At 43.9% G+C, this 121896-nt stretch overlaps 4 protein-coding genes and 1 long non-coding RNA gene across 22 annotated transcripts; 3 read left to right on the forward strand and 2 right to left on the reverse strand.

Annotated features, from left to right (window-relative positions):
• Positions 1 to 2668: 2668 nt before the first annotated feature.
• Positions 2669 to 32534, reverse strand: c2cd5 (C2 calcium dependent domain containing 5). 13 transcript variants are annotated; one of them, XM_072709764.1, is made up of 30 exons: positions 32211 to 32534; positions 31395 to 31492; positions 31222 to 31308; positions 30723 to 30894; positions 30502 to 30597; positions 30196 to 30351; positions 29586 to 29787; positions 28107 to 28322; positions 27185 to 27336; positions 25780 to 26016; positions 24677 to 24765; positions 21603 to 21711; positions 18764 to 18817; positions 15523 to 15637; positions 13860 to 13955; positions 11883 to 12077; positions 11366 to 11552; positions 10967 to 11131; positions 9132 to 9272; positions 8964 to 9027; positions 8240 to 8301; positions 8027 to 8125; positions 7661 to 7750; positions 7142 to 7229; positions 6814 to 6906; positions 6139 to 6177; positions 5837 to 5938; positions 4775 to 4968; positions 4092 to 4238; positions 2669 to 3923 (listed from the first exon to the last, which is right to left on the reverse strand). In XM_072709764.1, the coding sequence occupies exons 2-30, from the start codon at positions 31482 to 31484 to the stop codon at positions 3792 to 3794; spliced, it is 3669 nt and encodes a 1222-aa protein (XP_072565865.1). In that variant the 5' UTR covers positions 31485 to 31492; positions 32211 to 32534; the 3' UTR covers positions 2669 to 3791. The 13 variants fall into 13 exon arrangements, with proteins under 13 accessions (XP_072565865.1, XP_072565870.1, XP_072565866.1 ...); XM_072709769.1 differs by lacking the exon at positions 18764 to 18817 and having other exon boundaries at positions 11883 to 12074; XM_072709765.1 differs by lacking the exon at positions 18764 to 18817.
• A 4295-nt stretch (positions 32535 to 36829) lies between these two features.
• On the forward strand, positions 36830 to 39964 carry LOC111846530 (troponin I, slow skeletal muscle-like). Its single transcript, XM_023816807.2, has 6 exons — positions 36830 to 36874; positions 37101 to 37142; positions 37272 to 37403; positions 37620 to 37709; positions 38333 to 38515; positions 39121 to 39964. Exons 3-6 carry the CDS (start codon positions 37359 to 37361, stop codon positions 39217 to 39219), a joined length of 417 nt encoding a protein of 138 aa, XP_023672575.2. The 5' UTR covers positions 36830 to 36874; positions 37101 to 37142; positions 37272 to 37358; the 3' UTR covers positions 39220 to 39964.
• Positions 39965 to 43397: 3433 nt separating this feature from the next.
• On the forward strand, positions 43398 to 49128 carry LOC111846509 (toll-like receptor 6). 4 transcript variants are annotated; one of them, XM_023816756.2, is made up of 4 exons: positions 43398 to 43537; positions 44308 to 44392; positions 45214 to 45595; positions 45772 to 49128. In XM_023816756.2, the coding sequence occupies exons 3-4, from the start codon at positions 45591 to 45593 to the stop codon at positions 48245 to 48247; spliced, it is 2481 nt and encodes an 826-aa protein (XP_023672524.1). In that variant the 5' UTR covers positions 43398 to 43537; positions 44308 to 44392; positions 45214 to 45590; the 3' UTR covers positions 48248 to 49128. The 4 variants fall into 4 exon arrangements, with proteins under 4 accessions (XP_023672524.1, XP_023672525.1, XP_072565895.1 ...); XM_023816757.2 differs by having other exon boundaries at positions 45214 to 45568; XM_072709794.1 differs by having other exon boundaries at positions 45453 to 45595.
• A 10057-nt stretch (positions 49129 to 59185) lies between these two features.
• LOC111845648 (beta-1,4-N-acetylgalactosaminyltransferase 3-like) lies at positions 59186 to 119583 on the reverse strand. Of its 3 annotated transcripts, none has more exons than XM_072709807.1 (20): positions 119376 to 119583; positions 104243 to 104274; positions 103921 to 103989; positions 103348 to 103443; positions 100366 to 100456; positions 84418 to 84518; positions 81388 to 81455; positions 79667 to 79745; positions 78894 to 78960; positions 78632 to 78772; positions 78331 to 78440; positions 77356 to 77456; positions 76801 to 76874; positions 75958 to 76171; positions 68456 to 68697; positions 67821 to 67974; positions 66742 to 66814; positions 65239 to 65392; positions 61545 to 61671; positions 59186 to 60439 (listed from the first exon to the last, which is right to left on the reverse strand). In XM_072709807.1, the coding sequence occupies exons 1-20, from the start codon at positions 119581 to 119583 to the stop codon at positions 60331 to 60333; spliced, it is 2310 nt and encodes a 769-aa protein (XP_072565908.1). In that variant the 3' UTR covers positions 59186 to 60330. The 3 variants fall into 3 exon arrangements, with proteins under 3 accessions (XP_072565908.1, XP_072565912.1, XP_072565914.1); XM_072709811.1 differs by lacking the exon at positions 119376 to 119583 and adding an exon at positions 111457 to 111483; XM_072709813.1 differs by lacking the exon at positions 119376 to 119583 and adding an exon at positions 108268 to 108293.
• On the forward strand, positions 115228 to 121265 carry LOC140588204 (uncharacterized). Its single transcript, XR_011989521.1, has 2 exons — positions 115228 to 119446; positions 119524 to 121265. It is a non-coding gene; the product is annotated as an uncharacterized lncRNA (long non-coding RNA).
• Positions 121266 to 121896: the final 631 nt, after the last annotated feature.

Raw genomic sequence — 121896 nt, forward strand, 5'->3', positions numbered from 1 at the left:
ACTGGGCCCGCTGGGTATCAGCACACCCATGTGCAACTGGCTGCTGGACTTCCTCACTGCCAGGCCACAGTCAGTGAGACTGGGTAACAACATCTCCAGCTCCATCTCTCTCTCCATCGGTTCCCCTCAGGACTGTGTCCTCAGTCCTTTGTTGTTCACGTTGCTGACTCACGACTGCTGTGCTGCATCTGCCTCGAATCACATCATAAAATACGCGGATGACACAACAGTGGTGGGTCTCATTAGGAACGACAACGACCTGCCCTATAGAGAGGAGGTGAAGCGACTGGTGGGATGGTGCAGGGATAACAACCCGATCCTGAATGTCGAGAAGACCAAGGAGATGATCATCGACTTCAGGAGGAAACAGCCCAGTCATTCACCACCTGTCATTGACAACAATGAGGTGGTCAGCAGCATCAAATTCCTGGGGGTGCAGATAACTGGAAAACTGGACTGGTCACCAAACACAACTGCACTGGTACAGTAAAACGGGCTCAGCAGCAGCTGCATTTCCTGCGCAGGATGAAGAGAGCACACCTTTCCTCTCTCATCCTCACCACCTTCTACCGAGGCACCATAGAGAGCGTGCTGACCAGCTGTATCTCCATCTGGTTTGGCAGCTCAAAATCCTCAGACGCTGCAGAGAGTGGTGAGGATTGCAGAGGATCATCGGGACTTCTCTTCCATCCATCCAGGACATTGCACTCAAACACTGTCTCAGCAGAGCCCGTGACATCATCAGGGACTCTGCCCGCCCCCACCCAGGTCTGTTCTCCCTGCTGCCTTCTGGGAAGAGGCTTTGCAGGGTCAGGACCAGGACAGTCAGATTCTGTAACAGTTTCATTCCTCAAGCCATTAGACTCCTGAACTCTTAACTCATGACAGCCCCTCCCCAACCCCCTCCCCAACCCCCTCCCCACACTCCCCCTCTCTCCATCCATGCACATGTCACTTTTTCAAGAACTTTATGCACTATATGTCTTGCACTAAACCGATACGGTGATGCACACTGTTTTTTGCTGCTATACTGTGGTTAATATGTTATTTCCACTTATTTCTGTAAGCATAAAATGCAACGAAATTTCGTTCTGATGTGCACTAACCAGTGTATTTCTGAATGACAATAAAAGTGGCTATTCTATTCTATTCTATTCTATTCCATTATAAATGTCCAATCATTTTGCAAGTAAATCTTTATCTTTGACAGACTCGCATCCGCTCTTGATGTAGTGATCTCCGCACTGAGCTCATCTTTATTGGCTGACAGATGAGTCGATGTGGATTCAGTGACCTATTTGGCCTGGGTTAGGGATCTGTAGGCCTGGACGTGTCACATGGTTTCCACCGATTAGTTTCTCAGTGACTCCCTGTGATCTACTTCAAGATTAAGACAGTGATCAATGGAAGTGTCACAGTTTAGAGCAGATGTATCCCACATGCTTCCGTGCAAGGCACGGGCCTCTGGATTATGTCGCTGGACTGTGTACTGTATCACAGCAGTGGATACGTCCTCTGCATACCGCACCCCCCTCATTTAATTGGCTGAGTGACACTATTTATGGAACGGAGAAGTTTTCCCAAATGTACTTTGCAAATTTTAGTAGTTCCCACAACTACATAAATACTCCCCCTCCCCAGGGAATTTCATAGTTTACATAGTTTTTTTCTCAATCATAACATTTCGCCAGTCTTGTCACAAACATGTCGTCAACCCCGGGTAAAAGGCTAAACTCTTATTTGTACCATCTATAAATTTTTAAAAAGAATACTTAGGGTGAGCCCCATCACTTTGAAAGTCATTTAACAATTTGATGCAGGTATTGTAAGGGAACCAAAAAAAAAAAAAAAAAAAACACAAAAATGAACTCACCAGAAGCTTATTCAGAGCTCCTTAAAAGCCAGCTAAGTAAACCTAATTGAGCTACTTAAGTATTCACGCTGATGTAAAAGGTAATTGTGCTCCTAAACTATTATCCCTTCATTACATTGCCATATTTATCTGTCGGATGAAGAGTATCAATTGCTTTTAAACTGGCATTAACACACTTGGAATTTTTCTCAAAGGAATCAGTGACTGAAACTGAGGCTGCCGGACTTCTACTCATTGGGAGTTCAGATCGCAGACCGGTAGATCTGTCCATGTGTCTAACATTAATGCTCATCCCGCTCCAGGGAACATCTTAGATGTGATAGCACAGACTGGGAGGCTGCCAAAGGAAGGGCCACACTACCAGTTTACCGCTGGGTACCATCTTTGTTCCATTTGGATTTAAGGAGGCAGCATGCCCAAACATTATGGGATTTTTAAAGCCACATCCCCTCCCATAACTGGTGGCAACTGTTAAAAGAAGTTACCATTAATTATATTGTTTTCCTAGGCAATATTTATACATCGAATACATTTTGATATGGCCAATCCTTTAAATGTAGTTCTTGGCACCACTTCGCCTCACAGACTGTCCTACATGTGGTCGATCATTTAGTGAGTGTGACAACCTCAATTCATTTGGTGGATGGGAATGGAAAAATCCCACAGCGAGCCGAATAACCCAGACTCAACTGAAAAGGGACAAACCCACACCTTTTAAAGATGAATACAGTCACTCAGACACTTCAAACCGCAATTTTCACTTAATGGAGGAAGCATAACCGCTGCAGGACTCTGTCACCTTTTAAATAGAACTTTATTGTGCAAGATTAAGAACGACTGGGCCAAATAACAGGGAACATGTCCATTGAAAAGGTTACCGTGTTGCTAATTAGAAGAAAGCAACAGCGCCCCCTTCTGTACATTCAAGTCTTACACTGATTGAACCTGCCTGTTCTGCACTATTCACTAGGATTACAGGCTACAGACTTACTCCCAACGGTTCAAATGGCTCATGCAACTAAACACAATTTACTAATCGCTCACTTTATTATTTTCCTTTTTTTTTTTACAAAAATACCCATCTGATTTAATACACATTTACACAAATAAAAAGGTTGCTTGTGGCACCTATACTAAAAAAAGACTGCATTTTCCAGCATTAGACAGAATTAAAAAAATATCAAAAATTCAGTAGTACACAACTAAAAATGAAATAAAATTCTGCGGCCGCCTTAACCATGAGAACAGCAGTGCACTTTGCGACACGAGTTTCATTACATTTATTTAGTATGAGCTTCTCAAGCAAGGATGTTTGACAGAAGAAAAAACACTTCATGTCTTCAAGAGATCCTACTTTAAAAAGTGCACTGAAAATATATATATATAAAAGAGTCGAGTGCAAGTGGCACAGAGTACCCACCGCACCTCTCTGACCACGCATCCCTAATAGCTACGTTGGGGAGGCCTTCATCCCGGAAAATGACATACAGCTGCCTCTGCTTTGCGTAAAGGCATGGAACGTCTATGGGGGCCGCTTACGGACTTGGCACGGGCGTCCTCTCAGGTGCCCGACACGGCACTCAGCGGCCGGATGGGAATTCTACGAAAGCGTGGACAATTTATTGAGGTCTCTGACCTGTGGAAGCCCAGACCACGAGACACAAACATTTGGACACCCGGTATGATCCTGATTTAATTAAAAAAAATCAATAAATAAATTGAATTTCCACACAGCTTTCACAGAATCCACCTGGCCAGCTCAGTGTCACAGACTCTGTGGTCCTTTTTTCCCTCAGTATTAAATTAATGGTGATTATGGAGAGGCATTGCCCTTTGAGCACTTGTCCTGAAGGTCAAAGACAGCCACCAGTCCAGAGTTGGCTTGGATAGCGCTTGTGCGCGTATGTGTGTGTTCTCTCTAGGCATTGGCTTCAGCAGCGCCGCTCAAATTCTGCATGCTAGATGTCTGAGGAGCAGCAGCTGTGGCCTCCGCCTCCGACTCCCGCACAAAGATGACAGCGTCGCCGCTCACGTTGATAAGGCACTGAGCCTGGGGGCAGAGGAACGCAGTGTAAGCACAGGGAGGCACTGAGCCTGGGGGCAGAGGAACGCAGTGTAAGCACAGGGAGGCACTGAGCCTGGGGGCAGAGGAACGCAGTGTAAGCACAGGGAGGTAGCCAGGCAGTGAGGTAGGCGGTCAGATATGCCTGAGGCCCACCTGGTTCTTGTTGGGGTTCTCCATGAAGACGCACTCCTTCATGCTGTAGGACACCACGGCATTCCCCCCCAGGGCCGCTACATGAGCCCGCACCATGGCAAACACCTCAGCGATGAAACAGTGCAGGAAGCCACTGACCCCCCCTTCCTGTGGTGGACAGACAGAGACACGCAAACACTCACACTGAATCTCTCCAGGCTAAAAAACTTAATGCGCCGCAGCACTAAACAATGCTATCAAAAACAAACATTTTACAAATGTAATTCTAATGCACCAAGCAGTTCACGCAGATTAAATGTAAATCACGTTTACAATTTCGATTAAATGAAAGAGTCAACAAAAAGCTTTAACCAAGTTATGAAAAGAAACACTCACACATTAAAGCTTATCAACTGAGAATACATCAGAGACTTGTTTATTCAAGACAGGCCGCGAGCATAGCAATCAAATGACTTTTAAACACGCCTCTTCACCATCATTTAAAAGAGCTTCAAATTCGTTGCCACAGGCAGAGCACTGAAATGTTCAAGCGTTGAATCTGTGTTGAGATCTTGAGAATATTGACCAATGTGAGCAGATTAATTCCACCGTAAAGGGAGAGGTGTATTTCAGCAGGACAGGTCTGGGTGTTCCTGCTGGTATGGGGGGGGGCGGGGGGGAGCTCCCTTGGACGTGGCCCTCACCTCCCGCAGTGACGTGGTTTCCCGGATGAAGAACATGTTGATGATGCCCAGGTACTTGATGATTCGAGTGCCCGGGAGGAAGGAAAGCGGGGTCATTTTGACCACAGAGACCGTGCTGCTGGGGAATGGGCGCATACAGCGTAGGGACCGTGAACGCCCCTCTGGTAGTGGGCTGCCTTTCTCCTGGGAGGCTGCTGGGGGGGTGAGGGAGTTGGGGGGGGGGCACACAAGGAGCAGACACACAGCCTTCAGAGGGTGTCATGGGAACGATGATCAGATGTTAGTCAAGAGCCATGGAAGCATGTTTAGAAAGAGAGAGAGAGGCGGAGGGAGAGCGCCATCTGCTTCGGTGTGGTGAAATGGCTGGGTGACAGCATTCAGAAACCATCTGAAGCCTCAACGATGTAGCTTAGCATGGCCTGCCATGGAGGAAACAGTACTCATGCATAGCATGCAGTACATGAATGGAAAGGAACGAACAGATGGGGGCGGGGGGGCGGCACGAACAAAACCAAACGAACAGGAGGGTAATCAGACGGCTATGCCTTAGCAATGATCAGAGAAGAAGACAAAGGAAACACAAAACAAGTCGTCTGCTGAGGGAGTTCTGCTGTTTTGGAGGAGCGAGAGTGTGAAAGATGTTACATTTCTTAAAATGTAACCTTACGGTTTATAGCTTTGATGCTTTTCAAGCCACCAGCTAGCCAATCAGGAAAGCCTACAGAGAATCTAAATCGTGCGGTGCTGGCTCGTGTTTCCAAATTCACCAAAATCAACTAAAATCTTTAAACTGTGCACAGACAAAATTGAAAATAATATTCTTGATGAGCGGTGACTGCAGGCTAAATGGCAGCCGAGCCCAAATACGTCTAACCAGAAGCAGGACAAGCCCGCATAGGGGGGGCGTGTCCTCAGCTTTCACACTCTGTCAATCAGCTGTGCTTGATCGGTAATGCCATTTCTGGGGCAGCAAGGCTCCGCCCACCACCGTCATGGCAGAGGTAGATTACATGGTACCGCTGGGATTGTCACCAGAGTGTGCTAGAAACAGTGTTCTCCTACTTGTCTTAATTGATCCACGTCTTATGGCCTGAGCTTTCAGTTTAATGAGCTCTATCCAGGTGCTGCATCTGTCTGCAAAGGAACTGTAATCAACTGAGGTGGCTGAAAGTACACAGACAGACAAAAAGAAAGAAGAAAAAATAAAAAAAGGAAAAAATAACATGGATGACATTGGCTATTTGCGTCAAATCGCTTCGTCAGGAAAGCACTATCTGTCTGAGAGACAAAAGAAAAAAAGAATTTAAAAAGAATGTCCTGGTTGTAGTGCTAATGGACACATGGGCAGGCGGGGGGGGCCTTACCTCTGGCAGAGGTGTGGATGCCGCCGCCATCTTGGTGCCCTGTGGACAGGAGGGGAGGGAGGGTCAAGGCGTCTCCAAAACTAACCTAGGGCGGCCATCTTACCCCCAGCATGCCAGCACTGTTTACATTTAAATTGTGTGTTAATGTTGACATACCTTGATTTTTTCTTTTTCTTTTTAGCTTGTTGTGTCTATCACTGCACTTCATGTATTTGTGTAGCACCGTGGTCTTGGAGACCACCGTATGCTGTTACTCTACATGGTGGCAGTGAAGTCCAACATGACGTGTCTGAATGTGCTTCTGCTAATACCCAAGACCGTGTGACAAAAAAACCCGCCACGTCTAGTGTAAGTGTCAGTCGTTGCGGCTCACAGACCGCGTGCGAGCCTGCCACTCTCTAGACACTGACAGGCATGGAGGTCCAGGCTGGTGGGACAGGACAGAGCTAAGGTCTTCACTCCTGGTCCTGGCATGTTCTCATCTAGAGCACTTCGGCACTTGACTACACTCATTATTCGCAAAGCCGAACTTCACATTCCATCTATGCACAGAAAGAGCAGGAAAGCAAAACCGGCTGCCAGAAACAGGAGTGAAAGCCAATGGAATATAAGAACGGATATCACTAGCTACACCCCCCCCCCCCCCCACCCCACAGTACAGTCAGCCCACAGTACCTGTGCCTTTGCTGGGGGAGAAGGGCTGTGGAGCTGGAGTCTCTGTGCACAGCTCCAGTGGGAACTGAAGCTGTTCCTCATTCTCTGATATCACTTCAAAATGAGAGAGAGAGAGAGAGAGAAACATAAGGCTGGGAAGGATTTGGGAGACAATCAATCCTTTATCCCCCAAGCACAGGGAGGAAGCTTTCAGCGATCTAGCCTGCTCCCACCGAGCACAACTAGATATATCCTGCTATTAATACTCATCACGAAACTAACTGGATGCTAAATGCTAATCTCCAGTAAACAAAACCAAAATGACTTTATTCGACAAAAAAAGAGCCACCTTTCATGATTGCCTTCTCCATATTTGCTTTGAAGTTTTCTTGAGCCTGCTCCTTGTCAAAAGTCATGGCAACAGCAGTGACGGCCACCTGGTGGAGACAATGTGAACTGCTTACGGAGTCTCTCCTGAAAACAGGCTGTGGCCCATACCTTCTGAATGAACTACATGCCAGAGATGCATACTGAATTTTCCCATCAGCTAAACAAGAATTGGCCAACACCATTAAACGCTGGAAGTTCCATACCCTGACACAAGGAATTTTTGCTTTATAGGGCAAGAAAAATTACTTGTCAATAAACCCTCAGAAACTGTAGTTAGATACCTTTGCATGAACTTCCAGTATATGCAAACCTGCCCACACATTTGAATGCTTTTGAAGTTCAGATTTTAGGTCTACAAAATTAACTCATACTAAGTCAAGGCTTTGAGCTCCTCTGGGTGCCCTGCGATGCAAAAAATCCAAACAGAAAGTGGTCCGGGAGCAGAGCCTGGGCTGGCTGCGTTCTGCTGCAGGCTCACCTGAATGAGCTCCTCCTCTGGTACGGCCACAGCGAAGTTCAAATGGCAAAGGCAGCAGGGAACCATGGAGCGCAGCTTGAAGTACAGACTCTGGAAGAGAAAACGACGCCCTTGAGCACCAGCACTAAAGCAAAACAGTGCAAATCATGGTGCATGAAAGCTTCAGTTAACAAGTACATTAATAATAATAACCTTTTATATTTTCTTTCAGCACATCACTTCCTTGGTGCATTATGGATTCACACACCTCATGACAGCCAACCCACACACATCTCAACCATCCTTCAGAGCTCGAAGCACACGCCCCTTAGGATCCACGTCATAATATCATTCGGCGGTTGGCTAAGTTCCTAGGACGGGTCTCACCTTGAGCAGATTCTCACAGAGGTCATTAAAAATCTTGTTAAGTCCTTGGTTGGTCAGGTTAACGTTGTTGAGCCGGAATACGCGTACCGAAGTGAACATCTGAAATAAAATGAGGTTGAAGGCAATTCTCAGAGAAAAAACGCCAATCACTGACATCGGTTTGGGTACCAAGCTCATACCTGCCAGGCACTATGGAGAACAGGAAGTCTTTACCTGTAAACTTGATGTCCAGTTGTAAATCCCAGGCATAATCTCCGTATTACAGCTATAAAAGCCTAAGACAGGGAGTATGCAAGTGAGCAAAGGATTGAGAGAACACTAACCGCTCACAGTAAATGTGAAATGCATGCAGCATGATGATCTGGGCAAAGCCTGATTATGTGATAATCTCCTCTTCAGCTGGCAGTGCATGAAGTGACATGACTTAAGAAGTTCTACCGAAGACTCATCTTTGGATCAGTGAACTTCATACCAGTGTTTCTCAACCCTGTCTTTGGAGACACACATTTTTCTTCCCTCGGAACTCAAAACAAATCTGCACAAGGTATTTGGTGCTTTTGATTATTTGGTTCAGGTGTGAGAACTGGACTGAGAAACACAATGGCTGACAGCTTTTTAAAGATAACCTCTCAAAGGCGAGACGACCATTCAGTGGAGCCTTTGGTATTTAAAGTCCTTAACTAGTTCTTGGTGACTCACTAGTTGGTACCATGAAATAGTCATAAGGTTTAGACTGCTCCAACCACTAGAGGATGGTCCAGTCTCCTGGAATTAGACTGCATCAGGCCAGCAATGTGTTTAGTTGGGATGTTGAGGCTGGTTGTGGGTGGGCTGGACTTTCAGAGCCTTGTGCTGCTGCTGAACGCTTGGCCGGATTGGAGAGCTGTATCCAGGGACCCCATGCCCTGCACCTTCAAGGTGGCGACGGTGCTGGTACCTGATGGCATAGGCGCATCAGTGAGGAGGGAGTGGATGTCCTCCACGGCGTCTGTGTCGTCAATCTGTAAGGACGAGAGATCCGCCGGGTTGTGTGCCTCAGTGAATAGCATTGACACACTGCCAGTGTGACACCAACGCTTTCAAAGATGACGACAGAAGGACTTACTTCAAGGACAAAGGCATCCTTCTTTCCGTGTGACAAGTCAAGCTCCGACACCTCATCCGAGCTTTCCGAGTGTGACCGGAAAAGTCGGGAACGCTGCCGGGACTCTGGAATAGGCGACCCAATCACCTCCTCGATGATCTCCTACCGGCAACCCAAACAGAGAAGAAGGTGAATGCCAGCGGCAATAATCCATTCTGTGCTTGCTTTTTCGGATGGGGGACCTGGCTAATCCCAGAAAACATGCCTCTCCCAGTTGTCAGCCAAGGATCAGAAGCTTGAAATGCAGATGCAGTCATCCTGTGGAATGCTGCCGTAAGATCGTGCTTTTCATAGCTATTCGGTATGGTGGCTAGTGAGGGACACATGTGCCTGATCAGCACAACCCCAAATATATATATATATATATTTTTTTTTTGCAAACTGCAGCTTGGTTTTTCTCTGTTTCTCACTGACAAAGGGCTTTTTCCTTGCTTTATGGGTCTTCAGTCCTGCTTCTAGGAGCCTGACCCGAACTGTCCTAGCAGTGCACTTCACAGCACTCAATGCTTCCCATTCCTTTTGAAGGTCACTTGAGGTCATTTTCCGATTTATGAGGCACTGCCAGATAAGTTGACAGTCATCTCTGGCATTAAAAAGTCGCTTCTGCCCTCTACCTGGCTGGTTTCTGGTCAGGTCCCAGTGTCTTCTGCCTCACCTTATTCATGTGTACTGCTGTCTTAGAAATTTTGAACCTGGAAGCAACCTGCTGCTCACTGCAGCCTTCTGCCAGCAGAACCATGACTAAACCAGGATTTAAATATGCAGATTTGCTTAGGAGTATAGTGTGGTCTCTTAATTTTTCCCACTGCAGTATATGTGTATATACAGTGAAGAGTGGCCCGTTTAATGTATTCTATATTTATGACTACAAATCCACCAGATTATCAGTTCCGGAACAATGCATGTCTTTGATGTGAGCAACCAATAAATGCAGGAAGCAGTAAGAGGCCTTCTAGATATTTTATGGGCTGTGATTTGCTGGAATAAAACCTCTGCACTCCTTCAGATTGATATCAGACTGAATAAGTTGCTACACGGACGGTAATTTCATAAACACTCCAAACACCTTCCTGAAGAAGTCACGTTCGTTTTTTCAGTTTCATTTCAGTGTAACAAGACATCCCCAACTCCCCAGCCATGGAACATAGCTAGACTTGCACAGAGGAGGACGATGACATCATGAGCCAGCAATCTTCGACACGATGAACAATTTGACAAAGTGAATTTATTTTGGGGTGACCCTTTAAAAGGCATCCAGTAAGAAAGCCAAGACCAGTAAAGAATTACATAAAAGATGTAAAATATGATATTGGTAGTTAAATTAAACTGTTTCTGATAGAATATCTAAGAAGCACAGCCACAAAATTAGCAAAAGTGAAATGTTTAACCCCATTAGCCTTTAATAGGATAACATAAATACACCGAGTTATGCATAAGTATTTCTTTGTGATGAATTTTGTGAACACAATGAATGTTCATGCTTTAATGTAGCATATTAGTGCCTCTGAATGGCTCTGGGTCCCATTCAACAACTTGGGGGGGGGTCTTGTAAAAACAATGGAACTCCTCAGATTAAAAAAACAATTCACCCTACATCATCTGAAACACAACATGGAGTGGACATCTGACGATTCTGTGAGGTCAGCCCACAGCTAAAGTAGCTGTCCTTGGATGGCCTTGTGTGTATAAATATTGGGCATTCTGGACTGTTGGCGCCTCGCCGGCAAATGGCACAATCCAGAGCCATAAACCGACAGCTCTCGCTCTCCAGGTCTACCAGCTGCATGGCCACTCACCTGCGGGTGGACCTCATAGAGGTCCTTGTTTTTGGAGATGGTGTCGTTGATCTTCTTCTGCATGTTGGAGATATGCTGCTCGTAGGTGATGTCGCTGGGCGTCTTTCCTGCGATCTGGATGCCCCCCGGAGCGGGCAGGGCCATCAGGTATACCCCTGTGGCAGACTGAGCACGCGAGGCAGGTCACGCCATGCCATCCTCTTTTCAAATGTCCAGTATCACTTTTTTTTTCCTTTTAACACACATAAAACAACCTCCATCTTGTGATAAACAGTTGTCGCATTTCAACAAATAGCAGAAGCAGTAATCTGTTAAGAGCAAGGAAAAAAAAATGTTCCGACATGCAGAAAGTGGTGCCATCCCCATGACCCCTGACCCCTGACCCCAGGACCTGCTCACCGCCAGCCCCACCAGCATGTTCTCGCCCACGCTGATCTGCACGCGCAGCCCGAACAGGGCGTTCATGCTACGCAGCTTCAGCTTGTTCATCAGCTGGGTGTGCAGCTCATACTCCATGAAGGGCAGCAGGTTGCTGATGGCCGTGGCGTTCACCTCTCCCTGGGCCTTCTTCTTCAGCCGGCACAGCCTGCCGTGAGGGACGGGACAGGATGATGAGGCAGCTGGGGGCTCTAATTCAGCTTCAAGCTGAGGGCAAGTCTGAGGTAAGATGGGCAACTCATAGAGGAGAGCGAGACTGTTTGGACACAAAGCTCACGGTACAAAATGAACAGTTTGACCTTTAATTTCAAAGGTTTTCATTAAAAGGAACAGAAAATGCTGAAATCTGTTAAGGTCAAAGCACTTTCAACTGTGCTCTTCCTGTGATATTCATGAGAGCTCTGCAATGTTCCTAAATACCAAGCCAAGCCCTCACACCTGGTGAACGTCACGGGGGGCTTTGTGGGCCGGAGCGTACCTGGCCTGGATGAGGCTGCCCTTGCCCATCACCGTCGCCTCCACCGGCAGGTCTATGGTGGTGAAGAGCACATCCGGCACCTTCTGCCGGCGACAGTTGTAGCAGTACGTGAGGTGAGCTGGGAAGGGCATGTTGAGCTCGTCGTAGGGAATGTGACAGAAGCCACAGCTAGGGGGCGCCGGATCCTCCAACCTGCTGAGCAGAAAATGCAGGGACATTAAAACAGTGCTGCGGATCAGTGTATATACTTACAAGGTAAATATGTAACATGTACAAGGCACTGCATGTGACTCAAATTAACCCTACATACATACACACACACACACACACACACACACACACACACACACACACACATGTCCCTTATTGTATATGGAGAAGTAACATGACTCATAAGTACTTAAACATTTTATTTCAAATTGATGAAGCAAAATAAAGCATTAGCGCTTAGAAGTGTTTTAAATATTGGGATTGGTTGGTCCATAGGTGTACGGCAAATATTACACGTTAGAATATTAAAACAGAGAACCTCTCTTTTTGTGACCTTATATGAGGAAAAAAAAAATGGAGAGAAAAATAAGTAGTTTAGACAAAGGTTTAGAGGCTGCAAAGGCCATTTGAAGTTTCTTTCCGGCAGTTCTTTGGCAGCATGTTTGCTATCAGGCTACAAAAACATTGCATGTGAAGCTGCTCTCTTTGCATTTGGTCATCATCGGTGGTACCTAGAGGAGCTTTTGTTTCCCAATCGGGTCTTCGGGGACCCACAGTTGGCCCATATTTTTGCGCCCTACCAGCTCTCAGTATCAGAAACATGGACTGTCTGCAGGTCCCTGATGACCAGATTGGGAAACACTGTCCTGACATTCTTTGACCTTTCTGCTATAGATGCAGAAAAAATGGACATAAACAAAGAAGAGTGAAAATGAAGGAACTGATGAACCCTCTCTCAGACTGGATGCAAAATTCATCAACACAAGTAAATCCTTTTCCTCATTTGTTACCAGCAACAGAAAGAAATTCGTCGAGATTCTAGGATTTAATAATTAAATTCTGACATCATCTCCTGCTACATGGGAGGATGATCAGCATTCTAAAGCTGCCCAAGAAATTGTTGCTACCCTGACAGTCAGTTTGCAGAAAGAGGCGTCAAACTGTCGACCAAAGACGAGGAACAGAAGTTCCTCTTACAAGTCATGCAGGGACATTGGCATCAGTATCCTGAAGGTAGCAAGAAAACTGTCTTGGCTGGACTGTCAGATGTAATAAGCATACAGTATGTAATAAGAATGACATACTGGCAAGATTATTTGCTAATACTGCATTAAATATGCATTGGGCTTCACTGATAATTGCCACTGTCTTTGTCAGGGCCTGCAATTGTGGTCCGTCGGGATATGAAGACTGTGCTCAAGGTCAACTGATATCTGTCAGGGCAAACTGAACTGCAAGTTATTTTTTTTTTTAATGTTTTGGACATTCTGTTGTTAATTTATTTTGCATATTTTATGCATTTCTCGTGGTTGCCGTGACAAATTATTTCGACTAAAAATGCATGAGTGCCTGATTGTCTCTACATAGCGAATATCACTTGTAATGATCAAGACTTCAGGTGGTCTTTGCAACCCTTAAATATGGCACAGTTTCACTCATTTTTTTCACAATTTTCTTCTTACAAAAGAGGATGAGAATGCAGCCACCCCTGGCATCACTTAAAATAAAACAGGGCCACTCTAATATGGTTTAAAAACAGGATTTATATAATCTGATTTGAAAAAATCTGCCACACCTATTTTGATCATTTATGAAAATATAATGAGAGATCAATGCAAATTTAATAATGTTTTGGTGGAGGTCTGTATCCTGCAAGTCAGTTTGTGACCCATGAAACCAGAGCAAGAGCAATCCTTGGTGTTAAGGAAAATATGAAAGTCGGCCTTGTCTGCCCTCGCTGTAAGGAAGGCCGGGTGCCATGACAACCTGTGTTCGCTGTAGCTGTCCAGGCAGCCCTCCTGCATGAACTTGGGGTTGAGGATCGCTGCGGTGCCCGACGCGGACAGGATGCACACCTCCTCGCTGAACAGGAAGGGCGGGCAAAGGGACAAGGACAAAGATAGAGGGATCATACCACGTCTCATCATAGGAACCAAAAGCAGTACCACAAAGGCCACAGTATAGGGATACAAGAAGCAAACATGATGAAACTAATGTGCATCTATATGAGCTATACAGTCGAACCTCGTTACAACGTACCCCGTTTATAACGTTTACACCAATACAACGTTCAAATTTCGATGTCCCGAATTCGCGTAATGCATTATTCCATTTGCCGGGATCGCTTAGAACGTACACCTTTACAGCGTAAACTTCGATATAACGTATGATTTTCAGAGGAAAATAGGCAAATTGACCTTCGTTACAACGTACAGCCTCATCTTCCGAGCGCGCGCACAATTCAGAATCGGCTGTTGCCGGCCATCTACATCGCTTAGCAACGCCTAACTGTATGAACTTATCCTCACGAAGCATTCCACGCCGGCCGGACTCCTTGCATGCAGCCCCCGTTTTTTCATGGTTTTGCATGGTGTCGCATATCAAGCAAGATGCCTGCTAAAAGGAAACGGATTTCGATGACCGACAAGGTGGAAATAATTCAGAATTATACATGGCAGCCTTATACTGCCGACGCGAACTAAGTTCTGAAACTGTGTGGTTATTGGGGTAATTGTGTGACATATAGTGAAAGAAATGAACAAAAGACAGATGTCTAACACATGTATCGAAATTTATTTCAGCCAATTGAATCATATACAGGTGCATAATTTCGGTTTGACATTAGGTTACAGTAAGGCGATTTGAACGATAAGCCGGCAGTGGATTTTGCGTTATGTCGGCTGTCTATGAGTAACTGATATTAACCTAGTTTGAAGAATATAGTTCCTATTACAGTATATTCTTCAAACTACACAAGCTGTATGTCATAGTGTCTACTTGAGGGGTGTTTTCTAAAAGTTTTTTTATATACATTTTGTGTTCTATCATTCATTTTGAGGGAATTGGTTACAACGTACTATGGTTATAACGTACAAATTCTTAATTCCCCCGAGGTACGTTGTAACGAAGTTCGACTGTACCTACATGATGTAGAGGACAGTGCAGAAGTCTTAGGCATTCAAACAAAATGATATTTAAATGACCTTCATGTTGGTGAAATACTATGATATTTTGCCTGTCAGCTCAGGCATTTCGAAACTTCTCCTAAAGTCACCCCAGTATTTGCAGAACAAATATTTGTAATGACTGGGGTGCCCCTGAGGAGAGGTTTGAGACCAAAGTGGGGTTTAATAGCTATTCAACAAGACATTAGGAACTTTTTGGAGAAAAGAAATTCTTGTTGTTTAGTGTGGCTATTAACCGCCAACCCAGCCCTAACCATAAGCATAGGTCACCAAATAAAATACAAGAGTTTTTGCATTTTTAGTCTTTTCATAGCAGTCACCGACTTTTGTAAAAAAAAAAAACAGATATTTATTATGTTATGTGTCCCCACAAGGTAAGGTATACCCGCTCACACACACACACACACACACACACACACACACACGCACACACACACGGCCTTCCTAAGCAGGACACTGCTCACCAGATGCTGGTGGATTCGCTGTAGCCCACCACGGCGTGGCAGCCCAGCGCTTTGGCGTGAGACTTGATCTCCTGCCGAATCTCTTCCCACCAGGCGTCTCGGGTCTCTGGCTCGTCTGAAACGACACAAGGTTGACGCCGGGGGGCACTCGTGAGGTGGATGGTATTCACATGCTGGGGAAGACACTGACTGGATGTGTCGGGGGTGGGGGGCATCTCATGAAGCCATTTATCAGTTAAAATGGTGAATTTCATGTCACTCGTCCAACCCTAAGCTATCGACAAAACATACAATGATGGTGCACCAGTGACGCGAGCTGGACTTTGCCTGGCTTCAGGACATCCGCATGTCGATGACACCTCATCGCTAGTGACTCAGAGGGATATGGGGGGGGGGAGGGGGGTCAACAAGAGCTGAATCCACCAATTTCATTAAGTACTGCAGCCATCGCTACTTAATGAAAAACATTCAGTCTATATGCCTTGTATTAAACTCACTTTCTACACTTTGTGAATGTTTTTTTCAGGTAAAAAAACAAGGTAGAATCTCCTAGTGCATTAGTAGTCAACGGATGGAATTCATTTCAATGGTAAGCCAAAAAAAAAAAACAGCCAGAGACAAAACAGAAGAGACATGTGGATGGAATTCACGGGAAGTTCCGCAGAACCTCTGATAAGAGGCGAGATAGATCCATGACAGCAGACTCCTGATACGGAACAGCCACCCAAGTACAAGGACAGTTTCAGGAAGACCTCAGCAAACCTCGGCAAGGGGGAGGGGTGTGCGGGGTGGGTGGGGGTTTAAGGGCCATATTCATTCATCTCACTGCCAGACTCTTACCTAGGGTGGCATCTGGAGAACATCCCTCAAAAAACGTCAGATATTCCAAAACAAGGTCCATGACATTAATTATTACGTCCACTAAACTAACCGTCTCACCTCTCCAGGCAGGAGAGGATCTTTGGCATCAACAATTAGTGACACGAAAATCACTAGTTTGAATTCAAATCAGTTCATCGGTATAAACCTATTATTGATTGCATAGCAAGGCCATGCAATATTTACATCCTCAATAGAGATTGTAAATTTGAAAATTTCTCTTGCTAGTGACACTATTTATTTAGTCAGTGGTAAAATTAGATTGCAGTGACAACCACAAATTGTGGTCCTTAAAATGTAAACTTAGAGAGCCTACTCAGAGAGCATTAGCAAAAGCTGAGGGAAGGACAGACCCTTTTCTGATGGAATTTGGATCTACAAGGAGGAAACTTGTCCGAGAACAAGCTACCCATTGTGCTATGAATACGGCCCTTGGGGGGCAAGGACACACATGCCCCAGGTTCTCCATCTCGACACCATTATTCCCACCCCTATCGTGGCTGGTTTCTTCAAGATGCTATTTTAAGGAAGCGTCAGCCTTGCGAGTGCAAAGGAAATGCCAGAAGCAGATTCAGCAGAGAGTAGCCAGAAATGGTTGGGTTTCACCTTGGCGCATGCTTGAGTCACATGACAGAACAGAGCAGGGGGGGGAAAAAGTATGGCAGCTCACTGAAATGGTCAGAGAAGTTATGGCTCTAAATCTGCGCGAAAAAGCCAAGAACAGAAAAGCATGTCATGTAGCTCTTAAATCTGAGCTCCCCGAATCACGCTCAGGTAGGAGCTACAAAAGGCAACCTATAGCTATGATCTGACATAATGAGCTGAGAAGAGAAGAGAATTTTCAGTTTCCCATGTTTATAAACTATTGAGTCAACAGTTGGATCATTCAGTGTAAGATTGCTTTGCAAAAAGAGATTTTTCAATGTATGAATCAGTGGAAAAACTACCCAATGATCCTTTTCTATATTATTACAAACACCTAACCAATGGATAAATTAAAGCAACTGAGGCATATTTTCACTAAAAACATCCTAGTGAAATATCTTCATTATTTATATGGAAGGTGCTTCATACCAAACACTGACAGTACAAGGAGAATCCCTTAGAAAGACATATTGTTACATATCCCCTTAGTGAGCACAGCCCTCTAACTAAGAATAAACTCTCCTGGGAAGGATGTAAAGAATGCAGAAACCAGCAGCTGCTAAATTTAAAGTAAAAAAATGCCAGGACACAGGTACGTATCGCAAAACGGAAAACGTGAATAGGCAAGGAAGAGGTAGGAAATGTTCGGAGTTACAGACACACCAGTCCTGGTGCAACTTCACACACAGCAGCGATCAAAACGAACTCGTTACCATTACGGACCAACCCAGTCCAAAACAACGCTCTGCTCGATGTATCTGTTAAACTGTATTTTAAATGCATGGATATCATTTCAAGTAGTATGCTCCTGTATCATTTTCGATTATTTTATTCTACCATAGACTCAGCAGAAAAAACAGCAGTAATGTATATACGAACTGTCAAAATTTCGGAAATTGGTGATGGGCATTTAATGTCACAAAAATGAATCAGAAATTTTAGGGGTTGCCATATTATATAAATATATATATATTTACACACACACACGCTTGGCTCGAAGTGGACATAGTTGGAAATGCAAATCTGGCAATTAAACGCCATTAAAGAACATTGTATGCGATAATGCATACATTTCATTAGGAATTTGGTATGCTAACAGTGGGCTAACTGCTGCCTGAGGGAGTGAGCTTGACAGACAAATGCTTTCTGGAGCAGTGCTCAATATGACATCTGTGCTTGACAGGGCGGAATTAGGGTCTTCCCTGTGGGTCTATAAACCAAAATCAGCAAACTGCTTCACAGCCGAGTGGACAAAAATAAACAATAAGACACATAGTGTATTTTGAGTCTAGTAAACAAGACTGGCATATAATGTCAGAATCTTCAATTTTGGCATGTTCCAGCTACTATTCTTGCTTTCGCTTCGAAGCATTTTTAGAGCATGTTTACGGTTCGCTGCAAACAGCTCAGCTCCTGACAAAAGGAGAACCGTTTGTTAAGCTTTTTGTGCCTGCAACGTGACCAGATCCATCAAGGTCTGCGATCTCCTCCATTCCAGGCTGCAAGGTGAAAACGCGCCAGCAGTGCAGCACCAGGCAGGTACCTCAACCCCCAAGAGCCCTTTGTGGGTTTCGACAACAAATAAATACCCATCGCCAATTTGAATGCAAAACAGGGAGCTCCCCGTCCCTGTGTCTGTCCGCTCCTAAATGCAGGAACTTCACTGAGCTGCCATAGTTTCTGTGGGTATGTGCAATACCAAAAGAGTGGGAAATACCTGCAGTGAAACTATTCCAGTCTAGCAGTTTGTATGATCTTGTGTTACCCAAGGCTGAGTTCAAAACAGCAAATTAGTAGATCAGTTAAAGTCGCCGAAAGAGAGAAGAGAAAAACAAAAAAATAATAAAAAGGAAGAAGAAGATACAGACAGTACAGCTACAAACAAGAAGAGCACACAACAAAACACTCCACAGGAACTGCAAAGACACAGACAACAGAGTTAATCAGAGGCTTGTAAAAGGGAAGGGCAGAGGGAGGGGGTAAAAACAATGGGGGGGGGAGAGGGAGGAAGAGGGGAAGCAGATCAAAGCATAGAGGGATGCTGGAAGAAAAGAGAGGAAGGGGGAAGAAAAAGAGAGGGAAAGTAAGAGTGAGAGGCATGCAGTAGCAGAGTATCAGTCGGCCTTAAGCTCGGCAGGCCTGGTAAAAACAGCAAATCGGCGGAGCGACTGTCGCAGTATTACAGACTGACAGGGCGGTTGAGGAATGCCTCTGCCTCACCCGAACCATGCACTGAGCTATCACATGGAGGTCTCATTAACACACAGCGCCACATGCAGGCAGAGGCGTGAAGTGTCCCCGTTTTCTCACTGCGGATCTACCAACTAGAGCCCGACTCTTCCTTCGGTTTGAAGGCCCGATCCCAGATGCTCCGCCTCTCTGACACGGCCTGGTTCAGTACCTATGGTAGATCACTGACAAATCGCTACACGGCAATACTGTCAGCCCTACTTAAAAGCAATACTAGCTGTAAGGAGGCAAGGAATGCTATTCTGTCAACATGATTCGACTTCCTGCTTTAAGAGAAACAGATTGGGCAGCGGGGAAGTCATGATCAGAGCTGAACTTAAAAGACTTTAAGATAAAACTACAGTAGCGTTGAACAGATTAAATCTTCCCATTCGGGCTAAATCTCATGACCTCCTAAAAATTTCCACCCTCTGATATATGATTTAATTCCAACCTGTACTTAATCTCATCCACGGCAGAAAAATGGAAACACCATACTCTAATTCTTTTGCATCTGGTATTGCAAATTTTAAGTGTGCCATGCTTCTAATGACTGCTCGACATGTGACTTACAAAAATGAGCACAATTATTTAAGGAGCACGACCGAATTTTTTGAAAACTATATTAGGGTGTAAATTAGATTTAATTCAAATTATTTCATGAAATGCAATACCGGGCAGAGAATAATAAAACGTTCATGTCAATTAAATCTATCAAAATGATTTAAAAAAATATATATATATATATAAAAAATATGATTCACTGGGCTGTAATCATAGGTTCTCCATAACCATGCATCTGCTGACATCTAAAGTGTTCTGAGCAGTAAATCTGCTTTACAGCGAAAGCAGGGGGACATTCAGCTCACAGGTGTACATTTAAAAAAAGGCCTCAGCTCTATTCAACACTGCTCCTGTGGTAGAATTACTTTGCCTGGTTTGGCTTTGCGGTTCAGTTTCAAATAAAGCTTTGCTTCTCATAACACTAAACGTTACACACAACTATGAATATGAACAAATAACAACAACAAGGGCTGTAACGGTACACATATTTGTTATGTGTTTGGTACATCGTTTTCAGTTGCACATAATAAAGTGAATACATGTATTAACAGGGGCAGAATCTAAATTCACATGTAGATGTTGAATGCGGAAAACATTATGCTAATTGTGACTTGCGTGAGTTGGTTATGGCTAATGTTTGGGAACATTAAATTACATCAACACTGAAGAGAGTAGTTAATGAGACCAAGACTATTGGCTCTGTTACACCAAACTGGGAAATTTTGCTGAAAACCAAAGAAAACATGCTAACTCATTTGGGATGACATCCCAGCTTGTGGCAAAGCAGACATTGTCTCTGTAAGTTTGTCTACCTGCTGCATTTCAGGTGCTTTTGTCAGGAAATCTAAATAAGGTTAAAAAAAATAATTACAGCTATAGGGCGGTTTATCACAACAGACAGGCAACCATAATCGAAGTAAAGGACACAGGATTTAGACGAGATTTATTTTATTATGGTTGTTATGCTGTTATATTTTTGATTTTTAAAAAGCATTTTACATTTACATCTTTATTTTTTTAATGTACAAATAAGCATCTCTTAGGTTTACTACTGTTCCTAATTGTGTTTGTGGTTTTAATAATAAATTATTTCAATTTCAAATTGTGCTTTCCTTCCTGTACCAAAATTGCATTGAACCATAAACCCAAAACTGACATTTGTATTGAGCCATGAATTTTGTGTACCGTTACACCCCTAATAATAATAATAATAATAATCTATGTTGTGCCTGGATTATTGGGGTCTGAGGCTCCTGCTTACACAGAGCAGTATGGTGAATGAAGCGGGTTCACACATGACTGGTGTTGACATCCTAGAGGATCTTTCAGAGTGATGTCACTCAGGCTGTCCTGCCTTCTGTAGCTGTGGCCCGATGCATAGACCCTCAGATACTACCGGTGGGAAGCAGCAGGTTCTCACACACACCCTGCAAACCACGGAGCATTTGCCATGAACTTTACTTGACTTCACTCGGCGATTTCCTCCCAGTGTCCAATTCAGTTCGTCTCCTCTTTTAATTTCTTTGTCACGTTACTTTCGACTGAATACTTTTTCAGAACATGCATAAGAAATGTGATGGCCGATTCGGGCAGTGCAACCCCGCAGGTGGAAAACCCAGATATGAATCCCCTGCCCCCCCCCCCCGCTAGTGAGAAAAGGATGCCGGGGTGTGTCCCTGTGGGACTGGGTGGGAAGTGAGCTGGGAGTGCGAGGTACATGCGTCCCAGGCGGGGAGGCCAGCCAGTACGTGGGGGGCACCTACCGGGGTTGTGGATACGATCCAGAAGCTTGACTGACCGTGCGCTGACCACACCCCCAACGTGGATCAGGAAGCCAGGAGGGAAGCAGGTGAGGGTGAAAAACGGGAACTCCTGTGCGGGGGGGGGCAAGATTTAGAGAGGTTGCAGTTTGGCATTTACAGTGTAAGACAATCACATCGCGGTTCCACCAAAGTAATAATAAAACCAGATACAAAAAAAATTAAATAAATAAACACCTTACGATGCATTAATATGGAAATAAATTAAATCCAATGGATTCAACCAAATAACTCGGATGCAGGGTTTTTTTTTTCCGGCTCTCAAACCCAAACCACGAAAGGGGAGATGCTACTGAAAGCGAGGGAGAGAGAGAGAGAGAGAGAGAGAGAGAGAAGGATCCGATCAGATCAGCTCGATCCTTCCGAGGCGTCATGCAGAGACTGTGATGAGGGAGCGACATTCCCCATGCGACTCCAACAGGCGGCGGAGGGTGGAGATGGAAGAGGGGGCACCGCGGCTCTGAGACGACCTCGCAGAGCTACGTCCCACATCTCGGACGCCACATGGAGACGACGTGTCAGACGAATGATGCAACGCCCTCAACCAGCAACAGAGCAACCTACCCAACACCCGCCCTAACATAACCACGCTTATAATTCTGCACATACTACAACTGCCTCTGTCAACCGATAAGATATTTAACTCTATTAACTAGTCAACAAATTTAGCCGAGATTCACCCCTGGTAGCCGCCTCGATGATGTAATGCGGTGGCTAAAAATGGCAAATTTTCGCACCGCCTGAAATATTTAACATGGCAGCCTAAGAGAGCTGCTCTTGGAGTGCAGTACAGGCAAGCGCACTTTTTTATTCGATGAATTATTTACACTAAGTGGGTCAGAGCTCAAACTGAGAGGTTCGCAAACCATCATGGGGAAAAAAAAGACAGAAAAATAAAATGAACGCAGGCAGTTCATACGAGGCAGGAATATGCTTGTAAACATGGACATCGCACGTCATCCGTGTTCAAAGTCACGTTTCTGCTTCACTCGCACCAGCGGCATTGCACTATACACTTTCTGCCAATTTATTTAATTATTATTCATATCTTTGGGGGGAGGGGGGTTGTCCCCCATGGAAAAGTCTTATCTTTTTGTGAGTTAGGGAACAACCCCTATGCTGCATACAGACAGTAAACACGATTAGGCCGCTATGCAGCAGCACGGATACTGCTGCCAAAGCAGGCAATTCAGAACTGATCATTTCCATTGGTTTTTTGTAAGTGCAGTCAGCCAAGTTATCCTGGCACCCAGAATAACAAGAACCCCCACCCCTGTGACGCCGAGTGCGTGACCTCATTAATAAGCGAGAAGCATGACACGAGTGAGAAGGAACCAGGTGGAGAGACAGAGTCTGTGAGGCATAGAGATGGAGAGACTTTTTCCCTACAAGCGGGAGATGTGGTCATGGGTTTTACGTGTTCAATAAAAACCATCTCAGATGTAGGGCACCACAAAGGAAAACAGATGTATATACAAGAGAAAAAGCAAAATAAGAGTCATATCCATGAAGAATTTATAGACACAGAAAGACACAGGGTGGTTTCCACAACATACCATTGTCCTAACAAACACACGAGAGGACGACGCTCCCTGAGCCTCAGAGAGAACGAGAAGGTGGAGAAACACGTTATTCAGCCTGGCGGACGCTGCACACACACACAGCCCGACGGCACCTCGCCATGGCCCGACGCGATTTGGGGGCTGCCGTTCTGAATGGGCGCTGAGCACGAGGTGGGAAGGTGACTGAGACGGCCACGACAGTGGGTAAGTGTGGGAGTAAGTTGGTGAGGGAGGGAGTCAGGTAGGAAGCGAGGCCGTGAACGAGGATGGGAGTCAGTGATGGAGCAAGGAAGTGAGTCAGTGAGGAAGTCTGGTAATAAGTGAGTGAGTCAGTGAGTGAGGAAGTGATTCAGTCAGTGATGGAGTGAGGAAGTGAGTCAGTGACGGAGCTAGGAAGTGAGTCAGTGAGGAAATGAGTGAGGAAATGAGTTAGTGAAGGACTGAGGAAGTAAGTTAGTGATAGAATGAGTAAAGAAGTGAGTCAGTGTGGAAGCGAGTGAGGAAGCGAGTCAGTAAGGAAGCAAGTGAAGTGAACCAGTGAGGAAGTCAGGAAATGAGTGAGAGAGTCAGTGAAGGAGTAGGGAAGTGAGTGAGGAAGTTAGTAGGAGATTGAGGAAGTGAGGAGACCTAGCAGGGGAGAGTGGGAAGTGTAGAAGAGGGTAAGTTGAGTGAGCAGAGAGTGCAAGGGGAGAGTAGGTGAATGAGTCACTAAGCGTAGGTGTGAATGAGTCACTGATATCATCAGATTGGCAAAGTACAGCAACAATGTAGAACAGTCACGGCGCATAAATGGAGTGAACGCCCAGACCAAGACAGTGTGGCAGAGTAAAGTCAGATAATATACAGGGTACTGCACTGTGGCAGAGTAAAGTCAGGAAATATACAAGGCATCGGCAAAGTGAGTGAATGTGTCACTGAGCATAGAGGGAGTAAACAGCCAAGGGAGCACAGTGACTGAGTGCAGCAGAGTAGTCATTGAGCAAACCGTGCATGAGCAGAGTGAGTAAACATGTCACTGAGCATAGTGGGTTTGTGTATAGAGGCCAACGGAGCACAGCCAGTGAGTAAAGTAGGGTAAAGACAGTGAGTATACAGGATATGAGTAGAGTGAGTAAACATGTCACTGGGGGCAATTATAGGATTTTTTTCAAGGTGGGGGGCATAAGAGGGGCCAGAATTCATACAGGGGCCAACCTTATCATTAGCCAATAATATGTTTTGAATCAGTGAATGATAGGAGGGGGCACTTCAGGTCGGCCAATCAGCTTTCAGCTGGGGCCACTGCCTCTGTGACCACACCCCAGCAGTAAACAATTAGACTAAGGGACCATAGTCGGTGAGTAGCAGAGTAGCAAAGTAAAATCAGTGAGGATACAGGGCATGAGCAGAGTGTGTAAACGTGTTACTGAGTGCTGAGAGAGCGTGCCGTGAACGTTCCCGGCGTGTGGCTCGTACCCGCTGCTCCAGCGCCGACTGCGTCTGCTGCCTCAGCAGGGTTTTCAGCGGGCCGCCGTCCTTCCCAGCACTGCCCCCGCTGCCCATTCCTGCAAGGCAGACAGACAGGCCAGGTCACGGCTGCAGGCACCCGCGCTGCAAGGGGCCAGCAGCACTGACACGACACTAAGCCATCCCTCTCCTGTCTGCCTCTGATCAATCAGGTGCGTGCAAAACAAAAACCGTCTTAAAGCAAGAGCTTAGCTGCGGTCTGGAGGTAAAGGGGGAGGATGACTCATTAAAGCCATATGAATCATTTATGCCGATTGCTCTGATAGCCCTATTTCAGGTCTGATGGTGATTTTGGACTGGAGTGAAGCTTGGGAGATAAAATCCAGCTTACCTTGCCGACATTTATCTACTCTCCTGTGTAGCAGTGGCTCGGATAGGATCTCCAGCGTGGTACTTCGTTATTTCCCACTGGCTCAGACAGCAGCCTCTGGTACGGCCTTAACGGCTCAGCTTGTACTGCTGAGTTTTAACCCCCGAGGGCAGCAAACACCCACTCTGACAGGAGCTAATGAGGGAGCCAGAGACTCACGGGTGGCTAATGGTGCCAAATTGGGGGGGGGCAGATACACGAGCTTGTCACAGAGAACATGGGGAGCAACCTTTTCTGCAGTCCAGAAAGCTATGTTAGAGAAACACAATCTACAGGCAGGCTGAAAAGCTCATTTCCAGAGCTTATGAGGGTTAACTATTAACAGTATTAAATATCTCAGACGTGCAGAAGCGGGGAAGGTTTAACTGTGGTTTTGGGATGGAAGTGGCTTCCAATTCCATTGACAGACATACTGAGCCAGTACACAGTACTGGGAGCAAAACACAGTCATATAAATGATAACGAAAGAAAACGGTTAGTAAGGCTTGGAGTGTGAGTTAGCAGCTCAAACGAAGCACACCCAAACATATCCAAAGGTGGAAGACAAAATGATGTGATGCAAGAAGTCAGTTTAGTGTCTGTTTGGGACCCCAGTACTGGGACTGCAAGGATTTGGGAGAGGGGGGGGGGTGTCTGTTAGGGGGAGGGGGCAGTGCAACCTGTGTGAGTGGATCTGTCCTACCGAAGGCCGCCAGTAGCAAGTCCTCACTGAAGGACACGCTTTTTCTCAGCATGGTGGAGTTTGACTGGGCCGAGACAGGCGGAGGAGGAGGCGGAGGAGTCGCGGAGCCGTGGCCGGCCCGGGGCCTCAGGGGGAGGTAGAAAGTGTTTGGTATGGACAGGGGCTCGGAAGAGAGGGCGGGGAAGCTAGGACACAGGGAGACCCTGGGCCCCACACGCCATGATGCTGCCCCCGCTGCTGGACCACAAAGAAGCGTGTAGAGGAGAGAAGATGAAAGTGTCACAAGATCATGAGTATGACGGGCAAACTGGAAGGAGCATGACTGGGAAGAAAGGGGGGAGGAAGAGGAGAGTGAATACAGAACAGGAAATTAAATTAACACGCAGTAAAATTAAAGTGTGATGGAGGGAAGGGTGAATATGCAGGAATATTAGGGCAGAAAGGGGACTCAGAAGCAGCCTAACTGGAGGCGTCTCTCAGAGAGGCATGGAGACCCTGGCACATTCAGGAAGCCCAGCACTGTACGGGGCCCCAAAATCTACCCCCGGGGCCCAACATTTACTTTTGATATTTGGTCAGGAGGCCCAGAATTTCTAGCTACGCCCCTGACTCTCAAGGAGACACCCAACCACGTCACAGGTACCTCAAGAAGTCTTATGACAAGCTAGTATATACCGGCTAAAATTCATGTCAATCCCAAGTAGCTGGCGAAACTGAAACATCCCATGACAAACAGAAAACTGCAAAATAACAAATAACCCACGGCAGCGGAGTTTAGATTAGCTGTGCTACCTTTTATTTATTTATTTATTTTAAGCTAACTGAGGTTCATAACACAGCGTAATGGATTCTGCACCTTTTAAGAGTGCAGCTCAGGAATATTCCCAACATCCCCTAGTATTCAGGGGAGAAGGAACTGAAAGCTCAAACCCCTACATCAGTACGTTGTTTTTCTTCAGTATCACATCAACCACTCTTACAATTGTTCAGCCAATAAACTTAGCAATGTACTCTAAGGTAATAATTAATAGCCAGAAACTAAACAAATGGAAAATTGCAGCAGAGTTATTTGACAAGCAGAAACACAGTTTAAAGACTGGCTGCACATCTAACCCCCTCTGTTAAATTACCAGCTAAACCTTACACAAGATCAATGGTAATTGGCTGCAGTATTTCAGTGGTTGTATTCTAAATTGAGAAATGTTTTTGTATTTACAACATCAGAAGCAAAGATTTACACTGAAAAACACCTAAATATGGGAGACATGGGGGGAAAATAACTACATAACAGGGTACAGGTGGAAAAAGCTGAAAGGAAAGCAAAATTGAAAGGAAACAATGGAAATACCCAAATAAAATAATAATAATAATAAAAGGAACACAAGGACAGTGGAGGGGGCCTTACCAGTTTTAGGTGTCAAACTCAAATCTGTGTCAGAAGAGGAAGATTGTCGGCTGTAGGACTTGGAGGGTGAAAAGGAATAGGTTTGGTTTTTCAGTGGGGTGGAGGGTCCGGATGAATGAATATTGGGGTTGGGGTCTTCACTGAAGGGAGGCCTGCCAGAAGAAGGTGGAAACACATTCAGTAACCCCCCAGGACAGGACACCCAGCAGCATGGGACAGGCCCACTGCAGGGGAGGGGGCCGCAGGCTACCGGAGGAAAGGGAGCCCCCCAAGAGCCATGTGCAGACAGGAGCGTGTGTGCGTGTGTGTAGGAGTGAGGGTTGGGTGTGTGCACAGTCTGGGCCTCGTGGATGATGACCAGGAGTCAGAAAAGAAATTAAGTCTATGGACAGTTGTCTCGGGAAAAGTAAAACACATTTAAGAAGGAAATGAAAATAAAACACAGTGGACTGAAAGCGAAGAAGCAAATGAAAGGCCGACAAAAAAGCAAGAACGACAAAAACCCGGTGAAACGCCGGAAATGAGATGCGGAGCATTTGTTTCAGCTAACCAAAGCAACGTATTCGGAGGGGAGTAAAGGTGACAAGTTTAAATCAATCTTCTTTCTTGTTGTCATGATTTGACCGCAACAAAGAAAAAATAAGAAAAAAAAAAAAAAGGAGCTGAAGAGACAGAAAAAAAACAGGAATAATGCCAGTGACTGCAAATGGAATTGAAAATGGCACTGGAATCAAGATTTTTTTTGACAGGTCTTTTTTGGAACAATGGCGTATAAGCAGCCAGAGTGCTTTGGAAGCTGAAGGCTTTCAAGCTGGTGATGTCACAGCCCTCCCCAGCCAATGGCAAGAAGGTGGGCGAGACAAATGGGCAGAGAGGTGCAGGGCAGTGGGGGGGGGGGGGTCTGGAGAAGCGGGGTACCTGCCTACACTGCCTGCCTGGCAATACAGTCTGAGCCGTATGTTCACGGCCCGTCTCTCCCAAGCTCCTGTGCCTATGCAGTCTCATACCAGTGAAGATGAGGGTAGGAACAGACACAGAGAAGCCCTGAGAGAGTCGCGCGCTGGCGGCGGCGGCAGAGTGAACGGGGCTGTTGTGCGACGAGCGGCATCCGTGGCTGGGTGCCTGGGCCAGCGGGGACCTGAGACAGTCGGCAGCCGGAGAAGAAAGAAAGAACAGAGACACAGACAGCAAATTGCAGCGAAAGGTGGGTGAGGGAGGGAGGAGAGAGAAGAGAGGAATAGGAGAAATGGCCTTCCCTTTGTGCTACAACTGACCACTTGCCGCCCCCCGCCCCAACTGTGTAATAAAAGTCTCCTTCAGGAAGCTGCAAATCCACCCCCCCCCCCCCCCCAACACTCAGCGTGGCTCCTCCCCCTGGGCACAGTGAGCTGGATCTGGAGCAGCTTGTGGCAGGAAGTATAGCAGCGTGCGCAGGCTGCTGCAGTGAGACAGGACATCGACCACACAGGAAGTGCCCCGCCCTGATGAGTCCCTCAGGACGACTCCAATACCTCGCTCTCCGGCGAGCAGTGGGGTGTCATTCCGGAACAGGTCAGACCCCCCCCAGCCCGTCCCCCCCCATCCCGTATGGCTCTTTTGAGGTTGCAGCACAGAAGAAACTGGAGACACAGAGGCATGCAGTAAATCCTTCCGATGCTAATTAGCTTTGCAGTCCCTAAGTGTGCGTTCGCTCGTCATGTCGGACTGGTCCAGACCGCCTCCCGATATCCAATCAGACGCTTACCTAATTAACAGCGAAGCCTACCCTAATTAACTGTAATCCCTGACATTATCATGTCAGTATTTTCTAAAGCTCTTTATTTCAGGAAGCGTCTTCATGAAGTCAGCGGCAGAAAGTCAGAATCAGTCCTGTGAGCTGTCACCTCTCATTTGCCGGATGTTACGCAGTGTCCCGGCATTCCCCGTTGTCATGGAATCTTTTTTTCCCCATATGTGGAATTCACCTTGCATGCAGGAGCATGACGGGGGAAGAATAACGCATGCAAGAGGAGCGCGACGCGGCAAGGACGTGCATGTCCGGGACCGCTATGTTCAAGTGGTACAAAACAAATAATAACAAATAAAGATTCATCTTCTACGTACAACTCATGAAACTGAAGGCATCAGGAAATTGGGGGAAATATATCTTGGGATACAAATTCCTCCTGAAAAAAGACGTATTACTAAAACTACTTGAGTAATATTTCTGCTCATTAGATAGAGCCATCTAACATCTGAAATAACGGCTGTATACATGTATAGTTTAAGCTGTATACATGTATAATATCTGGCCTTCTTTGAGGTTCCTATAATAGGAGTGGTATGTCTAAATGTGCACACCCAAGACATACAGTGCTGTTCAGTCATGCAGGTGCACTGGGTCCCCCCTCCTCATACTTACTCTTTCATTTCTCTGGATGGGGAATTGCATGCAGGTAGGACAGCTGTAGGGAGGCTACTTAGTTTATCCAGTGTGCAGGCCGTCCCGATGGCTCGCACAACCAGGCCAGACTCCCCCTCCAGGTCAAAGCACTGCAGGTAGCCCAGCACCGCGTTGCCTCCCATCTCCAGCACTTTCAGGCCAATCTTCCGCTGGAGCTCGCCTGAAAGGGGACCGTTCAACTTACATTTATCCAAAGCAACGTGCACATTTGAGTAAACAGTCCCAGGAACAAATGAGGGCTGAGAGGCTCATTAAAGGTGAAATCTATGGTGAAGTCACTCTCTCACCTCTGGAATCTGAATCATAAGCACAGCATCCTGACTCGCTGAGCTACAACCTGCCACCAGTTTCATAGCTGCAGGAGGATCCCAAGCAGAGGACTGACTGTGCCACTCTCTGCGGTGCTGAAGAGTGCTGCTACTTTTCAGGCTGAGCTAACTTCACTTTTTTTGAGCTAGCAGATAAAAGCCACCCTGCCTCTGGTCTCCAAGATAAAATGGAATTTCATGAAGCAGAGGCAATCCCACCCCGGAGGCAGGTCCGGCCACGTGGCAGTGGCCTCCCGTACCAGACATCAGTGAGATGAGCCTCTGGCGAGCTTCGTTGGACGCCCGAGGGGTCCGAATGCGGTCGATCCACTGGTACTCTGGGTCTTCGTTCACCACCAGCTCCTCCACAAACCCATGCACCATCACCACCCGGTAACACTTCGGGATGGATGTAGCTAGTGAGATAACATTAACATAAAAAACTGCAGTGATGGCGACCCAGCTACACCTGATTAAAATCTCAACATGATTTTCTCACTGATATAAAAAGAACATGAACGGGTGTCTTTTCGTAAAGCCATAAAATTACACAATCTGTGACTTACTGCAAAAGAATTTAACTCCACAGGAAGATTGTCTGAAGCGATTTAAATCGTTGAAGAGGTCCACCTTCACAAGAACATTGATTTCCCCACGAATACCTTCAAGAGATCCAGACCATAATGCAAACTGTATAACCACAGGCAACATGACAAATCATACCTGAGCTTCAGGTTAAAAGCATATCAGTGAGATGCTGAAACAGACCAAGCACAGATGGACTCACCATGAATTGTGTCATAGATGGGAAACCAGCCAGAGATGACTGTAGCAGCTTCACATGATAAGAGGGGATCTATGTCAATATAGACCTTGCCTATAGCATCATTGGCACTGTAGGTGTCATGGTCCAACACAGTAATCTGCAATGGCTCGTCCTGCAAATCCTCATCGTCCACCTGATTTTGAAATTTCAATGAGAAAACAATCCTTACCTTCAACAATTTATCTCATCGATTTTAAATAGGTAGTAATCATACACTGGAAATATGTGCAGAATAAGTTACCGTGCATTGAATGTTTCATATTTTATCATTCGTGAGGAGGAGGAATGTTAACAAGGCTTCCTAACAGAACTACTGTAGACAAAATATAGCAGCCAAGGTAATGGCACCAGTAATGTGGCATTTTTAACAGACCGTTTTGTCAGTGCACTGCGGAGACCTGATAAGTACAGCTCAAATAAGCACCTCCTAAAGTACTATGACCCTCTGAAAAAAAATTACCTCAAATTTAAACCACTCAGAGTTCCACTGGGGGTTCAGGGACTTGGGGCACACGTCAGTTTTGAAAGTTGTATTCCCAAATTTCACCTGTGAATGACATTTCCCCAACACATCAATAAGAAATATAACTATCTTGATGATGTCAAGGACTAATTAGCTGAAGTGGCACCCACCTCAACAAAAGCATCCGTCAGATCGCTGGCCCTGTCCATGACAGGTAAGTGGCGCCCTGCCACAATTTTGGCCTTCAGCTTCCCAGGCATGCCTACACCTAAATAATGAAATGAGCACGAAAACGGTATTGTTGTAACAAAACCCGCATAAGCACTAACGCATGTCGCTTAACGCTTAAATAATGGCCCGTAAACATGTGGGCGGGTCGTCAGAGATCCAAGATTTAGAAAAACGTGGCAAGATGCGGTTAGGCAGCTCATGTAAAACATTCAATATATTTTTTAAAAAGCACTGCATTTGCTAAATGTGTACATAGTGCTACATGTTTCAAATTCTGCGCTGTGTTCAAGAAATCAACTGCATTCCTTTCTCCCCACACTCAACAAGGATAGCTCGACGTTGATACAACCAGAAGCCCCGTCATAAATCTGATGACAGTGATGTAAATTGCCAGTTGTAGTGAGATACTGCACCTTACAGTCACACAAGGTATAAGGAAGCCAATCGTGTAGGCGATGTGCAGCGTGATTTGTCATTTTAAATGTATTTACACATTCCGATTTCTAAATGAACAAAAACTATTTAATGTACTCGATTTTGCGATCTTGCACGCATTTAGGCCAAGCCTATTAGTTGCCTATTACAAACAAGTAGACTGGATTAGGAAAAGCTGATTTAGAAGCCAGGCTAGCTAACCTGCTAGCAACAACGCCGCTGCATTTCATGTTGTAGCTAGGTAAATACACGCGTGATTATCACAAAACATGCGCCTCATCACAGCCCAGAATCTGACCGATTTACCACAAAACTCTTACCTAGGAGGACTTCGTTATTTGTAATAGCTCAGCTTCAAAAGCCGCGCTTCAGTCTGACATTACTGATACTCCACCAGCTCGATCTCGTTTTCTTTCCCATAACATGGGCGTACGCGGGTCTTGGGGTTTTTTTATGCGCTCTTGTCTAAACTGTATTCAGCCATATCACAGTTGTGTACTACAGCTTATAACCGGTCTGCAAACGTATGCATGAATCCTAACAGAAAACAATTAAACATGAAAAGATAATCCAGTCAGAGATCATTAGTACGGCATTACTCGAGCCTGTCAAACATATTACTTCCGGTTCATTGAAACTACTTCCGCCTGCTAACGACTACTGTAGTCTGAATGGGAATGGGAACGATAAATGATAATGACACACATATATTTTATATATGAGAAATTAAGTGTGTTTATATACATCTTTATAATTAGCTTGGTTACAGGCCAGTCTATTGACATACCCCCTTTTATATGTTATGCATACTGGGTATATTTGTGTATCGTGTATATTTATGTATTTTTCTCATTCTACCAGTAGCTGGTGCCATTATCGTAATTATCTCAACAGAAAATACAGTCTATGGTTAAAAAAGTAATTTCTGTGTTATATTTATGTGCTGTCATGCCATTATCATCATTGTTGTACACCCTTGTAGATTAATTATGCTGTATATGTATATTTATTAATTGATAATAATAATTTATCCATCTTTATTGTGAAATTTGTGTTACCGATGTACATGCCGAGCAAGTGTACAACGAAATGTAAGTTTGTGTAAAGTCGAAAGGGCAGCGAAAAGAAGGACAGACAATGTAATGCAATAAAAACGTTTTGCATAAAACGGCACTATAAAATTTGAAGGAAGGGGAAGTATGTAAGCAAAATCGTGTAACCAAGTACCAAACCATAACTACAGTTTACAGAGCAGTAGTAATAAAGATCGAGCCAGGGTGTATGTACATTTGACCAGTGGGTCAGGGCGGAAATGGAACAAAAATCTTCGAGTACAGAGGGTTATATTAATTTGCTTGACAACCTCTGCTTTTCTACGTGCTCTCATATTAACACCGATAGGTTAGCTGGGCTATGAATGTTATGTTTTTGTTTTTTCCTTGAGACTCTGCGTTTTGATTATACATATTCATTGGGGCTTGTGACAGACAGTGAAGATCAGCCCTAGATGACGCATACACATCTGTGATTTCAAATATATTGTTTAAGGTCACATAGTTGAGCCCAAATACAACTTGTTTGGTGTATTATTTGTCCTAGATTTCAGTACTAAAAATGAATATTGTCTAAATCATAATCTATGACTAAGATCCCCTGTACTCTAATATGGGTTTTTCTCTAAAACGTTAGTTTGTTCATAAATTTATGTTTATGAAACTAATAACAAAATCTGTATTTTAAAATAAAAAGTAACTTTAATACTTCTTACTATATCTGCTCCTAAAGCTCAACAAACAGAGCATCGTGCTAACAACAAAAAAGTTGTGAATTTAAATCCCAGGGGACACACATAAATTTGAACTTTCCCCCATACTGTAAGTTGATTTGAATTAAAATATCAGATAAATGAGTAAAATGTAAATTATGTGTCATATCTGGTTACTGATTTCAAAATTGACCTCAAATGCTTTACTTGCTGAGATTGTTCTCAGCAAAACTACAGTTTAGTGGCCTTTTTTTGACAGAATCAGATATGGCTAGACTAAATGTCAATGCCTTAGATGATCTGAGATATAGCCTACTAATAGGTGTGTATATATTTAGTGTGTGAGGCTGTTCTCACCAGGAATTTTTGCCATCCTCAGAAGCCAGCTGTGCCCTTTGTGCCAAGCTGCCAGCAAGCCGCATGAAGGTCACGGGCCAGGCTGAGCGGCCAGGATAGGGGCTAAATCCACCTAAACAATTTAATATCCAATAAAAACAAACAAATGGGGAATATGATCTATCCACTACCATTATGTTATTTTAACCACATTCTTTCTATTTTCTGCACTGCCCAGTAAGACTAGTAATGCATTATACTTTACTTAAAGATTGGCGTCTTTAAAATAGTTTTCAATGGTTTTACAATTACAAATGTGTCACTATGCACATTTAGCTTGTTTGTTTTGTTGCCGTAGATTCAGTATATATTTTTTTTTTGATCTGATCTCTTTCACAGACAGGGAGCATGTCCGGCCTCAGTACATAAAAGATGTAGCTGTAGGAAACATGCATTGTCCACAAGTTACAAATGGCTGTGTAAGGATTACCGACTAATGGCATGAGCATCTGCTGCTGTCTGCCACAACGGTGATGACAAAACATTTGTCAGGGATTCTTTTAAATGACCTTTCCATGGGGAAACTGGAATGTGTATCAGTGGAGCTGTTTGTGCTGTGAGCCAGCATGCAACAACAATGGGGCCAAGATATAAGCCTGGAAAAAGCAATCTTTTAGAATTCTGCTTTTTTCTGCTATATTTTTTATATTTTTTGAGCTATTATTTTCAAGCTGCATTTTAATTGGTCAGATTTTGTATTTAGTTGTATTGCCTTTGCATTTCAAATTCATATTAATTGCTTTGTTTGTATGGAAGTAGCAAATTGGGCATTGCATCATTTAAAATATGCCATTAATACTTTATTGAAATCACAGACATATTGTGTTCTTTGGAATTTGGATTTTGTTTTTTGGAAGAAAAACAAATTAGTTCAGCAGTTAGTTAAGAGTAGAATAATATTAACCAATTATTATTATTAAAAATACATTTGTAAATCTATGATCTGTTGATTGCTCAACATGTCACAATATCATAATTTTAATGATATATTCAATATTATCTAACAATGACATACAGAAAAAACAAGCAATTTAAAAAGTCTTTTCATCCTTGCCACCCATTTTGATTTTATGCTTTAGTGTAGTCTGAGTGTCCTTTTGCGTGCAGTCATTTGTGTTTAATGATCTTCAAGCTTAATAAGATTAAGTTTTCCAATGATTCGATAAATCGGGTGTCATGATTTATGACACTGTTTCTCCGACTGGATACACCATTTGGGTATTGTTTGATGGTTGCCAACAGGTCATACCATTCCATTTCTATTGTCCTATATTTACTGTCCAATAGGTGTTCAACCTTAAGGACCCACAGTACCCCAGCCCCCTTTATTGCTATTAGTGCTGTTCCCTCATATCAACAGGTGACAATTCATTTTTTCTTTCTCTGGTTCGGCTCTGCTGGATTTTCCACTAATTATTCAGTTGCCTACCATCTCAGTGTAAAAGGCTTTAAAAAATAGCAAAAGTTCATTTTGCATTGCAGAGTTTTTTGTAACAGTACATTTTAAGTATTCTTTGGTACTTAATCTGTTGTCTTCTTTCAAAGGGTGTCACGATGTCTGAGTAAGTACACCTTTCAAGCAGTGACGTATATGATATAATATTTTATGATGATTACCAAGTGCAGCAGTGATTTATAATTTCCCACTTCATTTAATTTGCACATTTGATGAAATGGTACTGCAGGAGCAATGCGTCTTTTCATTAGTTTGATTTTGTGCTTTTACAAATGCCTCTGTTGTTAAATGTGTCCACACATAATCTGAGCACTTTGGAAAAGGTTTAAACTCGATAAATAGGAAAATAGCATTTGTATCATGTTGTGATCCTGCTTTAAAATGCACTTTAAGTCACCTGCATTTTGCTAATATTTTAAATACAACCCTCATGACCTGTAATTACACAAACGACCCTCGGGTGCATTAACCTAACCCTCTTTATTTCTGCTGTGTACGTTTGTCTCACTTGTCGGTTCCATTGTCTTTATCTTCAAAATTGAAGTGACAGTGAGGTAAGTTTGTATTCAACATATTAAAACATAAGCAAAGTATTATATTCTTTTTTTCACATATATTCTCATACATTTCAACACATAAGTAACCCACATGGAGACATGTTTATAAAGTATATTTAGCTGTATTTCCGGAGTATCTATAAATCATTTTGAGTGAAATGCAAATAAGTATGTAAAAAAAAAATTTGAAATGCTTTTTCCTGACATACTTTGCAGTATAATTTCTACAATTGATGGACAGCAAAATAGTAGCCAAAGCATTACTGCTGACTGTTTGTGAACCTGTTATACACATCTATCTATCGCAGCTTTTCTTGCAACTTAACATGCAACAATCACATTGCATTTCTGGGGGAAAAAAAAGACGAGATACTTGTGCCTCACACGGGCACGTTTAACGGTAAACCATCAATCCATCGCTGCCTCCGACTGCTCTTCCAGCTTATTCAATGAATCACAAAGTGCAGGATGCCAGCTAATTGCTCAGACACAAAGATTCAAAGATACTGATTCACCAAACTGCACACTTATACACTGCTGGGGGTGGTCAAGGGGAAGTCATGTAAACAAGGGAAAAAACACATAAACTTCACATATGGGTGGGGAGAATCAAACACATAACCCTGAAGGAATGGGCCTACAGCGTTCCCCTCTAAGCAATCACACTGTGCTTAAATTTAGTGATTTATTATTTAGTACTTGGCCCTGGGTGGTTTGTCTTCCGTGACGAGATGAATGTCACTCACCAGTTTCTTTCCCTAACAGACGCGCAGTGTTCCCCGACCACTTCATCCCAAAGGGGAGGCTAAGGTATGCTACACTACTTTTAATACCAACTCAGTACATTTACAATCAAAAAAAGTACTGAACAAGTAAATTTAATGCCATCCACAACACATCACTTAAATTAGTAGTGTTGTCCACTATTAAAAACTACCCTCAATGTTACTGCCATTTCAAACTTAATCAATCTTGTACTTAAAATTCAAAATCATATTTTTTTGGTTATAACACCAGTTACCATTTTTTTTGACAGCCAAAGTCAAAGATATCAGCCTCCCGTAGGCTTTCTCTGAAGGTGAATGACTACACCATGCCAGCCTGCCCCAAGAAAAGTGTTTCCTCCTAACAATCTTTACAATACAACCATTCTTAACAATCCACTGAAGACGTCATGTTATCACATAATATATAATCTTCTGCTCAGATCCTGCTCCTGACCAGGGCCCAGGAGGACCTGGATAAGGAAAAGTTGGAGAGGGATGAAGAGAAAGTACGGTACCTGGGTGAGAAGATGCCCCCTATCCAGTTTTCAGGCCTGTCGATGGCGGAGTTACAGGTGAGAGACACCACAAATTGTCCATTGCTGAATTCACAGCACAGGGGCTCAATAATGACTGGAAGGAAGGACAGAAGCACAAAGATGCTCAGCAACAAATCATGGCTCAGAAGACTTATGGGGATGCATTTGCAAATGGGTGAATCCCACCACAACTTAACCAAACGCTTAATTAAGGCCCAGATGCTTATGTGGTTTCTTGGTTTCTTCACACAGAATCTTTGCAAGCAACTTCATGAAAAAATCGACGTTGTGGATGAAGAGCGGTACGACTGTGAGGCGAAAGTGATCAAGAACAATAGAGATGTATGTATTTCCCAAGTTGGGCCATTTTGTAGTGACTAACATGCTTTTTACTAAAAAAGAAGGTAGTGTTATATTGTGTGTTCTAATGGTGTTTTTGTGATCTTAACTTCTCATTGTACCGCCAATGCAGAATTTGTTACAATGCATTCATAATCAATGAAAAATGAACTGACATTTAATTACATACATTGTTCCTCACGGTTATTTTGTGAAAATAAATCTTCAAAAGGTGGTCAATAAGTGCTTGTCTCCCTAGGTGTTCAGTGAAATTGCCATATTGCTGCACAGGAACTTTGTGTCTAATCATAAATTTTAGTTTCTAATAAGCTTGGGCGATATTTAGGTAATAGGGGGTACCAAGTGGATGGAGATGTTTCCTCAAGAAAATAAGTGCCATTTGGTGATATTCATCATGGGAGAACCCCCCCGCCCCCCACACTCTGTGAATCTTATAGGCTAGATTTCAAAATAATGGAATAACTGTGCTGTTGAAAACACTGTATACCATGATATAATGTCCGAACGGTATGACAGTATGAAAAATTAGATATCGCACAAGCTTAGCTTCTAGCCTGTTTTGGATCTTTATCTGCTTACCAACACACGGTTCTTACCTGGCTCAGATCCATGAGCTGAAGCTTAAGGTCCAGGACCTAGGTGGGAAGTTCAAGAAGCCGGCGCTCCGCAAAGTGCGCGTATCTGCTGACGAGATGATGCGTGCCCTTCTGGGCTCCAAGCACAAAGGCTCCATGGACCTGCGCGCCAATCTCAAGTCCGTCAAGAAGGAGGACATCAAGCAGGAGAAGGTGCCGCTGCTGGGCCGTTTCGTGGCCTTTAAACAAGAGAGCTACATAAGAATAATGCCCTCCCAACATCCTTAATTAAATATTCAGCAATTAGTATAACTAAATGAGCACTGATCAATAAATGCATCCATGGAGTGGAACTTAAGCATCTAAGCAGTGAATAGCTAACTGGCCTAGTTCAGTAAAAAAATGTAGCCTGACATGCAGTTTTTTTACTAACCAGCAGACTAGTGTTCAGTTTTTTTTGTCCCTGCCCAACTCCAGTCCTGGGGGGGCGGAGCCCTGTGTAGCTTAGTTCTTTCCTTGTTCCACCACAAATGATTCAGCTCAAGAGCTGTGCTGAAATTAGCACAAGGAGTTGAATCAGGTGTGTTAAATGAGGGAAAACCAAAAACTGTGCTGGGCTCCGGCCCCCCAGGACTGGAGTTTGACACCCCTGATCTAAATTATTCCCTTCAGGCTAGGCCCACAGGCAGAAATAAATTTCATGGGGGGTCTGGCAACCTTACCGATTTTACCAGTCTGGGCAGAGGGAATACCACTCGGTAGATTTTGCCAAAGTAAATTCAACTCAACAGCTGCATGTACTGTACCTTCTCTTGCAGGTGCTCACCACCGAGGTTGGAGACTGGCGTAAAAACGTGGAGGCTATGTCCGGTATGGAGGGCAGGAAGAAGATGTTCGATGCTGCTGGTGGCCAGTGAGCTCTGGGATACACGACACACTTCAGTAAAGACTGCAAATACATATGAAGAAATAAGAAAAAGAGACATTTTTATTTTATCTTATACTACAGACAATGAAATCTTAGCACAAAGGCTAGGGGTGTGCAGAGCTGTGTTCTAAAGTAACTGAGATGTACTTTAGCGTAGCTACTAACTAAGAGGCAATAAGAGTGAGAGGACCTTTTGGGTATCTCTCATGTTTAGTTTGAAACGCAGCATGAAACACAGTGCATGGAGATTACATGGTATGTACTCTGGAGTCAGGCACAATGGTTAACTGAAATATGATTTGGAACTACCCCTGAAAAGACTAATTGTTAATGCACTTCAAGGTCAGAATGCAGCTAACTAACATGGCCTCTCCTGGATCTCTCTCAGGAGGACCTTTGTAGCTGCTATAGCATTTTACATTGTGCTTCACTGTCCTTCTTTCCATTCCTCATTCACCCTTAAGTGAACCTTGACTCAATGGTGTAACAATGTATAATTGGATGCCGTGAGAAGGATTCCAGATTTTCAGGAATAAACTGCAAAAATAAGGGAAAATCACTCAAAAGTCCCTATAGATTACAAATGGTTAACATTTTCAGGCTGTTTATTATATGATCATACCCTCAAAGGTTGTTGACATGGAACAGTGTTTACAGTACTTATATAATAATTCATATAATATATAATATAATTGCTGAAAATAACTGAACTGCTAATAAACACAGAATCTGTCTTTGTCTGGTGTTTTATTTTAACCTAAGCACCATGCATGCATGAACTGTGTTTTCACAACATATGTTATTACTCTCATAGACGTTTTGTTGTGGAATACTATAAAAATAAAGCACACAAATACTCATTTTACATTTTAAATGTGTACTCTACACAAACTTAATTGAAATCACGTATTTAATTCACCTTTGAGGGCTTGATTAGATGCTGTCTTTCCTTAAAGGAATTTACATCTTTCTGTACAGTTATAGTAATTCAAGTTAATCAAAATTATTGTAACACAGCTTCACTTGGGTACTTACACCAGCAACCCTTTACATTTCTCTCCATGGCCTTAATGACCTCCCTGCCCTCTGCCCAATCTCAACTGGACTTCACGGCTCAGGACTCAATACGTCAACAGCACTCTCAAAATAAAAACCACAAGAGAATTTAGCTTTATAACACTGAGACTATTGGTACAATGTGCAATAAGGAGAGTAGAACCAGTGCTAAACCCATAACACTGACCGGCAGGTCATGGGCTATTTTTAGTGCATGAGCAGCAGTGATGCACTTATGGAAATTCCAGCCATCGACAATAGTGGACTGTGAGAGGTAGAGAGGGGATGGTGGTGCAAATGGAATGCTGGTTGGATTGTCACCGAGAATCCCATGTCTGTGTAGGATAAGGGTGCTGTCTGTGAATGACGGCTTAAATGTCTGACCCTGGATGATTCCTGGTATTACTGCTATTTTTGCTCTTCCAGAAGCATTTGCAAAGAAGAGAGTAGTATTGCATCAACATTTCACTAACTCTCCATACAGCAGTATGATTCACCCAGATGAGTCATGCTATGATCTGTATTAAATAGTCCTTTGATCCTGAAGCATAGAAGTTAATTTTCATATTAATTAATCAGTTTGACTTATTACATGACATTAGTGCATTTTTGCAAACCAGTTGTCCCACTCTGCCTGAGAGCTGATTTAAAAAATATTAATCAAATGATAAATTGCTACTTAAATAGCCTTGGTTAGTTTCTGTCTGACGGTCATAACAGAGCTACCTAAACTTAACTGAAAAAACAAAAACTGTTCAAAACATGAATGTTTAGAAGGTGAATAATAGACAGGCGACAAAACAATGACAATGTTTTTACTAAGTCATGTGATGTAATGTTAAGTCATGTTATGTTAAATCATCTTATGTTATGTGGAAAATAGAGCTAGTAGTCTTTTCTCTATCTCCCCTCCCCTTAAACTATTAGCAATTGTCCAGGAATTTTTTGCATTAAGTGAATTATCCCATAGTTCTGTCTTTAGCACTGTAATGTTTGTCTTCTCATGAATGTTGCATTGCGGGTTCAGGAGGAACATCATTTAGTTTCACTCAGTATTGCACAGTGCTGAAACAATCAATCTTGTATGAACCTGTTTTCAGAAGTGAATGTGGTTTATGACGCTGAACTGCATTAATCTTGCTTTTGTCTGATAATCCAACAAAGGAGTAAAGAACAGAAGCTTACTTGTACTTTTCAAACTGCATAATCTACCATTTTCCCTAGATCCTTAAATAGCTGAGCTACACATGGTCCCCTGGGACAGTGTTTCTGCTGGGGGTCTGAGTCACCTCTCCACTATGATGAAAGGCAATTCCTAAACAAATAAAAAAAATATTAGAGAATTCCATGTTCAAGTTTATCCTAAATTCTCCAGAATGTTCTTACGGTTCATAGTGTCCTCCACTAAAATCTGCTAACAGTGCATGATTGGCAGAAGAGCAAATAAAATCTTTTGAGGGTGAACTTTGAACTTCAAAATTAAAACTGGTGGAACAGGGAAGATAATAGAGAGAAGTGAGAGTGTACAGCCGGTTGTTAAAGTTCAACTGGCACACTAGACTGTTTTTCGTCTAGCCTCGTCACATGCTGCGCTCCATTTTAAAGGATTGCTGCTAGTATTGGTGATGAGGTTTGTAAGAGGTTAAGCAATGGTTGCAAACTACGGAATAAATGTTCTGTACCATCCCGTAAGACCTAGAAAAGTACAAACCTACTGTATTTCTTTCTTCTTGGCCATAGGCCATTGAGCCACATTGTCCACTTGTCGATGAATCTGCTGTACTCCGAGTTGCTGTACTCCAGAGGTATAGTGTTAACCCCACCATTTTAATTGTTTTCTGTATGCTGCGGGGATGGTGGATATGGTCTTTGCATGTCATGCTGTAGATGACTATATCATCTGAGTAAGCTGCAAAATAGTCTTTATATCCTTAAAGGACATGGTCTATTAAATGCTGCAAGGTGGCTGGGAGTTCATGAAGACCAAACGGCACGACCATAAAATGATGTAGACCTAAAGGTGATGTGGATGCAGTTATCTCCCTTGACTGCTCATCCAAGGGCAACTCTCTGTAGCATATATAACGAGCTATAATATACAGAGATGTAATAATTCATCTATTTGTGGCATTGAATACACACCAAATTTTGACACACAACTGACTTTCTGAAAATCACCACAAAGGCATGTGGAGCCATCTTTTTTTTGGGGAATAACCTGTGCGCTGCTTCATTCACTGAGAGAGGGCTCAATGATGCCCAGTCATGATTTACTCCTTCATTGCGGTAAGTTTGCTGACATATCGGTGCTGCACAGAGGTGGTATATGCAGGTGAACCATTTATACCCACCTCTTAAAAAAATGGATTTACTGTATACCCAGAGGATAAGTGCATATACATAATTATACAGTATAACAGCATACACACCCACTAAGACACCACTACACCGCTGGTGGTGCATCTTTGAGATGTATAGTATCCATTAACACATCAGTGTCTCCTGCCCTGGAAAAGTACTGGAAACTTTTTTTTTTTTTTTTTACTTTTGTCCTGTCCGGCAGCTTTAGCAAGCAGAATCATGGTCCGAATGCACTGCTGTGCCAAACATGTTTGCTTTACCATGAGGGGCTCTATAAACTCTGTATAGGCCGCTCATGTCGATCGGTTTCTTTTTATTTTATTTATTTATTTCATTTTTAGCACATGTAAAATATTGCAGTGGCTGAGCTGGCCGAAGAGGATCGACAGGTTAGGAGGGGGAAGAAAAAGAAATAAAATTAAAAAAAAAAAACCAACACAACAACCTGAAGACACGGAAGAAAATGAGATGTGCGGACTTGTGTGCGTGTGTTTTCAACATGAACTGGAAGTACAAGAAAAAGAACTAGAAACTTGCCAAACATGGTCTGAGTCCAAGCTCAGCTGGTGCTGAGATGGTAGGTGGCTTAACAGTGTTTTCTTCATCTACTTCCTCACAGCCCTCTTCCACTTCCATTTTAGTAAGGGTCCCGCAGCATCAGGAGGTGCCCATCACCTCCATTTATGGTTGTTCCTGCTACAGAGCACCTGCGCATGCCCAGTAACAACCGGCAGTTTTAAAACACGCAGAGAACGATGCCTTCGTTTGGGTCCAGGGAAGCAGGGAGTGTAGCGCACCACCGAGAACACAACAACCTGAAGACACGTTAGAAAATAATAATATAGGAAATAAACGGAAAACATACAGGTCAAACTACGTGATCATGACATGTGAGTGTTGGTATTTTACGGTTTCTTTTATGTAAAATTAATGTATAGAGTACATAGAATTAAACCGGAATTTGTATATCTGGATTAATGCGTAAACATAGTCAGCGTTACCCAATCCGATCCTCGCGTTCCCGCAGACAGTCCACGTTTTGGCTACTACCGGGAGCTGAGAGGGAGCAAAAATGAGGACCGGTTGCTGTGGGTCCCCGAGGACCGGATGGAGAAACACTAGTTTAATTGGTTATTACGATTGCGTAATTTATTTAATTAAACCGTAATCTGTATATCTGAATTTCTGCATCTGCACACTCCACCCCAAAAATAGACAACAACGGCGGACCAAAATAACGTAGGCTAAGTAAAATATAAGTAAAATAATAACTGGCAGTTTTGAAATAACCCTCAACGCGACATTCCTCAAAAGAAATTAATCAGCAAATGCGCTGAAGTTCACGTAAAATAAGGACATGGCAGCTCTAGTCTTATAGGTCTTAAATGGTGAAATATCACTGGGTTTAAAGGTTGTGATTTGTTACAGGTTACAATGGCTAAATTTTGCATTATCATTTTGTTGTGGTCCATTTTCATTTAGGTAATATAATACATTTACCAGAGAAATTTAGTGACAGGTGTGAGAAAATAATTTTCACCGTTAAAATGATGGTTACACATATATTACCAATGTGTCATTTTTTATTTGCATAGTTAATGCTCAGTTTGGTCCATCTGTGTGGTGCTTCCTGTTAATACAAGCTTTTTTTTTCTTTCAGGTATTATTTTAGGAAGCATATAGTCATTTTGCTAAGTGCTACATTTTGAAAGATTGGGATATTCATGATCTTACATCTTTAAAACGTAAGTGCACGGAATGCATGCAGTTAAAAGGCACGTTTGAGGAAGTAGGCCTGTAGGTCTACATGTTCATCTATAAGACTATAATAATTTTTATACAGAGAGACAAACACTAAGTGAAATAATATGTTTTTGTGTGTAAGTTAATTGTGTGAGGGACACTATCTTCAGATACCTAAATAAGTATTAACAGCTGCACAGTGCAATGCAGAACTTCTTTCAGCTTCTGGCAATTGATTTACAAAAGAAATTTAGAGACACTGTCATTTCATCTGTCCACAAAACCTTTGTAAAATCAGTTTTAGATGTTTCTGTGCCCATTCTGGACATTTGAGCTTGTGTGCCATGTTGAGTGGAGGTTGTATTTGAGCCTTCCTGATGTAGTGACACACGGCACCTAGTACTTCTGGAAATTCTGTTAAGATTTCAGTTTTGAAAAATGGTGGCACTTGATGGTAAAGGGTTTCTGGAAAACTCCCATTTAATTTAATGCAATCATTGCAGTTAATTTATGTCGTTTCTATACATGCTCTCTACATTTACTCCAAACAGAAAGTATTCAGATAAAATAGTGAGCATGCTCTATTTTAAACAGTCCATTCTTAAGTCTACCTTTATCTGGACTGAAAATATTGGTATGTGTCACACCCCCCTCGTGAGAATGCCGGCTCCTTCAGTGATTTGACTGCACCTGGCGTTGGCCCCTTTAAGAGCCTGTGCCACCTCACGCTGAGTTCTGACATAGTGAGCATTTCCCGCTAGTCTCCCATGTAGCCCTGATCTGACCTGCCTGCCGTGTTCCTGTCTGCTTCTGTTCCCCCCAGATCCCATTGTTATCTCTACTCCTGTCCAATGTCTCCGGTGTAGGACTGACTTCCCTGGCTTACCTGATCTTCCGCTTCATGACCTGACCACATTTCTGCCTCTCAATTCTGCTTCTGTTTGCCCTGGTTCTCATAAATCAACCTGCTTTCTCGGCACCTGCATCGCTCCCAAGTCTTCTGTCACAACAGTGTGAAGAGATGATGCAACTAACTATATATATATATAAATATATAAACAGGGTGGACAATCACAGACAGGGCAACACCATACTACTAACGTCAATGACAGATCTGACGGGACTGAACTCGGACGCGGACTAAGTATACAAGACAGGCTGGGATTAACTAGAAACAGGTGGGAACAACCAGGAGTCAACATGAGGTAATGAGGGGGCGTGGCACACACGAGGATCGTTCGGAGCTGAGCGTGACATATATATGGTATATGAATGGTAGGAGGATAGATGTTTGTATGGAAAGAAGGAATTCAGCACAATTGTAGATTAAAAATTGGCTGTTGTAATTACAGGTTGTTAACCATTGTACTTTTTGTTGTAGGATGGATACCACACTTTGGTCATGCCTGTTATCCTGCCTGTTGCTATTCATAGCTGATGCAAAACATCTTCAGCAACAAACGGGACCAATTACATGCAAAGTTTCCAGGGCCACCAGCATGGACCTCTCTTACAAACACCTTAGTAAAGTTCCAAGAAACTTGCCAAGAAACATTCAGGAGCTGGACTTGTCTCGCAACAACATTTACAGTTTACATGACAAGGACCTGGAGGGTCTGCCAGACCTCTGTATTCTGAAGATCACACACAATGGCCTTTTAGACATTTCCCCATCTGCGTTCCTGGGAAATATTAAACTGCAGCTCCTTAACATTTCCTTCAATGCTCTGAGAACCATTCCAGAGCTTAGTCTGCCTGATCTTCGAGTTCTTGACGTATCAGAAAACCTGTATGGATCTTATTACTTAGGAAAATCCTACACAAGTCTTTTAAACCTTGCATTTCTTGCACTTGGAAGTCCTCAAGCAAGATCGATAAATTTGACTGACTTTGCTTCACTCCATGCAATCCCTCTCCAGAGTCTGAAATTAAGCAGTGGAGTTGAGATGAAATTGTATGAACATGGATCTATTGCTCAGCTAACAATGCTACAAGAGTTGACTCTTCACATGACATTCTGTGAAAACCCGGAGATATTCGGAAATATCCTGCAAGATCTGAACAAAACTAATGCGGAGAGTTTGACTCTGGTAAAGTTCTTTCCTGATATTTGTAATGTCTCCAATGGCATTTTTGCAGGTTTTAGAAGTTTAGGACATCTTAAAAGCCTTTTCTTCTATAACACCTGGTTCAATAGTTCAGTTATGACCAGTTTAGTGCGCAACGTTATCCAGTCTCCAGTTAAGATATTATCATTTTATAACATAACCTTTGCCCAAGACACACCGGAAGGTATCCACATTCCTAATGTTCCAGGATATAATAAACCAGGAAATATCAGGATCATAGTATTTCAGACTATACACCATTATCAATATAATTTCCCTTTGATCAATGTCAATGTAACTCTTTTTCCCTACTTGAACTACGTGAAATTCTCTGGTACTGGAATGAGCATACTTCCATGCAATCTTATTTCAGCTCTTCCATCACTCCAAGTCCTTGATTTGTCAGACAATCTCCTGAAAGGCCGGGGACTATGGTGGCCATCCTGTTCTTTTAGCAATGTCTTTCCAGCTTTAAAAGAACTTTATGTGAGAAGCAACAAGTTTGTAGACCTCCAGTTCATCTCCAATCACACTTATGAGATGAAGAATTTGAACAAACTTGACTTGAGCACCAACTCACTCAGGCTGATGGGAATGAGCTCGTGGCCCCCTCACCTCACTGAACTCTCTCTGAGTGATAACTCTCTGGGTGATGCAGCCTTCAGTTACCTTTCACCTTACGTGGAAATCGTTAACCTGTCACACACAGGCATTACAGCCCTGACACAAACTGCTGTCTCCCAGCTGTCTAGTTTAAAACATCTCTTCTTGAGCTCCAACAGCATCAGTAGCCTGCCTTCTGACCTATCACTGCCTGATCTGGAGGAACTACACATTCACCAGAACATCATCAACACCTTGAATCAAAACACTTTTGAAGGACTGCCTAGACTGAAGAGACTGAAAGCTGGAAGAAACCCCTTTGCCTGCAATTGTGATATAGCCTGGTTTGTGACCAGCTTTAATAAAACTCTGTTAACTGACTGGCCCTCTGATTACACCTGCTCCTCTCCACACGATCTTGCTGGCATGGCATTAGAAAACTATCATCCTGGCTGGGTGTCTTGCACCCCATGGATTCAAGCAGTTATTTCTGTAGTAATAATTATAATTGTAACCGGGGTGTTGGGATATGCATTCTACACTTTTGACGGCGCCTGGTACCTCCAGATGCTGTGGGTATGGCTAAGGGTGAAGCGCAGGGGCTACCAGGAAGCCAATAGGTTGAGAGCAGCTGCCTTCAAGTACCACGCCTTCATCTCCTATAGTCAGAAAGACTCTGAGTGGGTGGACACCCAACTGGTACCCAACCTGGAAGCAGCAAATTTTAACCTCTGCATTCATGAACGGGACTTTGTTCCTGGTGACTGGATCATCGACAACATCATCAACTGCGTGGAAGATAGCTACAAAACATTGTTTGTGCTCTCCCAAAACTTTGTGCAGAGCGAGTGGTGCAATTATGAGCTGTTCTTCGCTCAGCATCGGGCTCTGAGCATCCAACAAGACTCCCTGGTCTTCATCCTGCTGGAACCCATACCTGCAGACTCCCTCCCTAAGAAGTTTTTGAAGCTGAGGACTCTTCTGAGACAGCAGACCTACATGGAATGGCACAAGGACGAGCGTAAGCAACAAGTCTTCTGGACAAACCTGAAGGCCATGCTTCAGGTAGCTGATAAAAGCATGGTTCTGGAACGTGTTGCTAAGGAGGTGACAGAATTATGTCACCTACTTAATGAAAATGAATAAGATTTCAAGTTTTCTATTTTTCTATTTTGGCAAAATAAGGGTTTGTGATGATGATTCTTAATGATTTAGTCTCCTTATATCAGCATCATAATATAAGCAATTTTTGAATTTTGAAAATTTTTCTTGGTGTTTTATCTATAAATGTTTTCTGATACTGTTTTATAATGACTCTGGCTTAAATTGCAAAGTGGTGTTACTTGTTTAGAATTTGGTGATCAGTGGTCATTGTCAACACACAACAACGAAATGTGTCCTCTGCATTTAACCCATATGTGACATAGCAGGAGGCAGCTAATTCAGCACCTGTGGAGCAGTACCTTGCTCTGGGTACCTTAGTGGTGCCTTGCTGGTTGGGGATTCAAACCTGCAATCTTTCAATTACAAGTGCGCTTCCTTAACCATCAAGCTACCACTGCCCAGTGGCTAATGGCTATAAAATAGTTTTCATTTATATCAGGGGTGGCCAATCTTATCCGCAAAGGGCCAGTGTGGATGGAGGTTTTTGGGATAACCTGTAGGTCAGCTGTTCAAACCCAGGTGTGAGGACTCTTCAGCCAATCAGTAATCTAATTAGGGAGTTGCAGTGAAAGCCCGCACACACACCCGCCCTTTGCGGATAAGATTGGCTACCCCTGATTTATATGAATTAAGATGTATCAGCTTCATAATGAATGTAATCAGAAATGCCTAACATAATACATAATACAAAATGCGGATTTTCTAGTGTAAAATCAGGATATGGTAAGTTTCAGAAAGAAATGCAGTTTATATAGAAAAGCTAAAATTACTTGGAGCATGTGTGCAGGATGTGTTAATGGTGTGCAGAGGCTTTCTACTAAATGTGCCCCTGATGGAAGCTCAATAAATAAACTTTTTCATATCAGTATTTACATCCTCCAGTCTATACTTGTGGTCTTTTTTGTGCATTGTGTCCCTTCCCTTGGAGGGAAACCTGTCATCTGATCTTGGGTAGAGAAACTTCCCCTGATACCAACTGTAACAATGTATGATGAGCCAGAGAGCCATAAAATGGGCTTTAGCTACAAAATATTGTTTCATTTACTCTCCACCAGCACTGAACACCAGCTCCTGCACGCCAGTCGGCTGTTGCGCTTAGCAACAGATTCTTTGCTATCAGCAGAACATCTGCTGAAGTGAAAAAGGTGCTCGTGATTGGAGACTCGATTGTTTACTAACGTTAGCATTCTAACAATCGGAAAGCAGCGGTTTATGTAAAATGCCTCCCCGGGACCAGAGTTTCCAACATCTAGGCGAAACTGGACTCCCACTCCAGCAACGAAGTCTCCACCTTGGTTGTTCACACTGGAACTAATGATATAAAGTCCTGACAATCCGAGGTATTAAAGAGGAGCTTCATTTCTATGTGTGCAAAAGCTGAAATAAAATGTCACACTCTAATTGTCTCTGGTCCCTTATCAACTCTCTATAGAAGGGATGTAACCTATTATAGGCTACTCTCCCTAAACCTTTTTTGGTTTTTAGAAACGGGACGGTCTTCATCCTAACTGGGGAGGATAATTTATGTTATCCCAAACCATGGCAAGTAAATTACATGCCTGACTGAGAGCACCACCCAGGCCTCAGCCTCGCAATCTTAAATCGAAGGCTGTTTATTCCCCCACCTTTAGGTCATGTTTAGCTTTGACCCAGGTACTCCCTCACATGGCATCCCCTAAACCTAGCACCTATTTAGAAACAGATTTGAATGAGCATAGAAAGAATTTTGTAAGTATTATTAGACCAATACTTAGAACTAAATGTTCTTCTGGGGGCTCCTGTGCAATTAACTTAATATCAATCCCATTAATAAGATTGAATGAGCCACACCATAAACCCTCCATAAAATGCGCACTATTAAATGTTCACTCTTTAGCGGCCTGACAGCTATTTTTAACTCACTAATAAAAATTGAATCCAAGACTATCAAAGATTTTACATTTGAAGCAATGCTAATTCACATGGTGTCCGACCCACCCATCTATATTCTTATAGTATACAGACCACCAGGATCATACACTTTGTTTCAGACCGAATACAGGGAACATCTCTCTGACTTAGATATCAACTTAGAGAATATTATAATACTTGGAGACTTCAATAAACATGATTTGATGGACGGAGTTTATGCTCATCATGTATCTGTCTGTCCATTGAATAAGTCCTTCTCTAACCATTTTCTAATCACCTTTGTGATTGAGCCACCCTCTTTGTCTATGACAGAGAAGATCATTAGGACACATCCCCTAACTTAAGGTCCATCCCTGTGCGGCTCAGTGGGCTAAACTTGTGTACCTGTAATCAGAAGGTTGTCAGTTCAAACCCAGTCTCAGCATGTCTGTAGTTGCCCCAACAGGTGGCTGCCCTTCATGCACAGCTTACTGTACAAAGAACAAGTTGAGGGAGGTGTAAAGACAGTTTATCCACAGGTATCAATAAAAGTGTCTATTACTAAATGACAGAAATTCCCTATGATTTATTAATGGCGTAAGTATTGTGAACTTCATGTCTTGTCAAGGAAGTCACCCATGACTTCAATACAGTGGTTAGTTGGATTTTTGATGAAACAGCTCCATTGAAAAATAAAGTGGTAAAAACCATTGGACACTCCCCATGGTTTAATGATCACACACACACTTGCAAACAAGAGTGCTGCAGATTGGAGCACAAATGGAAATCCACGTGCTTAAAAGTATTCAAGTTAGCATGGTCCAACAGCCTGCAACAATTCAAGCACGCCCTTTATAGGGCACGTTCAGCCTATAATTCTAACCTTATTGATTGCAGCAGAAATAACCCTCATTACCTTTTTAAAACAATAGCTCATCTAACAAATAAGGCTGAACTTCTGCTACCGAGTAATTTCTGCAGGCAATATTATATGAAGTTCTTTAATGACAAAATTACAAATATTACGCTTCAAACATGTTCAAATGGCTCACACAGCGTCAGTGCAAGTGGAACTTGAACACACCCTTAATGTTTTTGAATTGATTAATGAACAAGAGCTAAAAGCTATTATAATTAAGATCAAACCAACCACTTGTCCACTGGACCCAATCCCCACTAAGCTTCTTAAAAATCCCTGAGAGCTCCGGCAAGACCTATAACTGCCATAATGGATGCGTCCCTGTTATCAGTTGGTCCCTGACCAACTTAAAATAGCAGTAATCAGGCCACTACTGAAGAAGCCAAGTTTTGATCCAGAGGAGTTCAGGAATTACAGACCTATCTCTAACATATGATTTTTGTCAAAAGTTCTGGAGAAGATTGTTGCTGCTCAAATTCACTCACACTTGGAGAGACACAACATACTGCATTGTTTCCAGTTGGGCTTCCACCCTTGACACAGCGCTGAATCTGCCTTGACTGTCGTTAATGACAATAATGGCAACTGACGCTGACAGCGTGACTGTGCTAATGCTTCTGGACCTTATATTTGAGGTTGGGTTGTGTGGAACGGTGTTGAAGTTGTTTAAATCGTATTTGATTAATCGTTATCAATATGTTCAAGTATCAGACACTTGTATTCCATTGTTAATGTCACTGGTCAAATATGAAGTACCACAGGGATCCATGCTTGGTCCTTTATTGTTTTCTCTCTACATGCTCTCATTAGGAAATATAATGAGAAAAGATAACGTTAACTATCAGTCCTATGCCAACGACACCCAAATATACATTTCAGTTATGCTTAATGACACCACGTCTATTATCACTTTAGCTAATTGCTTTAATGAAATCAAGACCTGAATGGCTAAAAACGTTTTATCACTAAACACTTAGAAAACTGAGGTTCTGTTTGGAGGCATGTCTGCAGATAGGAATTTTATAATCTCTGCACTTCACTCCAGAGGACTGAACTTTTCTTTCAGCAGCTCAGCCCATAATGTAGGTGTCATCTTGGATGCAATCCTCTCATTCAAATCACATGTGGATGCAGTATTGAAGGTATGCTTCCTACAGCTACACATCGCCAAACTGCGACGATTTCTTACTATTCAAGGCACAGAGAAATTGATACATGCCTTTGTATACAGTAAGTTAGACTACTGTAATGCTGTGTTATCTGGTAGCATATTGAAAATGCAGGAGCTTCAATTGTCACCTGGATCAGGAAGTTTGAACACATAACCCCTGCTCTTAGTTCCCTGCATTGGCTTCCCATTAGGTTTAGAGCTGACTTCAAAGATCTCCTACTTAATCTCCTACTTAAGGCACTTAAAGGTCTAGCTCCTGCCTACCTGACAGAATTACTTTATAATATTTATAAGCCGCATTGACCACTCAGATCATAGAATGCAGGTTTCCTTGATGTTCCACATATAAATAAAGTGAGAGTGGGCGGTAAAACATTCTGCTACAGGACCCCTATATTATGAAATGGTCTACCAGCCTATGTTCGGGATGCTGATTCGGTCTCAGTCTTTAAATCTCGACTGAAGACCTATTACTTCAGTTTAGCTTACCCGCAACCTAACACACCGTAACTATGGCTGCTGGTGCTGCTGTACATGCCCGTTTTATCCACTTTGCTTGTGCATTTATGTGTCAACGCATGTTCTGACAATCCATGCTCTCTGCCTTCCCACATGCCTGAGTGGTGCACAGGGCACAGGGTGGGCACCATCTGAGCTGGAGTCCTGGTTCAGTCTGATGGAGGGGTAAGATCGCAAATGGGACATACAAACTGTATCATTGTTGGTGCAGCCTTCAGTGTCACCCTACACAGGCCAGCGTGCAGATCATACAGTACTTATGGATGGACTTTGGCCACCCTACACAGGCCAATGTGGATAACCGACTCATTGATGAACTTCTGGCTTTCGTTATTTAATTTTTTCCCTTCCTTTTGCCTGTTCTTTAATGATGTAGGAATGTATCACAACACATCCATGTAAAGCACCTTGGGACAACTTTGTTGTAAAAGGCGCTATATATAATTGAATTGAATTGAATTGAATTGAATACCCAATCACATTTCCAATCACAAAGCAGGAACACAAGACTCTACAACAGTGATTCTAATCTTGTCATTGGGATCCCCAGCCAGCCTACTTTTTTGCTCCCTCCAAGCTACCTGCCAGGGAGCAAAAACATAGACTGTCTGGGGGTCTCTGAGGACCAGGTTGGGAAACAAGCTCTAGAAACAAGTAGCAGTCAGATGAAAGTGGCCACATCCTCACAGCTATACTATCAGAATTAGAATTCACTATATTGGCCAGGCAGATCTGCATGCACTAGGAATTTGTCTTGGTAGTAGTGCTGCATACTTTCACAATCAACACAGAACATTGATTGGTATTTACAAAATGTGCAACGTGTACCACCCCATCTAGCTGTGCAAGTTTTCCTGTTGCCTATAACTTGGTTACCAAATAGACACAAATAAATAATGTTATACATGAAGTATATTTGTGCATGGTTATGTTCAAAAGGACATAGCAGCAGCAAAATATGCAAGGAGCTCAAGAATGTGCAAAAAGTGTGGGGGCGGGGGTCTACAGACATGCAAATGTTATGGAATAGAACTCAAATCTGATTGGTTAGCATTACTAATATAGAAAGAAGCCATTTAAAGGTTGATTTGTTTTTCCATGTCCAAAAACATCTGCCAGATGTCTCTGGAACAATCAGCGTTATAAGAAGCTATGGTTTGCAGAATGAAATGCTTCAGATTTCATTTTTTATCTCTTGGTATTGAGTGGAGGGGACCATGGCCACTCCTGGCTACTCCTTAGGTCCAACCCTGCAGAGGTCCTTATATCGCCTGTATGTCACCCACGTTTTTGGTGTCCAGGCAAGGCCAGATGTGCTCTTGGTGTGCACAGCTGCAGGAAGTGTTTATTGGGTATGGTGATACCCTTCCAATTCAATTAATGTGTCAGATTAAAGGCAATAACTACTGGATCCCAAATCTGAAGAATAACAATGAAACATAAACAAATAGACCCCTGTATGAATCTAAGAATTGTTAGTTACCTATTTCTGATTTTTAAAGTCAGCCTTACTTATGTAATATTCAGAAACACACCAGCTTAAAAAGTCGTTTTGAGCTTTGGCAGTTCATGCTCTGCTAGGTTTACATCTGCACACTATTTCCTGTTGATGTAATTTCTCATTACATGTCCTATTTTAGGAGCCAGGCTTTAACATCTTAAAATGATATGTCATGTATTTCTATTCGATTTTTTATTTGCACAATGACCAGCAAGAATGCTATCTCAGCTCAGTGTATGACTCCATGCATCATACATCTAAAACTGACAATAAAACCTACTTAGGTATCTGTTCAGACCCCACTGAATTAAAAAAATGGATTAAAATTTATTTATGTGTGTGTGTGTGTCTGTGCAGTGCAGAGCATGTGAGCTCACGAGGCTGTTGGCTCCGCCCGCTCCTCCGCTCTAATTCGCACTTCGCCGCTCCGCTCAACACCGCTCTTCGCTCCCCTAAAATTTCCTCCCGCTCCGGTCAAATCGCTCCACGCTCGCTCCAATTTAAAAGAGGGACAAATAATCTGCATGCCTAACAGATGTCACCTTAAACCGAAGCCTTATATCATAAATAAATATGAGCAACGGCAACATTGCCACTCAGAACCGAAAATATTTATTTTTAAGCAACGTAGGCTATAGGCAACAACGGACACGTTTGGCAATGGCTTTCCACACAAAAATAGGCTTAAAAATAAAGGAATCAGTGGGTTTAATATGGTAAATGGACTGCATTTATATAGCGCTTTTCTACTCCTATGAGTACTCAAAGCGCTTTACAATACATGCCTCACATTCACCCATCCACACTCACATTCACACGCTGGGGACAAAGGCTGCCATGCAAGGCGCCAACCGGCACACCGGGAGCAATTTGGGGTTCAGTGTCTTGCTCAAGGACACTTCGATGGGGGCAGGAGGACCCGGGGCTCGAACCTGTAACCCTCAGGTTGCCGAACGATAGATAGCACTACCTCCTGCGCCACCATCTTCCCCTTAGCTTAAATAATATTCAGGCTAAGCATCCACGTTTTAAATTCCTCAATTTTTTTCTGTTGATGCTGCTGCTGCGTCTTTCTATAAAATAAAATTTCACTGACAGCATTACGTGAAATTTAAAAAATCCTATTAGACCTACTTTGAATGACAAAACAGATTTATTTGATTACCAATATTTACTTTATAGGCTTTTATACTTTAATTTACTTTATAGACTTGATATGCTACAATCATATAAAACTTGCTCACGTTTTGCTCTGGCTTCCGACTGTTCGCGTAGCACACTCTCATGTTTCTGAGAAAAATGATTCCAAAGTGAAACTTTACTCACTGAAACAGTTTCACCACATTGTTGTTCTTGCTCTACATTATTGTCATCTATACGTTTGATAACAATAAAATGCTTGTATGATCTATCAGTTTCCTTTGTGAAATACTTTGCGAATTCCATCTCGACCAATTTCTGTAACAGTCTTGATAATTGTACAGATGAATTCTGGGTAGATTTGCGCACGCCTCAGAATCGTAGTGTGAGCGGTATCGGAGCGAAATTGGAGCGAGACAGAGTGACCAGGTTTTTATGGTCTAAAGTTCATGAATAGGGATGACCAGGAATTCGACTCCTGGCCCAATGGCTGGCCATCCATTTGGTGGGCTTTCGGAAGGGGGTCTGTATCAGTCCTTTTGGGATTTATGGCCCGACTGATTCTCCCTTTACTGATGATTTTCATTAAGCTGTTATAATTTTTGATACATCCACTTTTATGGTAATCACTGACCAGATTTGGAATCAGGGGTGATTAACAATCAGTTTGACACCAAACATGCCATACCAGCCTCACAGATACATACCTCATACCATCTGTATTAATTGATTAAACAATTAATTATTTTATCTATGTGACTGATTCACATCAGTATAGGATACAGGTGTTTTGGGTTGCACCTCAACAGATGTTACACTTTGTGCAGACATTACATCAAATATTCATATTACAAACAGCACATCTTATCCATAGATAGGCGTGGCCATTAGTTTGTGGTAATATCAATATTAGTTGCACATCTGGACACAACATATCTTGGTTGGTGTGGCTTATTCTAATTGATCTTCTCCAAAATGGATAATGTACACCTTAATTCAGTTCTTTTTAATATAGCATGGTAGAACAAAGAAACTTGGTAACGGTCCACCAAGATCAGATAAGGACCACAAAGGAATGTTGGAAGAGAAGGGGGGTTGTTAACAAAGAAGACTCTCTAAAAGTTAGGACACATTGGTTACACTAATTTTCCAGATTCTTCTGGTATACCATGAGAACATATATACAATGGTAGCCATACCTATCTATTTATTTAAATTTATATGTGTTCAAGTGCAAAGGGGTAAAATAGGTGATACTCCGTGAACATGGTTATAAGGATGGCACACAAAACACTAATGGTGCGTTCGTTTTTCTCTCGGAACTCGGAAATTCCGAGTTGAGTGACATCACGTCCGACAATCTCCCGTTCGAGCTACCCGCATCTTGGAACAAACATGGCTGCCTCCATGAACACGTTGCTGTGTGTTGTTGCTTTATATTTTAGCAGATTTGGAGTTTTCCAAATGGAGAAAATGGAGAAATGGAGATTTTTCCGAGAGACAAACAAGAAACACGAACCAGTCAAACCACATTAAAAGCTTTATAAAATATTTTAGTACATTCATAGCGATATTCTTTTTTCGATCGGTAAACAAACTACAAACAAACCAAGTCGCCATGTTGAAATTACGTCACAGGGGCAACTCGGGCAACAAAATCTGGTCCGACTTACTTCATAAAAGGGGCGTGTTTCCGACGGGAAGTGACGTTTTTCGTGACGTTTCGTGACGTTTTCATCCGAGTTCCAACTTGGAGAGAAATAATCGAACGCACCATAAGATTGTCTAAGGACACATACAAGCATAACCTATCTGTATATTGAGACTAGTAGTCGTGAGTAAATCAATATACCTGTACAGGGTATACAAAAGCCAAACTTAAATGAAATTTCCTTTAGGGTGTTCTGTCACGGATCGACCCCGGGGAGTTCCCAACTGACGTCACCACAGCCACGCCATCGGGGATTCCTCGCTCCTGCCCTCCCGTTGTTTTGATCTTTCAGGCAGACGCCGCTTTACCGGACTGTCCGGTTTTCCCGGTTCTCGATTCATCACCCTCCACCAGCTGTTACTGCCTATGTCCGGAAAGGAGGGACTATATCTACCGTTCGATCTTGCACCCTGATGCGAGATCTTCTAGGAATTTTCCAGAGTTCAAGCGTTTACCTGTTATCTGCCTTTCCGTGTATTCTGACCATTGTTGCTCTACCTCTTAGACCCCGAGTTTCTGCCCTAGCCCTTTTGATGACCGACGCCGATCGCCTGACCCTCGCCTGCTTCCCGACTTCGAGACCAGCCCAGCCCCCAAGACCGATTCCGCAGATCGCCCGACCCCAGCCCGTCCCACGACATCGATTCCGCCTGCTCCTTACCTTGTTTCTGAGGGATACGTTTCGCCGGCTGACCTCTCGGTCTTCGGACTGTTGTTCAGTGTCAGGATTTATGAAAACTCCTTGCACCGGATTCCGCGCCAGTGTCCTCTTGATTCCCAACCGAAACCCTCACATGTTCGTCTGTTGGGTGAGTGATATGTAAGGTGTATGGGGAGGGGGTTGTGTGCCAAGTCGAGGGACCCCTGTCCACTAGGTCCACTCTGCTTGTCTGTAGGTCCCTAAATCTTTGGGCAATAAAAGTTGGAGTGCTGGCCTCCCTTGTTATCTGTGTGTGTGTGTTTATGTGTGTAACCCCCCTTTGGTGCCTCTCGTACCAGGCTCGGCCTTGTCTCAGGCCACCTGGAATTTAGGCCCTGTGATATGTGCATGTGTGATCCTACACTGGAAATTGTTTGTAAGGACCGGAGCTGCTTGAGCTGCACAGGGGTTGAGTACAGCAGGACTGATACTGCTTTCTCTCGATCATTATCCTGGATGTGGCCCCTTCCTCCCTCTCCTGAATGTAAAATGGAGGGGGTGGAGAATAAAGCAGGGCTCGAGACTGTTCAGACCTCCCACAGAACATATTCAGGAGCTGGGGAGGGATTTTACCTGTAATAGATCATCTCCTTTAATTCTTCCAGATAGTTCTGTTCCAGCTTTAAGAAATACTATGACCTGGCTTTCCTGATTACAGATTGCTCATATTTGGCAATTGAGTATTGCAGTGTATAGTTCCCTGCCTCTGGTGAAAAAGCAGAGTTCTTTTTCCTGTGAAGAAGTTGAATGTGTTTGGAAAGCCAGGGTTTATTATTACTGTGGAGTTTCACTGTTTTTGTGAGGATCCACGCAAAAATTGTTGCACGACTTAGTGAGTTCCTTGAGGCTGCCAGTCACTGCACCAAGTACATTCCCATCAATGCATTCAAAACAGCCTCTCGGAGGTTCAACAGCTTCTGTAGTCCGAGACTTAATGGTTTTGGATACTAAACTGGAAGTAATAACATATGCAGCATATGTTACTGGAAGAATGAGGAGCAGCATGGCATGATCGCAGTTTCCCAGCGGAACCCTCAAGAACGAGGGGGCGATGGTGGTGCAGGAGGTAGTGCTACCGTTCGGCAACCGGAGGGTTGCAGGTTCGAGCCCCGGGTCCTCCTGACTCCATCAAAGTATCCTTGAGCAAGACACTGGAGTATTCTAGGTTAGGTGAGCAGAAATGATCAGGCATGTTTGGGTTTTTTTTTTTAATATAACACATCATTTCTCACCATCCTCACTGCTCACCATTTCCTGCAGCCACTTATCCACTTAGCTGCAGTGGCCCGGGAACCTCCACAGCAGGTATGGAGTAAAAGGGCGTGGGGCGAGGTAAGGGAAGGGAAGGATATAAATCACAGCGCTTAGGTGAGGACTATAATTTATGATATCATTTTAGGACAATATTGTAGTCACTTTAAGTGTTGAGATTTTAAATACAACAATATGCAACTGACAAGACAGATTTTGACCCTGAATTTTGGAGCAATACGTTATTTTCCTAAGTAAATACTTCTCTGATGATACATCCGCATATGACTATCTGCAGCTTTTTATTTAGACATCTTAACTTCTTATTTGAAGCAGACATTATTACTCATTCATAAGTAATAAAAGGAACATTTTCACCAGACTCATTTTAAGTGATAAGTTAATGTACAAAGTGTTGTGCTGATATCTGAAAAATGTTTACACTTGGTTAAATCTGAAAGATGGTTGAAAAACTGATGAAAAAGCTTCATACTCCTTTGAACTATGAGTCATATTTGCTACTGCCAAATTCAACAAGAGGAGAAAACATAAACAAAAATCTTTTGTAGAAAGCACAAAATTCATTTTCACAAAAAATAGGTTATCCAAGTCAACTGCCTATAAAAGCGTCCTTGAACATGGAGCTGGTAACAATTTAAGAAGCCAGTAAAACCATAGCGCATCATTTCATTGGTTAGAAAAAAAACAAAACTTTATTTCACAGCCAGATATTCTAAAACAAACAAAAAAAAATTCTTCAAATATAAAATCCTCTTAGATGCTATAAATCATACACTAAAATGACAATGCCATTTTATGCAGGAGGGACAAGCAGCAGCTGCACTGAATTCAGAATGGTAAACAGTGCCAAACAGCCTGAGAAATACAATTACCCCCTTAATCACAAACACCCAATGGAATCAATCTGTCATACTTATGTTTTGCTGTTCTTTAGGACACACCGTTCTGAGAAAATAAAGTGAGACAAAAAAGACACTGGCAATTTACAAGAACAAACACAAAGGAAAACCAGTACCAACCTTAAAAGAATACATATCCACAATAAAATATGACTTTGGACGGTGACACACTGAAGGCCAAATTGACAGTGAGAACATAGCGAGCAGCTGATGAGGACTCCTGCTGACACTCTGCTACAGGGTTCTCTGCACATCTGCTTCACCCACGGTGAAGCATTAACACAGCATGATAAACTCTTCTTCCCTGAGTAGTGAAAGGCTCGGAGCCTGCAGCAGGGGGTTGCTACATTGGCTTGCGGACACGTTGGTTCCACATGCCTCGTTTGGAGTGGTAAAAGTGCAAGAAGTTCCTGATGTAAATTCTGTCCACCTCAAGCCCTGCCTGAAGAACCCTGGGAGCAGAAGAGGAAGTTAAGATCTGTTAATTATGGTAGCGGCACTGAGTTACTAAATTTACTAAATTAGACAGGAAAAACAAACAGCATGAATATACTCTGCTACCTTATATTTATAAACATTATGCTCAAGAACCCTATTGCTGCAAGAATAATTATTCTTTTAATTAATGGGATAGATGAACCCACTTTTTGTCCCAATCTAGAACTTATAATTCATTCTTTTATCGGTCAACAGTGGCCACCTGCTTTGCATCCCTCTAGGGTAGCAGGATGCGTCGAGCCATGTGATGTGGTTAAATGAGGGTTTTTCACATTTCTTAAACCAGGGACTCCCAAATTAATACCTCAACAGGCACGGAGTGGGACTCATTTTCAGCCTGGGAGTTGTCTTTGTTCTAGGGGAACTTCAATAAACGATGACAGAGTTCAAGTCTTATTATCCAAATAAATTTATTACTGACATTTCAAGAAGAAAGAGGAGAGGTAAGGACCATGCGCTGACAGCGCGTTGCCACACCCACCACACGACGAACCACCTCAGGGATGAGATCCTGAGTGCAGCCGTGTGGCAGGTGATACCTCAGCACCACACTAGTCCGAATGGAACCATTTTTCCAGTGCCAATTCTGCCAGCAATGCCCAGATTCCCCTGTAAGTTGGAGGACCTTGCAGGGCTGGATGTAGATTAACATCATACCCAGGACATTGTTGTACAATAATTTTGTTTCCGACCAACTCAATTTTAAACTTGTCAAATTATTTTGTTTCTGACCAGCATAACAGGTAAGTGGCCCACCGGGAATTTCTCTGAGTCTCCTGATTGGCCACTCCAGGTCTGGACCACAGCCATAGATTACACTATTGTGTGATGACAAAATGAAGAACTATGGACTTGGGGTGGACGGTGGTCATTTTGTTATTACTCCATATGGGGGGTCTTTGCCCCACAAAGACCTTAGAATGTCACCTTTTCTGAGCCTCCTTGATAATGGCAGTAAATGCTGCCTGGTACAGCTTAAGCCTGCACCCCCAGACCAAGGCTCCTTGCATGTTCTTAAAATTGCATCGGGAGGAACTCTTCCATTCCCAACATACTCACCTGTCTATCAGCTCCCAATCCTCTCCACCCCAGCGATCCCGGTATTCTTTCACGTTCATTCCTCCCACCCTGTCAATGTCAGACTTATAGATCCCCAGCAGGCCAAATCCATTCACCTCCCAGTAGCCTGAGGATTGAAACACAAGGGAGCAGACAGAGAATAAAACACCCAAAGGAAGAAACCAAAATGGTAACCACTGAGTGTTGGGTCAGAGCAGCATGGTGGGGAACATGTCACTCAAACCAATCAATCAATCTTTATGTATATAGCACCTTTCAAGCAACTCAAATGCAATTCAAAGTGCTTTACAGGCAATAGACACAAACATTGTCATTTAAAATTAATTTATAAACTGAATGTTACATGTCAGGGTGTCACGCCCCGCTCCGTAGGATCCCGATGTGTGCCACGCCCCCCTCATTACCTCGTGTTCAGCCCTGAGTGTGATTACCTGTGTCCTGTTAGGTCTAGCTTGTCTTTTGTATTTAGTCCTCGTCTGAGTCAGTCTTCCCCAGATCTGTCATTGTATTGTTTCGATGTTTGTTCCCGTCAGCCTTCCCGCTCCTAATAAACCCCGTTTGTCCGTATTTACGGCTCCGATCGCCTGCTTTCCGGCTCGCCTGCTTTCCGGCTCGCCTGAGCCCCATCGTGACACAGGGGCATGTCTGGTTGCTAAGGCTGTTGTGTATCATTGGTGTATCTAAAAACAACTACAAATACCTAATTTCCACCAAGACGGAGCCGGGGCTTGGCTGGTTCTTGCTCGGTGCCTTTTGAGAAGCAGCCCACGTTTCCACGGGTTTAAAAAATCAATGTAGGCGGAAGTGAGAGTAAAGTAAAGGTTCGTATGCATTCCGTTTTGTTGGACTTACTGTTGTGATGATTAAAAAAAAGCAATAAAATTGGCCTTCTTTGGACTAGTTGAGTATCTGGAACATTAGTAATTGTGGATTCGATTCTAAGCTCAAAATGGTCAGAAACAAAGAAACTCTTCTGAAACTCATCATTCTATTCTTGTTCTGAGAAATGAAGGCCATTCCATATGAGAAATTGCCAGGAAGTTGAAGATCTTGTACAATGCTGTGTACTACTCCCCTTACAGAGCAGCGTAAACTGGCTCTAACCACAACAAAAAGAGGAAAAGGAGGCCCAGTGTGCACAAGCGAGCGAGAAGATATTACAGTGTGTAGTTAGAGAAACAGACCCCTCATAGGTCTTCAACTGTCAGCTGACCAGTCTCAACGTCAGCAGTGAAGAGGCAACTCTGGGATGCTGGCCTTCTAGGCAGAATTGCAAAGAAAAAGCCATATCTCAGAATGGAAAATAAAAAGAAAAGACTGAGATGGGCAAATGAACACAGACAGACATCTCTTCTTTTGCTGATGAAGATTGGAAAAAAGTGCTATAGGTGTTCAGATCACAAAGAAGAAGGTTTGTGAGATGCAGATAAATGAAAAGATGGTGACAGAGTGCTTGACGACATCTGTCAAGCATGGTGGAGGCTAATGTGATGGTCTGGGGCTGTTTTGGTGATGGTAAAGTGGGATATTTGTGCTGGGTTAATGGGAAGAAGGAAGGCTATCACTCCATTTTGCAATGCCATATGCACAAAGCCCAGTTGGAGCCAATTTCATCCTACAACAGGACAATGACCCAAACACAGCTCTAAACTGTGCAAGAACTATTTAGGGAAGAAGCAGTCGGCTGGTATTCTGTGTATAATGGAGTGACCAGAACAGTCTATTGATCTCTACCCTATTGAGCTGTTATGGGAGCAGCTTGACCAAATGGTAAGTAAAAAGTGCCCATCAAGCCAATCCAACTTGTGGGAGATGCTTCAGGAAGCCTGGGGTGAAATATCATCAGATTACCTCAACAAGCTGACATCTAGAATGCCCAAGGTCTACAAGGCTGTAATTGCTGCAAATGGAGGACTCTGACGAAACCAAAGTTTGAAGAACACAATTATTTTAATTTCAAAAAAGAGTATTTCTAACTTTGTCAATGACTATTTCCTATTTTTTTTTTTAGCTATTTTTCCTATTCAAATTCATTTCATGTGTGTTTTCATGAAATACAAGGAAATTTCTAAGTGACCCCAAAGTTCTGAATGCTAGTTTATAAATTTTTGCCATACCAACACAGTGTCTTGCAGTGGTGTAAAGTACTTGAGTAAATGGACTTCGTTACTGTACTTAAGTATTTTTTTGGCTACTTTGTACTTGTACTGAGTATCAAAAATATAAGCAACTTTTACTCTCTACTCCACTACATTTGTGACTGAATATATGTACTCTTTACTCCACTACATTTGAACGGACGCTTACCGTTACTCGCTACATTGTGATTGCGTGCGACAAGTCAGGATCTTTATCTACCACGGCTAATTTCTTCAAGTATGTCTGGCTGCAGCCTGCAGGAGGGCGGGGTTGGACATCCAACCCCGCCCACATCCAACCCGGCCCATTCGTACCGCGAAAGCCACGCCCTTGTCCAACACGTCTTAAAGCGGAAGCCAAAGCGAACTCGCAGAACGGAATCGTTGTAGTACCTGTTATGTCATTAAGTTAAAAATCTTTAGTATCCCAGTGTAATAACAGTGCTATCTATTATTTATTATTTTGTTTGTTAATGTTTCTGCTAGACACACTATTGACTGTCAATTACTGCACAAAGATTTTACTGTGGGACCCGCATGGTTGTTTGTGGTTGTTTTGCTGCTGGTTAAACGTTTCCATCAGTTAGCTGACTATCTAGCCGACTCACTACCAAAACTATGGTAACTAGGTAAAGACCTTCTTGCTGATAATATAGCTTCCATGTAGTTAACAAGACTTGACACTTAAAGACTTTGTGCGTCATCAGATATTACTGTCTGCTCAAACGACTGTTCAGCTTGCTTCCTATGGGTTACTAGTTATTAGCTAGTTAGCAAAGCCACTGTGGTAGCATCCATTAAGGCTGTGCGATATAGCAAAAATATTTTTATCATGATCATATCAAACGATATTGATAATTATCATGGTGTAATTCAAGTCATTATTTTATTACTAGGAGTGCTCCATTTTTGCTTGAAATACCCTTAAGAATTGCCCTTAAGAATTGCCCTTAAGACACCATTAAAGTCAGCTCTGAATTTGTTTTTTTATTAGTTTTTTTATTGTTTTACCTTTTTTTTGAACATTTGAGTTTGACTGAGACTGACTTTTTGTTCTATTTTCTTCTTCTGCCATTTTGAAACACTGAGGTGTTCAATTTAATGTCTATATTAGGAAATAAAGCCTCATAAATAAATAGTTCCTTGTTTTCCACATTTCTTGGTGTTCTTTGAGCCTACATTCAGTACGAGTAAAATACTTAAGTTCTTTTAAAATTGGATACTTTACGACTTTTACTCAAGTCTTATTGGAATTGGTGACTTGTAACTTGTAATGGAGTAATTTATACAGTAAGGTATCTGTACTCTTACTCAAGTATGGTTTTCAGGTACTCTTTACACCTCTGGTGTCTTGGAATGTTTTCTTTGGCTCTGAATGGAAGCACAGGTAGATACTTTCACACAGGTAGACATCCACTCGTTGCCAACACCAAGGCTTATCTTGGGGTCATAACATGAATATATACATTAAAAGAAGAAATAATAAAATACTATGAATAATAAAAGACTAAAAACAAAAATGCATCCTTGCATACCGTCGGGCTCCTCTGGAGTGGCCCCACAGTCCAGCCTCATAATGATTGGTGCAAAGGTTATCTTGCCCTCCACGCAGTGCTTGCGAATGCTGTCGATGATGGAGTGGGGGAAGTACATGTGCAGGTCACACAGGAACGCAATGCTGTGGCTGTCCTGGGAGGCATGAGTCAAACAAACAAACAAATAGGTCCCATTCAGCTGTTAGTGTAACTCAACGTACTGTATAACTCACCACATCCATTCATTTGCTATGCGGTTATCGTGGTCAGGATCAGGTGACCTGGGGTCTATACCGGGCAGCATAGGGCACAAGGCTGGGGGAAATGTACTTCTTACCAACATGTTGTTACATTATTTGTATGTGTTTTGCACCTTGCCTTTCTCCCTCACGCATATTCAGTGTTCTCCACACTTTCGACATGACTGGTTTTTCCATATGACACCATGAGGCTTGTTAGATCTCTGGAAGAATATTGAGATGTGTCCATGGCTGTATGAGCCAAGAATTACACCACATCTTTGTGAAGGGCTCCAGATTGATTGAGACACTGAAATGAATGCACGCTCTCTTGTCACAGATTTCACTTTTTGTGTCATACTCCTGTTTTCTACATTATCCATTAAATTTTGGGGTGCTACAGTGGTGAAGTGACTAGCACTGTTGTGTCTGGGACCAGGATTTGAGTCTCTGCCCCAGGTATGTGTGCATGTTCTCCCCGTGTCCTCGTGGGGTTTCCTCTGGGTTCTCTGGTCCCCCTCACCCCCGCAGTCCAAAAATATGCTAAGGTGAATTGGAGTTACCAAATTGTCTGCAATTGTGAATGGTGTGAATGTGCCCTGTGATGGGTTGGCACCCCTTCCTGGGTAATTCCCTGCTCTGCACCCATAGCTTCCAGGATAGGCTCCAGACCCCTGCGACCTTACATAGGACAAGCAAATGGGTGGATGGACATTAAATTTAATCCTTACAGAGTAGGTAATTTCTAGCAAAATCTAGCACACTCAATTAGCAGTAAAGAAGATAGATGTATATCCAATATTCAGAAATAACTTAATAAATCCAGTGTTCAAATGTCAGAGCTTTTTACTCATAACTTCTACACTAGCAATTGGATGACTATATGGCTATTCACATGTCACATCGTCTTGTGTGGAGGTTGGGACTGATATAAGATAACAGATAAAATAAGGTATCTGTTTTGTCACTGTACAAGTACGATGAGGTGATGATGCTTGGATCCTTCTATAGAAGCCTCAATAAAGACTGTACAAGCTAAATAAGTTAAAGGGAAAAAAATAGAGTAAAATAAATATCATATAGCAATTACAGTACAGAGTATAAGAGTATACAAGGAAAATTGCACATAAATTATTGCACATGAAAAAGGTTGGGTTCTACAAAGAGAGCTCCGGGCCACTACATCCGTCTGTGCCGCCATCTTCTCAAAGAATAATAGTAATTTGAGGCAGCCAGTGCCGCAGGGCATTGCTGTCACACTTACTGTGATGAGGTTAATCCCAGCTTGAAGGGCTGCAGAACGCTCAAAGTTCCCAGTCAGCTTCACATACTGATAACTGAGGAGAAGCACAGTGTGAAATTTCATTGTTTACTATTGTCAGCCAGTACAGTATGGGGCGGCAAGTGTCAAGCGCTCATTTTCATGCACAAAATACATTTTGAGCCACAAAAACATTATTTAATGACGAAATCTAGTAATGCCTTGCAGCATTTTGTCCACAAAGCTTTTGTGCACAGAAATCAAAAGGAAAGTTTAATTTTGTGCACAGAATTGATATCAGCACTTTGTATTTTGTATACAGAAGAAAGTCATTTTGTGGACAAAATGCATTTTGTGATTTAAAGAAAGTAATTTCATGGACGAAATGCATTGCATGAATTATACACAGTCATTTCGTGGAGGAAATGCATTTTATGAATTAAAGAAAATCATTTCGTGAATGAAATGCATTTTGTGGACGAAATTGAATCACGAAATGCATTTTGTCTTTTTCCAAGTCACGATAGGCACCACAAAATATATTTTGTCTTTTACATTAAAAATACAAAGCAAGCCATCTAGTAACTTTAGGTTAATTTTGTTTAGGTTGTTTTGTTTTAACCTAACTTTAAAACAATGAATAACATGAACCCTCGTGATGATAAACACTCAAACCACAGAGAATTTAAAACACATTGTTTGTTCTACTCAGCAAAAGCACCTTACAAATGAAATACTCATACATACTTTCATTCTTTACAATTCTTCATTTTTCAATAACAACTCTTTAATATTATGTATACTTTCTGTATGATTACTGGATTCTGGTTACTTCAACATTGTATATTTAGTTTTCAGTGTTTGTTGATTGGGTAGATGGTACAGCGGCTGAAAGACTAGCACTGCTGCGTCACATTTCGAAGATGGGGGGTTTTAAATCCTGTCTCGGTTCTATGTATGTGGGGTTTGCATGTTCTCTTCATGCCAGTTGGGTTTTTCCCACAATCCAAAGACATGCAATCAGGCTGGCTGGTGCCTTCAAAGTGCCTGCTGGGATAAGATCATGCTCAAAGCAAACCCACCGAGGAATATGGGCCGACTGGAGTGCCTGCTCCACATCCATGTCCTTGCTGCTGTAGTCCACGATGATGATGTTGAAGTTCTTGTCACCTGTAACATTGTAGATGTCTTCCATGTACATGATGAACTGCTGGACCCAGCGGGCCTGGTTCTTCACTGTGCACAGCATAAGAAGAAAACAGATATTTAACAAATATCACATCATCAGGAAACTGACCTACTGAGTCATACATAAATTAGTACACATTGATCAGTTTATCCAAAAAGTCTTGGTAGCTGTGGTGACAGGCCAAATGTTTTTTTTTTTTGTATTGTTTATCGAAACGTGATATGTTTAATACTTGCAATGGTGTTGAAAAATCACATTTTAAATCATGTGGGAAGAACCAGGGAGGACAGAGTAGTACACCCATTCATGTCACTGACAACCACCAACGAAATGAACTGCAGCTGCACCAAAGTAAATAATCTCTTCACCATTTTATTTGGTATTGATATTTTAAGCCTATTGATATTTTAAGCAGTAACTCTTGGGCTGCACTTTCTGAAAGTGAAACATAGGAACCGCCAGAGAAGATCCTAAAGTCCACTACAGGCAGCACCGTGCACTGAAGCCCACCGGAGTCCAGGCACTCACCAGGCAGTATGATGTGGACAGTAGCTGAGGGATTCCACTCCACCCCCTCAGGGTAGCACAGCAGCGCCCCATTCCTGTCAGACTGGTCTACCCTGATCTGGCTGTGTGGCTCGTAAACATATTGGGAGATACGAAACTTGGTCCCATGCCGGTCCTGCACCACCAGCTCCAGGAGATAGCGGCTACCATGGAGATTGTCGATTCGCTGTTCTACGTTGACGACTTGCAACAGGGTGAAGTGTCTACAGGCAAGAATGGGATAGTTTGAGCTTTCATTCAGCCAAACTTTAACACAATGGATTAATATAAATGAAATTAAAGAGGAAAAAAAAACATCCTTAAGAAGAATCTCTAAGCATTGTACAGAATATGGATTTTTCTTTATGGACATTTTCTTTATGAATGCTGCACAATGAAGAAACAGAACAGGAAGAGTATTGCCACCGTTGAACTTGGTGAGGACTTCTATAATCACCAACAACAACAACAACAGTAATACAGAATCTACAATGAAAAAGTACAGTCTTGACCAAATCAAGCCTGAACTTTCACTAGAAACAAAAATTGATACATCTTATTTTGGGCACATTACGGTAAGGCATGGGGTCTTGGAAAAAAATGTATATGCTCAGAAAATATTCATGTAAAAGAGGAAGAGGACAATGACAAAAAAAAAACATTGATAGCCTCAATCATAACTGCACTGAGAATGCCTCTGAGAGCCTGAAGACTTGGACAGAAAACAGAAAGCTGTAGAGGAATGACATATGTGGTGGTCAAGAGTTGACAGACTCAAAGGCACATAATTATATAAAAAATAACATTACACTATTTACTAGGGATGTAACGGTATCAAAACTTCACGGTACGGTAATACCTCGGTATGAATGGCACGGTACGGTATTTATTGAATCATTTACAGGAAAAACAAAACTAATGAAGAGACTCGAAAAAAGTGCCAGAAGTGTTTATTAAACAGTTTACATGAACACTGAACATATCAATGGCATACAAATTAGCCATCTATCTGTAAACTTTGTGTCACACCCTGCTCCGTACGATCCCGATGTGTGCCACGCCCCCCTCATTACCTCGTGTTCAACCCTGATTGTGCTCGCCTGTGTCCTATTAAGTCTAGCTTGTCTTGTGTATTTAGTCCTCGTCTGAGTCAGTAGTCCCCAGTTCCGTCATTGTATTGTCATGTGCAGTGCTTTGTTCGTCAGTTTGACTCGATTAAACCCCGTTTGTCCGTATTACCGGCTCGCTCTCCTGCTTCCTTGCTCGCCTGCTGGCCGCTTGCTGACAGAATGACGGAACTCCTAAACAAGCTCAGCGCTACTGGGGAAGGTATCCCCATGGAAGACGAGTTGGTCCAGTGGACGAACTACCTAGAACTCCAAGAGGATCCAGTAGCTCGTCCCTTGATCAACAGGTGTTGGGACCTCCTGCTGGGGAGGTTTCACACCGGTGAGCAACAGCCGCTAATCGAGGTCGGCAGAAACCTCCGGCTACTGAGGGAGAGAGCGGCAATTTGGCTGGCCCCCCTGGGGTATGCCCGCTTGGAACCGCCCCCCGGCTCACCATCTGTCTTCATCCCGGTCTTCCCCAAGACGGCAAAAGCTTCCGCCGCCCGGCGAAAGACGGCCGTCCCCGAGCGCATGACTGAGCTTAACGCGGCTTCCGCCGCTCAAACCCCGCCTCCTCCTACAAGATCCGGACGGCGGAGAAAGAGGCGAAGGGGAAAGGGAGAAGAAGCCGCCCAGACTCTCTTCTTGGGGGCTTGCTCTCTTCTCCCTGCCTGGGACGATCTGCCCGCGGCTGCGCTGTCTGCGGCCGCCGCCGATCTGCCCGCGGCTGCGCTGTCTGCTGCCGCCGCCGATCTGCCAACGGCTGCGCTGTCTGCTGCCGCCGCCGATCTGCCCGCGGCTGCGCTGCCTGCTGCCGCCGCCGATCTGCCCGCGGCTGCGCTGCCTGCTGCTGATGCCGCCGCTCTGCCCGCGGCACCTCCTGCTGCTAATGCCGCCGCTCTGCCCGCGGCACCGCCTGCTGCTGATGTCGCCGCGATGCCAGCAGCTCCGCCTGTCCTACCTGACCCGCTTGTCCTGCCTGCTGCAGCTGCCGCCGCTCTGCCCGCGGCACAGTCTGCTGCAGCTTCCGCCGCTTTGCCAGCGGACCCGCCTGTCCTGCCTGACCCGCCTGTCCAGCCTGACCCGCCTGTCCTGCTTGACCCACCTGACCCGCCTGTCCTGCTTGTCCTGCCTGCTGCAGCTGCTGCAGCTGCCGCCGCTCTGCCCGCGGCACCGCCTGCTGCAGCTTCCGCCGCTTTGCCAGCGGACCCGCCTGTCCTGCCTGACCCGCTTGCCCTGCTTATCCTGCCTGCTGCAGCTGCAGCTGCCGCCGCTCTGCCCGCGGCACCGCCTGCTGCAGCTTCCGCCGCTATGCCAGCGGCACCACCTGACCCGCCTGTTCTGCCTGCAGTCCCTGCAGCTGCCACCACTCTGGCTGCGGCACCCGCCGCAGTGCCCCCTGCTGGCCGCGAGATGGTGGCACCCGCCGCGGTGCCCCCTGCTGGCCGCGTGAAGGCGGCACCCGCCGCGACGCCCCCTGCTGGCCGCGTGACGGCGGCGCCCGCCGCGGCACACCCTGGTGACCAGGAACAGAGGGTGCCTGCTGCAGCTCCGACTGCGGCGCCTGTCCTGCCGGCACCTGAACTGCCCGTCTCGCCTGTCCTGCCGGCACCTGAACTGCCCGTCTCGCCTGTCCTGCCGGCACCTGAACTGCCCGTCTCGCCTGTCCTGCCGGCTCTTGAACTGCCCGTCTCGCCTGTCCTGCCGGCTCTTGAACTGCCCGTCTCGTCTGTCCTGCCGGCGCCTGAGGTGGCCGCGGTTGCGCCCCCTGCTGGCCGTGTGCTGGCAGCGCCCGCTGTGGCGCTCCCCACTGGTCGCGTGCTGGCGGCGCCCGCCGAGGCGCCCCCTGTTGACCGGACGCCCCCTGCTGGCCGTGTGATGGCGGCGCCCGCTGTGGCGCTCCCCACTGGTCGCGTGCTGGCGGCGCCCGCCAAGGCGCCCCCTGCTGACCGGACACCCGAGGCGCCTGCCCAAGCGGCCCCTGCTGGTCGCACGCCTGCAGCTGCCTCCGCTTTGCCTGAGGTGCACACCGCGGTTGCGCCCCCTGTTGGCCACGTGCTGGTGGTGCCTGCTGCGGCGCCCCCTGTTGGCCACGTGCTGGTGGTGCCTGCAGCTGCATCTGAGGTCCCGGTGCCGCCTCCGCCTGCACCCACGCCCACCGAGGCGCCCCCTGCTGGACACATGCCCGCGGCCCTGCCTGAGGCCGCCTCTCCCGTCATGCCCGCGGCCCTGCCTGAGGCCGCCCCTCTAGTCTTGCCCGCGGCCCTGCCTGTGGCCGCCTCTCCCGTCCTGCCCGCGGCCCTGCCTGAGGCCGCCTCTCCCGTCCTGCCCGCGGCCCTGCCTGAGGCCGCCTCTCCCGTCCTGCCCGCGGCCCTGCCTGAGGCCCTGACTCCCTCGCCGTTACCCCGGCAAGGCCGACGCCCCCCAGGACCCCGCCTCTCCGTCTCCAGCAAGGGACGGGGACATCGGCGTAGGGCCCGGGTCCCGCCCGCCCTGCCCCCTGGCTCGCCCGTTCGGCCCCTGGCTGTGGCTCGGTGGCTGCCTGTGGGTCCTCCGGCTCGGGGTCGGCGGTCGCGGCCGGGTCCCCCCCTGGATCCTCGGTGCCGGTCCTCGGTCCCTCCTCCGGCTCCATGTCGGTCGCCTCCGGGCCCCCCTGCTCCGGCTGGGCGTCGGACGGCGCCTTCGCCGGCTCCGGCTGCGCCTCCGCCTGCCGCGGCTTCCCCCTTCTGCCCGCCTGCACTGGTGTTCCCTCCTGCTCCCTCCGTGTCCCCTCCGTCACTCCCTCGTCCCGTTCCCTTGGCCCCTGGGTGGTCCCCTTCAGCTCCCTTCTCCCTCCCGCCTGCGGCCCCTCCGGCCGCTGCCCGTCGCCCGCCTGGGCTCCCTCGTGCTCCCCTTGTTCCTCCTCCCTTTCCGTTTGTCCCGCCTGTCTCTGCTCCTCGTCCCTTTGTTCCTCCTCCGTTCACTCCTGGCCCTTTTGTTCCGCCTGTCTCCCCTTCTGTGTCTCCCTTCCTTGTCTGCCTGTCTGCCTTCCCTGTTCTGTGTCGTCTCTTGTCCTTCCTCTCGTCCTTGTTCTTCTTCTGTGTCTCCGTTCTGTTCCCTGTTTTTGGTTGACGTTCTGCTTTGTTTTCCAGGTCCTGTTTTCCCGGTTCGTCTCGTCCGTCGCCTCTCCTCTGGCGCGCCCGGTGTGCGCGCCTTTGGGGGGGGGTTCTGTCACACCCTGCTCCGTACGATCCCGATGTGTGCCACGCCCCCCTCATTACCTCGTGTTCAACCCTGATTGTGCTCGCCTGTGTCCTATTAAGTCTAGCTTGTCTTGTGTATTTAGTCCTCGTCTGAGTCAGTAGTCCCCAGTTCCGTCATTGTATTGTCATGTGCAGTGCTTTGTTCGTCAGTTTGACTCGATTAAACCCCGTTTGTCCGTATTACCGGCTCGCTCTCCTGCTTCCTTGCTCGCCTGCTGGCCGCTTGCTGACACTTTGAAACAGGAACTTCAATTTTAATAACAAAAAATTATTAAACCATGTAAAAAAATAAAGTTTCAATTTAGTATTTCCATCTCTTTTCCTTCGCCGCTACTAGCAGCACCCGCCATTTCCGCATTACTGGATCTGTAGCGACAACAGATGATGGATGATGACCACGCCTGGGCTGATGGGAATTGTAGTTCCCGCTACCTCCAGTTCGCTCCATTCGCCTGAGCAAACTTTTCTCAGAAGACCTATCGTTTTATCGAGTCATGCGACCACGGTAGTATCGAAAACATTTGCTATTTCGGTACGACGGTATTTACAATACCGTTACATCCCTACTATTTACATCTCTAGATAACTACCTCCCACCGTAATGCTATCTCACGGTATATTAATCCAGCACCATATGGGAAAATGACAACTAAACTTAAACGTAATTCTTAAACAATAACCAGATATATTCAAACTAGGAATGGGCCGATCCACATTTTTTCAGTTTCGATCCGATTCTGATACTGAACTGCCAATCCGATACAAGAGCCTTATATACTTTATTATTTTAATGTAATAAATATATTGTAACGAGACAGGCGGAGAGAAGCGAGGACCCAGAAATGCGAGAAATGCCGAAGTTTAATCGGGCAAGCGATAATACACAGGCGAAGCTTCCCGTGCACTCCGCTATGGGTAGCGGAGACGCGCAGCCCGAGAGCTTCCCTTGGGGCAAGCCGAAGCAAACAAAACCAAAGAGCGGTGAGCAGGGATCGTAGTCGAAGGGCAGGCAGGAAGGTCAGAAGCCAGGGAGTCAATCCGACGGATAAGCACAGGACGGCGGAACACACGGAGGGCAGGACACAGGGAGTCGGACTGGATGGAACAGGTAAGTCAGGAGCGGGTGCGGGAAGGAAGGAACAGAAACAGGTAACTGTGACAGGTACGGGAGATCGGGGAGACGGAAGACTAGTAATCGCTCGGTATAGCTTCTTTTCATCGGCTTAATACTTCGCACTGGCAATGCGTGAGTTCTCCCCTTTTAACTAAGCCGTCATCCACGGATGAAAGAGCTACACCTGTCCTGTCACGCCCACGGGAGGCGTGACATATATATGATATATATTTATACTTTACATATTACTTTTAAACCAGTAAATACAGATGAAAACTGTATGCCAAAAAAAAACTTTAATTAGGCTACTAGAAACATACATAAAACATACTGTTCTACCTCATTTGTAAATCTTGTTTTAAGCATTTTTGAGGCATTTTGCAAGTTAATTTGAATATCTTCCAAAGCAGCATACGCATGTGGCGAATGCTTAAAATGCCTCACAATTTTTCTCCCATTGGCATCAGCTCAATTACACTATATTGTGATGGCAGCCGCTCTTGTATCACAAGCTGCAGCCCAAGCTAGCGACTCCCAAATCATCCATTGCTTTTTTGTCTCGCAGAGTTGCGTGCGCTTTGTTTAGTGGGATTTTCTACTGAATGCTACTCCCACCTCTCAAAACTTTGTTTTTACATAGATTGCAAAACACTGAGTTACAAGTTGTTGTTAAAAGCGTAAAATACTCCCAAATCGCCATCCTCTAATCTCATGTTCTTACACTCCTCGTACTGCGAAGGGTATGCGCATGACGTCAAAACAGGTGGAAGTCACTGCACTCACATCCACAGAGCAGCAAAAATGTGAGTGGCAGTGTTAGCTTTCATCTTTAATGTCGCAAAAAACGCATCTAAAACGGAAAAGAGCTGTTGTGTGATTGATTGTACAAATAAATTTAACACGAAATGAAAGGACTGCCAAAAACTAAATAAGTAAGTGAGTATCGGACGTGGATCGGTCATGTATGACTGATACCCGATCCATCAAATAGGTCTGGATCGGCCGATACTGATCTGAATATCGGATCGATGCATCTCTAGTTCAAACTGTGAGATATTAACAAAACACATAATTCAGTTCCCACTCTAGATGTTTGGCATGACACGGAAACCCACCCCTCATACTGTATACTGGAAAATAACACTTTCTTGTACCCAACAAATTCAATTTCTTTTCTGTCATACAGGAACTCGGGTGTGAGAACAAGGCATGGTGCAGGAACAAAAAGGATGGACGACCCATTTGTGGCTCAAAGAACAAAAACGGGGTTTATTAAACTGATCTAAGTAAAACACAAGAATGGACTAACAAAACAAAGGACCACGAGGGATCAAAAACTAAAAGGGGAAAAGCAAAGACTACAAATCACAAATAACAAAAACTGGGCAGGTAAGCAGTATACAGCTCTAACCTCACAAGACTTAAGACCATCACAATCATCAAACAACAATCAACGAACCACTAGGGAACAGAACAGAAGCAGGGACTTAAATACAGGAACCAAACTGGGTAAAAGGACTAACACGAGACAGGTGAGACTAATTAACAGAGACCAGGAAAACAGGGCAGATGAAACTAATAAATTCAAAAGGAACAAAACAGGGAAACTAAGAACTAAGCAAGGAAACAGAACCCAACACTAGGGAATTATAAACAGGTAAAGACACAAGCAGGGGCACAAGGAGTAAAATAAAAAGACACAAGAACTAGAGAAACATAAATGAAACACTAGGGAGCAAAATACAAAAACAGAGGAGGTGGGATCACAGGACAAGGATCACAAGCAACCACATGCTCAACACATTGAGCCATGTGGCCAGACAGGAAACAGGGGAGAACAAAGACTAACATGAAGAACGGGATGACCAGCGACACCTGCTGGCCAAACGGGGAAGGGACACAGGGTGGGACAACAGGGGCTGATCCTGACAGAACACTACTCCTCAGCTCCACCAGGACATCTCCTCCAATCCGAAATACATTGTTAACATTAAGATGACACACACTCAGGTGCCTTACCCCAAGTTCTCCTGATTGAGCTGATGCATGAAGGCCTGCACGATAGGCAATGCCACTCTGGAACTCATCTGCAGATTTCCAGAGACGTTGCATTTCAGGTCGATGGAATCCTTGCGGAACGCGCTGAAGTCCATGTTACTCACATTGATCGTCTGTGCCCAGTTTACAACTGGGTCATAGATGATTGAGGATGTCGATTCATAATTCTCGCTTTCTGCATGGGCATAAATTATGGGGGGGATGGGGGGTTGTAGCCCCCCCAATAAATCAAAACCAGCTAATACAACCCCCCAATAATCATGTTTCCACCGTAATGGGTGGAGACTTCAGCCCCCACAATGTTCCAGCCAAAGTTACGCCCTTGGCTGTCTGGCAGCTCTCTGAAGTTCTCTGGCTGAAGTTCCTTGTCCTGGTACAAAGATTTGTCACCAAGGCCACCCCTATCCCCTTCATAAAGCAAAAATTGTAAACACCAGTGTCATAAAATAAAATAAAACAAAATAAAATAAAATGTGCTACAAGGGAACCATAAACAACTATTCCATAAGTGGTTGTATTGTCCTATACCTACATGGTATTTCTTTCATTTTATCTACCTATAATATGGTCTCAGCAGAAACATATATACATATGACACATGCTGAATTCTTTTAACCAGAAAAATGTACCTATATACACCAAAACATGAGCAGATTAACTGGACCTCCATGCAACATCTGATCTCCACAGCATTTCACTCCAACACTCAAAATGAAGAGGTTAATGGATTTTGTTTATGTTAAATACAAGCCATGCTGGATGATCTTTCCCAGAGCAGGGCGAACAACAGTATGGTGTGTCTACCTTGTTCGTTGTCTCGTTGTTCAGCGCTCCCATTTTCTGGAGAGTCCATCTTCATGTAATTCAGAAACCCAAGCCTGCGCCCGTTGTTTTGGAAAAACAACATTATGAGTTTTTGGCAAGAAGAGAAATAAATATTACTTTGCATAGAAATTAGTAAAATCATGAAATGTATATACAAATCTACATCCACAGCAGGTAACACGATAAAAAAAACAAAAGATGTGGCTTCGTCTGTGAGGAAGTGGAGCCATCTAATGGTAGACTGGAATACTACTGCAAGCTCTAGAGAATCTGAAGGAGATTAGCACTCCTCACGCCTTAAGGCAAGCTTCTGGGTGTGCTTAGGTCGCTCCCAGCTGCACAGCACAGGGCATTTCTCAGTGCTGTTAATAATATTTACTTCCACAGCCAACAAAGCTAGACTTTGTATATAAAAAAAATAAAATAAAAATTATACAGGACACACTTTACTGATTAACGGGAATAGATATTTTCACTTCTTGCAGTCATATAAAACTATCAAACCAACGGGAAACATTTAAGAATTGTATCTACCCTTCTAGATAGTGGGGGTCTTCACTGTACAGGCATTTATTGTTGGTCTCCATGTGTGTTAGTCGCGTGTAGTCATTGGGGTAAACGTAGGACAGGTGGACCTTGGAAGTGGGGGGTGAGAGAGACACAAGAAGGAAATAGAATAAAGCTCTGCTTTAGTTGTCAGTAGCATGCCAAAAGAAAAACTCGTTAAAAATGATTAGGGGATCCACTGAATACCAGTCCCTATGGGGTGTCAGCAAGTTTTTATATGTGTGTATGTATATATGTATGTGCGTGTGTGTGTGTGTGTATGTATATATGTATGTTTGTGTGTGTATGTATATATGTATGTTTGTGTGTGTATATATGTATGTGCGTGTGTGTGTGTGTCTATGTATATATGTATGTTTGTGTGTGTATGTATATATGTATGTTTGTGTGTGTATATATGTATGTGTGTGTGTGTATGTATGTATATATGTATGTGTGTGTGTATGTATATATGCATGCGTGTGTGTGTGTGTGTATGTATGTGCGTGTGTGTATGTATGTGTAAATACGTATGTGTGTGTGTATATGTATAAATATGTATGCGTATGTGTATATGTATAGGTGTGTGTGTGTGTGTGTATGTGTGTTCCCCAATGTTAAATTTTAGCATTCTGAATTCAGCGTTGGGGAATTGTGTTGCCTGGTCTTCAGCAGTAATTCGCAGAATTGCAAAGTTTTATCTATAAGAACATTACAGGGGAAGCCACCTGTCTTTCATATCAATTCAGATTTAGACTTAACTGAAATGATGCTTTGGAGATTATGGTGCAGAATTTCCTGTCACACCAGCACATCCAAAACATTGAACACTGAGCTCATTGGACCTCTCCCAGCTATTCATGATGAACAAATATCAGAACAGCCCACCCACTGTTTAAACAGGACAGAGACTTCCACAAGAGCCATGACTCCCTGGCAGTCACTCACGAGGGTCATACTTACAAACTCAATGCCCTGATACCTCTGGAGAGGGTACCCCTTGATGAGGTAGGTGGGACTGTAGGGGCACACAGGCAGGATGCCACGCAGGTTTGACGCGCTCATCAGCGGAACTGCAAGAAGGGAAGCTCCGGAGGTAACGGCGGCAGATGCGGACTGAATGCGAAACGTCACAAGTGAACATCCTCTTGTCAAGACAGAGGACGACTGCTGAATTAAGTTAGATATGACATGCATCTGATCCAGCATTGAAAACAAGGGCCTGCTGTTCAGGCTGGAATGTAGACGTCACAGAGCTGGTTACCATGGTAGAAGGAGTCCCGCGGGTCTTCTCTCAGCATCTCGGCGCCATGGCTGGAGACCCTGGCATACGTTCTCCAATGGAAGGAGCTAGCAGGTGTTTGCGGTATGTGGCTCACCTCGTGCAGCTTCAAGTCGGTCTCATCTGGAAGGGCCAGACAGGGAACACGAACGGATACCAATGTCAGCGTCCATGCCAACGGCGATGCCAATGCTGACTGACGTGCAGAACGATTGCAGGGTGGGCGCGACAGTCACCATCTTACCGATGTACATGGATATGTGTTCGGAACCAATGATCTCAAATGGGGCGCTGTCCTGATTCAATCGCCACTGTCGAGACCAGAACTCCGTTAGCGCCCAGGAGCCTAGACCCGGTTTTGTTAATCTGCTTTTTACTACAGCTGTCTAGTACAACTGTTTACACAAACCTCTTTTCCTCCCCACGTAGAATACAATAATCAAATAGAGATACTTTATTCATCTCCATTGGGAAATAGTCTTTTCATCTGCCCCACCTTGCTCTCCAATAGAAACATATACAGTTAAGAGCAAGTTTTGGGGTCACAGCGCAGGGCTGAGCAGGGTCCAGCAGCCCTGGAGCAAGTATAATTAAGGGCGCTGCTCAAGACCTCAATGGCAGCATTAATCTACCAGCCATGGGATTGAAACTGGCAACCTGCTGATCATGAGTCTGAACCCGCTGAGCCAAACAACTATAAAGTTTCCTTGAAGTCATTTGTCCTAAGTGTCTTACTCAGGAGTTTTAAACAGATCCATGGCCTTGTTCACTGTGATTCCTCATAGACATACTTGACCCTGGATACAGGTATTTGAAGAGCATGAGCGTATAATTAATTGATTGATCAATTAATAATTAAGTAAAAATAATTAGTTTAGGCCAATAAAGATGACAGAACATTTTTCTTAATTTCTGCAATTTTTCACGGGTGATATGTGATTTGTAACGATATCTGTCTGTTATGGTTGCTAATAGATGAGGCAAAGTGAAACATGACCAGTGTGACTGGGCACTTACTGCTACTTCCAAGTGGTCCGTGCCCCTGTCGTTTTGCTTGTGGATGACTTCAAAGAAGTAGAAATCCTCTGCAGACAGACTGGATGGGCGCAGAAACACAATGATAAAAATGACATCACATTCATTTCCCCACCATGAAGGATGGCCTTGCAGGTACATTCAGTGCTCCACTGTAGCAAAATCTCTGTTCACATGCAATCTGTGTCAAAAATTATATGTCACATTTATGTTTACATTAGATCTTATTAATATACAGCCACATCTCTGCAAAACCTGCTACATTTTGCACCTGCAAATATCAAATTTTTGCATTGGTCGGCACTGAGCTGTCTTCGTTTGTGCTGTCATCCAGTTACATGCAGACTGGGACTGTAAATCATGCTTTTAAACCATATACTGTACAGGGCTCACAGATGGTCTCAGGACACTTGCTTAATTTTGTAAAAATGCTCCAAATTAATTGATTTCAAAACAAAAGTCAATTGACAAGCAGTGTTTAAGCAGTGACAAGCTTAGGCTCCACCACATCCCAAAGATGCTCTATTGGGTTGAGATCTGGTGACTGAGGGGGCCATTGTAGTACAGTGAACTCATTGTCATGTTCAAGAAACCAATTTGAAATGATTCGAGCTTTGTGACATGGTGCATTATCCTGCTGGAAGTAGCCATCAGAGGATGGGTACATGGTGGTCATAAAGGGATGGACATGGTCAGAAACAATGCTCAGGTAGGCCGTGGCATTTAAACGATGCCCAATTGGCACTAAGGGGCCTAAAGTGTGCCAAGAAAACATCCCCCACACCATTACACCACCACCACCAGCCTGCACAGTGGTAACAAGGCATGATGGATCCATGTTCTCATTCTGTTTACGCCAAATTCTGACTCTACCATTTGAATGTCTCAACAGAAATCGAGACTCATCAGACCAGGCAACATTTTTCCAGTCTTCAACTGTCCAATTTTGGTGAGCTCGTGCAAATTGTAGCCTCTTTTTCCTATTTGTAGTGGAGATGAGTGGTACCCAGTGGGGTCTTCTGCTGTTGTAGCCCATCCGCCTCAAGGTTGTGCGTGTTGTGGCTTCACAAATGCTTTGCTGCATACCTCGGTTGTAACGAGTGGTTATTTCAGTCAAAGTTGCTCTTCTATCAGCTTGAATCAGTCGGCCCATTCTCCTCTGACCTCTAGCATCAACAAGGCATTTTCGCCCACAGGACTGCCGCATACTGGATGTTTTTCCCTTTGCACACCATTCTTTGTAAACCCTAGAAATGGTTGTGCGTGAAAATCCCAGTAACTGAGCAGATTGTGAAATACTCAGACCGGCCCGTCTGCCACCAACAACCATGCCACGCTCAAAATTGCTTAAATCACCTTTCTTTCCCATTCTGACATTCAGTTTGGAGTTCAGGAGATTGTCTTGACCAGGACCACACCCCTAAATGCATTGAAGCAACTGCCATGTGATTGGTTGATTAGATAATTGCATTAATGAGAAATTGAACAGGTGTTCCTAATAATCCTTTAGGTGAGTGTATGTGATCATGATATTTAAGGCTGTTTCACAAAGCCCATGTATGCAAAATTGAATGGACTGAATAAAAACCTTCCACTGTTGTAACGATTATTAGATTTCTCTCTTTTCCCAAAAAGAAACACAGAAATGATGTCCACAATCTAAAGAGAGAATTCTCTTCATAATAGAAAAGATGCCAACATACTGGACTGGAGAAGATATTTGACTGGCATATTTGTTAAACTCCCCCGGCGCTGTCCAATCCATGCCTGCCTAAAAACCAAAAGGAAATGCTTTAGTTAGAAACGGCCGTAGCATTCAACACAAGCAAGGCTGACATTTGCTGGTAAGCTAACAATTATATATAGTCATAAATGATACCTACAGCATTCACAGAAAATTCATGATGACAGACAAAACAAAATCAACCAGCAGATTTAATGTCAGTGTTTTTCCAGCATCCTGGAGAGTGGCAGAGGGCTGTTTTGTGCCAAAGGAGAAGGACTCTTCTGAGATCAGCCAGTTTCGCACCATTTCTTTGTTGAGTGTAGAAGCTAAGATATTCTTCTCAGTCTTGGCAAGGCGAATGACAACCTACTGTACATGACAGAGAATGGTTATGTGGACACCTCAATCCAGAAGGTGGGGATACCAGGATTTTCTGGGTGCCTGGAACACACCGCTATCCTTAGCCATCTGATCCAGGAGACCAAGGGCAATAAGGGCAACCTAACAGTAGTCTGGCTGGACCTTGCCAATGCATATGGGTCTATGCCCCATATCCTCATTAACAAGGCCATGGAGCAGTACCACATCCCAGACAAGATTAGGCAGATGATTAACAGCTACCTGGGGTCATTCAATCTATGGTTTCAGACTGCTAAGTTCACCACTGCATGGCAGATACTGGAGAAGGGGATTGTAACAGGATGCACAGTCTCCCCCATCCTGTTCATCATGGGGATGAACCTTCTTATTACAGCAGCAGCAGCAGAGGCCAAAGGACCAGTGACTGCAGCAGGAGCAGGCAACCCCCACTAAGAGGATTCATGGACGACCTGACTATAACAACAACAACACATGTGCAGGGAGGTGGATCCTGAAGACTCTTGGGGCTTTGGCATCATGGGCGAGGATGGTTTTCAAGCCCAGGAAGTCACAGAGTTTGGTGATAAGGCAGGGGAAGCTGACGAATGCGTTCAAACTCCACGTCCAAGGTGAACAGATTCCAACAATCAGGGAGAATTCCATCAAATGCCTGGGAAAGTGGTACGATGACACCCTCAGCGACAGGAACAACATCTCTGACACTGGAAAACAGGTAGATGAGTGGCTGAGGAGGATTGACAGGTCAGGACTACCTGGCAAGTTCAAATCCTGGATTTACCAGCATGGGCTTCTACCAAGGCTGATGTGGCCGTTGACAGTATATGAGATTCCAATGACTGCAGTGGAGAATTTGGAGAAGAGAATAAACAAACATCTGAGGCGGTGGCTTGATATCCCTCCCAGCTTCTATATTCGGTCTGGCCAGCTTCAGCTTCCATTCTCATCTGTGGTGGAGGAGTTCAAGGTGGCTAAGTGCAGGGTGGCAATGATACTCAGAGACTCTAAAGACGAGCGTGTCAGCAATGCGGGGGTCATAACAAGAACAGGCCGCAAGTGGATAGCAGACACTGCAGTTAGGCAAGCTGAAAGCTCCACGGAGTTGAGGGATATCATTGGCAATGTCTGCACTGGCCGGCAGGGACAAGGAACCTCCCATTTCATCCAGTGGGGGAAGGCAACTGTGCAGCAGAGGAGAGAGATGGTGCAAGCCGAAGTGCGTCACCAAGTGGAAGAGACACGGAAGGCGAAGGCTGTCGAACTAGCAACCCAAGGAACTTGGACCAGATGGGACCTCCCAGAAAGAAGGGTCACATGGACTGAAATCTGGAGGCTGGAGCCGTTCCGTGTGAGTTTCCTCTTGAGGTCTGTATATGACACACTCCCGTCACCTGCAAACCTGGTAAGGTGGGGCCTGAGGGAGGATCCACTCTGCAAATTGTGTGGGAAGAATGGCACACTCTCCCACATTCTAGCAGGGTGTCACACAGCTCTGGCCCAGGGGAGATACAGGTGACGGCATGATCAGGTGCTCAGCATAATTGCAGACATCCTGGAGCAGGCCAGGAGAAGACCGCAACCACTCATGCCACAAACACCAGCATTGTAGTTCATCAGGGCAGGGGAGCAGCCATCTTCTGCAAGGAGAACCAGGACCAACATCCTCCAGGGAGCACAAGGATGGGAGATGATAGTTGACCTGGGTAGGAAGCTCATTTTCCCCCCCATCGTCCAGACCACCTTGAGACCTGACATAGTCATCTGGTCAGAGCAGGTGAAGATCATCATCCTGGTAGAACTGACTGTCCCATGGGAAGAAGGCTGTGATGAGGCCCATGAGAGGAAGTATCTGAAATTCCAGGACCTCATCATGGAGTGCAGAGAGGAAGGATGGCAAACGTGGCTGTTTCCAGTGGAGGTGGGGTGTAGGGGGTTTCTGGCACAGTCTGTATGGTCGGTGCTCACTACACTCGGCGTATCAGGCAAGGACCGCAAGACAGCTGTGCGCAGGATTGGAGAGGCAGCAGAAAGAGCCTCTTGTTGGTTGTGGTTTAGAAGGGAGGAGGGGGACTGGAGGCCTGGAGCTGATGGGCAGTGACCTGGCCACCACTGCCGACCTGCCAACTGGAGGGTGTAGCGGATAAGGGGCGAAACACCCTGAGAAGGTTGGGCACCGTCTGACGACATCGGCTCCATGCCAAGGCCACAGGCGTTCTAAAGAGCGACTGTATGTGTGGCATCATCTGATGTATTAAGCAAGCCATATGCAATCTAAGACAGATTCCTGTGTATTTATTACCCCTGTTTAAACCTCATAACCATTAACTAATGCCAATATAATTGCTACTACGGGCATAATTAAAAATGTCATGTCAAAAGAGTTGTGCTACAACTAAGATACAAAACAACAGGTAACTGACTGGCTGCAGGGAACCTATAAATTCACATTTAAATACCAGGGTCTCAAACAGTCTCATACCCATGTACAATGTTATATAAACAAAATGTGCAACAGAATTTGAGGCATTGTGAAAAAAAGAAAAGAGTCACCCAGAAACAGCCTCCATTACGCAGCACGAGCTGCATGCTTCTCAAAGGTGCGTCGCTTGTCTCCCCCTTCACCACCTACCCTTCCCACGCTGGCCTGGAGGTGTAGATTCAGGGGGCTGCTGTCCAGGCTCAGCCAGAACTCAGAACCATCATCAGAGGCCACAGCAAACAGGTATTCACCTTGGGGGGGGGCAGGCAGTACATACCCTTTAGGATCACTATTACATTTATCACGCTCGTTTACATTTGGCACGTTTTACTTACACAAAAATGTTCTGAGGGCAGAAGGAAAAATGACTGGTTCAGAGAAATAACCAATCAGATTGTGTAGGAAGCAACTACATTAGTCATGACCACAACATCTGATTGGTTGATTCCACCTCCTCTACAATCTGACTGGTTCTCTCTCTGAACCAATCGTTACTTGGCTACTCAGATAAGCATTTAGACCGCTTCTCGTAGAACAAGGCCAGTCTAGCCTACACTGATGATGCTCCAGGGAGCATTTTGACAGCCAGTTATGTAAACGATGTGGGAAAATTATTTACGCACAGCAATGACATACATAACCTCTCTAAATGAGTCCCTGTGACTCTAAAAAAGACCTGAGACAATGGAAGGCACTAAAGAATAAAACGTGATGTTGTTATATGTGGGCGCTGGGGCCAAATGCAGAGGCACACGGGCGCACAATGGGGAGTCAGCTTCCACCCAGATCAGGTTACGGGGATGAGTGTTGCTGCACTGTGACAGATGTCCTGGTCATCACTGCACACAAGCCCAGAGACTCAGGGATATTCAGTGAAAGTGTGCTGGGTTACAGCATCTACACTCTAAAAAACGCTGGGTTGTTTTTTCAACCCATATGCTGGGTTGAGACTGCTGGGTAACAAAGTTGGGTTGATTTAACCCAATTTGGGTTGAAAATCGGTCTTGATCTATAACCCAGCAGTGCTGGGTTGGGAACGCGGACGTGAAAGAGAGCACGCACGTCACGTCAACATCCAGGGACATCAGCGAGAGTTGACGGTGTTTTGCGCCGTCTTTAGAGGGAAGCCAGTGAAATTCTGTCTGAAACGTAAGTTATTCAGTGTGTATTTAACAATGTTCATAATAAATAAAACATTTGCTTTACTGTATAATATATATACACGCAAATTTTAGGCTTTCGGTCAGTTGAACTGAGATTACCTAACGACTAAGCGACGGCCGTGCTCCGCCATAACGTAAAATTTTTAAATATTACTTTTGTATATGTTAGATACGGTTTTGATATAGCGGAGTTTACTTAACTAATTTGATTTTGTCAGCACATCCACATAAATTTCCCGCTCTGCTTGTAAGGTACATTTCGTTCAATTCGTTTGACTTAGTTGTACATTCGACAGCAAACGATGTTAATTTACTACGAACATGTAATTTCTTTAATCCTGTAAATGGTTTGATGCAGGCGGGAATGTCTGAGCTCAGCTCAGGCTAAAGGAGGCTTGAAACTAAGCATGTTCGACGGACATTTTCTAAGCATAGTGCTAAGGCCATGGTCAGTGGTTAACTAATGCTGATAGCTTGGTGTGTTATGGTCTTTAATGCTCCTAAAGGTTTTTTAGGTTATTTAACTTTTACACATTTTTGAGTTCTTAATGAATCTATACCATTTCTTTTTTATTTATTTTTCCTTTTTTCAGATTGGGACCAATATGGCTGATTACCTTCGTTCAGAAGAGTCCATTGAATTTTCTTATGTTCTCATGCTTGGAGACAACCACTGCTTTCAAGCCTTTGCTATAATAAATGGCACAGCATTTGAGCAAAGTACATTACTTGCTGCAGTGGACGTTTGAAATGTTTTCATATTTTAAATACATATTTTCTTGGAAGTAAATTTGACTTCAGTCACTTTATATCTCAGGATATATTGATGTTTGCACATAATTGTTAATGGGAAAGTTATAAAATGTTTTCCTATTTTTTCCTAATCTTAAATTTGTATTTTCTTAAGTTTTTTTTTTTGTTTGTTTTTTCAGTCAGTTTGATGCCGTTTCATTATTACTTCTACATATTTTTTCAGTTGATGATTTATATATATCAGGATATGTTAATGTTTATGCACAAATTTGTATTTTAAAGTTAATCTTTCTGACTTCAGTCAGTTAAATGCTTTTTCATTATTACTTCTACATACTTTTATTTTTCCTCTACTCTGCAATTACATTGCAATTGATTCTTACTGATGATTCCTGTATATCTCAGGATATATTAATGTTTATGCATGATGTAAATGTTATGAAAAGTTTTCATATTTCAAATTGTGTTTTTCTAAAGTTAATTTGTCTGACTTCAGTCTGATGCATTGTTACTGACTTCAGTCACAGTGTTTCTGTGATAGTTTGATACATTTTAATAGAAATTGTCTTAATGCTGAGGTGGAGATGGGAAAATGTCTTAAATTCATATGGACACATTTTTTACATGTTTTGTCATAAATAAAATTCCATTACTGAAGTATGTATTGCTGTAGAATTGTTTTTATTTTAGTAATTTTAATCACCAAAGTTTCTAGATTAAATTTCTGACCCATTTTGGGTTACATTCAACCCAGCAGTGTAGTCATTTTTAACTAATAGTTGGGTTAAAAATCACAACCCAGCATGCTGGGTTAAACGTGTAACCCAACTTGTTGGGTCAAAATAACCCAGCGTTGGGTTAGTCCCTTTTTTACCCAGCGCTGGGTTACCAAAATAACCCAAATTGGGTTGTTTTTAACCCAGCAGTTTTTAGAGTGTACATGTCACTGCCAGTGGCAGCACGGGACCCGGCCAAACCCGAGGGCACCAGACCCCATAGGGGCGCACTGTTGTAGGTGGAGAGGATACATTAATGGAAAGAGCTTGATGCTTGCAGTTCCGGTGGCAGGATGCGGACAATATGCAGGCAGCAGGGAGATGGCAGGATGAGGACAGGGGAGTTTTTAAGATTGCGCCATTTTGTGTCGCATTTAAATTGCGTGTAAATTTTTGTGGTTAGTGGGCGGGTTTGGTCAAATTCTTGCGTTGGACATTGAGTGGAAAAGAAAGTCCATGGTTGGGGGGAAAAAGGGATTCCCGACAAAGGTGGGATGGACTTTTGCGAGACCCCCAATACTTTTCCGTTACCATTAATAACTGCACTGTGTCCGTTTATAGTACAAAAGATAGAATTTGTTTATCGACTAATAAGTATAAACCTAAATGATACAGACATATCTCGCAAGATGTGCTTTAAACATTAAACTATGGGGGACAATGCACACCATGTAACTCGCATTTTATGTGTGCTTATACGTATTTATTAATTTCATTGCGTCCATTCAACGCCAGCGACTTTAAGCAAGGGTTTCAAGCAAAGCATGTGAGCGGAGTGGAGCGGAGCGTGAGCGAGGAGCGGAGCGGGCTGAATTTGGTCAGAGAGCGGAGCGGTTTTTTAATTTAGGCTGGAGCGGTCGCTCTGTCTCGCTCCAATTTCGCTCCGATACCGCTCACACTAGGATTCTGCGGCGTGCCCAAATCTACCCAGAATTCATCTGTACAATTATCAAGACTGTTACACAAATTGGCCGAGATGGAATTCGCAAAGTATTTCACAAAGGAAACTGATAGATCATACAAATGTACTATTCTTATCAAACGTATAGATGACAATAATGTAGAGCAAAAACAACAATGTGGTGAAACTGTTTCAGTGAGTAAAGATTCACTTTGGAATCATTTTTCTCAGAAACATGAGAGTGCTACGCGAAAAGGCGGAAGCCAGAGCAAAACGTGAGCAAGTTTTATATGGTTGTAGCATATCAAGTCTATAAAGTAAATTAAAGTATAAAAGCCTATAAAGTAAATAATGGTAATCAAATAAATTAGCTTTGTCATTCAAAGTAGGTCTAATAGGATTTTTTAATTTCACGTAACGCTGTCAGTTAAAATGTATTTTATAGAGAGACCTGGCAGCAACATCAACAGAAAAAAATTGAGGAATTTAAAACGTGGATGCTTAGCCTGTATATTCTTTAGGCTATTAAGCCCATTGATTCCTTTATTTTTAAGCCTATTTTTGTGTGGAATGCCATTGCCAAACCTGTCCGTTGTTGCCTATACGGTGTTTAAAAATAATATATTTTCTTTTCTTAGTGGCAATGTTTTCGTTGCTCATACAGTGGTACCTCGGTTCTCGAACTCACTAGAACTCGAATTTCTTGAAAGTCCAACAAACAAATTTTGACCTAGAACTCGATCTGAATATCAGAAGTTTAACCGTAAATGCTGACCTAATATAAATTGTACGCGCCAGGAAATGAGTCATACTACAATGCAATTCTTACTTGAATGCCTTCTTCGCAAACTGGACGATTAACCAAATAAAGCAGCGCAACATTACAGTAACTAACAATAAATAAACCACTAAAATATGTGTATTATTAGAGCATTTATGTCATTTATTTAAATTTTATTTTACCAGGTAGATTAACTGAAAACCAGTTCTCACTGCTTTACGTGATATTCGGGGGAAATAGCAGATTACGCATCGAAACTGCCTGGGATACAAACGTCATGCGTGTTACTAAACTCTTCAGCCAATAAGGGCAAAGGTGTGTCGTCACGGAGGCGGTTCCAGTTTGTGCAGCCGGGTGAGAGGTCGAAATGCATCTAACCGTAATGCATTGCGTCAGGATCAGAATGCGTTGCTTTAAGACAGCGCTGTAAGCAAGTCGAACGCACCCAATGACTGGACTGCGGAAACAAACTGAAACACGGACTTAATACAGAGGACTAATGACAACAACCAGAAACAGCTGATCACATGGGGATCCCACAGGAGGTTAACGAGGGGGCGTGGCACACGGAAGGAGCGGACAATCGGGGCAGGACAGGGGTAATGTTGGGATAAGATCTTTATCGTTTTGGAAGCCATTAAGAAAAAAATGCTCTGCTTGTTTTTTCCTGTTGATTTTGTGTCTAAATGCTAAAAAAAAAAAAAAAACATATTTAGGTGTAATTTTGGGGAGCCGGGAACCAATTAATTGGTTTTCCATTATCTCTTATGGGAAAATTCGATCAGAACTCGAACTTTTTAGGATTCGATCCGGAGTCCGGAACGGATTAAGTTCGAGAACCGAGGTACCACTGTATTTCTTTATCATATAAGGCTTCGGTTTAAGATGACATTTGTTAAGCATGCAGATTATTTGTCCCTCTTTTAAATTGGAGCAAGGGTGGAGCGATTTGACTGGAGCAGGACATAATTTTAGTGGAGCGAGGAGCAGTGTTGAGCTGAGCGGGTAGTGCGAATTAGAGCGGAGGATCGGGCGGAGCCAACAGCCTGCAGCTCCACTCTGCTCACATGTAGGTATGTCACAAAAAAATTCAAAGTTGTTGGATTTTTACAAAAGAAGGGCTTGATAAGACCTTTCCAATGATACCAAGAACTTCTTTCTGTGATGAATGGCAAGAAAGTTATAGGATATTTTGTAACGCCAATTAAGGCTTATTAACGTCCACTTATTAACAGATAAAACAATGGAGAACCATACTTGATTTTGTGACCTGTTTATGGTGTTCAGAAAAATGAGCATAACTCTGTTATTGTTTATCAGATTTTAATAAACTAGTTATCATTAGAAAGCTTATTCCTTGCCTAACAGTCTCAGATGCACTGAAAATAAAACAAATAATTATTTAATTATCATTTTAAAGCTGTAAATTCCATGCTGAAACTCTTGCTGCACTGTTCACCAAAAAACAACATGGCCGGCTCTCGCGGCAGATCCAAAAAAGTGAACTGCTGATCGATAAATTTTGCTCAAAATACGCCTAAATACAATAAACTAACTAAGAAATATAATTATCATAGTTTGAAGAATAATTCTGCTTACCTTTATTGTCCCAACGAAGGTTTTAATGAGTGAAATTTTTCGGTAAGATCGGGAGGAAATTTCGAAGTTATCAGAAAGTCAGATGACCGTGTTTTGAATGGAAATCCCCGGCTGAAGGTGTGTTTTACGTTATCAGAACGGGTTACCCTAATAGACACAAAAATAACACAACAAAAAGGCAAAAACTATTGGGATACCCTGGTGCTCTGGGGAATGGCGACCAAATTGAAAACGAGGCTGCCTGCCAAAGCCCCTATGGCGCAGAACTGGTGATAGTGACATACCTATCACACGCTTTGGTCTCAAATTTCATCAAAAGTTTGAAGTGATAGTACATTAGGGGCGAAAGCTGCATCTCAGGGTTAATGCGCGAGACTTGAGAGCCCTGCCTGTCACAGTCATCAGATCTTGCTCTTATACATAATTCCTCCTTTTATAGCTCCCTAAAATATGTAGGCATGTTATGCCGATAAAGTATGACATACCGATAGATAAATTTGCATTAACGGTATGCTATTCTGATGAAGTATGTCAGAACATTTGAAAACTGCAAATAAAGCTAAGCTTAAATCTTAACTGTGACACTGTGGTAAACTCGAACCCACTTTCTGGAATATTTCAGTATAGATCGGTATATCCTCATATGCATCATCAAGCGAGAACACCAGAGAGGTATACCCGAAAGTGGGTTTGGGTTTAAACCCTAACTATGATACTGCAGTAAAGTTAGCTTTATATTCAGTTCTCCGGCTGTAATATCTTTCAGCAAGAGCCGCACCCCTTGGTGTTCCAGCTTTCTTTACAGGTGAATGTTAATTAATATTTCAATCTTTGTGTGTGCACTTCACACGTTCAATAGCCCAGCTGTCTTGCTTACATATCGCACATGATATATTGTATGGCATGCCAAACAGGAAATATTTAATCATCTTTGATATATATGGAATGAAACCCGATATATATGGAATGAATGTCGATATATGTACAATGAAGCCCGGAATATATGGAATGAAACCCGATATAAATACAATGAAACTCGGAATATATGGAATGAAAGCCGATATATATATATAAAGAATGAAACCCGATATATATGGAATGAATGTCGATATACACTCACCTAAAGGATTATTAGGAACACCTGTTCAATTTCTCATTAATGCAATTATCTAATCAACCAATCACTTGGCAGTTGCTTCAATGCATTTAGGGGTGTGGTCCTGGTCAAGACAATCTCCTGAACTCCAAACTGAATGTCAGAATGGGAAAGAAAGGTGATTTAAGCAATTTTGAGCGTGGCATGGTTGTTGGTGCCAGACGGGCTGGTCTGAGTATTTCACAATCTGCTCAGTTACTGGGATTTTCACGCACAACCATTTCTAGGGTTTACAAAGAATGGTGTGCAAAGGGAAAAACATCCAGTATGCGGCAGTCCTGTGGGCGAAAATGCCTTGTTGATGCAAGAGGTCAGAGGAGAATGGGCCGACTGATTCAAGCTGATAGAAGAGCAACTTTGACTGAAATAACCACTCGTTACAACCGAGGTATGCAGCAAAGCATTTGTGAAGCCACAACATGCACAACCTTGAGGCGGATGGGCTACAACAGCAGAAGACCCCACCGGGTACCACTTATCTCCACTACAAATAGGAAAAAGAGGCTACAATTTGCACGAGCTCGCCAAAATTGGACAGTTGAAGACTGGAAAAATGTTGCCTGGTCTGATGAGTCTCGATTTCTGTTGAGACATTTAAATGGTAGAGTCAGAATTTGGCATAAACAGAATGAGAACATGGATCCATCATGCCTTGTTACCACTGTGCAGGTTGGTGGTGGTGGTGTAATGGTGTGGGGGATGTTTTCTTGGCACACTTTAGGCCCCTTAGTGCCAATTGGCCATCGTTTAAATGCCACGGCCTACCTGAGCATTGTTTCTGACCATGTCCATCCCTTTATGACCACCATGTACCCATCCTCTGATGGCTACTTCCAGCAGGATAATGCACCATGTCACAAAGCTCGAATCATTTCAAATTGGTTTCTTGAACATGACAATGAGTTCACTGTACTAAAATGCCCCCCACAGTCACCAGATCTCAACCCAATAGAGCATCTTTGGGATGTGGTGGAACGGGAGCTTCGTGCCCTGGATGTGCATCCAACAAATCTCCATCAACTGCAAGATGCTATCCTATCAATATGGGCCAACATTTCTAAAGAATGCTTTCAGCACCTTGTTGAATCAATGCCACGTAGAATTAAGGCAGTTCTGAAGGCGAAAGGGGGTCAAACACCGTATTAGTATGGTGTTCCTAATAATCCTTTAGGTGAGTGTATATACAATGAAACTCGGAATAAATTGAATGAAAGCCGATATATATACAATGAAACTCGGAATATATGGAATGAAACCGATATATATGGAATGAAACCTGATATATATGGGCTACAACAGCAGAAGACCCCACCGGGTACCACTTATCTCCACTACAAATAGGAAAAAGAGGCTACAATTTGCACGAGCTCGCCAAAATTGGACAGTTGAAGACTGGAAAAATGTTGCCTGGTCTGATGAGTCTCGATTTCTGTTGAGACATTTAAATGGTAGAGTCAGAATTTGGCATAAACAGAATGAGAACATGGATCCATCATGCCTTGTTACCACTGTGCAGGTTGGTGGTGGTGGTGTAATGGTGTGGGGGATGTTTTCTTGGCACACTTTAGGCCAAGAATGAAACTCTGAATATATGGAATGAAACCCGATATATATGGAATGAAACCTGATATATATACAATGAAACTCTGAATATATTGAATGAAACCCGATATATATGGAATGAAACCTGATATATATACAATGAAACTCGGAATATATGGAATGAAACCCGATATATATGGAATGAATGCCGATATATATACAATGAAACTCGGAATATATGTAATGAAAGTTGATATATATGGAATGAATACCGATATGTATACAATGAAAGTTTTTTTTTTTTTTTAATTATCTTTGGCGTTTATATGATGAACAATTTCTGTCTTTACACCGAATGTCTGAAAAATTTATATTTTGAAGAACTGCTGTTCGTACGCTAAAAGCTAAGATGATTTTGAATTAAATATATCCACAAACAAAGACAAAACCAAGAACTGACATCAATGACCGGACTGGGGAAAATATACCTAATGCAGACAAATACAAAAGACTAATGACTACAAGAAGAAACAACTGATCACATGGGGATTCCACACAGGGTTAACGAGGGGGCGTGGCACACGGAAGGAGCGGACGATCGGGGCATGACAGTGCTGTTGCTGCATGCATTTGCAACAGTTTCTATAAAACCTTCAGGGGTGGTTTCCCGGACCAAGATTAAATTAAGAAAGGAGTAGGCCTTAATCTAGAATAGTTAATCATGTTTTAAAAAATGGCTTTCTGAAACACAGATTAAGTACAGATTACTAACACCTGAACTATGGAGTCCTCAACTAAAATACACTCGATTAATTTAATGCCACCTGTGCAAATCAGGATTAGCTGGATTGAGGTTGCCTATAAAACATGGAATGAACCAAGAAAAGGTTAAAATTGTATGCAACTGAGAAGCAAATGGCAATGGAAGTTGAAAAGAGTACGATCAAAGAACTTTTCTGAACATGAGAAAAGTCTTTTAAAGCAAATAGTTTCGAGACATCCTGTTATCGAAGATAAACTACACATATCAGCTGTTGAATCAAAGAAAAGGAATGCCTGGACATCTATTTGTAATGAATTTAATGCAAATGAACACACATCTACAAGAACAATACTACAACTTCAGGTAAGAATCATTAGTTTTATTATGGCTTTTTAAAATCACTGTTGTATTTATAATAGTTATTTAATACAGGTGTTGTGGAAAAATATCAAAATAAACCTCAAAAAAACTGTTGCTGAAGCTCGAAGAGAGAGGTTTAAGACTGGAGGAGGACCTGCAAATAAAGACTGTGATGTGTTGGATGAGTTACTGACAGGAATACTGGAGAATCAGCAACCTTTGGAGAACATACCAGATGATGACCATCTGGACAGTTAAGATGATGGATCACATGCACCTATATTAAGTATTTGAATTTGATTTTGGCTTTTGTTTCTCTCCTCTCAAACTTCTATTTGCTTCTGTCATATGATGTGAAACATTTTCCCATTTAATCTGTATTTATTTGACCATGTATGAACTGTTCATGTTTCAAGGAGAGAAGGTCAAAACAGAACTGAAGAATTGGAAAGCAGCTTACCCTCCACATCCTCAGAAGCAAGGGTGGCAATGTCTGCCAGTACTGGTAACCAGAAGAAAAGACTCACTGTTCATGAAAAGTTGGCTAATGATTTTCATGAACATAAATTGAAGTATCTTAAGGAGGAGCATGAAATGAAGATGAAGATACTACAAGTAGAACTGGAGATAAAGATGAAGGAGAGAGAAATGCAACAGGCTCAAATGTCACATCGGTACATAAATATGTGAAATAAATATTGTTTTATTAAGAAAAGATGGATGTTGTGGTGGTTTCAGTAACATACCAGACCAAAAAGTTGTACACTTTTAACAAATATTTGGTTTTATTATTACATGTATCAGATCTGAACAGAGGGTTGAAAGTTAAATAATGTAAACAGATCTATTTAAAGTGGCACAATGCAAAAGCATCCCTGTATGCAAGTCCTTCTCTGTGGTTTGTTGTAAATGGTGGCACATCTGGATTGTCATCCTCTTCTATTGGGGGATCTGGGCATCCCTGCTTCTTTAGGTAGTTGTGAAGAACAGCTGTTGCAATGATGACAGTGCAGCATCTACTTGGTTTGAATCTGAGTGTTTTCCTAAGGCACTGAAAACGACTCTTCCAAATACCAAACATGCGCTTGACTAAACCCCTTGTGCGCATATGAGCCTGGTTGTAGCGCAGTTGTTCAGCTGTTGTTGGGTGCAAGTATGGCATAAACAAGAAATCCTTCTGAGCATACCCACTGTCACCAAGCAAAATTCCATTATGATCTCTTCTTTCAAATTCAGTATACAGAGATGAGTTGAGGAAAATTCGGGAATCATGAGTTGCACCTTTCCACCGTGCAACAATGTTTGAAAACTCTAACTGGGGAGTGCATACACCTTGGACATTTATGGAAAACCAGTTCTTTCGGTTCCTGTATTCCTCAGCATCTGGAGTAGAGGGATGCTTAATGGGAATATGGGTTCCATCTATGCAACCTATGACTCCTGGGAAATTTCCATATTCATAGAATAGTACCTTGTAGTTAGCCTGGGTTCTAGCATCAGGGAAGTTTATGTAATGTGGTTTTAATTCACAAATGGCCCTGCACACTCTGTGAATGACTTTACATACTGTTGGTTCACTGACACCACATAAATCCCCAGTTTCTCGATGAAAGGTGCCACATGCCAAGAACCTTAAAGTTATGAGCACCTGGAGACAAACTGGAATAGGCTGTCCTCTTTGGGTCACAGATGAAAGCCTGGGTTCTAAGAGTGAAATTATCTCCACTGCATTTACTTTATGCATGCAGAAACGATCTCGAAAACTTATTTCATCAAAACGTTGCAATGGGCCACTTCTGTCTGCAAGAACTTGCCTGGCTGGTGGAAAGCGCTGATCATCATTGACATAGTCCAAGTAATCCATGTGTCCTCCAAATGAAATTAATCTGAAGTTAAACCTGCCTCCTGGTAGGTTTAATTTAAGCCTCAATTTAGTCCTGAAGTTGCTCTAGTCTTCCTCCAGGAAATTAGCCTATTAAATTCTGGACTAGACTAAGTCTTTTAAAACCATGACAGAGAAAGCACATTTCTGTTAGTCTGATTTAAATGGCCATTTTAGTCTAGGACTAGGCTTAATCTTGGTCCGGGAAACCACCCCTCATTGTTTAAAAGACACTGCACTACAGCTATGTTTAGACTTCAGGCATCACAGTGACACGCCCCCCTCATCGCGTGCCTTGAAGTGGAAGACCCAACGAAGCTGACCAAAGCAGTGCCTATCTGTAATTTCACGTTCATTGTATGTATATCATACTTTTCAAATCATCTTAGCTTTTAGCGTACGAACAGCAGTTCTTCAAAATGTAAATTTTACAGACATTCGGTGTAAAGATAGAAATTGTTCATCACATAAACGACAAAGATTATTATTATTTTTTTTTTTATACTTTTTAGGCAGTTTTCAGCGTTCACTGTTCACCAAGGGAGATACCATTAGCTTTCATTCCATATATTCTGGGTTTCATTGTATATATATCAGCTTTCATTCCATATATATCAGGTTTCATTGTATATATATCGACATTCATTCCATATATTCCGAGTTTCGTTGTATATATATATTGGGTTTCATTCCATATATTCCGAGTTTCATTGTATATATATCAGATTTCATTCCAAATATATCGGGTTTCATTCAATATATTCCGAGTTTCATTGTATACTGTATATATCAGGTTTCATTCCATATATATCGGGTTTCATTCCATATATATCAAAGATGATTAAATATTTCCTGTTTGGTAAGCCATAATATTGCATATTTCTGTGTCATTTATTCTTTTGTTATTATATATAAGAATGCAGATGGCAATAGTAGGCAGATCAGATAACTCAGGTAGGAGAAAGAAAAGGCAGCGTGAGGTAGACCACAGACAAAATGAGCCATGTAAGTATTTTGCATTTATTTCACATTTGGAATGTGATGGAGATTATGGCTCCTGAAAAAAAGCATGCGGTTCCTAAATATTTTGGGTTTAGGAGCCAGCGGCTTGTAATGTTGTCTGGAGCCCTGGCACAACCTAAAGATTTGGAGAACTACGTGCGACCCACAGTGTCACAAGATCGTGTGAGTGGATTGGCTACGTGCGACCCACAATGTCACAAGATCGTGTGAGTGGATTGGCTGAGACTGCCATCCAACATGAGATCACTGCACAGGGACTCTACACACAAATCATAGAGGATTTTGTCCTCCATTTTTTGGATTTTTTGGTCCCTATAAAAGGAAACACAATTTTATAAAAATGACTTGGGAGAATTCCCGATGAGCTGCTTAGCTGTTGCGTCCGACAAAATATTTAGTCAAGTTTAAAATTGAGCTGGTCAGAAAGAAAATTATTTTTTACACACACACTGTCACGCCCCGCTCCGTCCGCTCCCAATGTGTGCCACGCCCACCTCGTTACCTCGTGTGATTCCCTGATTGTTCTCACCTGTGATTCGTTACCCTCTCTTGTATTTAGTCCGTGTCTAAGTCAGTGTACCCCAGATCTGTCATTGTAGTGTCTGTGAATGTTCCTGCTTGGTTACTCTCCGTCTCAATTAAAACCCTGATTGTCCGTATTTACGGCTCCAGTCGCCTGCTTTCCGGTTCGCTTGCCCCGCACCGTGACAGAATGACAGATCTCCCCGAAAGCACGAAGCAGCAGTCCGAGCACCACCGGCTCGAACTGCTGCAAGACTTCGTGTATTGGCAATCCCAGCCCGAGGTCCAGGAGGACCCGACAGCCCTGGAGCAGGCTAACAAAGGCACGGACCTGCTCGGTAGGGAACGCCCAGCCGGGCAGGAATACCCGCTGACGAGGGCACGGAAATGCCTTCGCCGCCTGAGCCAGCGCGTAACGAGCAGCCGGGAGAAGCGGAGCAGAGAGCTGGCGGAAGCAGCCCCAACGCTCTACCTAGGAGCCTGCTCTTTACTCCCCGCCTGGGATGACACCGCCGCTACACGCCTGGCGAGCTCCCATCCGGAGAAGCCACCTCCGATGGAAGCTTACTTTTATCAGCCGGAGCGTCTGGGGCACAGCGGAATTTGCATCGTAAGAGACTCCATTCCCCGGGTCCCTAAAACCCTTAAAGGGACAACGCCTTCTCGCTCGGTGCCCCTCCTGCCGCCCGTGCCGAACCTACCGGCCGCACTGCCTGCTCCGGACCTGTCAGCAGCACCGGCTGCTGCTGCCGCCGCTCTGTCCGCGGCACCGCCTGCTGCTGCTGCCGCCGCTCTGTCCGCGGCCGCGCTGCCAGCAGCACTGCCTGACCCGCCTGTCCTGCCTGACCCGCCTGTCCTGCTTGTTCTGCCTGCAGTCCCTGCAGCTGCCACCACTCTGCCTGCGACACTGCCTGAGATGGCGGCGCCCCCTGCTGGCCGCGTGATGGCGGCGCCCGCCACGGCGCCCTCTGCTGGTCAGGAATTGGTGGTGCCTGCTGCAGCTCTGCCCGAGGGCTTGGCTTCACCTCCGCCTGCAGCGGGGGAAGCCGCTCTGCCCGAGGTGCCCGCCGAGGCGCCCCCTGCTGGCCACACGACGGAGGTGCCCGCCGAGGCGCCCCCTGCTGGCCGCACGACGGAGGTGCACGCCGAGGCGCCCCCTGCTGGCCGCGTGAGGGCGATGCCTGCCAAGGCGGCCCCTGCTGGCCGCACGCCCGAGGTACCTACCGAGGCGCCCCCTGCTGACTGCACACTCAATGCGCCCCCTGCTGGCCGCACGCCAGAGGCACCCGCCGAGGCGCTCCCTCCTGACCTGCCTGTCTCGCCTGTCCTGCCGGCGCCTGAATTGCCTGTCTCGCCTGTCCTGCCGGCGCCTGAATTGCCTGTCTCGCCTGTCCTGCCGGCGCCTGAATTGCCTGTCTCGCCTGTCCTGCCCGCGGCCCTGCCTGAGGCCGCTCCTCCCGTCCTGCCCGGCCTCCTCCCGCGGCTCCAGCTGCATCACCTGCAGCCACGCCCCCTGCTCTGCCCGAGCCTACACCCTCAGGCACCTCCCTCCTGACTCCCTTGCCCTTGCCCCGACAAGGCCCACACCACCCGGGACCCCGCCTTTCAGTGTCCCGTAAGGGACAAGGACACAGGCATCGGGTCCGGGTCCCCCCCTCCCTGCCCCCTGGCTCGCCCGTTCGGCCCCTGGCTGTGGCTCGGTGGCTGCCTGCGGGTCCTGCGCCTCGGGGTCGGCGGTCTCCGCCGGGTCCCCCCCCTGGATCCTCGGTGCCGGTCCTCGGTCCCGCCTCCGGCTCCGTGTCGGCCGCCTCCGGGCCCCCCTGCTCCGGCTGTGCGTCGGATGCCGCGGCTTCCCCCTCCTGCCTGTTTGCACTGGTGTTCCCTTCTGCTCCCTCCGTGTCCCCTCCGTCACTCCCTCGTCCCGTTCCCTTGGCCCCTGGGTGGTCCCCTTCTGTTCCCTTCTCCCTCTCGCCTGCGGCCCCTCCGGCCACTGCCCGTCGCCCGCCTGGGCTCCCTCGGGCTCCCCTTTGTCCTCCTTCCGTTCCGGTCTGGTCTCCCCTGTCCCCTCCGTGTCACCCTTTTCTGTCTGCCTGTCTGCGTTCCCTGTTCTCTGTCAGGTCTTGTCGTTTTTCTCGTCTTTGTTCCTGTTCTGTGTCTCTGTCCTGTTTCCCTGGTCTCGTTGATGGTTTCGTTCTTGTTTTCCAGGTCCTGTTCCCCGGTCCCGTCCGTCGCCTCCTCTCGGGCGCGCCCGGTGTGCGCGCCTTTGGGGGGGGGTTCTGTCACGCCCCGCTCCGTCCGCTCCCGATGTGTGCCACGCCCACCTCGTTACCTCGTGTGATTCCCTGATTGTTCTCACCTGTGATTCGTTACCCTTATCCTGTCTCTTGTATTTAGTCCGTGTCTAAGTCAGTGTACCCCAGATCTGTCATTGTAGTGTCTGTGAATGTTCCTGCCTGGTTACCCTCCGTCTCAATTAAAACCCTGTTTGTCCGTATTTACGGCTCCAGTCGCCTGCTTTCCGGCTCGCTTGCCCCGCACCGTGACACACACACACACACACACACACACACACACGAAGATTTGACCCCCCCACAACTCGATTTTTATATACCTATGCATAGTGTTTTTGAGTTATGTTGGTTTTTAAATATTAAATATGAGAATCCTCTGTCAATCTTCTTGAATTGTGTTTCTGTCAGCAAGCTCCTTCAGGCTGGACTGCGGCCCATAGAGAATGGAATAGCCAAAGTAAAGCTGTAAATGCCAAAACTGCTAATTGCTGGAACCATAATTACAGAATTACATGAGTAGCAGGAAGATGGTGGTAAGTGGCTCTTTGGGCCCCCGATGTAGGTGGGAACGAAAGCTGGGACGCACCACTTTTGCGAGGGTGGAGGTATCCGAAAATCCTGAGGCCGTAGTTGGTCCACATGGGTGACACTGCCAGCTTTTTCACTGTGATTCGGGACTGTGGGGGGGAAACAGCCTGAAATCACCTGACTATTACAAACATGAAAAACTGATTATACATGAATGGATGCATCAGCTAAATTGAACACACAATCAAGCCATGTCAACCATAATATTCCTATATCTGGTCACATGCAGAAAAAAACTACCAACAGCAGGAGGGAAAAAAACATAATATGTATTACAATATGCCATGTTTATCTTTACATGGGTACATTTGGCACGGTTTGAAAAAAAACTTTGAGGGAAGTACAGAGAGCATAGATGGGTCTCAGAAGACACTGTTGTAAGATCATACAGGTAAGCATAAACGTACCTCTACAGCCACTTCACCACAGAAGACAAATCTGATGCACATTTGTGCATGTTGGATAAGCTCCCACAGTTTACCCTTGTTTGTTTCTCTTGAAGATCAGATAACACTAAAGGCTAATTCATACTTCACTTTTCCACATGAGCTTACAGTTGCAGACGAGGGGACGTGATGTAAACATCGTCATCAGGGGCTGGAGGCGGACGGTGCGCGCAGAGCCCAGATTTTTTATATCTAGCGGAAACCATGTATGTCGACTGCGTCAAGATCATTGACTAGATATATCCAGTAGGTGGCGTGTGTGTAAACTTTGTCCTTTCAATTTCTTCTGCTCAAAATAATAAATATCAATAGTTCCGGAAACCTTTTCTCCTCTATATTTGTTCAAGATTAATGCTATATTGCTACAGACCCCCTAACAGGTCAGGGTGGGAGAATATTTTTTGGAAAAGTTTTATGTTCCCTTGCATTATTATTGATTGGGAGGCAGCATGAGGTTCAGAGGGCTAAGTCTCAGCGCCTGTGATCAGAAGGTCGCCAGATCAGGCCCGGCCTCAGCAAATCTGCAGGTCCTTGAGCAAGACCCTTAACCCCCAGCTCCCTGGATGCTGCTATGGGTGACTGCCCTTTTCGGCCAGCTTGCTCTCACCTACAGAGAGCAAGTTGAGAAAGGCTTAAAGAGAATTTCCCCAAGGGGATCAATAAAGTATCAATAATTATTTCCAATAATAATACTTTTGCGATCCCTCACAATAGTTTTCCGTTACAAATAACAACTGTACAGTGTCCGTTTAAAGTACAAAACATAGAATTAATCGACTAATAAGTATAAGCATAAACGATACAGACATGGCCAGTTGCGTGTGCTTTAAGTATTAAACTATGGGGGGCAATGCACACCATGTAACTTTCATATATGTGTTTTTATATGTACTTATTAATGGCTGCACTGTGTCCATTCACCACCAATAACTGTAAACAAGACAGCTGGGCTATTGAACATGAAGTGCACACGCAGACATTATTTAGGTTTATCCTTGCCATCACAGTGCAGCAAATACTGTAGCAAGTGAGCAAGTGTAGTGGGATCGCAAAACTATTTAAAAAAAATATTTTCCCAACCTGATCTCTTAGTGGCTACATATATTCCATGTATGGCTTGATTATTATTGATTTCAACCCAAAAAATAATATTTTATCACAAGAATCGAATAGTATTTCAATGAGAAATGTGATCAGGCAGAGGTAAATCGTAAATTGTAAACATATTTACTGTCCATATTGTTTGTGAGACAAAGCCGACATCAGTTACGTAGTTTTACAACAAAAGTTGTTTCTCATTTTAAAAACCCAAGACGACTTGAAACTTAGGGTTATAAACCTTATGTCATCCCACTTTTGTGTAAGCTTCATTCAGACTTAGGCAACATCTGCCCTCTGCGGGTCTGGAAGAATATCACTGCAGTACACATGCGCCAACCACAACCATCTACATCCATGGTATGAACACAAGCTTCCGCGCAGACGACCGTCCCCAGACGTACATAAGTACACAAAAGCGCACGTGGAAGGCATAAAGTATGAACTAGGTTTAACATTTATAGTCCTAGTTTAGCTAGGTGGCTGGCCTACACTCACAGGTAGAACTTAGGAATATCTGCCACAAGGGCAAACTAGGGTAGTTAATTAAAAATGTAGTCTGACAGGCATGTTTTTTTACTGGCCAGCGGGGTAGTGCTCAGATTTTGGTACTGAGCCTTTATTAAAAATACTCGCCGTGGGCGAGTGGGTGGGGCTTAATTTACAGTCCTGCCTACACTTGCAAGGGACCACAATGTCTGCTGTCTGCTGTGACACACAGAAGGATTTAGTGTAGCTAAACTAGCTAGTTACTGTATGTTAAAAAAAATCAGGGAAGTCACCTGCTGGCTGGCTTTGGAGGATTTTCCTCTGTGGTCTATCCAGGAAAAACGGAACCGGACCACAAATGCACTTCCACTTTGGAACAAGTCAGTCAGCCTCAAAGTGCAAAAACGCAAAAAAAAAACTGGGAAAATAATAGTGTTTTTTTAAATGTTTTTGCATTTTCTTAATGCTGCTGTGCACTTAAAGCCAGCAGCTACTCTGTTTATTAACACGCTTGATTATGTCAAACCAGTGCTACTGCAAGTCTTGTGTGCAATTTCCAGGATGCAAGCCAGCACCTTTGCACCTGTGTAGGACTGGGTGATATGGGCCCATTCCATTTAGCAGAATGGCGATATACCATATTTATCTTAACATTTTCTCCCATAAAGTAATAACAAAGAAACCGGTTCCAAGTCAAAACCAAATGTCCCCAAAGTCACACAGACACTTTTATTAACAGACAGCCATATATGTGCATGAAAAAAATTGGCTCAAAAATAAACTACCGGCATATATTATTTTATAATTTTAAATCAATATGAATTATATTGATATAAACCATATTGTATCATCCTATATCTCATATGAAAATATATCAATACATCTTAAAAACTCGATATATCGCCCAATGCTACACCTGTGAATAAACTGGTAGGGGATTTACTCACGTTAGGGTAAAGGGGATAGTGGGGATTTTTCCGGAGCTGGTGAGTGGAACTGCCACACCAGTCTTCAAAGACATGCAAATTAGCCTTTCCCATATACTGCAGCAGGAAAAAGGAAGAAGGAGATATTTTTGTTACCTTTAAATGAGCAGGACCAAAGAACACATGTTACAATACCCAGAAGAACCAGATGTAATAATTGCTATGAAGTTATACCAAGTTAAAGCCATTTGACTACAGCAAGGTAACAAATGCTTTGACTGCACATCGGTGCAGATTCATAGTGTGTAATGCTTATAAACCGATTAGGAAATATGAGATGTACAACTTCCTCATTGTGTACAAGGGGGACATGAAGAACCTGTTCAGTATGTGAGTTATGGCACAAATATCCTGCAAGACAGATATGCGTTACGATAAAGTGTGGCTGTATCCCAACATGTTCACTGCGGGATACAGCTAGCGTGATAGCGACCTGAAGCGAGGTGTGTTGATGACGCAGGGACCGTTTGTGCCCATAGGGGGCTCCCCGGGTTGTCCGAAAGAGAGGTGGGGGGGGGGACATGGAATTCATACCTCGGGCTTCCAAGGCCGTGACCTGTTGGCCTCTCGCTGGTGACTGCCATTTCTTTCGTCTCTGAAGACCTGAACATATAAGAAAAGAGAACTGGAAAAAGACAGAACCTGCACGTTGATAGATACAGTCTGGACCCCCTGCCACATTCTACAGGCCATTCTAGCCACTTTGCCGGGTTCCAACAAATCAGACATCGGTATTTCCATGCAACAGTTAGTTGCTTGCCAGTCACTTCTGCTAGAATGCACAACGCCTCGTCCTTAGAAATGAAAGAAAGACTAGAACTGTCACTTTTTAAACTCAGAACTTGGTCCACCTTACCTCCTCCTTTGAAATATCCTTTTGCTTCGCACCTGAGGTGGTGGGGGAGAAAAAAATAAATAAAATCAACAAAAACACAACTGACAGCAATATAAACACCAGACAAATCTTTGCTCTCAAATATACATTTCTGAAGTGTCAGGAAATTTCCTTCGCGAAGTGATGCCCGTAAAGGAATCCTATGGTCATTTAACTTCTGAACAACTGGGAAGAAACAACGCTTGTGTTACTGATGACCACTTGTATGGGAATTTTCATCAGTACAGGTCAAGGATATTTCATACATCTTCTCAAATCAATCATCTGCAGGTTATCGGCCAGCATAACGCATAAATATGCACAGAGAACACAGGCTTGTCAGGTAAGAGGAAACACATGGAATGTGTTAAAAACCAGAACAAGTTAAACATAATTCATACAAATATAGGGCACTTGCAGCACAGTGCTATCCGAATCCTAGCAGCTCTGTATCCACCTTTTGACTATATTCCAACAATTCTGACATGCTTTTTGTCACACCCCGATCGTGCCGGTCCTCCTGTGCCACGCCCCCCTCGTTAACTTCATGTCGATTCCCAGTGTCGGTTTTCAATTGTCTGTATTAGTTCTATGTATTTAAGTCCACGTCAGAGCTTGTTTCCCTAGTTCCGTCATTGCAGTGCCGTGGTTTCCCCTGTTATGCCCTTGCGTTCTCCCATTAAACCCTTTTATTTAACCCCGTTCCTGCTCTCGTTCGCCTGTTTCCCTGGTCGTGTCCTACGCCGTGTGACACTTTTCACCACAGCGCCCCCCAGCCAACCTGGGATTATATTCCCATCGGTTGAGGGAGGAGCCACTCCCAGCAGACACCGTCACATAAAACTGTGGGCTCTCAAGGTATTCCAAAGTCCAGCTGAAGGAGAAAGAGGGCCTTTAATTACCTCCCCCACCATGGGAGACACCAAGGGGAAGACACAGCGGCCTGCAGGGACGGTCCCGGCAGCCACGCTAGCATAGCCCAACCTCAAACACAAACACACAGGTCTCCTGCAGCAGAAGTGTTAGCATGTAAACAAAGTATGTTTCACCATTAAAAAAACATATTAGGGATCCGAGGAGCGTTAGCTCCCCATTATTATTATTATTATAATTATTATTATTAGGGCTCGAGGTGTAATGGGATGCCACCCCCCACCCCCATGCGAAAAAAAAATGACAAAAACCAACTCCACCCCCCCTAAAAATACCGACTATTTCAGGGCAGTCTCAGAAACACAATCTGGACTGCATGATGAGCAATACACCTCGCTTGGCAAAATTTATCAAGGACACACACACACACACACACACACACACACACACGCACACACACGCGCACGCACACGCACAAACACACACACAAAGATTTGACCCCCACCATGATCCATCCGCCTATTTTTACAGCAATAAAATCAACACAAACACTTTTTGTTTAAATCATAATATCCGTAAGATGTACAGAAGAGAATCTTAAATAGGCTTACAATTCTTAAGGATGGTTTTCAAAAGTTCTCCCTTGAACTGAATAATTGAGTGCAGTGCCGACCAGTACATCAAATACTGGCTATCATGCTATACATAAACCAGTAAATAAGCAAAGCAATAACACTCCAATGAAGAAACTAAAATTTATACGGAATGGCCAGGAGCTCAAAAAAAAAAAAAAGAACCATAAAGTAATAAAATTATAATCCAAGGAACTACTGCCTACCTAACTGCAAGGGGCTGCTACTGTATAGATCTTGAGCCACTTGAAAGCAGATCATATTTGGCCCACAGCCCAGAACAACCCAAATATGTTCCAAATATTTTTAATTGTTCTCACTCCCCGCCCCCCTTTACAGGTCCCTATCTAATACTTAGGCAAGACAGATATGCTGTATTGAACCTGAGCAGGTCATTCTGGAAAAACGAAACCCTAACACAAAGTGAGGAAGCCTGAATTAACCAGCAAACCCAACAAACACGAAACACTCACAGATTTTTATATTAAGAATACATACATAATTGTATATAAACATGTGTATGTATTAAATTATGCAAACATTTGTACTCTAATTTAGGGGACGGGATGATGCAGCATGCGTTTTCAATTAAAAATGTTTAATGTGGCAATAAGTGCTTTCTTACTAATAAGTGCCATTGAGTGAGAGGAGATTAAAGAAAGGTGTAATGTTTTTGCCCTGCCCTTTAGACTTTGTGCTGTAGAAAATGACCCTGTAATGGCACTTTACAGGAATCCCATCAGGCTGGTTTCCGGTTCCCTCTGGTTTGTGAATTGTAAGGCAGTTCCTTGTTTACTTTGCGTCAAATCCAGAGCAACCAGTATAAAAGCGGTCAGGTCGAAACACAGTCCAGGTTTTTGCTCCCCCCCAGCTCCCTACACACCTGCACCAGGTATTCAGTGTTTTTGCTTGTTTGGATCAGTTGTGCTGGAGGGAGCAAAAATGTGGACCTGCTAGGGGTCCCTGAAGACTGGGTGGTGAAACACTGCCCTAGAGTATCCAGGAAAGATTTAATCCTGCTACATTAATCATCCATCCATCCATCATTCAGTATCTTAGAAAAGGGCTCTGACAAATTGGCACTACTGACAGCAAGGAGAGTGTAATCTAGTCAGAATGAGCCGAAAACTTCAAAATACAGTGAAAGCAGCAGTCTGACAGATTTCAGCTGTGACGATGGGCCCAATCTTGGGCTCCTCCTGCCTGTGGCTTCTGAAGGTGACCATTAAAACGGGAGCAAGACCACAGATGGTCAGAAGCAACCTGCAGGGAGGTGCGGGTATGGCTGCACGATTTAGAAAGAAAATGTGACTCAGGAGTCTTTTGCTTAGAATTGAGATCACGATTATCTGCAACGATTTTTTTTCCTTGAATTTAAAACATTTATTGCACTCATTAAACTGCAAAAGGAGACCACAATAAAACATGACTGTGCCAAACATAACTCACCCAGGACCGACATATCAACAACTGACAACAGAAAGGAAATGTTCAATTGGCCATTCAGTCAGGGTAACCAAAACAGCCACACCAAAAGGTGATTTTTAATTTTGAAAAAGAATAATTAAAACAGCAACACTTGATTTTTATCACCTGTGAGAGTAAAAATGTTTTAGGGAAACTTGATCTCCCTGCGCTATAATGTCCATATACAGAATTGAAAGGAAGAAAAAGCCTGTTTTACGCTCCGTGTCGGGCGAGCGGAGAATCAGGCGAGAGAGCCGTGAATACTATAACACGGGGGTTTATTCAGGGCAGACAGCAACGAACAGTAAACATCACCAATGACAGATCTAGGGAAACTCACGCAAACATGGACTAAATACACAAGACAGGTTGAACTGAACAAGCAACAGGTGATTACAATCGGGGTAGTACACGTATGTAATGAGGGACGTGGCACACACGAGGATCGTACGAGCCGGGCGTGATAGACCCCCCCCCCCCCCCCAATAGGCGCGCCCAGAGGTATGATTATTCAGGGGAGGTGACAGACGAGACCGAAGAGCAAAAATCATCAACGGGACACCAGGAACAAGACAGAAACACAGAACAGGCACAAGGGCAAAAGCCACGACAAGACCTTGACACAGAACAGGGAACGCAGACAAACAGACCAGGAAGGGAGAAATAGAGGGCACAAAGAACGGAGGAACAAAAGGACCAGGAGTGAACGGAGGCACGACAGGGGGACGAGGAGCAGAGACAGGAGGGACAAAGGGACGAGGAGCAGACAAGGGAGGCCAGACAGGAACGGACGGGGGATAAAAGGGGAGCCCGAGGGAGCCAAGGCGGGCGACGGGCAGCGGCCGGAGGGGCCGCAGGCGACAGGGAGGCAGGAGCAGGAGGGGACCACACAGGGGGCAAGGAGACAGGCCGAGGGACAGACGAAGGGGACAAGGAGGGAGTCGGAGGGGGCACCAGCGAAAGCAAGGACAAGGGGGAAGCCGGAGCAGGCAACGGGGCACCCAGATCCGGGGAAGGCGCCGTCCGACAACGCACCGGAGCAGGGGGACTCGCAGGCGACCGACGAGGAGTTGGAGGCGGGACCGAGGCCAGGGGACGAGGCGTCGGAGGGGGACCCGCAGGCGACAGCTGACCTGGAGCCGCAGGACCTGCAGGCGCACCCCGAGCCCCAGCCAAGGCAAACGAGGGCGAGCCAAGGGGCAGGGCGGGCGGGGCCCCGGCCCTGCGCTTGTGTCCCCTCCCCTTTCGGGACACAGAAAGGCGGGGTCTTGAAGGGTGTCGGCCTTGCTGGGGTAAGGGCAAAGGAGTCATAAGGGAGGTCCCCCGAGGGGTCCCACTCGAGCTCCTCCTCCAAGGAGGAAGGAGCGGTGGTCGGACTCTCTGGGACCTCCTCGGGGACTGGAGCAGGGACCGGGACAGGCAGATACTGGGCCGGGGCATCAGGCGCAGGCAAAGCCAGAACAGGAGCCACGGGAGCAGCAGCAGGTGGAGGCTCGGGCAGAACAGGGGGCGGAGCCGCAGCTGGAGCCGCAGGCGTGGCGGCAGGCGGTGCTGCCAGAGAGACAGGTTGGACGGGCAAGACAGGCGAGCTGGGCTGGACAGGCACTGCAGCAGCGGCAGGCAAGGGCGCTGCGGGCAAAGCAGTGGCTGGTGAGGGCGTAGCAGCAGGCGCCGCCGATTCATGGCCAGCTGGGGGCGCCGTAGCACACACCAACTCATGGCCAGCAGGGGGAGCCAAAGCAAGAGCCTCAGGTGCAGCTTGAAGTGGGGCTGGTGCAGGATCCCCAGGCATAGCTGCAGGCAGAGGGGCTGTAGGCGGCCATAGCTGAAGGTGGCGCCAGAACCTCAGGCGCAGCGGAAGGCAGTGCCGCAGGCACCGCCGACTCTCGCCCGGGCAGGGGGCGCTGACGAGACGGGTAGGGCAGACAGGACAGGCGAGACTGGTATGGTGGCGGAGTCAGGCGGTGCTGCGGGCAGAGCGGCGGCAGCAGGCAGGGCCGCGGGTAGAGCTCAGGAACCCCGGGCAGCTCAGGAACCCCGGGCAGCTCAGGAATAGGCATCAGGGTTAATGCCGGGCGAACAGGCGTTGCCCCTTTAAGGGCCTTGGATACCTGGGGAATGGCATCCCTTACCGCGCATATCCCTCCTTGGCCCAGGCATGCTGCCCGAAAGTTGTAAGCCTCCAAAGCTGGCCGGCTGCTCATCGGCGGAGCTGGTAGCGGGAGCGACTTCCCGGAACATCGGGAATTCCCCGTGCCTACTGGCAGGAATGACAGCGGGGCGAAGTGAGCAAGCCCCCAAGAAGATCGTCGGGGCTTCTTTCCTTCCTTTTCCCCTGCGCCTCTTCTTTCTTCGGCCGGGGCAGGTCGGTGGAGGCGGGGTTGCCTCTGAGAAAGCAAGGCTTGAGCCGCTTCTCCGTCACCAGTTCGACAATCCGCTGAAGGTTAGCGCGTACTTCCGCTATTGCATGCGTTTCCGTGCGTGGGGTAACCTCTTGTAGGCGGGTCCAACTCAGGTCGGCTAAGTCGGATAAGCCGGGGTCCTCTCGGACCTCCGGCTGCTCACGCCAGTACATCACCTCTTGCAGCAGGATGAGCCATGGGTCTTCTTCCTGCTGCGGTGAGTCTTTCGGGAGATCTGTCATTCTGTTACGCTCCGTGTCGGGCGAGCGGAGAATCAGGCGAGAGAGCCGTGAATACTATAACAGGAGGGTTTATTCAGGGCGGACAGCAATGAACAGTAAACATCACCAATGACAGATCTAGGGAAACTCACGCAGACATGGACTAAGTACACAAGACAGGTTGAACTGAACAAGCAACAGGTGATTACAATCGGGGTAGTACACGTAGGTAATGAGGGGCATGGCACACACGAGGATCGTATGAGCCGGGCGTGACAGCCTGATCTTAATCTAGCTGACTAACGAAGTAAGAATTGCACATGCACAACATGTGATGTTGGTATTAATATCACACATCGACCAGCCCTGTAACATACAGCCATTTTTGAATTCAGTACAAAATACCCTGCCTTGCACTGTGATGTGACAGTACCGGTTCTTACGCCAGTGGAAAACCAATACCTGGAAGTACCATACATTTGCTACTTTCTTGAAGTACCAAAAGTAAGGTACCCGGTAGGGCTGCACGATTTGGGGAAAATATCGAATTGCGATTTTTCCGACAGTAATTGCGATTACGATTTGATTTTCAATTTATTTATTTTTTATGTCAAGCTTCATTTCAATATTAAGTGTGTAGTAATTTTAAAACATATGAAGCAGCATGAGATACCATCAGTATTAACTGGTCTATATTATAATGCAAGGATGAGAATTAAAAGATGTGATGTGTCAAGTTAAATAAAGTAATAATGAAAACAATTGCAGCAAAAAGAAAAATAGCGATCTTGCAGGTAACGCTTATTGACCTCCTAATAACACTAGAACCGCCTTTTCCCAAGCCAATGAACAAGCAAGAACTACTTCGGTGTATGCAGCCCTTTTGTTTGCGCTATTGTGTTGTTAGCTGCTGTTATTAACACTAATAACACTCAAAAAACCGTATAATGTTCATAACAGAGTGGCTGTTCTGTCCTGAAACCGTAAAGCTGGAAATTTTTAAACGTAGTATGCATTTTATCAGGGGCGTAGCAAGCTTTTCAAAAGTGTGGGGGATGAATTACTTCAGCTGTTTTAATTGATTTAATATTGAAACTGTTTGTGATCAATATTCATTCAAACATCAATAGTTTTACTAATGAGGTTTCTGCTGAAATACATCTGAACATACTGTACCTTATCTGAAACTAATAAAAGTAACATTCCTACTATACTGTACTACATGAAAGACACACTGCAGACTTCAAGTATTTCTCACATGGATATCCAGCGAATTAAATAATTTAATTTATTATCTGTAAAAACAAAAAACAACATCGAAAAGGCATGTGATGTTTTAAAATATACGGCTTGTTTACCTCAAGAGCTTCGTAAAAAGACCTGAAAACAACAGCGAAACCGTGTACAAATCAGCGCGCGACAGGGGAAACCTAGGGAAACTGAACTGCCCGGAACACCGGATTCGCCATTGACGACACCAGCTGGCTGTAAAGTGCGCGTCAACCGGGCTAGGCTCGAGGAGCATCTCAGCCCCAATAACAGCAGTTTTTTTTTATTCACAGAACCGGCCAGTATAAGAGTAAGTTTCAAATTTAACTCACTCTCTCTTCGCAGCCTCAAAGACAATGATGGCGTGAATGCGCGATGGCGCTGGCGGGTAAGGTTGAGTATGGGACATTCCGAACAGGGGGCCGCGCGCTCCTTCTTCGGTTCAGTCTCTGTCCAGAGATGACCTTTAGATGACTATTTTCATGTATTTAAAAAAACTGTGATTTATCTACAACTACGTGTATAATACGCCCCCCGCACAAAAAAAACTGTGTGACCCAGTTCGCTATATAAAAACAGGGATGCACAGCGCAAGCCTTTAATTTCCGTTGGTAATTTAATGTCGGTGTTTTCACTTTAAGAGCGACTTTTAAAAGTTCTCCACATCATTTTAATTGCTTAATTATCCAAATATGTTGCATGCATTGCAGTGGAAAAACTGCTTTGTTTAAAGAGAAAAAGAAGATGCTTTATTTATATAGCACCTTTCATACATGAAATGCAACTCAAAGTACTTTACAATAAAGTGAAATGTGATTTTAAAAAGCTTTTTAAAACAATGAAGTGATTCTGCTTCTCTGCTATGGGTATAACGTATTCCAAAGTTTCAATGTTGAAAACAGGACCCTTAGTCAACATTGATTCAATGGCTCATTTTCAACATAGAAATTGTTGTTGTTGTAAAAATGTTGATTTAAAGTTGAAGTTGTAACTTCAACCACAAAACAAACTTTCTGACCATAATTCAATGTTGAATCAATAACGATTGCTATCTGGGAAAGTACCTGGAAAACGGAGATGTAAATAATCATAACAACCATAAGTTCCCGCCTCCTCTGCACGAGCTGACCGATAAATCTAATACACCAAGAGAGGCAAGACTTAAGGCAGAACAGCCAATCATCAGCCGGTGTCATGTTTGAGAGGGAGGGGAGAGGAGAGCTGAAGCGAGCGTAGACACAGAGCGGCCAGAGAAACGGAGGAGCGAATGCGAAGGCATTTGTTCAAAACTGCGGGAAAACTGTAGAAAAAGTGTGGGTGATGAACCCTCTCACCGGGAAAAGTGTGGGTGTTAAAACACCCACATCCCCCACGGGTGCGACGCCCCTGCATTTTATAAAATGTTGAATAAATAGAATTAGTTGTTTATTGGTGATTTCATGTTGGTCGAAGTTTCAGCTTTTTAACAACTGTATACGTTATTTTTTATACAAATCAATTCAAGTGAAACTAAAATGCAGTTTTCGACTGAAGCAGCTTATCATTCCTTTGCTTTGTTACTCGGACAAATACAAAACGAATGATTAAACATTATATGCGTCTCTTTTTGTATGTTTTCTAAATAAGACGGCGTGCCCATACCCAAGTGTAATAGCGATTAAAGCAATCTATTCTTTTAGTATTTATGTTAAAGCAAGACTTTTATTTTATTACTGTTGTGGGATTAATCTTTGGAAACACTTAAATTTAATAAGCACAAAAACATATGATATAAACACCACCGTATTGTGGGTTTTACGGCTTTTTTGGAGATCACCAATTCCGCTGCTGTGAGATCTTTACTGACTGTCTCGTTGTTTTGATGGGTTAGCGGTATACTAATGCTACTGCCTATTAACAAAAAACAAAGGTATGATACGCTGAAGTATATTGCAGCTGGTGTTTAAAAGGAGCTTGCCGGTTCTATTGATGACAGGACCTTCCTGAAACAATCTCGGACCATGTAATAGGAAGGCAATTCACTTATAGCTCAGTAGCGGAATCAGTATTTTTCCGCACCGCGAATGTAACATTTTCCTTGGGTTTCACGTGTTTGCTGTTTGTGGGCCTATACGCCTTCTTGGGCCACTTCTGATTGGTGAACATGACTGGCACGCGAGAAGCACGGCACTTGTGATTGGTGAGAATGACTGTCACACAGGGAGCACGGCATGAATTTGTAAAAGTATTCTCACAGCAGTTTTAAACCCTGGGTCCGACGTGCTGTATAATGTATATCCTAAATCGTGATTTTTGAGACTTGCTAATTGCGTTGTTTAAAATCGCGATTTCGATTTGAAATCGCTAAATCGTGCAGCCCTAGTACCCGGTGTGGTTGGAAAGCACCCTTTAGAGAGGATGCAAAATTATGGAACACTTGAGACCCTCTGGGGAAAAGTAGGAGCGCTTCTTTTGATACAGCTGATGTAATACAATGCAGAAGAACCATTGTAATTTAGAAATGAGATCGCATAAAGGTATGAATTGAGATTGTTTTTTTGCTATTAATTGTGCAGCCCTAGGTGTGGGACAACACCCTCAGCACAAACGGGACAGTGCACTCAAGGCAGGCCACTGAGTAAGGTTAGAGGTTAAACTGTTGGGCACGAGGAGATTTGATTCAATTACATTTACTGATGGGAGTGATTTAATGTACTGGAAATCTTTCATTTCTATCACAATTCAATTCTATTCTGTTCAATTTACTGCCTAATTGATTATTTTGATAACTTAAATTCAAACACTTTAACTTCACTGAAAAAAATCAGGTAAAATTTTTAACATTTAAGTTTCCCTTTCAAAAAAAATCAAGCAACTACACACTATAGCAGCAGGGGACCCCCACTCCACATAGTTTGGAGAAATTTCTTGGAATGTATCATCTGCAGGTTACCACCCACCTTCACTTTGGGCTAAACTAAAGCAGAAGAACCACAGTGACGAACCAAAGAACCACTACTTGAAATGACCATCTGAAGGAGAGATAAAGGCTGAGGTTGACCAGGGCAGCTGTTACATGGCCGACCTGACTTGTTGGACGTATGGTGTACTATGATGGCACCATGCGAAGAGTCACTGACCTCTTCTGTACAGCCATCTACTCTGCTGCAGGGCTGGACTGGTAATCTGGCATACCGGGCAAATGCCCGGTGGGCCGACGCACTTGGGGGCTGGTCGATATAATATGATTTTTTTTTTAATTGGCCAACGACCGGCCCATACAGCAGGGACAGCGGCCCATTGGTTCATTTTCCATATTGACACTGGGCTGGCCTAATCATCTCTTAACAGGCTCCACCCCTCCCCCTCTGTTTCTTGTGACAGACGCAGCCTGACTATATAGTATATGCATATCTACAGGGACCGCAAGGATGGTGTACTTGTTGGTTGTGTCCGACCGATTGTGGTGGGCCGGTCTGAGCAAAAATGCCAGGGCCCTTTTTTTGTCCCAGTCCAGCCCTGCTCTGCTGTTAATGTTTGCTGCAACAGATGGCATGCATGCTTTATTAGCAGGGTCAGGCCATTTATCTAACACTACTAGAGCATTGCAGGGGATAAAAGCAGGGGTGCGACAGTAAACAAAATTCACAGTTCGGTACAAACCACAGATTTAGGTTCACGGTTCGATACAATTTTGGTACAGCAGGGACAACAGAATTTGTTTTGAAATTATTTATTTATTATTAAACAGGAACAATTGTAAATCAAAGGCAGTGTGTCTGTCATGTCTGAATAACAAACTAAATCCAAGGTTGGGTAAGTTACTTTAAAAAATGTAATACTGTACAGTTACTAGTTAATGTAATCAGTAATGTATGGGTCTAAGTAATCTAAATATCACAAAAAAAAGTAATGTAATTACTTGTAGTTATTTTTGGATTATATTAATGCCAACTAAAGACAAGAGTAAAGAGTAAAGATCACTTTCTTATTAGGCAACAGAACATGTTCAAATAAAAATATACCGTATTTTTCGGACCATAAGACGCACCTTTTCCTCCCCCAAAAGAGGGGAGAAAAAGTCACTGCGTCTTATGGTCCGAATATTGCTCTGCTCACATGCTTTAACCCACTGGGGTCGAATGCATAGTTGGCGACGCAGCGTACTTCTCGCGTCTATTTCAGTTTATCTCTCGCTGAAATCTTAATGTAGAATCATGAAAAAACGCTGCCTAAATCCGTAATCTGTCTTCTTTTCAAAACGTCCATTGTCGGAAGTATTACAGTTTTTAAAATTAGGTTAAATCGGCAAAAAATTACCCCCTTACTTTGTTTTACCTGCATCGGGGCCGTGTAGTACCGCTGTCACCCGAAGATCGCTATTCACATTCTAAATAGCCGCATTAGCGCGTATTCAAATTGCATTCGCATGGTAATTTGGTGAACAACGCAACGGTGAAACACGATCCAAATACATCCCCATCAGCGCCATAAAAGGGGGGAGGGATGTGGCCAGGTGTCAATGGATCATTCATACACATGAAAGTTTTTTGTTACTGAAGTGTCTCCTTGTTTCTTTGTACTTTTATTGTTTTTTACTGACTTTATTTGTTAATAACAGTGATAATGGTTCTTAATGCTGCTGTTGACTACTGTTCACTGTACATGGTTGACGTAAAATATTGTAGGACACTATTTGGTTCAGAATCTTTTTTTTCTTCATTTCCCTCCCCTACAACTAGGTGCGTCTTATGGTCCGGTGCGTCTTATGGTCCGAAAAATACGGTACATACATGATTATAGAACATTATCAGGTTAACATCGTGGCATTTTTCCCCCTCTAGACACAGTAAAGAACTAGTAAGACTAATCATACATATTTATTTTTTGTATCCAGATAACATAGCAAAGTTACTTGTATTCCGTTACTCCCCAAGTCTGACTACGTCACATCTAAATATACAGATATGTAATCAAATATGGCTGCATATCTGTAGAGATAAACACCCCTAAAGCCCTAAGGAATTTTAGCCTGATCTGAATTTACTGGTGAAAGTGTCTTTAGAAGCCACGGGGAGACTAACTTGCAGAGGCTGTTTCTGCCTTGCTCTGGTCGTACACACACTTGGATGATGACGTCTCAAATAAGTTAGCATATTGGATGTATTTCCAGCAACATATACAAGTCTGGTATAAGAGCTGACAGACTCTCAGTCTCATCAACAACTATCTCTCCTGTGTTGCTGTAATTTATTAGGAAATCAAAAACGTTCCCTAAACCACTGATGACGATCACTACAGTAAAAATCCCGTTATAGTGGACTCGCTTATAACGGAATATCGTCTATAACGGACGAGGTCCGCTGGTCCCAGTCGCGAGCCTTCAAGAACATGCAGAAAAAAACAAAGGAAATAGCGGACTCGCATATAACGGAATTTCGCTTATAACGGACAAACAATTTGGTCCCCAGAGCCGCTTTTAGCAGTAGTTTTGTTCGGCTATAACGGACATGCAGCTTCGCCGATAAGGCGCCTGGTGTACCGGTGATATCCAGCGCAGATACGTACTCGGGATTATTAATAGTCAAACATCTGATCAGGTAAAATTGGATTACTACATGTACAATATAATAATCTACACCACAAGTGTGTCTGCTGGGGTGTGGCATGAGTAAATTGTGTCCTGTAGTTGTGTTCTGGGCATACATACTGTTTTGCCATGTCCCTTAAAGTCCGTTATAACGGGATTTTACTGTAACATTAGCCATACCCAGCTTACAGCTACGATTAGCATAATGTTTTCCATGTTGAACATCTGCTTGTAAAGCTAGGTTTCACCCGTATCAATAAATGTATGTGTGTGATTGCACATACTGGGCTGAAAACGGTAAACCGAAAGGTACACAACGAATATTCGAGGGGGAATTCGCACACTTGAAACTCTTGTTCTTAGCCTTGCTGGCTCATCTCTTTCTAGCTCTTCACCTCAAATCACCATTGTTATTGTGTATAGATCACCTGGGCCATACAGTAATTTTCTTAAGGAGTTTGCTGATTTTTTAACAAACCTGGTGGTCAGTACTGACAAAGCTGTTATTGTGGGTGATTTTAACATTCATATAGAGAAAGATTGTGATCCTTTAAAAATAGCGTTTACAGCTATTCTTGACTCTCTATGTGTATGTCAGAATGTAGTCGGGCCTACTCATGCCTGTAACCATACCCTTGATTTGATTATTAGTCATGGCATCCTGGTGGAACATGTATCTATTATACCTCAGAGTCTTCTGCTCTCAGATCATTACTTGTTAACGTTTGAAATCCAATATAGCCTCCCGTTGACCACAGCTCCAAAGTACAGAATCAGACGTTCCATTGCCTCACTAACTACAACAACATTTATGAAACAACTTCCACGGTCCTTCAGCCTTACATCTGAAGCATCGTGTATAAATGAACTTGAACAGGCGACTGCAAACATGGAAAAATCCCTTTGTAGCACACTAGATCTTGTAGTTCCACTTAAGAAGATAAAGCATAGAGATAAGAAACCTGCCCCCTGGTACTCTGATCATACACGGGAACTGAAACAGGCATCACACAAGCTAGAGCGCAAATGGCGCTCAACTAAACTAGAAGTTTTCAAATCTGCATGGAAAGAGAGCCTGTCTAAATACAGACAAGCAGTAGTGACTTCTAGGTCTGTGTATCTCTCCAGATTAATAGACAGGAACAAAACCAATCCAAAATTCCTATTTGAATCTGTGGCTAGGTTAACACAAAATTCTTCATTAAACTCGCAAGCTCTTAAGAGTAATGACTTTATTACATTTTTAATGGTAAAATAACTAAGATTAGACAGACCATCCAGTGCACATCCTTAGCTACCTACAGCTGCCAGCCTCCTGCTAGTCTTATGCCTATCAATAATAAGACCTTTGAATCTTTCATTCCTATAAAACACTCAGAACTCTTGAGTTTAATTTCCTCCTGTAAATCCTCTACTAGCCTCGTAGACCCAATTCCTACAAGATTCTTCAAGGAAATTGCACCGCAGACTAGCAATACCCTGTTAAATGTGTTAAACTCATCTCTTAACCTTGGATATGTTCCAAAACCTTTTAAAATGGCTGCTATTAGACCTGTCCTAAAGAAACCAAATCTTGAACCTAGTGTTTTAGGAAACTATAGACCTATCTCAAATCTTCCTTTCATTTGAAAGATCATGGAAAAGGTTGTAGTTCGTCAGTTGTCTTCTTTCCTACAAAAAAAATATACTAATGAATTATATCAGTCTGGCTTTAGACCAAAACATAGCACAGAAACTGCTCTAGTCAAAGTAATGAATGATTTACTTATGGCTTCTGACCGTGGCTGTATATGAAGGATGGGCTCCCCCTTTGAGTCTGGTCCCTCCCAAGGTTTCTTCCTTCTCGGGAGTTTTTCCTTGCCACTGTCGCCTATAGCTTACTCACTGGGGGCTTTGGGTGGGGATACTGTAAAGCGCTTTGAGACGATGTAATGTTGTGATAATGCGCTATACAAAAATAATTTTTGTTGTTGTTGTTGTTGATGAATACACCTGCCGGCCCAGTGGAGATAAGACTATTCTGCTGAGGTTTCAGCTAGCAACCACCCAATCACTGTAGTTGGTTTTGGTTTTGTTCCTTGTGCCCCTGCTTGTGTCTTTACCTGTTTAATTCCCTAGTGTTGGTTTATGTTTCCTTGGTTAGTTCTTAGTTTCCCTGTTTTTAGTTCCTTTGAGTTATTAGTTTCACCTGTGCCCTGTTTCCCTGGTCTTTGTTAATTAGTCTCACCTGTCCTGTGTTAGTCTCGTTACCCCTTTAGTATTTTAGTTCCTGCTTCTGTTTAATTCACGAGTGGTTCATTGTTCTGTTTCATGGATGTTAGATGGTTTAGATATTTTCAGTGTTCAACGTGTATTTGGTTTTTGTTATTTAGTTTTTGTTAATCCCTTTTTAGTTTTTGACCCCTCGTGGTCCTTTTGGTTTTGTTGCGTTTCTAGTGTTTTCTGTTTTATTTAATAAGCCCTGTTTGATTTTCTTTGAGCCGCAAGTGGGTCGTTTACCTTTTTTTTTTGTGCACCATGCCTCGCTCTCGTGCCCGAGCCGCCCGCATCCATGACAAAACCAACTTTTGATTAATTTACTCTATACTCGTTACTGTTCTCGAATAACAGGTTCCTCCCTGAATGAGACAGTAAATAAGATTCCAGACAGAAAAAAGTAAACAGCACATATCCAGCACTTACCAAGTCCGTAGTTACCGGCGTTTTCCTTTAAGTAAAAGTAGGTTGTGAATAAGCCGACTATCAGCAAGGAGGTAAATATGAGGTACTTAACAATGCGACGCATATTCTTGTGATGGAATAAGTGCAGCATTTTGGCGACTGCCGACAGACTTATGAGATGCATGTGTCGCAAGTTGGGCTGAGCAGCAGCAGAGACGTCCGAGCTCATGGCGAGCTGAGCTGTTCGTCGAGTGTTCCGCGCTAAAAAGAGGCCACACCCCCGATGAGGTGTCCGACAAGATACTGACGGACAGGTAAGATGCACCGCGCTGAGAATAAAGCGAAAGGACCTGCAGCAGTTATTTACTGTATATTGGATAACATTCCAAACATTACAGAAACCAGACTAGCGAGATGTGTGACGCATTTTTGATTTTCATGTAGAAGGTGCAAAACAAAAGTTATTTGTTATATTTTTATTACGATAAATATGGTTGATCCGTTGACATTTTGCTTAAAAAAAACGTTTATTCCAGCTCTCATGCAAATTATATTAGTGGGAAAAGACCAAAAGAAGATATTCTTTAGTGTCACAGAATCCCAAATCTATTGTCTTTTAGGTAGTCATTTTGCTTTGACACATGTTGTGGATGCCAGCCCACGACTTCATATGAAATTTATTTTAGACTGTTATTTAGGCCAGTGTGCAACCAGTCAGCGCAATATTTTAAATCGGCGCAATGCTGTAATAGATGGAAGGTCATCGCGGCAGCAGCGAATAAGGAGGCTTGTTAGCAGAGGAGAATGACATTTTTATTACAGTCCTGAACAGGACTAACACAGGAACTGTACATGTAACAAATACACACAAGGGGCTATTTATGATGGCCGGCGAGGCAAGATGATATGCAAATCCCGCCGGCGGTACAATATCCCTAGTCAAAAATTCCTTTAGGATTTTCACCTTTTCCAATAGAATCCTTTAGGATTCCAATAAATTTATCCAAATCCTATTGGACAATCTATCGACTTTATAGAAAAACTGTTTGGTTCTATAAGAATATTCACAGTCCCATTGGAAATGTATATATTTCTTATGGGACCACCCCTGACCCTGAATAGGATAAGCAGTTTCAGAAAATGAATGGATTGATCTTACAATATACTAGCTGCTTTCTATATGAATTACCAGTCTTAATGTTAATTCGTACTGAGAATAAATTGTTTCTAATGATGCATTCAAATTAAATATATGTAATTTCAGTTCTGTACATTTTGTATAATTCTTCAAATTCACTCATTTGTGGACATCACAATCATACTTAAGGTTCTGTTGAGTGATCGAACAACAATATGTTTGCTATAAAAATTCAATACATTTTTCACAAATGCAGAAAATGCCTATTTTATAATAAATATTATTTTAATACTTTTATACCAGATCCAAAAGACATAGCATTTAATAAACATTACTTAATTCAATCATTACATTTTGAAAGATATTTATCAATGAGCTGCTAAATTAAATGTTCTTATTTATAAGTTCTGTCAACTGGATACATGTCACGCCTCGGTGGGCGGGACCACGTGACCAAGCCTCCTGACGATCATCTATTTAACCGGCACTCTGACTAACCACTGTTGCGAAGTATCGTTGCCCTCATGCGCCCTACTAAGCATTCTTCCTCTTTTTTGTCTTCTGTGCCACGTCGTCTGCCCTGCCTACCCTGCCCGACCTGCCTGCCCGCCTCGTCTTCCTGATCCCTGCCCTGCTTCATCTGTGTTCCCTGGTGTGCCCGTCTTGATCTCTCCGGCTCACGACCCTCTACCTGCCTTCTCAACCATCGCTTGTTGCCTGCCCCTTTGGACTTGTCTGTTGTTCGGTGTCCCAATAAACCTCTGGGTCTCCTGCATCTGGGTCCAGCCTGCTCTGTTCTTCCCGGACGTGACAACAACAACTTACCTGGCTACCTCAGTATGAAATAGTTGAATTTGAAACAGTGGATTATTTGCTTTGTTTTTGGTGATGTTAACAATTGATTTAATCACCCCAATGCAGCCATTTCTTAGCTCAACAGTGTAACTTATGCATGTGCCCTTTTCCATAATTTTCAGTTGCGAAAACCTTCCCTCTAATAATTGCTCTCTCATAGACTTCAGCCATGGCAAGCTCATATTCAACAGATAAATCAAACAATGGCAATAGAATGTTTTTCTCAGTTCAAGTATTTCAAGTTTGTTCAAGTATTTTCTGGCGGGGACAACCCAGGAAAACAATATCATCAATATGTTTTGCTTTTGTGTCAAGAGGGTAGCCACTTACCCAGTCATTACCTACACTGTAAAAAAAAAAAAATGTAATATACACAGAGAACACGGGCTTGTTAGGTAGGAGGAAACACATGTCAAGCACTACTATATGGTTGATAGCGCGATTGTTAACCAAGGGATTAATAGCTCTAAAACAAAATGAGACAGCCATGTCCTATGGAGTGTGTTTTCATCAGTGGACTCTGGGGGATAATGCACACCCCTTGGATTT

Source organism: Paramormyrops kingsleyae, chromosome 1 (assembly GCF_048594095.1).
Source record: "Paramormyrops kingsleyae isolate MSU_618 chromosome 1, PKINGS_0.4, whole genome shotgun sequence".
NCBI classification, from domain to species: Eukaryota; Metazoa; Chordata; class Actinopteri; order Osteoglossiformes; family Mormyridae; genus Paramormyrops; species Paramormyrops kingsleyae.

What these genes read in the sequence shown, in the direction of transcription:
- c2cd5 (XM_072709764.1), bottom strand. Translation starts at nt 31,484, where the DNA reads ATGCCTGGGAAGCTGAAGGCCAAAATTGTGGCAGGGCGCCACTTACCT. An exon ending in GACAGCTACAGCGAACACAG is followed by an intron (nt 12,078 to 13,859) that starts GTTGTCATGGCA and finishes TTTTCTGCTCAG; the next exon opens with CAGGTTGGAGGATCCGGCGC. An exon ending in CATCCACACCTCTGCCAGAG is followed by an intron (nt 5,939 to 6,138) that starts GTAAGGCCCCCC and finishes GTGTACTTTCAG; the next exon opens with CCACCTCAGTTGATTACAGT.
- LOC111845648 (XM_072709807.1), bottom strand. Translation starts at nt 119,583, where the DNA reads ATGAGCTCGGACGTCTCTGCTGCTGCTCAGCCCAACTTGCGACACATG. An exon ending in ACTATCCCCTTTACCCTAAC is followed by an intron (nt 100,457 to 103,347) that starts GTGAGTAAATCC and finishes TCCCCCCCACAG; the next exon opens with TCCCGAATCACAGTGAAAAA. An exon ending in GCGGGACTCCTTCTACCATG is followed by an intron (nt 78,441 to 78,631) that starts GTAACCAGCTCT and finishes CCCTTCTTGCAG; the next exon opens with TTCCGCTGATGAGCGCGTCA.
- LOC111846530 (XM_023816807.2), top strand. Translation starts at nt 37,359, where the DNA reads ATGCCCCCTATCCAGTTTTCAGGCCTGTCGATGGCGGAGTTACAG. An exon ending in TGTCGATGGCGGAGTTACAG is followed by an intron (nt 37,404 to 37,619) that starts GTGAGAGACACC and finishes TTCTTCACACAG; the next exon opens with AATCTTTGCAAGCAACTTCA. An exon ending in TGATCAAGAACAATAGAGAT is followed by an intron (nt 37,710 to 38,332) that starts GTATGTATTTCC and finishes TACCTGGCTCAG; the next exon opens with ATCCATGAGCTGAAGCTTAA.